This window comes from Amblyomma mixtum, chromosome 10 (genome assembly GCF_055824585.1).
Source record: "Amblyomma mixtum isolate Tamu chromosome 10, ASM5582458v1, whole genome shotgun sequence".
Lineage (NCBI taxonomy): Eukaryota > Metazoa > Arthropoda > Arachnida > Ixodida > Ixodidae > Amblyomma > Amblyomma mixtum.
In genome coordinates, this window is record NC_143021.1 from 173,636,947 (window position 1) to 173,781,125 (window position 144,179).

The 144,179-nt window shown below is 48.9% G+C and overlaps 4 protein-coding genes across 4 annotated transcripts; 3 read left to right on the top strand and 1 right to left on the bottom strand.

The window, feature by feature from the left end:
- Positions 1 to 4,976: 4,976 nt before the first annotated feature.
- LOC149327770 (uncharacterized) lies at positions 4,977 to 37,525 on the top strand. Its single transcript, XM_089564965.1, has 2 exons — positions 4,977 to 5,684; positions 37,520 to 37,525. The coding sequence occupies exons 1-2, from the start codon at positions 4,977 to 4,979 to the stop codon at positions 37,523 to 37,525; spliced, it is 714 nt and encodes a 237-aa protein (XP_089421091.1).
- Positions 37,526 to 52,281: 14,756 nt separating this feature from the next.
- On the top strand, positions 52,282 to 56,782 carry LOC149327771 (uncharacterized). Its single transcript, XM_089564966.1, has one exon. It carries the CDS (start codon positions 52,514 to 52,516, stop codon positions 56,780 to 56,782), a length of 4,269 nt encoding a protein of 1,422 aa, XP_089421092.1. The 5' UTR covers positions 52,282 to 52,513.
- On the top strand, positions 56,759 to 58,278 carry LOC149327772 (uncharacterized). Its single transcript, XM_089563709.1, has one exon. It carries the CDS (start codon positions 56,842 to 56,844, stop codon positions 58,138 to 58,140), a length of 1,299 nt encoding a protein of 432 aa, XP_089419835.1. The 5' UTR covers positions 56,759 to 56,841; the 3' UTR covers positions 58,141 to 58,278.
- A 9,121-nt stretch (positions 58,279 to 67,399) lies between these two features.
- On the bottom strand, positions 67,400 to 70,760 carry LOC149327773 (uncharacterized). Its single transcript, XM_089564968.1, has 3 exons — positions 70,754 to 70,760; positions 67,937 to 69,124; positions 67,400 to 67,897 (listed from the first exon to the last, which is right to left on the bottom strand). Exons 1-3 carry the CDS (start codon positions 70,758 to 70,760, stop codon positions 67,572 to 67,574), a joined length of 1,521 nt encoding a protein of 506 aa, XP_089421094.1. The 3' UTR covers positions 67,400 to 67,571.
- Between the last annotated feature and the right edge of the window lie 73,419 nt (positions 70,761 to 144,179).

Genomic DNA, 144,179 nt, shown 5'->3' on the forward strand with positions numbered 1-144,179 from the left:
CTACCGAATGGACGAGTGATCTACCCGGTGATGATGTCATGATCGGATAGGCCTTGTAAATGCAAGATAAAGGAGTAAACCTCAGGGTTATTTGTTAGGACGAGATCAAGAATATTTGCCGTTGTGGCGGAGTGGCGGGTAGGATCAGTGATAAGTTGAACAAGCGAAAAATCTAAGCAGGTATGAAGGAACATGTGGGCTTCCTGGTCACTGAGGTTAACCGTAAGATTAGGCCAATCAATGTTTGGGAAGTTAAAATCACCAAATACAAGGAAAATGGAGTTAGGAAAACGCACGTATAAGTCACTCAATAATCTATGAAACTCACCTGAAAATGTGGCAGTCATATCTGGTGGTCGGTAGAAGGCAGCAATAACAACATCAGCATTACCGATTTTGCACCGTATCCAAACGCATTCAAGAAAAATAGTGACAGTGATCGGGACAGCAGATATTTGTTTCTTTGTAGCAATAAGGACGCCACCCCCTTTTCTATTTTTCCTATCTCAACGAAAAAAGCAAAATTCGGATTCACTGAGAATAATGTTAGCATCCGGAATAGAATCGTCCAACCAAGTTTCAGTTAATATCAGAAGTGAAGCGCACGTTGAATCGACGAGGGAAGAAAGGGCAGCATATTTTGAAAGTACACTTCGGATATTAGTGAAAAGGAAACTACTGCTATTCACTGAATTAAGACGAGTGTTCAACGAGGATGATGAAGACGCTGGAAAAGATGAGGTGGCTGTTGGAACCGGTCAGTCGGTCGTGGAAAGACTAACCGGCACCGCTCGGCTACTGGCGACATCCCACAGATACGTATCGTTATTGATATGCAATTTATCGAAAGCCAAGCGCACGCGGTCACCATCTTTTTTAATCGTTTTCGAGAACTGCAGGAGCTGGCGGCGTTTGTTACGGACAGCAAGCGAATAATCACGTCCGATGCTAAAATCTGTTTCCTTTAGCTTGCGGCCGTTACTTAGAATGGCTTCAATTACTTTATCGTTGATGAACTTCGCTATAATTGGCCGTGCCTTCTCGGTCGAGAAATGGCCCACACGATGCGCCCTAGCAACGGAAGTAACAGTGACGCCAAGCTTATCGCGGCAGAAGTCGTTGACAAGTTGCTCTGACGTCTCCCAACTTTCAGACGAGTCACTATCGGCGATACCATAAAACAGAACATAAAACAGAACAAAACGCCGCGACCGGTTTTCTAGGTCATCAATTTTATTGACGATGCTAGATAACCCACTTTCGTGATTTGCCGAAGTACTAACAAATGAAGCCGATTCAAGTTTTGTTTCAAGTTCTTGAACACGTTTGGTTAGATTTTCAAGGTCTGTTTTCAGTGTCGCATGAATATTTAGCACTTTTGTTACTGCTTCAATAAGAGTGGCGTTGCTCGCTTCAAGTCCCAACACAGTTTCTGCCACGGTGTCTAATTTCTCTTCCTGCGCCTTTGTCATGGGCCCTGGGTTTACTTCTACGTCCCCACTGAGGAGCAACAAGCGCAAAACATAAACAATAGCAGAGCAAGCACGCTTGAAAGGGCTGGGCGGCCACGACACTGCCAAAAGGCAAACATCATTGCTTCGGTAACACCTAGTTTGAAGATAACTAACCTGTAGAAATACAGATGATGAGCGACGAGACATTGTGGCAGCGTCGTGGCACAGAGCGTCGTCCAAATGTGCGCGCTTTTCAAGGGGCGGAGCAGGTAGCATCGTCCCACGTTGCCCGACAAGCAAAGTGAACATGTCCAGAAACGGCGGCGGTCGAAGCAGCAGACTCGAAGATAAGTCGCAGCAGACTGGCGGCTCATCCAGGCCACGGAATTTGCTCACGCACGGTTCTTCGTCCCGGGTATCAGCTAGCTGTACTGCGGGCAGCAACAACAGCTGTCCCAGGAGGGGCAGCAGCAAAACCTGTAGAAATACAGATGATGAGCGACGAGACATTGTGGCAGCGTCGTGGCCCAGAGCGTCGTCAAAAGTGCGCGCTTTTCAAGGGGCGGAGTAGGTAGCATCGTCCCACGTTGCCCGACAAGCAAAGTGAACATGTCCAGAAACGGCGGCGGTAGAAGCAGCAGACTCGAAGATAAGTCGCAGCAGACTGGCGGTTCATCCAGGCCACGGAATTTGCTCACGCACGGTTCTTCGTCCCGGGTATCAGCTAGCTGTACTGCGGGCAGCAACAACAGCTGTCCCAGGAGGGGCAGCAGCAAAACCTGTAGAAATACAGATGATGAGCGACGAGGCATTGTGGCAGCGTCGTGGCCCAGAGCGTCGTCCAAATACAGAGGCTAGAAGGTTTAGTCCAAATGTGCGCGCTTTTCAAGGGGCGGAATAGGTAGCATCGTCCCACGTTGCCAGACGAGCAAAGTGAACATGTCCAGAAACGGCGGCGGTCGAAGCAGCAGACTCGAAGATAAGTCGCAGCAGACTGGCGGTCTTCAAGTAGATATTGCCCTTCTGCTTGTGCAGTTCATTCTTGTTTGTCAGCCAGTTATCTCGTGCTCTTGCTGGCAAAACGCACTATGATTGCTGGGATTCGATCTTTTTTCGCCGGGAGCCTGTGGACGGCCTCAATGTCTGATTTGGTCACAGCTGGAACTGCAATCATTTCAGCGACTTCATTTAGTTTCAATACCAAGTCTTCGTCAGGCGTAGCTGCTATCCCATGAATTTCTAAGTTAAGCGAGCGGCTATGCTTTTCCGTTGGGTTCAGATCCTGCCGAAGGAGGCGGATCTCTTCTGTGCACTTGCTGTTTTCGACTGTTTTCACTCGTTTCTGGAGGTCAGCAAGGAATTTATCATGCTTCTCAGTACGCGAGAGAAGTTCGTCGTGTTTCGACGACATAATCTGCACCGACTGCTCTAGTTCAGGCAGAGTGTTTTTCACGCTGTAAAGTTCGTCCACCTTTCTGATTAGGTCTGCAATTAGACCTGCATCCGCCTCTACCTCATCAGCTTGTTTCCCTTTGGAAGTCTGAGCTTTGCGCGGCCCTGTTCGACATGTGGGACACTTATAGTTCTTGCGAGCGGCATCGCCCCTTGTTTTCATCACAGTTTCTTGTATTCCGGAGCATGCGCCAATATGAAAAGAGAAGAAGCACTCCGTGCAAGCAGCGGAATCGTCACTGGAATCCAAAGTCTCGTTACACTTGAAACGCGCAGCAAGTGACCCAGATGGCATGTTACACGTATGAAGTGCTTGGCAGTATTTATTTATTTATTTATTTAGTAAGGAACCCACAGCGCCGTGGCATTACAGTGGGGGGGGGGGGGGGGGGGTGCAATGTACAACAAAGAAGCACACATGACACCTCCGCTCGCAGGCAGAGTTACAAGCATAAAACTTTCACCATGTACATCTCACTTCAAAAGAACACATCACAATCGCATCACATCATTAAAGAACGAAAGAACGCATCATTTGATGTCACACTCACAACATCGCTCGGTAGTCTGTTCCATTCTCTAATGGTTTTCGGAAAGAAAGACATTTTAAACAATTCAGTTTTTGCCGCGAATTCACGGACTTTAAAAACATGGTCAACACGGTTGGATCTATAAACAGGCTCCTGCACATACCTTTCGCGTTCAACCCGAACAGTTGAATAATAAACAGCATGAAACAGCTTCAGACGCAACTTCTTTCGGGGCGTGTCAAGCAATTCCCAGTTGAGTGCATCCTTCGTACGCGATGCACTGTAACGAGCCCCGCGTGTGCCAGACACGAAACGAGAGGCAATGTTCTGCACCCTCTCCAACATATCTTTATCTCTAGCAGTAGGCGGGTCCCAGACAGTGCACGCGTAGTCCAGAACCGACCTGACATAAGTCTTGAATAAAATGTCACGACATGACAGTGGAAACGTGCTTGCATTTCGGCGAAGAAATCCCAAGTTTCTGCATGCTTTAGCAGCGGCATAGACAATAACAAGTAACAAGTAACTAGTAGCGGCATAGACAATAACAAAGTGTGCACCGTTGCAGTGCAGTGGAAAAAGAACCAACCTGCAAAATTCAGACGCTTTTGAAACTGTGTCCGCGAACATTCGCCGCTGCTCTTGTCGATGAAGCTTGTGCCTTTATATTTAGCTCCACTCCAGCGCCGCCGTAGTCTGCGTCGTGGTCATCCAATAGGCGCCCAAGGGCCGTAGCGGTTGTGCTGGCACATGTCGCTGGTCTCGGAAGCCGGGAAAGGGAGCTGCAAAATTCAGACGCTTTTGAAACTGTGTCCGCGAACTTTCGCCGCTGCTGCCGATATGCTGCCTTGTCAATGAAGCTTGTGCCTTTATATTTAGCTCCACTCCAGCGCCGCCGTAGTCTGCGTCGTGGTCATCCAATAGGCGCCCAAGGGCCGTAGCGGTTGTGCTGGCACGTGTCACTGGTCTCGGAAGCCGGGAAAGGGAGCTGCAAAATTCAGACGCTTTTGAAACTGTGTCCGCGAACTTTCGCCGCTGCTGCCGATATGCTGCCTTGTCAATGAAGATTGTGCCTTTATATTTAGCTCCACTCCAGCGCCGCCGTAGTCTGCGTCGTGGTCATCCAATAGGCGCCCAAAGGCCGTAGCGGTTGTGCTGGCACGTGTCGCTGGTCTCGGAAGCCGGGAAAGGGAGCTGCAAAATTCAGACGCTTTTGAAACTGTGTCCGCGAACTTTCGCCGCTGCTGCCGATATGCTGCCTTGTCGATGAAGCTTGTGCCTTTATATTTAGCTCCACTCCAGCGCCGCCGTAGTCTGCGTCGTGGTCATTCAATAGGCGCCCAAAGGCCGTAGCGGTTGTGCTGGCACGTGTCGCTGGTCTCGGAAGCCGGGAAAGGGAGCTGCAAAATTCAGACGCTTTTGAAACTGTGTCCGCGAACTTTCGCCGCTGCTGCCGATATGCTGTTGTGAATGCTGTTGTTAAGTTGTTAACCCCCTTGGGTCTGCACAAAAGAAGCACAAATTGTTGGCTGTTTGTTTTATGCTCGGCAACCTTTATTGTGGGCAACTGAGTGGGCATGGGAGCAGCGACACGATGTGGTTCACCAATGTCTTTCGTTTTCTCATCCTTCAGTTTCCTGTCCTCTGCATTGGCGGCGTCGCTTCAGATCCAGTTCTGTGCCACGATGGAATCCCATCAGCGCTTTTTGACTGGAGTGCGCCGGCGTCAGGCGACAAACGCTCTAGCGGCCCATGGAATGCGTTCATGACGCAGCTGATCACCGCTTCGCAAGATTTTTACCCCGGATCGACATCGACGTCAACCATCGCAGAAGATATAAATGGGATGCACCGTCGCCACCCCTTCAGTGGGCATGGGAGCAGCGACACGATGTGGTTCACCAATGTCTTTCGTTTTTTCATCCTTCAGGTTAGTCCAGTTTCATCCAAGCGTTCAAATGATGTCTGCCTCGTTATGCTCCCTTGCCCACAAGTGCTGTTGGAAAATTTATGCCAGTGTTATTGTGTGCTCCAATTGCTCTTGTCCGGAGACGTTGAATTAAACCCTGGCCCTGGCCATAGCACTCGTAGCAACACTCAGAACCCGGCGCCCGACTCTGACAGCGGTGCCATTCTCGCCTTTCTGGATGATCTAAGAATCCGCTCAACAAACATTGAACAGGGGCAGGTCGAAATATTGAACTCAATTAAAACTATTACATGCAATCAAGAGGAACTAGACGTGAAGGTTACCGATATTTCAAACAGGCTTACCACTGTTGAGACCAAACTTGCGGGTTTTGAATCCTTCCGTCAGGACCTGAATGCTCTCAAAGCAACTGCTGAATGCCTCGCCAAAGAAAATTGCTCATTAAGGGCCCGAATGAATGACCTCGAAGATAGATCCCGTAGAGATAACCTCTTATTTTTTGGTATATCTGAAGGCGCTGGAGCCACCGAAACATGGTTGCAATCTGAAGAAAAAATTGTGAATGCAATACAGCAAGAAATGTCAATTACCATTTCTAATACTGATATCGCCCGGGCCCACCGAATCGGCATTGCAGACCCTACGAAAACGCGACTAATAATAGTAAAATTTTCCAACTACAAAACAAAGCAAATGCTTTTAAACGCTCAGTCTAAACTGAAAGATTCAGATGTTTCTATGTCTGAAGATTTTAGTCCATCTATAAGGCATGCTAGAAAAAAACTGCCAGAATTTGCGAAGGAAACTGCGCCTAACACGCGCTTTAAACTGAAGCACGCACGGTTATTCTTAAACAAGAAATGCTACACCTATTGTGCTGAAAGTAATAGAGTTCGTGAACAAACTAGCGTGTATGCTACTACTTCACGTGCTGATTCTAGTGCCGCGGGCGGTTCTGATGACTCGAAATAGCTGGCTGGGCGCTTTCGTCCGCGTGCGCAGCCGATCTCTGGAATTTCAGTGCTTTTCTCCAATATACGCAGTGTTGTGCGAAATCGTGATGACCTTTCCTGTGCCGCCGATACGACATCGGCCGACATTATTGTCTTAACGGAAACATGGCTGAATGATTGTGTTAAAAGCATGGAAATCATGGATACCGAAAAGCGGTACTCCATATTTCGCCGTGATCGCGCAGTCGCACGGGGTGGCGGTGTTCTGCTCGCCATCTCGGATCATCTTGATAGCCTTCACATTGATATTCCTACGACACAGGAGTTTTTATGTGTTCTCATCACGACTGAATATCAAAAACTTGTATTTTGTGCATGCTACCGTTCGCCTTCCACTGGGATTGGTTTTTCCAGTGAACTTCATGACACGCCAAGCGCTGTGTGTGCCAAATTTCCGAATTTTCCTGTTTTTTTATTTGGTGATTTTAATTTCCCTAATATTACCTGGTCTAGCTTTCCGTATTCCACTACCAACTCTACGTCAGAATTGTCTAATTTTTTAAATGTTTGTTCAGATTTTTACTTAACTCAGGTAATAACGCAGCCTACTAGGGTCACATCTTCAACATCCAATGTATTAGACTTGTTGCTAACAACAGCCCCTGATGCTGTATCTAACATTACCTACTTATCAGGTATAAGCGAGCATTCTTTATTACATGTCATGTTGAACTTCCCTGCTCGAACATCGTATAACAATATAAAACAAATATATGATTATGCTAAGGGCAATTACACTGCGATCAATAAAGCACTTGAAGACTTCCTTGACGAATTTCTGGCAAACTTCAACGATAGATCTGTAAATACAAATTGGCACCTTTTCAGAAACAAGCTTTGCGAGCTGGTCGACTTGTATATTCCTCGAAAAAAGCTTTTAACCAACCGGCAGTGTCCATGGTACAACCGCTCATTAAAACGTCTGGCAAACAAAAAAAAAGGAGGCTTTTCCGCAAAGCGAAGTCTTCTGGAAAGCGGGAGCACTGGTCAGCACTCCAAAAAACTGTTAACATTTATAAGAAGTCTTTGGAGGAATCGATGCACTACTACTTTAGTGTGACGTTGCCGACGCTTCTAACGAGCAACTTCTGTTGTCGTGTTGGGTGATTTTAACATAGATATATTGACTGAGAATACAGTTTCTAAGAGTTTTATTGGTATGATGTCTACCTACAGCTGTGCAAATGTTATAAACCTGCTAACAAGAATTACCACAAGTACCAGAACTGCTCTCGATTTATGTTTCACTGATTTCTTACCAAATGATGTCCAGTCGGGTGTGATGGCCTGCGATGTTAGCGACCATCTTCCATTTTTTGTCTTTTTGCCCCATTCGAGGAAAACTTTTTCTATTAGCGCAGCTAACACTTTCTATCGAAAAATTAATGACGAAACTATAAATTGCTTTCGACGCATGATTTCAGAGGTGGACTGGTCACTCGTTTATAATGAAGAAGATCGGAGTCGCTGTTACGATGTCTTTGGAAAAAAAATTCAAGATGCCTATTATGAAGCATTTCCTCTAGTCCGCCGCTCTAGGTACAAAAAGTCTAAGAAACCGTGGGTTACGAAAGAGCTGTACAAAAGAATAAGGCAGAAACACAATCTCTTTGCTGATTTTTTGAAGCACAAGGACATCAATATACTAAATTTGCATAAAGCTGTAAGGAATAAGCTCAACACTGATCTAAAAACCGCAAACAGGAATATTACGCAAAAGCGTTCGCTAATAAACTTGCCCCTAATCAGATATGGAGGTCATACAACAATTTAGTATCAAAACGAACCGAGCCAACTCCAGTAGAGGTTGTGGTAGATGGCGTTCCACTTAGAGGTCGACCCTTATCAGACATGTTTAACGAACACTTCTTGACGGTTGGTGAAAATCAGTCTGCGCAAAGAACATGCACAGATCCAATGTCATATCTTAAAGGCATACCAAAGCCTTCGATATTTTTTTCCCCAACAACTACAGCCGAAATCCCTTCGTATATAATGCGTCTAAAAAATAACTGTTCTGTTGGAGCTGATAACATCAAGGGTGAGGTAGTGAAAGCCGTATCTGATATTATCGCACCTTTGTTGTCCCATATATGCAACCAAATGCTCGAAGAAGGCAGGTTTCCAGATAAATTGAAGATAGCAAGAGTTTGTGTGATACATAAGACAGGAAGCTATAATGATCCTAATAATTACCGCCCAATACCCGTTTTGCCGGTTTTCTGCAAAATTGCTGAACAAGTCATCAATACCCGCCTTACTTCGTACTTCATTAAGACCGGAGCTATTGCGAAAGAACAATATGGCTTTCAGAAAGGGAAATCTACGGAAAAAGCTTTACGTCACATAAAGGATAAATAATTAACAATATAGAAAACAGAATTTTTACACTTGGGCTATTCTTAGACTTTAAAAAAGCCTTCGACTCGGTCTGTCACAAAATTTTTTTGCGCAAATTACAATTCTGTGGGATACGAGGTTCCGCACTTAATCTTATTCAGAGCTACTTATCATCCAGTGTACAATTCACAATGATTAACGCCATACCTTCAAGCCACGGCCTTATACGCACTGGTGTGCCACAGGGCTCAATACTGGGTCCTATTCTATTCCTAGTTCACATAAATGACATTGTTAATATTCTTCCTTCCTCCGAAACAGTTTTATACGCTGACGACACAAATATTTTCTTTCATGACGCGAGTTTACAAGCAATAGAATGTAGAGCAAATCTCTCGTTAGAAAACCTTACATTATGGTTGAGAGCCAACAGGTTAGAACTAAACATCGTGAAGACGAAGTATGTAATATTCAGAGCTAAAAATAAAGTCAGATGATGAGCCAATCATATTATACAATTCAAATGTTTTACAACTACTACAGGCAATAAAATTCCTTGGAGTTATATTTAATGAACACCTGCTGTGGACTGACCATATTAATCAAGTAAGAAAAAAATTTCGCGATCAGTGGGCCTTCTAAATAAATTTAGACTTCTATTGCCAGTATGGGTCAAAAAGCAACTTTATTTCAGTTTAATTCAGTAACATCTTCACTATTGTTTACTGATATGGGGAGACTCAACACAGACTAATTTAAATGCTTGGTTTTTACTACAGAAAAAGGCCATACGAGCAATTGCTAATCTAGGCTACTTGGATAGCACTAACTTGTGGTGGAACAGCTTGGGGTTACTGACAATTTTTCAGTTAAAAACTCTTCGGCTAGCACTTGAAACATATAACAGATTTCATCATGAAACTACCTTTTTTGCAACACCAGAACTACCACAAAACCCATATCCCCTTCGACACATGACAATAAGAGCACCAAAATCAAGAACAAATTACGAATTCCAAACGATTAGATATCAGATGACTACCTTTTTGAATTAAAACAGAAATTTTCATGACCTCCTCCATCAATGCAGAACCCAAAAAATATACAAGAGAAAAGTGATTGCACTGTTGACTACATGACTAACCGGTATATCCTGTGACATATTGTAAATTGATTACAGTTAACATCATCATCATCATCATCATCAGCCTGACTACACCGACTGCAAAGCAAAGGCCTCTCCCATGTCTCTCCAATTAACCCTGTCCTTCGCCAGTTGCGGCCACTGTATCCCCGCAAACTTCTTAATCTCATCCGCCCACCTAACTTTCTGCCGTCCCCTGCTACGTTTGCTTTCTCTCGGAATCCACTCCGTTACCCTTAAGGACCAGCGGTTATCTTGCCTTCGCATTACATGCCCTGCCCAAGCCCATTTCTTCCTCTTGATTTCAACTAAGATGTCATTAACCCGCGTTTGTTCCCTCACCCACTCCGCCCGCTTTCGATCTCTTAACGTTACACCTATCATTTTCCTTCCCATAGCTCGCTGCGTTGTTCTTAACTTAAGCTGAACCCTCTTTGTTAGCCTCCACGTTTCTGCCCCATAGGTGAGTACCGGTAGGACACAGCTGTTGTATACTTTTCTCTTCAGGGATATTGGTAAGCTACCATTCATGATCTCAGAGAACCTGCCATATGCGCTCCACCCCATTCTTATTCTTCTAGTTATTTCCCTCTCATGATCCGGATCTGCGGTCACTACCTGCCCTAAGTAGACATATTCTCTTACTACTTCCAGCACCTCGTTACCAATGGCGAACTGCTGTTCCCTTGCTAGGCTGTTGAACATTACTTTGGTTTTCTGCATGTTAATTCTTAGCCCCACCGTTCTGCTCTGCCTGTCTAACTGATTGATCATGCTTTGCAGTTCTTGTCCTGAGTGGCTTAGCAAGGCAATGTCATCAGCGAATCGCAAATTACTCAGGTATTCTCTATTAACTCTTAGCCCCAACTCTTCCCATTCCAGACCCCGGAATACCTCCTGTAAGCAGGCAGTGAAGAGCATCGGCGAGATCGTGTCTCCCTGCCTGACACCTTTCCGTATTGGAATTTTATTGCTGACTTTATGGAGAACTATAGTAGCTGTGCAATCGTTATAAATATCTTCCAACATTTTCACATAGCACTCTTCTACACCCTGATTCCGCAATGCCTGCATGACAGCTGAGGTTTCCACTGAGTCAAATGCTTTCTCGTAATCAATGAAAGCTATATATAGGGGTTGGTTATATTCTGCACATTTCTCTATCACCTGATTGATAGTGTGAATGTGATCTATTGTCGAGTATCCTTTACGAAAGCCTGCCTGATCATTTGGTTGACTAAAGTCCAAGGTTGTCCTGACTCTATTAGCGATTACCTTAGTAAATACCTTGTAGGCAACAGACAATAAGCTGATTGGTCTGTAATTCTTCAAGTCCTTGACGTCTCCTTTCTTATGAATTAAGATAATGTTAGCGTTCTTCCAAGCTTCTGGTACTCTTGAGGTCACAAGGCATTGCGTATACAAGGTGGCTACTTTTTGTAGCACAATCTCTCCTCCGTCCTTCACCAAATCTGCTGTTACCTGATCCTCACCAGCTGCTTTCCCTCTTTGCATTGCTCCTAAGGCTTTCTTTACTTCCTCCTTCGTTACTGGCAGGATGTCACATTGCTGTGCTCGACTGCCTCCCTCAGTAACTTGATTAGATTCGCTACTGTATAGATTTTTGTAGAAATCTTCGGCTAATTCAACTATCTTATCCATATTGCTGATGACATTGCCCTGTTTGTCTTTCAGCGCATACATCTGGTTTTTACCTATGCCCAGTTTTCTCCTCACTGATTTTAGGCTACCTCCGTTCCTTAGAGCATGCTCGATTTTCTCCATGTTAAACTTTATTATGTCGGCTACCTTGCGCTTATTTATTAGCTTCGATAGCTCTGCTAGTTCTATCCTGTCTGTGGAGTTAGACGTCCTCATGCTTTGACGCTTCTTAATCAGATCTTTAGTCTCCTGAGATAGCTTGCTGGTATCCTGTCGAACAATCCTACCACCTACTTCTGCGGCGCACTCTGTAACGATAGCTGTAAGATTATCATTCATTCTTTCAACACTACGGTCTTCTTCAGTTAAAGCGGAAAATCTGTTTTGCAGCGACATTCTCAATTCCTCTACCTTCCCTCTTAATGCTAACTCGTTAATAGCCTTTCTCTTCACCAGTTTCCTCCGTTCCCTCTTCAAATCTAAGCTAACACGAGACCTTACCATTCTGTGGTCGCTACAACGGACCTTACCGAGGACCTCCACATCCTCTACGATGCCAGGGTGTGCACACAGTATGAAGTCTATTTCATTTTTAGTCTCACCATTGGGGCTCTTCCACGCCCACTTCCTGTTTGCTCGTTTGCGGAAGAAGGTATTCATAATCCGTAAATTATTTCTATCTGCGAACTCTACTAATAACTCTCCCCTACTGTTCCTAGAACCTACGCCATGGTCACCTACCGCCTTGTCTCCAGCCTGCTTTTTACCTACTTTTGCATTAAAGTCGCCCATCAGTACAGTGTACTGTGATTTTACTTTGGTCATTGCCGATTCCACATCCTCATAGAAGCTTTCAATTATCTGGTCATCATGGCTTAATGTAGGCGCGTAGGCCTGCACCACCTTTAGCTTCTCTTATCAAGCCTAATTACGATAGCTGCCACTCTCTCGTTAATACTGTAAAACTCCTCGATGTTGCCAGCTATATCCTGATTAATGAGGAATCCCACACCTAGTTCTCGCCTATCTGCTAATCCACGATAGCACAGTACATGCCCGCCCTTTAGTACTGTATACGCCTCATCTGTCCTCCTAACCTCGCTAAGCCCTATGACATCCCATTTAATACCGGCTAATTCCTCCAATAGCACTGCTAAGCTAGCCTCACTTGATAAGGTTCTTGCGTTAAACGTTACCAGGTTCAGTTTTCAATGGCGGCCTGTCCGGAGCCAGAGATTCTTAGCACCCTCCGCTGCGTCACAGATCTGACCGCCGCCTTGGTCAGTTGCTCCGCAGCTGCTGGGGACTGAGGGCCGAGGGTTAATTGGTTTGTTCTTAGAAGGTTGTGGCCAAGTACAACACCAGGGTGGCCAAATCATGTTCTGGTGAGGAAGTGCGTTGTCGGTTCTGTTCACCGAAATCAGGCCGCACTCCAAGCCTGGGTATGCAATTCCATCGACACGCGTAGTTTTTTTTTTTAATCCGGTGGAGAATTGCGTGGCACCGGGATTCGAACCCCGGTCCTCTTGCACGCGAGGCGGATGCTCTACCTCTACATCATCGCTGCACTGCAGTTACCATGATTGTATATATTTTTTTTCCTTTTTATAATCCCCTGTAACACAACAGCACGCATCTTAACAACTTTGAAGATATCTTAACATTGTTGTACAGTTTTTCCTTTGTTTTTTTTCTTTTAACATGCCAGCAAGTGTAATGGCGACCGCTACATTTATTGTATTTGTATATTTTGTGTATTTGCCGAATGCAGTTTGCTTACCCCCAGGGAGGAAGGCCCTCATCAGGCACCACGCCTTTTGGCCTCCTTCCTGAAGTGTATGAAACACTTCGAATAAATACTTTTCAAACTTTCAAACCCAAAAAAATTTTGGAGTAGTCTCAATCAACAAGACCAGTCACTTGTATCTCTCGTTGACTCTCTATCACACACTATTCCAAGCACTGACGTCGCTGGCATCTTTAATGAGACCTTTAGTGCAGTGTTTTCAAGTACCGCAACTGACATTACTGATATTAGAGACTATGCATGTAACATAAGCTTTCCAATGGACCCTGCCAGGTTTAGTTATGACGGAATTATTAACATAATTAACAATTTGAAAATCTCCTCTTCTTGCGGCCCTGATAACATTAACACCAAAGTACTGAAGAATACTAAGGTATACTCCGCAATTTTTTTACTGAAGATATGTGAACAATCGCTTCAAACAGGAGATATAGCACACGAATGGAAACTGGCTAAACGGATTCCACTCCATAAATCTGGCGACAGACATTGACCCCTTAATTATCGTCCAATATCATTAACTTCCATTTCCTGTAAAATCATGGAGCATATAATTTTTTCTCAGTTAGCTAGTTTTCTTGAATCATTTTCGTTTTTCACACCTACACAACATGGTTTCAGGAACCAGTTTTCCTGTGAAACACAGTTATTATCCTTCAGCAACGAAATTCATTTGATACTTGATGAAGGTTCAGAGGTCGACGTCATTTTTTTTAGATTTTCGCAGGGCTTTCGATAAAGTATCCCATAGTCTTCTGTTGTATAAGCTTGCTCATCTTCATATCGACCAAAATGTTCTAGCATGGATTCGTTGTTTTTTAAATAATCGCTCGCAGTTTGTCTACGTTAACGGTCTTCAGTCCTCTTCTATGCCGGTTACGTCTGGGGTACCACAAGGATCGGTACTCGGACCCTCGTTATTCCTTGCGTACATTAATGATCTGCCTAACAATATAAAATCCTCGATCAAACTTTTTGCAGATGATTGCATACTGTACCGTGAAATTAAAAACACTAATAATGTCAACTTATTGCAAGGTGATCTTAACTGTATTACTGACTGGTGCATTAAATGGAAAATGGTTTTAAACACATCAAAATGCAAAGCCATGCGCTTTTCACGTCAAGGCGTCTCGCCACCAGCCTCTTACAGCATCAACAGTGCTTCGTTAGCCCCGGTAACCTCGTATAAATACCTCGGTGTACATCTCACATCAAACTTATCCTGGAACCAGCATATTACCTACATTACCGGAAACGCTAACCGCATGCTTGGTTACATAAAAACAAACTTTTCTAATGCACCCACTTCAGTCAAATTCCTTCTCTATAAAACACTGGTTCGTTCGAAGCTTGAATACGGCGCGTCGATATGGGATCCTCATGCTAAGTCACTTACGAGGTCTCTTAGAAAAGTATCCGACTTTATCTTTTTTTGCGAACACCTGATGGATATGAAACAAGCGCGCCTACAGCAGCCGACCTTGAACCGTCGTGCGCATGCACGAATTTTTTTCCGCCTGCCGATAGCGTCAGTCGCTGGGAAGCAGCGTTTGAGTGAGGCAGTGCGCAGTGCTCTCGTCGGTTTTTTGTTGCTAGGAAAATGGCGGAGCGAAAGGAGCAGCGCGACTACCTCAAATTTTGCCAGAAACTTGGCGATAGCCAAGTGGAAACCTTTCGAAATGTTCAGACGACTTTCGGTGATGATGCTATGAGCAGCACACAGATCAAGCAGTGGTGCAACTGGTTTAAAGACGGCCGCACAACTGTCGAGAGAGAGCCACGCTCCGGTCGGCCATCAACATGCCTAAATTACCAGGTAATTGCCGAAGTGAACGCTGTGGTGATGCGGGACTGTTGTGTGACTATCCGAGAAAATGCGGAAGAGGTGGACGTCAGCAATTTTTCTGCACATTCCATTATCACCGAAGATTTGGCCATGGAGAGAGTTGCGGCGAAATTCGTGCCGAAGCTGCTGACGGTGGAGAAAAAGCAGCTTCGTGTTGAAGTCTCACGGGAGATGCCGGATTCCGCAAACAGTTACCCTGACTTCACCGACGCCGTAATCACTAGTGACGAGTCTTTGGTGTACGGGTACGACCCGGAAACCAAATCCCAGTCGTCACAGAGGACGCATTCCACGTGACCAAGACCAAAGAAGTCCCGCCAAGTGCGCAGCAATGTCAAAGTGATGCTGACTGCTTTTTTGACTCCCTCTGTGTGGCACACCACGAGTACGCACCCCACAGGATCAAACAATGACTCAAGAGTACTACAGGGATGTCCTCCATCGCTTAGTTGGTGCTGTGCGGCGCAAGAGACCGGAATTGAGGTCAACAAGAAATTGGCGCATCCCTCGCGGCATTGCTCTTGCACATTCCTCGCATTTGATTCAGACTTTTCTGGCGAAAAACCAGACTCCTGTTGTTCAATAGGCTTCTTAATCTCCTGATATGTCCCCCTACGACTTCTGGCTGTTTCCTAAAATCAAGAGACCATTGAAAGGAGCGCGATTTCAAAAAAGAAAGGGCATTATGGCTGCAACGACAGCAGAGCTAAATTCCATTCCGAAAAGGGCCTTTTCGGAATACTTCCAACAATGGCAGCACCACTGGGAGATGTATATGGAGCCCCAAGGAGACTACTTTGAAGGTTATTAGGTTTCCAACGCTCCAGTTATGCCAGCTTTTTTTCTTCGGCCAAAGGTCGGATACTTTTCTAACAGATCTCGTATATCTGTTTTGAAAGCTGTTCAGAACCGTACCGCTCGTTTTATCCTTCACGACTATGGTCGTACATCAAGTGTCACACAAATGAAAAGCACATTGTCACTACCGTTACTTTCACTGCGCCGAAAAATTTTACGATTCTGTCTTTTTTTTAAGATCTACAATTTCAGTGTTTTGAAAAACGCTTTGCTCATTCCACCCACGTCTGTTTCATCGCGCCTTGACCATCCACGTAAAGTGGGCGTTCCACCTTGTCACACTACTGCTCGCCAAAATTCTTTCATTCCAACTACATCATCCGAGTGGAATCACTTGCCAGCAGATGTGGCACTCACCGACGATCTCGAGCATGTTAAGAAAAAGTTGAGTGCCTGCTTTTCTTGCTCATGACATGTGTGCCCTTCGGTTAGTAGTGCGACATGAACTCTGTGTTCTTGATTTGTGGTTTTATTTTCGTTGGGTTTTGTTCTCTTTTCTCGTTTTTTTTCTTCTTCGTCTAGGCTTCCATGAATTGTTGAAATTTCTAATAACTCAGTGCAGTGATCAATATGTAGTCCTGTAACCCGTGATTGTATTCATTTTTTGTTATCTGTGCTTGTTGCACTCCCCTCAATAATGCCCGCAGGGCCATGATGGTATTTGAAATAAATAAATAAATCCTTGGAGACGGTGTTGAATGGAAACCATCAAGCTTTGCTTACTCTGCAAAGAAAGCGACTTTGTGTACTTTGGTCACAGAAAAGTATTTTTACCAGTGCTAGATGATTTAAAGAAGTTGGAAGCTGGACAGTTCTGCACTGAAAAAGGAGCCGGTCTTATTGGAACAGTGTTTGCAATTCTTGGTGATAACCTGGGTAGATATGGAGTATGCGAATTTGTAGGAAACTTCAGCACAGCAGAGCACATTTGTCGACATTCGGCAGCAGCTCTATCAGGTGTATCAGGCAGCTCTGTCAGGTGACAAAAGCCAGTTATGAAAGCTCTCTTCAGACGTTGCAGGACACTGAGAACATGGGTGCTGAAAACGGGATAAAGTTCAACTCATTATTGAATGAGCTCAAGTATGTTCACGTCTGTGCCCATGGCATTCCACCATGTTTAGCGCATGATCTCTTTGAAGATGTTGTTTCTTTCGACCTTGCTTTGCATCTAAGTATCTTTGTATCATGCTCTGTATCTTTGTATCGAAGCTTTGTATCCAAATGGATTTCACTGAAAGATTTAAACCAACTCATATCCCGCTTCCCATTTCAATACAGAACCTGAACGACAGACCATGTGAATTTCATTTACAAAAGACACTCAGTGGTCACGCCGTCCAGAACTGGAACATGCTGCGCTTGGTTCCATTGTTTTTTGTTGGAAACGCAGAGTCCACAGAGAACGAAGTATGGCAACAGGTTTTACTCTTTTCTGAGATAGTGCAGCTCACTACAGCGCCGACAATTATTGGTGTTATGGTCATGAGACTTCAAGACCTTATTGAAGACTGCGTAACAGCCAGAGCAGCTCACTTTCCTGACATTTCCATGAAGCCAAAAGCACCACTACTTGCTACACTATCCTTGTCTTGTGCTGCAGTTGGGGCCTCTTATCAAAATGTGGACTTTACGCTGTGAAAGCAAACACAGCTGCTTTATAAAGAGTGCAAGAAGTTACCAGAATTGTAAGAATCTTATACTCACGTTGTCTACATGCCATCAGCTCTTCAAAGCGTAACTCGGGAAATGACGCTGATGCTTTCGATAATGCATCTTCATATGTGCCTGAGCTTTATGATCTCGAAGTAAGAAGCCTTATAAGTGGGGCTTTTTTCGGTCAAGAGGCTATATTCACAGCCACCCAAGCTACTATTCGGAGTGTTTTGTATAGGACGAAATTGGTTGTCATAATGTCCTGAAATGAAGGTGTACTCGTCTTTGGGGAAGTTGTGCTCATTCGTTCCCATTGCAAATAACATTTTTTTCTTTTGAAAACTCTCAGGACATCTTATGAGCCTGCAATGATGTATTACAATATTTTGAGCTCCGAGGGTCCAATCAGGTGTATCAATGCGAATCCTCTCCTCAGCTATGCGACAACTAGTCCCGTCAAGCCTGCATGCAGCAAATATGCCGTTTTCGTTCTGAAACATGCTCTACTGGGCGTACTTTAATTTGAGCCTCTACTGTCACTTTACATTGATTGGTCTTTCCATCTTGGTTCCTTTCTTACTGGCAGGTTAAAGGTAATGGACCTGGAAAGGCTTATTGCTGAGTAGTTGCCCACTGTGTGCGAACAACACGTCCGTCAGCTAGCGGCAAAACTGCGGGAAAGTGGTGTGCAGTGCTCAGAGCATCTTAAGTACTTCGAAGAAAATTAATTGGTGTTTCTCAACCCTGCGAACAGGAAAATTATGCTCCTGAGGATGAAGGCAATTGCGTCTGCCCCACAAGCTCCGAGTTCATCAATGGACACTGAAGCTTGCAGTGTTGCTGTTCCAGAATATATGATAGTTCCATGGAATGAGTTTCCAGCCCAGCTGATCCAGTCGTGCGAAGAAGGTAAAAGGCCACAAAAGCAAGGTTTAAATTAAATAAGAATCACCAGCATCAAGATACTTGAGATCATACCGAAACCAGAACGAAAAGTACTAGGAACTGTCGCAAGTGAAATTATTGGGAGATACCCGAAAAGCTTTCATGATTCGCTTACCGGACCAGTTATCACTACTGGATTAGAAAGTTTACTGTGAAAATATGAAAACTGTATCAGTAACAAAAAGAGAGCAAGCTGCAGGCACACTTGTTCTCCAAGTCCAGATGTCTTGGAAGGAACACAACTGAAAAAGACAAACGTGCAGAGAGACTCGTATGGATGCGTGGTTGGGCTCCCAAGCTACAAGCTACCTTATAGTGAAACTGCTGAACGGCAGGAAGAAAGGAAAGCTTCCTTACTGAAGCAGTTCAGGCTCTGATTTCGCAATGAAATGCTTATCATTCGGCTGATTTCGGAAACCTACGCTTCACAGCCACTGCTGATCAACAAATCATGAAGCGTAATGGATATAAAAAAAAACTGGCAATTTCTGTTTGAAGAGCGGCATCTGAATTCCCACGTCAACGTCGTGCTGGGCTTTAATTTGTCAGACGCTTTTTACAAGAACCTGCAAACTGTTGGAAAGCAGCTTTTTCGGTATGCTCACAGTCAGGTAAAAAGGAAAAACTTCAAAAATTGCCTGAAGGCAATAGAGGCATCCGAGACTGAGAGAAGGTCGGCTGCAGCTGAATATGGAGGCACCCCGCTGTTCTTGCTTGCTTTACTGGGCGAAGAGGAAGACCTCTTCTACAAATCCAGCAGAGTAGTAATTTGGGCCTGTTGGTAGTTCATGACGAGGAAGTTGGAGCGCAAAAAAACAAAGACAAAGTCCAGACGTGGACGGGACAAGTGCTCACTTTCAAAATCTATTTTATTGAAGTGCGCGAAGGGAACCTAGCGGGGCCGCCGCGCATGCGCTAAACCTCTTGTCTCCCAAACTTGCTGTTGTTAAACCCTGAGGCGAGTGTGCAGAAGGTGGTGAAGGCATACATGGTTCAAAATAGTTAAGATTATACGCATTATGACAACAAAAATCGATGTTCTTTTGGAGTCATGTGCACTGAGGGCGTGCTGATGCATAGATCGTTCTGAGCGATCTTAGCAGCTTCAAACAGCTCACGTTCGAGCCTACCTTGATGCCTCCCGATTACCCAGGTGCTTTTCAGCAGGAGTAGACATTTGCAGTCCTTACAATGGGGTGGGAGGTTCGAGCCCTAGCCTTTAGCTAGTGAATTGGCGTGCTCCTTCAATCTGTCGTTTAGACAGCGACCAGTCTGACGGATATTGCCACGTATCATTGTATTGTTTGTTCGTTCACGCTCAAGGCTGCAGGAAAGGGTTGTCATCACTTTTGTTCGTGACTCGAGTAGCGACCACACTAATCTCGATTGATCGCAGCCATGAAAGGCTGCATCTAGGTATTTCCAGATTTCTGTAGATGATCTTGTCTTGTTATCTGGAAGTTTCCTTGCCGGCTTTAAACTGAGCGATGCCGCGAGCGGCGGACATTCGTAGATCGACGATTGACGAGCACGCTTGTTGCTTACGCCGCCACCGAGTGATTCAGTTCTTTTGCGGGCGCAAGTTAGCCCTTATAAAGAGCTTCGTTTGCAAGTATTTCTGGTGTCTTCCTGACCTCTGGACTGCCGTCACTAAAACGTGACATCTGGTGGAGGTACGGGTAGCCTTCCATGTACCGGACACCCCCTACAAGCCGTGGCGCCAGCCCTCTGAGTCATCAACCGCAGGACCTGAGTCCAGTCCACCGCGCTAGCCGACGCCTGCAAGGGGACGCACGAGAGTTGGGGAATCTGCCGGACCCTACCCGGAAGCGGAAGCCAGCCGCAACGTCTACCATGAGCTTGCCCCAGACGACGACTCCAGTCATTCTTCACCAGCCACCGGTGCCACCAACCTTCGACGCTTCGCCTGGCGCCAACCCCGAAGAATGGCTGGATCAGTTCGACCGTGTGGCTATCTTCAACAACAAGGTACGTGTTCTTAGGTACGTGTTCTTCGCCTTGGAGGGACCAGCAAAAGTCTGGTTTGAGAATGAGGAAGCTAACCTCACGAACTGGGAAACCTTCAAGGAGCAGCTTCTAAAGACCTTCACGAACGTCGTGCGAAAGGAGAGAGCCCAGCAGCTGCTACAGTCTCGCATACAACACCCAAACGAGACCGTTGCTGTGTACAATGATTGGTTTTATGGGGTTTAACGTCCCAAAGCGACTAAGGCTATGAGAGACGCCGTAGTGGAGGGCTCCGGAAATTTCGACCACCTGGGATTCTTTAACGTGCACTGACATCGCACAGTACACGGGCCTCTAGAATTTCTCCTCCAAAGAAATTCTAGCCGCCGCGGCCGGGATCGAACCCGCGTCTTTCGGGCCAGCAGCCGAGCACCATAACCGCTGAGCCACCGCGGCGGCCTGTGTACAATGAGGAAATGAAGCGTCTCTTCCGGCTTGCCGACGCGAGCATGACGGATGAAGAGAAGGTGAAGTTGCTTATGCGAGGAGTTGAAGAGCAACTATTTGCCGGCCTCGTTCGCAACCCACCTAAAACCGTCGCGGAATTCGTAGAGAGGCATCCACAATGGAGAAAACTCTTGACGCCCGAGCCCGCCAGTATGACCGCCAGCGGCGCTTTTTGTCAGCAAGCTGCATGGACACCGCTAACAATGATAACCTGCGGGAGGTTATACGTGAAGTTGTGCGAGAGGAGCTCCGACGATTGCTGCCAACGGGAACGCAGCCGCAACTTTCATCGCTCACTGACGTCATCCGGGACGAGGTTCAACAAGCCTTGGGTGTGACGCCGACACCCACGCAGCCTCTGCAGCCCCCAGCCATGACTTACGATGCAGCTGTGCGCCGTCCTGCACCTCGACGACGGGACCCAAGCCCCTATCGCCCTCAGCCAGCTGCGTTGGACCGCCGCCCACTCGCCCCAACCCGCCCGTCCTACGAGCGACGCGCGCAGCCGAGGAAATGCGACGAGTGGAGAACTCCCAACCAGCGCCGCCCACTATGCTTCCACTGTGGCGAAGCCGGTCACGTCCTCCGGCACTGCCCATAGAGAAGACTGGGCATCCAAGGTTCTCTTACGACGCTCCACGACCCCGACCCGGCCAGCGACCAGCCGAAATCGAGGAGTTTTTGCGTCGGGAAGAATACTCATCGCCGAGCCGCCTATCACGTTCCCCGTCGCCATCGTCTCCGCGCTTTGTTTCTCCTAGCCGAGGTTACGCCGTGCGTGGATGTTCCCCCAGCCCCCGAAGGTTAAATTAAATAAAGCAGCCTCTGGAGGTGAGGTTGCTTCTAAGCGCAATGACAATGATCCTCCATCGACGAGTACTCAAGACCATGCCTCAACTACGACGACAACACCGACGACGACGACACCGACGACGACGACACCGACGACGACGACGACGACGCGGCCAGACTTGAAGCTTTTACCGCTGCCCAGTGAAGTAACGTCGCAGTACGCCCACCGCAGCCTTACTACTCGAAGAAGCCGAGATCGGACACCGAAGACAACGTACAATACGAGAACGCGAACAAGTGACCTTGAAGTTACGGTCGACGGTCACGCGGTTACTGCCTTGGTGGACACGGCAGCTGACTACTCTGTCATGAGTGGCCCACTCGCTGTCCGACTCAGGAAGGTAACAACAACCTGGGATGGCCCGCTGATCCGCACCGCAGGTGGCAACCTGATTACGCCGTCAGGACGCTGCACCGCGAGAGTTACCGTAAATGGGAGAACCTATGCGACAACCTTCCTGATCCTACAGCATTGCTCGAGAGACGTGATTTTGGGAATGGACTTCCTGAACGAACTTCGGGTGATCATCGATCTTCGATCTAAGTCGATCAAGCTTTCCACGGAAAAAGCCATACCTGTTCCGACAAGCGCGACTCATCGCGTTGCCTTAAACGTCCTCGATGAAGCATTGAGCGTGCTGCTCCGATCAAGTGTTCTCGTCGGCATAGGTACTGGAGACATCGAAAATGCCGAAGGCGTTATCGAGGGGAACACCCAGTTACTCCTGGATCGAGGATTGGGCGTCGCGAGGGGAGTCACCGAAATCCGAAATGGCCAAGCCCAGGTGTTGCTAACCAACTTCACCGAACAATACCGGCATCTAAACAAAGGTACGACGATCGCTTTCCTCGACGAGCTGGCAGACATGAGAGGCGTATTTGCCCTACCCGACCAACCCGCAGAACTACCTGACCAAGGCCATCAACCCACGTTCGGCATCAACCCGGCATTACCCCGGAGCAGACAAGACCAAATTCGCAGTCTTCTTCAAAACTACACCGATTGCTTCTCATCAGCATCGAATGTGCGACGAACCCGGCTTGCCAAGCAGCGCATTGTCACAGACGAACACGCACGACCACTGCGACAGAGCGCCTACCGCGTATCGCCGCTAGAACGCCAAGCTATCCGCAAGCAAGTTGAGGAAATGCTTCGTGACGACGTCATCCAGCCATCGAGGAGCCCCTGGGCAGCACCGGTCGTCCTAGTGAAAAAGAAAGACGGCACCCTTCGCTTTTGCGTCGATTACCGCCGCCTGAACAACATTACGAAGAAGGTTGTCTACCCCCTCCCCCGCATCGACGATACACTGGACCGGCTGTGCAACGCTAAGTACTTCTCATCGATGGACCTGAAGAGCGGCTACTGGCAAACTGAAGTCGACGAAAGAGATCGCGAGAAGACTGCGTTCATCACGCCAGACGGACTCTTCGAGTTCAAGGTGATGCCATTCTGCCTCAGCTCTGCCCCAGCGACGTTCCAGCGAGTAATGGATACGGTGCTCGCAGGCTTGAAGTGGCAGATTTGCCTAGTCTACTTAGATGACGTTGTCTTCTCCTCAAGCTTTGAAGACCACCTCAGAAGGCTTCGGATAGTGCTGGAAACGATCAAGTCTTCAGGCCTGACACTGAAACCAGAGAAGTGCCACTTCGCCTACGAGGAGCTGCTGTTCCTTGGTCACGTCGTAAGCAAGGATGGAGTTCGCCCAACCCCAAGAAGACGGCTGCGATCGCAGAGTTTCCACAGCCTAATGACAAGAAGGCTATGCGCAGATTCTTTGGATTGTGCGCTTATTACCGGCGATTCGTCAAGAACTTTTCGCGCATCGCTAAACCTTTGACCCAACTTACCAAGGCTGACGTGCCTTTTAAATGGCAAAGGCCGCAAGAGGAAGCTTTCAACGAACTGAAGCGCCGCTTACAGTCCCCTCCTGTGCTCGGGCACTTTGATGAAAACGCCGAAACCGAAGTTCATACCGATGCAAGCAGTGTGGGCTTAGGAGCGGTCCTCGTTCAGAAAAATGGCTGACATGAGAAAGTTATCGCGTACGCTAGCCGTTCACTGTCGAGAGCCGAAGCCAACTATTCGACGACAGAGAAAGAATGTCTCGCCATTATTTCGGCCACGTCCAAATTTCGCCCCTACCTATACGGACGACCATTCAAGGTTGTGAGCGATCACCATGCTCTGCGCTGGCTGGCCAATTTGAAAGATCCCTCCGGCCGCCTTGCTCGTTGGAGCCTGCGTCTTCAAGAATTCGACATAACTGTAGTCTACAAATCTGGCCGCAAGCATTCCGATGCAGACTGCTTGTCACGAGCTCCTGTCGACGCAGCACCCGAAGAGGAAGACGACGACGCTTTCTTAGGACCGGTAAGCGCCAGCAGTTTCGCGCAGCAGCAGCACTCGGATCCTGACTTGCAAAGCCTAGTTGATTATCTGAAAGGCAAGACCGCATCGCCTCCCCGAGGGTTCAAGCGGCAACTGTCGTCCTTCGTCCTTCACAATAATGTCCTCGTGAAGAAGAACTTCGCGCCGAAGAGGACAGTGCATCTTCTTGTCGTGCCCAAAAATCTCAGGCAAGAAATTATGCAGGCATGCCATGATGAGCCGACTGCAGGACATCTCGGGATTGCTCGCACGTTGCACCGCATCCAGGAGAAGTACTATTGGCCACGGCTAGCTACCGACGGATTTCCGTCGAACTCTTCACTACATGAACTATCGGAGCATTTACGGACAAGACGTGGTCACCAAGATTCGTCGTTTTGTTTCACTAACTTCAAGAGTCGCAGCCTTCAAGACCCATCTAGACTTCAACCTGACATGCAGGTGGGAGAACCTGGTACCCAAGTCCCTCCGTCTCAAAACTCCCGTCCACTCCGTCTGGGGCCACCAGATCATTCAACACGCCGAAAGGAAACTGGTACTTGCACGTGTTCAGGAATGCCGGCAGAAGATAAAGCGCCTCGAGACCGACTCGTTTTTCGCGCGGAGGCAGCTCGAATACATTGTCCAAGAGCGCTTTCCGGACGTACAACTGCACGCCAACTACACGGCAGCGGTAAGAGAACGGCATTGCAAGGCATCGCATGAGAAGAAGATTGATGCTCTTCGGATTCCAAGAAAAGAGAAGAAAAGACAGGTTTTGGTGAACCTCTCCTCCTACAAGCCAAGCGCAGCAGAAACCTCTGTCCTCTGCCGCGGTTTGAACTTTAATACAGATCGCCCACCAGAAAAGAAAAAGGTAATCTGTGCGGTTGAGCGTGCGGTAAGCCTGCTACCTATGAACGTCCGAGATGAAGCCCGCACTCGCGCCATTGGCGTTCTCTCGAAGTGGCGGCATAAGCCCCTCTTCTCTGTGGCTGAGAAACGAGCCATACGCGACCTCAGAAGGAACCCGGAGATCGCCATCTTACCGGCAGACAAAGGGAATGCTACCGTCCTGCTCAACCGCAGTGAATACAATGACAAGATGATCGGTTTGCTGAACGACGCCACCTACTTGTCTGTACCACGCGATCCTACGGCCAGATTGCAAACGAAATTACAAGAACTGCTGGCGGACCTATTTAAGCTCGTGCCCCCGGATAACAAGAAACTTTACTACCGCCTCCTATGCACAAATGGTTCGGCTCCTGCTATATACGGTCTACCGAAGATCCACAAGCCTGGAGTGCCCCTACGCCCGATAGTGGACTTCACAAGGTCGCCACTGTATCGACTTTCGGGGTACCTCCACGAAGTGTTCAGCCCTTTATCCGGAAAGACTAGGACGTACATTGGGAATTCTTCAAATTTTGTTCAGAAACTGCATGACTTGGAATTGGACGCAGAGGACGTAATGGTCTCTTTCGACGTCACGGCACTCTTCACCAGTGTCCCGGTTGACCTAGCCGTTTCCACGTGCGAGGAAGCGTTGGAGAAGGACTGCAATCTGGCAAGTCGTACGCCCTTCGACGTTCCAGAGCTGAGCACAATGCTACGGTTCTGCCTAAGCAATACGTATTTTTCCTTTAATTCAAAATTCTACAAACAGACCCAAGGCACTGCGATGGGCGCTTCCATATCGGTCACCACAGCAAACCTCGTCATGGAAGCACTAGAGGACAAGGTATTGAATGCTTTCACTCCAGCACCCAAGGTCTTCTACCGGTATGTCGACGACTGTTTTTGCATATTAAGGAAAGAGGACGCGTCGCGGTTTCTACATGAACTAAACAGTGTCGAACCAAGCTTGAAGTTCACGGCCGAGTTTGAGCAAGAAAACCGCCTTCCCTTCCTGGATGTCCTGGTCGAGCGGAGGGACAATCGCCTTTCGTTCTCTGTGTACAGAAAACCTACGCACACAGCCCAGTACTTAAAAAAATTTTCATTCAAATCATCCAGTTGCGCACAAAGCCTCCGTCGTCACATCACTGACCAAACGTGCGACACGTGTCTGCAAAGGCCAAGAAGATCTAGAAAAGGAGTTAAAAAGAGTGCAAGAAGAGCTGTCAGCCAACGGTTATCCGAGCCGCTTCATATCAAAGATACAAGAACGAGCTGCACATCCAGCTACCACTGATTGTAGGACGTATCGAACACGAGCAGGCATTCCATACATGCCTGGTATCAGCGAAGCGCTGTCTCGTGTGTTCTCAAAATACGACTTGCGCGTGGCCCACATGCCTGTCAGCAAGCTGCGGAATCAGCTAATGAATGTGAAAGACCGACTACCAAATGAGCAGTTTCCAGGAGTCGTCTACAAAATACCGTGCCTGAACTGCAATCATGCCTACATCGGTGAGACAGGGAAGTTCTCAAGACGCATAAAGGACCACCAACGTGATGTGAAAAACGAAAAGCATGCCACAAATGCGCTGGCGGGTCATGCTCACGACACTGGCCACCAGATTGACTGGGGCAATGCCTCCATCTTATCTAAGGAGAGAAACCTGACGACGCGCCTTCTGCTAGAATCGCTATTCATCCAGACAACACAAGCAACATTAAACAAGAACGCTGGACCCATGCCAGGCATCTACGCCCGATCTTTACGTCACATTCTCCGGATATAAATTCGCCACCGCTCTTGTCCTGCTCACTGTGAACAAGAAACCCGTACGGGTTTCGAAACGTCTTTCTTTTTTCGACTATGGTCAGTGACTGCTACTTCACTTCATTGCTAGCTACCGACGTTTCCCATTACGTGAAAACGTGCCGTGAGTGTCAGCGACGCAAAACGCCTCCGACTAGACCAGCCGGACTCCTGAACCCCCTACCACCGCCAACTAAGCCCTTTCAGCAAATAGGGATGGACCTCCTCGGCCCCTTTCCGACCTCTTCATCAGGAAACAAGTGGATCATCGTGGCCACCGACTACATGACCCGCTACGCAGAAGCAAAAGCGTTGCCTAGTGGTACCGCAACAGAGGTCGCAAAATTTTTTGTCGAACAAATTCTCCTACGACACGGCGCCCCGGAAGTGCTCATCACAGACAGAGGAACGGCGTTTACAGCGGAGCTGACACAAGCCATTTTAAACTACAGCCAGACAAGCCATCGGAGGACCACTGCCTATCATCCACAAACCAACGGACTCACAGAGCGTCTGAAAAAGACCATCGCAGACATGCTCTCCATGTACATCGACGCCGAACACAAGACGTGGGACTCCATTCTGCCCTATGTGATCTTCGCTTATAATACTGCCGTCCAGGAGACAACCAGGTTTACCCCATTCCAGCTGGTATACGGCAGGAAGCCCACGACAACACTCGACGCAATGCTCCCGCACGTTTCCGACGAAGACAACCTCGACGTCGGCGCCTACCTTCATCGCGCCGAAGAAGCCCGAAGACTTGCGCGGCTTCGCATTCAAGACCAGCAGCACACCGACGCCCGACGCTACAATCTGCGCCGACGAGACACGCATTACAAGCCAGGTGATCGTGTTTGGATATGGACGCCAGTTCGCCGCCGTGGATTGAGTGAAAAGTTGCTGCGACGCTACTTTGGCCCGTACAAGGTTCTCCGTCGCATCGGTGACCTCGACTACGAAGTCATCCCGGACGGCACGACAGCATCTCAGCGACGCCGCACACGCCCGGAAGTCGTACATGTCGTACGCCTGAAGCCATATTATGAACGCTAAAGGACTGGAAGTTTTCATTGTCCGTATTTATTTTCATTTTAAAGCATCGAGACGATGCTTCTTTGTAAGGGGGGTAATGCCACGTATCACTGCAGTGTTTGTTCGTTCACGCTCAAGGCAGCAGGAAAGGGTCGTTATCACTTTTGTTCGTGGCGCGAGAAGCGACCAGACTAATCTCGATTGTTCGCAGCCATGAAAGGCTGCATCTAGGTTTTTCCAGATGACCGTAGATGATCTTGACCTGTTATCTGGAAGTTTCCTTGCCGGCTTTAAATGAGCGATGCCGCGAGCGGCGGACATTCGTAGTTCGACGATTGACGAGCACGCTTGTTGCTTACGCCGCCACCGAGTGAGTCAGTTCTTTTGCGGGCGCAAGTCAGCCCAAAATAAAGAGCTTCGTTTGCAAGTATTTCTGGTGTCTTCCTGACCGCTGGACTGCCGTCACTACAACGTGACAATATTGAACGTGGATTCTGCGTGGCTATCTTTGCGTGTTTATTGCCACGCAAAATGCGACGATTGAGCGAGGTCGCAGACCGCGAGACATATTTCACATAATTTGCGCAAGCCGAGCAAGGCTCACAAACGCGAGATATCTCTCACGTAAAGTGCGCAAGCCGCCTAAGGCTCGGACAGCAGGAGACATCCTCGCGTAATATGCGCAAGCCGGGTGAGGCTTCCAGAATGTCCGAGAGCCAAGGGTGAGCCAGAAAGTGCAAGAGCCGAGTCTGGCTCACAGAGCACCAGACAGTGTCAAATGGAGTTACCATCATGATACCGATAATACCTTGCATGGCTGCAAGGCTCCTACATAACTGCTCAACACGTTACGCCAATGCCCTACCTTAAGGCCTCCTCATCTGTCTGTCACTGCCTCATTCAGCATGCATGTTGTGAGATAACAAGCGTTGCAGAAATGGTGCTTCGTGGGATGGCTCTCATGTGTGTAGCATGCTTGCAAAAGGACATAGATAAGGCCACCTTAACTGGATTTATTAATGCCACATCCCTCACGATGGGTGCCACACAGTGGCTAAACAATTTCTTCAGTTTCTCCAAGTCCAGCAGGTTGGCGTCTTGATACAGGTTCTCACTATGCAGCACCTGCAAAAAAGTAGCAGTACATGCAAAAAAATTCAGTTCATCTGTTTTCTGGAAATTCCAGAAAAGGGCACAAGTAGTTCTTCCATTACTGAACTAATGATGATTTCGAAAAGTTTCAGGTTTGAAATACAGACACTGGAAAACCCGACTCAAGCACGCATGCTGCTCAACGTCCAACCTGCACAAAATCTAATAACCGTGTCACACAGGCATTTTGAAGGCTTTCAAATGGCTATCAACTCAGTGGCACTTGAATGCAGCTAAATGGGCATTTCCAATAGCCACAGAGTCCCTAGAACAGTGTGGACATCTATCAAGATTTTGAAGGCTTTTCAGTGGTAGAGATTTGCACTCAGACATGGATCACTCAAGAAGTACTTGGATCACTCGCAACTATACACTAAGGAATAAAATCAAAGCAATTTAATCGCTGAAAGAATACTCAACATGAAATGTACAACTTATTTCACTAAAAAAAAAGAAGGCTGGCCACAAAACACTGCAGCAAGCATATTATCACTGTTTCCAATAGCACAAAAACAATGAATACCACCTTTTCAAAACTGCGTCAGTGCTACAACAGCTTCCCAGAAAAATTATCAACTGTGACAGTGGCGCCACAGCAGCTTGGTGCGAGATGATGAAATATCTCTACGGCGATCAAGTATTCTGTGTAGCAGCGGCATAACTCCCGAGTTGAAGTGCAAATCCCAAAGCTCAATCTCCCACCTTAACTGTTATCTTTAAATACATATTTAAATTCATTGGAGCTTGCTGCAGAAGTAGGTGGTCAGATCATTCGAGGGGATACCTGCAAGTTATCTCAGGAGACGAAAGATCTGATGAAGAAACGCCAAAGCGTGAGGACGTCTAACTTCAGAGATAGAATAGAACTAGGAGAGCTATCAAAGTTATTTATAAGTGCAAGGTAGCCAACATAAGAAAGTTTAACATGGAGAAAACCTAGCATGCTCTAAAGCATGGAGGTAGCCTAAAATCAGTGAAGAGAAAACTAATCACAGGTAAAAACCAGATGTATGTGCTAAAAGACAAAGAGGGCAATGTCATAAGCAATATGGACAAGATAGTTAAAGTAGTCGAAGAGTTCTACACAAATCTCTACAGTAGTGAATGTAATCAGAACGTTACAGAGAGAGGCAGTAGAGCACAACAATGGGACATGCCGCCAGTAACGAGGGAGGAAGTAAAGAAAGCCTCAGGAGCAATGCGAAGGGGTAAAGCAGCTGGTGAGGATCAGGTAATAGCAGATTTGTTGACGGATGGAGGATAGATTATGCTAGAGAAACTAGCCACCCTGTATACGCTTGCCTCGTGACGACGAGCGTATCAGGAGCTTGGAAGAATGCGAACATTATTTTAATTCATAAGAAAGAAGATGTCAAGGACTTGAAGATTTACAGACCGATCAGCTTACTATCCATTGTCTACAAGGTATTTACTAAGGTAATCACTAATACACTCAGGACAACCTTCGAATTCAATCAACCAGATGATAAGGCCGGCTTTCGTAAAGGATACTCAACAAGAGACCACATTCATGCAATCAATCAGGTGATAGAGAAATGGGCAGAATATAACTAACCCCAATATACAGTCTTCATTGACTACCAGACAGCAATTGACTCGGTGGAACCACAGCTGTCAAGCAGGCATTGTGGAATCAGGGTGTAGAATAGTGTTATGTTAAAATATTGGAAGATATTTATAACGACTGCACAGCTACCATAGTTCTCCATAAGGTCAGCAATAAAATTCCAATAGGGCAAGGTGTCAGGCCGGGAGACACGATTTCGCCAACGCTATTCACCGCCTGTTTACGAGGTGTCCCGGGGCCTGAAATGGGAACAGTTGGGGATAAGAGTTACTGGAGAATACCTAAGTAATTTGCGATTCTCTGATGACATTGCCTGGCTAAGCCACTCAGGATATGAACTGCAAAGCATGATGAATGAGTTAGACAGGCAGGGCAGAATTGTGGAGCTAGAAATGAACATGCAGAAAACCAAAGTAATGCTCAACAGTCTAGCAAGGGAACAGCAGTTCACAATTGGTAGCGAGGTGCTAGAAGTAGTAAGAGGACATGTATACTTAGGGCAGGTAGTGACTGCTGGTCCGGATCATGAGAGGGAAATAACTAGAAAAATAAGAACGGGGTGGAGCGCATATGGCAGGTTCTCTCAGATCGTGAAAGGCAGTTTGCCAATATCCCCCAAGAGAAAAGTCTAACACAGCTGTATCTTACTGGTACTCACCTATGGGGCAGAAATGTGGAGGCTAACAATGAGGGTTCAGCTTAATTCAAGGACAACAGAGCGAGCTATGGAAAGAAAAATGATAAGTGTAACGTTAAGAGACCAGAAGCGGGCGGAGTGGGTGAGGGAAAAAACGCGGGTTAATGACATCCTAATTGAAATCAAGAGGAAGAAATGGGCTCGGGCAGGGAATGTAAGGCGAAGGCAAGATAACCGCTGGTCCTTGAGGGTAACAGAGTGGATTCCATGAGAAGGTAAATGTAGCAGGGGGCGGCAGAAAATTAGGTGGGCGGATGAGATCAAAAAGTTTGCGGGGATACGGTGGCCACAATTGGTAGAGGACAGGGTTTAGTGTGTTATTGGCTCTGACTGAGAAACATGCACTTTCCAGGACTACTACCTGCAGATGTGCCATATCTGTTTTCATAGCCACTGTTGTGCTGTAGTTGTGCTATCCACTTCGCTATTTTGTAATGAAAGATTTCTAGGCTGTAGCAGGCCAGACACATGTAACTGTAATGCATAGAGTGCTGTATGCATTAGTTAAACTTCATCGTCATCAGCCTGACTGCACCCACTGCAGGGCAAAAGCCTCTCCCATGTCTCTCCAATTAACCCATCTCTCGTGCATGTCAACAGGCTATCAAGCCGCCGCGGTGGCTCAGTGGCTATGGTGCTCGGCTGCTGTCGCGAAAGACGCGGATTCGATCCCGGCCGTGGCGGTTGAATTTCTTTGGAGGAGAAATTCGAGGCCCGTGTACTGTGCGATGTCAGTGCACGTTAATGAACCCCAGGTGGTTGAAATTTCCGGAGCCCTCCACTACGGCGTCTCTCATAGCCTTAGTCGCTTTGGGACGTTAAACCCCATAAACCAACCATAAACCAATCATCAACAGGCTATCACAGAAGCTCAGACCAGGAAGACTATCAAGAAAGAATAGCACCCAGAGATGAGGGGCAAACGAAGTACACAGCATGAGCAATGACTCACAACTGAATTTACTGCCAGAAACCTCATTGCAATCGGAATTACAATTGTAACCGTGTAGGAAGGTTGATGCTTGCATTGCGCATGACACTGTTTTTAGCTGAACGGTCGGGAGCTTGGCAGTTCCTTGCATCTGCTAGACATGGTGGCGAAAAACAAAGGCAGCATTGGAAAAATTCCCCTGCCCAGATGGACAAGTTACAATTACCCACAAGATTGTGGAGATGAGGCAGCTCGGTATGCAAGTTCTACTCCCTTAATATTGGGTTGATGCAACAGCCGGCCTGGACAAAGTACACCTGCCTTCAAATAGTAATGTGCGAAATTTATTGGTGCACTATATAATTTGCACAATCTAAATTAGGCTATGAAATCAAAAATTTTCACTAATACTGCCTTCCATTTACTTTCACTTACTTTGATAGCACCTTTATCTTATATCATTTAGCAAAGGAATGAGAAAAAACACCACGAGCACAGTTTACATTTGTTAAGCTGTGCTTGACATTGTGCTTTTTTCACTTACTAATGCCTGTCTTCCATTAGTGGGCAAATTAATGAGTGGGCAAAGGTGCTTAAGCTTATTAGGGGCCAAAAGGCCCTCACAACCTTGCACCTGGCTCGAGCATTCTTCAAAGAATGAGATAACTGGTGTATGCACGGAATGATCTCAATCCTATGTCACTTTTCTTCCAATGGACGCATTTCCGGATAGCTATTTTTGGCAAGGCTTTTGCATACAGAGGTTAAAACAGATGCCAAAACACCAGCCCCTTGAAGGCCGGCTGCAAGTCACAAAAACCTTTCGTTTACAAAATATATGCATGAAGGCAACACAGCTGCAGAGGCAAGACATGTTATCCTAGCAGTAGCTGCAGTACAAGCACCACTACTGTCAAAAATCTAAAAAAGTTGTACTGCTGTTTTTTGCCCACCTGTCTCACTGTTGCATTCGTGAGTATATTTGGCAGGTCAAAATTTCTGGCGGTTATCAGCCAAGCTTCATTTTTTTTCGTATGTTCTAACATTTGCGAGCACAAGCTTTCTAAAAAAATGTAAAGGACAAAGAAATGTGATCACGGTTAAAGAATGCAGTGCGAAAAGACAAAAACAAACGAAGAAATGGACACCCGCCAGTACTGTCCACTTTTTCATTTGTCCTTGCTTTTTCACACTGCATTCTTTAACCATGATCACTGACCAACAAGTCCAAACAGCCACATTAGTTGAAAAGAAATGTGGCCTTTCAATTGTGGTCATTCCATACTTACACAAGTAATATTATTCTGTAAGAACTCTACTGCTATATACGAGGTCAAAGTGCCTTTCTGATGCCTACTCAGCTTATTGAGCACTTTTGGCCACTTTTTAACAAATGAAAGATGGGAGCATGTAAGCGAAACGAGTGCAATGTCGAGCACGCTGCGACTTGTATAGATAGTGCTATTGGTGCTCTGTATCTAACTTGTACTCGAAGGTGTATAACCAGAACAGCTGCTGCATCAGCCAGACATGAAAGGTGTACGAACTTAGTTCGAGGAACACTGGCCTCACGTCGCGCTGCTGATTGTAAGACATTCCTCTGTAATCCGAGTTTTCTAATCACCATTTTTTATTTTATTTATTTATTTACATTTCTGCAGCGCCATGAAGGCATAATTGCAGGGGGGAATACATACAAACATTCATTCGTACAGCATGTGCCAACTTTTTGTACAGGATAGGGCAGGGGATGAAAAGAGGTTTAAACAGAGCGTTCACATCAGTCAATTGGTCGGGAAAGGACAGGAAGAAGAAAAGCAGGAAAATAGCAGATGAACATGGGTTAACATCAAAGTTCTGAACACAGTGCTCGGAACTTTTCTTCGGACTGGCATTGATTAATACTAATAGGCAGCTTATTCCATTCATTTACGGCGGGCGGAAAGAAAGAGTGTTTGAACACGTTAGTACGGCATTTTATTTCACGTCGTTTCCAGTCGTGGTCGCGCCTTCTGGATACAAAATGAGGGGGCAGCAGATAAGTTTCGGGGTTAATAGCAGTTTTTATGCGAAGCATATTACAATAGGTAACCCAAGCCCTTCGTGACGGTTACACGCCGTGCACACCACGTGACACAATGAAGTCACGACATATGAGAGACCGGGCTCCAACTCGTGCCGTCGCTGTGGTTGCACGCCGTGCAGACCACGTGGTATGGTGACGTCACACCACGTGACACAATGACGTCACGACAGATGAGAGACGGGGCTCCAACTTGTGCCGTCGCTGCGGTTGCACGCCGTGCAGACCACGTGGTATGGTGACGTCACACCACGTGACACAATGACGTCACGACAGATGAAAGACGGGACTCCAACTTGTGCCGTCGCTGCGGTTGCACGCCGTGCAGACCACGTGGTATGGTGACGTCACACCACGTGACACAATGACGTCACGACAGATAGCCGTCACGCGCTGGGAGATGGAGAACGATGCCATCGCACAGACGCCGGAATGTCCTCGAGCGGCAACCCCGCGCATTTCGAACGCGCGTTCAAACTCGGTGTAGGTGAAACGCTCGCTCCACCGGGCAGGCGGACGCGGCTTCCGTGGCAATCCAGGCGCTCAGCCAACGCGCGTCTCGGGGTTAGTTGTCGTTGTCTTCCCCCACGACGAAGGCTTCTAGTGGTTGTATTAAAATGACCAAGTATTCAACCAAGGAAAGCCATGTATTACCAAGCCTAGCCATCAATATGCTTCGCATCTGACTAGGCTTAACCTTAGCTAAGCCTCAGCCATTTTTTTAAATAAATGCGGTTAAGGAATTCTAATTTTATTCGTAAACAGCGCTCCTCCAAAGGGTCACTGCATCATCATACCATATTACGTGACCATATCATACAATTTGAGACCTACTGCATACGTAAAGAAAATATGTGTGTAAGCCAAACATCATCCGTTCTATGCAATAAGATGTCTAAGTGAAAAAGATTCGACGTAAATTAGAGAAAGCCTTGCCATTTTTGTTCTTCTGCTTCTATGACTGCTTGCTGGATTTTTAGTTGGAAGCATTCTTCCATCCCTTATCTCTATACACTATTCCTCTGCCAAATGACTTTTTCTTCTGCTTTTCTAATCAATTAGCTTTAAGCGATAACATATTCAGTTAATATTCTTAATTTATCAACACCACAAAATAAATAAATAAACTAAAAAATCCCCTCTGCCCCTTGGTTTCTGTGGCTGTTTCTGTCGTATTTATAACGAGCCCCTCATAGCCCTTCCATTGTTTGCTTAATTGCTTAGTGAGGGCCTCGGTTCTGGCAGCCTTGACGCCATAGGAAGCATAAGCATAGGAAGCAGCTTCCACCCTCTCCGTTCGATGACGTTCTACGTCACACCTGCGGTAACTCAGGACGTTCTACGTCCGCCGCTTATGAACGTAGGTGGCGCTGATGAACACTCTCAAGGTTAGGTTACTTGTAAACATAAATACCCGCGAAAGCAGAAGGTTTGACAGCCGTCGCCGTAGCTCAGAGGTATAGCACCGGACGCGTAATTCGGAGGTCGTGGGTTCGGATCCCACCGGCGGCATGTGGTTGTTTTTATGCGAAGCATACTACTTTAGCTACCACTTCAGCCCTTCACCGTGGTTATGCGCCTCCAAATCGCGTGATACATGACGTCACACCACGTGACACGATGACGTCACGACAGTGGAGAAACGGGGGCCCACCTCGCGCCGTCGCTGTGGTTGTGCGCCTCCAAATCACGTCATACATGACGTCACACCACGTGACACGATGACGTCACGACAGTGGAGAAACGGGGGCCCACCTCGCGCCGTCTCTGTGGTTGTGCGCCTCCAAATCACGTGACACGATGATGCCACACCACGTGACTTGTTGGCGTCACGGCAGTGGAGAAACGGGGGACCACCTCGCGCCGTCGCTGTGGTTGTGCGCCTACAAATTACGCGACACGATGATGCTTCGCATTCTCCAGGCTTAACCAAGTTAAGCATCAGCCATTTTTTGTTCTGCTTTTCTAATCAATTAGCTTTAAGCGATAACATATTCAGTTAATATTCTTAATTTATCAACACCACAAAATAAATAAACTAAAAAATCCCCTGTGCCCCTTGGTTTCTGTGGCTGTTGGCTTCTGTCGTATTTATAACGATCCCCTCATACCCCTTCCCTTGTTTGCTTAATTGCTTAGTGAGGGCCTCGGTTCTGGCAGCCTTGACGCCATAGGAAGCATAAGAGGGTTCTCACGCAGCTTCCGCCCTCTCCGTTCGATGACGTTATACGTCACACCTGCGGTAACTCAGGACGTTGTACGTCCGCCGCTTATGAACGTAGGTGGCGCTGATGAACACTCTCAGGGTTAGGTTACTTGTAAACATAAATACCCCCGAAAGCAGAAGGTTTGACAGCCGTCTCCGTAGCTCAGAGGTAGAGCACCGGACGCGTAATTCGGAGGTCGTGGGTTCGGATCCCACCGGCGGCATGTGGTTGTTTTTTCTTCTGCTTTTCTAATCAATTAGCTTTAAGCGATAACATATTCAGTTAATATTCTTAATTTATCAACACCACAAAATTAATAAATAAACTAAAAAATCCCCTGTGCCCCTTGGTTTCTGTGGCTGTTGGCTCCTGTCGTATTTATAACGAGCCCCTCATATCCCTTCCCTTGTTTCCTTAGTAACCCAAATAGCAATTCCTAAGTAGGGAGGGGGCCTTCCACACTGACCACACAGGGGCCTTCAAGTTCTTGCAGCAATCAAAACATCCCTTTGTAACACTGGCCCTGAATGCACCACTATACTTTTGTGGCAGGCCAAATACTTATAGAATTTATGTTTCAAAACCCCACAGAAATCCACAACTGCCATTATGAAACCAACTTAGTAATGTAACCATAAGCGTACCTGGCGCATAGTTTGCGCGCAGCTCCTAAAATGAAAGCAAATTCCCATGATTAATTGCAATTTCCACAAAGACATTCTTGAAAAATCATGTTTTTGCACCTATCAGCCTCATGCCTGCCTTTTTGCTCCTGCAGCAATGAGGCAAATCTGAGCACAGCTTGGGGTGAGCTGGTGGTATCACATTACGCACCTGACAGTACGTGCATCAATCCATTTGTATGAGCTTGGTAATGATAATGGTGGGTGGATGAGATTAAGAAGTTTGTGGGGATACAGTGGCCGCAACTGGCAAAGGTCAGGGTTAATTGGAGAGACATGGGAGAGGCTTTGCCCTACAGTGGGTGTAATCAGTCTGCTGCTGCTCCTGATGATGATGATGACAGCCTCAGCACACCTACAAAGTAAAACTGTGAACTCGACCCAGCAGCACTTTATTGTGTTGAAAGAGAAGAGGTACAATTGAATTGCGGAATTACCTTGTTATTATCATTAAAAACTAGAGGGCTCTAAGGACTTTCTAATTTACATCGAAACGAACGGGTTACAGTGAACTTTCACGGATTACACTAAGAGGCACTGAAAATCCTACACAGCTGCCCAAGAGAATATTAGGCAGCCGCGCTAGCCTTCTTTTGCGCTATGCTACCCGATACCAGATTAAAATTCCAGAGCAATTTACTCATACTCTAGCACTGGGATACGTTATGTCCCAGACTGATGCAGCCGTCTTACTAAAGGCAGAGGAGCTTTCAATGTGGGTCATGTGTGATGTGGCGTGAACACATGCACAGGATCACCTGCTACCATTCAAGTCCTCTGTGTACACAAATGCAGGTGCAATAGAAAACCCACATCAGAAATTTGGCTAGTCTGGTCGGCCAAGCATGGGCCAGCTGATAGCACGAAGCAGCAGGTGCGACACGTACCATCATCATCAGCCTGACTACGCCCACTGCAGGGCAAACGACTCACCCATGTCTCCACATTAGCCCTATCCTTTGCTAGGTGTGGCCACCATATCCCCGTAAACTTCTTAATCTCATCCGCCCATCTAACTTTCTGCCACCCCCTGCTATGCTTGCATTCTTTTGGAATCCACTCCATTACCCTTAAGGACCAGCGGCTATCTTGTCTTCGCATTACAAGCCCCGCCCAAGCCCATTTCTTCCTCTTAATTTCAAGTAGCATGTCATTAACCCTCGTTTGTTCCCTCACCCACTCCGCCCCCTTTTGGTCTCTTAATGTTAGACTTATCATTTTTCTTTCCATAGCTCACTTTGCTGTCCTTATCGTTTGGCACGTGTTTTTTTCTTTGTAATAAGGCATAAAGTATTATACACGGATTACCACGTGGCATCCTCCTATGACCGCTAAATAATTTATAATCAAATTTCTTTCTCCTGCTGTATTTGTTTCGGTTTCAACAGCTGAATGATGGCTGTGACGTCAAAGTGAGGTTATTGGTCGTCTGAGGCATGGAAAACTGCAATACAATTGGTACTTCTGGCTCTTAAGGAATGCTGGCGTCAGCGCTGTAGCGAATTAAAATGATGAAGCAGCGATTATAAGTGCAGTTTTTCCACGCCTCACGTGACCTATAACCTCTCTTTGATGTCATAGCCATAGTCAAATTGTTCACCGAAACAGTATGGCAGAAAAATTTGATTATAAATTATTTAGCGGTCGCACGCGAATACCAGATGGTGATTCATGCATAGTGGTGTCTTCCGTATCATTATAGAGAAGAAAACATGCTACCAAGATTAGGTGTCTATACTCTTTTAAGCTGAACTCTTTTCATTAGCCTCCACGTTTCTGTCCCAAAAGTGAGAAACATGCAGGCTAAAGAAAAGATTCCAGCTTAAGTACCAAAGTGGCTCTAATCACACGATGAAGCAGAAAAACTCTCGACACTTGAACAGAGAACAAATAGGAATTCCAACAAAATTTTAGATTCTTGTAAGGCTATCAAGCATTTCCGAATATTGTAAACTGCACTTTCACACATACAGTACGCATGTATGCCAAGCTCATATTCAGTAGCCCTGTTTTCCGGCTGTAACTATCACGGTCTGAGCTCAGTTACAGATTTAAAACCAGCCAAAAGATGCAACACAGGAAAAAAGAAGAAAACAGGTTGGACTATCAAATGAATTTTTTGTGAAGGAAAAGAAGGCTCGCATGAAGATGCCCACACGTCATGACCCGCACCAGCGAAAGGCAGGACAACAAATAACTGTCACTGATATACAAGCACGTCTTCTAAAAGAGAAAATTCTTTCCGTTGAAGATTGACTAATGGCTTCGCTACTCATGCAGCCGTTGCCTTGGAGATATGCATCAAATACCTTACAGATCTGTTTACCACTTCTATACACCACTGAAGTGTCACAGAAATCAGGCGTGCACACTGATGGGTCATCTTATGATTTACACTCACGACATTGGCACTGTAGTGCCAGATTAGAAGCTGCCTTCCTTCTAACGAGTTATTGCTCACTCAGGAACACATTAAAGACACCTGCACATATCCCTGAAGTAGTTTCTTGCACAAGCTAGCGGAATATGATAAACCACTTCTTGCAAGTCCTGAACTTAGTTTTATGGGATACCATACTGCTATCCCGGTTTTTAAAAGCAGCGCAAAGGCTACCAACACAATGCTTGGCGCAAAAATTACATTTAAAAATTTTCCCGCCACTAGATTTGAACTCATGAAGTCTATCTACACAAAGGACTCCGTGATAACCATTCTGAGGGGATTGGCAGTTCAGCCTAGCCTCTGGAATCTGTGCCAAAAAAAAAAAACGGAGACAACGCATCGCAATTTACTTCCGAAATCAGCCGGTGCTGATGACAATTGTATTTCTTGCTTTCTCTGGCTTATAAAGCTCCACTTTCAGAAAAAGTGACGTCTTTGTGGTTAGAATGCGGAACTCCATCATCACAGGTCAACTTCAGTTTGCCATCAGTGTCCCTTTAATGCCTCAAAGTTGAACATTAGCTCCATCCATAGAGGAGGGCTGTGCATAAATTTAGACCACCAAAGATTCTTTAACATGCCCTGACATTGCATAACGCACGAGCAAATATGCATTTCGCCTTGTCGAAACGAAGCCGCCGCAATTCAATCCCGCGTCGTTGGGCTCAGCAGCCGAACACCAATGCAGTAGGCCACACCAGCAGGTGAAAAACAAAAGATAGCCCTTAATAGGCAACCTAACTTGCCAAAATCAACATAACGAGGGGTCACACAAGTAGCAGTGGACTAGGAAAATAAAAGCTACTTGTGTCAGAAGATGTCTTCAGTGCTTACCTCAAAAGCCTGCTTGCTTGCTGGGATCCTAGCACCAAGCGAAAGGCTGGCACAGCCATACTGGAGAGCTTGGAAGAGGCATTGCTGGTAAATCTATGTGGAGCTTGCTGCAAGGTAAAAGGACACATTTAACAGCAGCACAGTGCAAAAAATGGACTAGAATCAAGCATGTAAGGCAAAATGCAAGGCACAAAAAGGAGCCGGTCGCAGAATGGAACACGGCTGTTTAACCACATTTCGAAGTGGGCCTGGCAACAAGAAATTCATAACAACGGCAGTCATTCACAAGCTAGCCTCAGACGAGACATCGCTTGCATATCGATATCCAGCATCGTTTCTACAATACATGCCACCATTCAAAAGAACAGACCACCACAGAACGATATTTTCAGTAGAAGGCTGGTTTGCTTCAAATTCTGCATGCGTCCCTCAATTTGAAATCTGCACGATTAGCACTGATTTCACATTCTCACAGGTATGATGAATTAATAGTGCCAATTGCAGAAAAAGCACACTTTTTCCTTTAACATCAAATAAGGTATTGGAGAGGTACCTCAGCATATTTAAGTCAAAGTCAGATTTATTTCCGCCATTGGTTATAATCATGAAACAATCAAGTTTATTCTTCGTACATATTAAAGGCTCAATTACCCTTAAATTTTACTGCAACTTCGGGATTTAGGGCAAATGGAGCGAGGGCACCTGTGCGCATTTTGCAGTTGTTTGTACCATTTCAGCTCCGAGCCAAAGTATGAAAAAGCGAATGCCAAAATAGAGGCGAAAAACTTCAGAGCAATTTGTTTTTATCTCACCGTTCTGCTATTCAAGGCTCGACTACACTGGTTCGGCTGTAAGTACGAACGCAGCTGGATCATACGGAGCTTCGTACCTTAAATACACAATTTCTAAAAGTACAAGTGAAATATAAGTGAAAGAGGAGGAAGCTCAATCCTAACGCATACAGCTGAATCGCAGTCTACGTAGTTAAACTGCTCGAGCGCTGTTACTTCAATTACAGCGTAACATGCGGCGAGAATGTAAAGCCCGGGCCGAAGATCTATTGGCGGGCACATATTCCATTCTCGGCGAGAGATGAATGGCAGTACGGCGGCAGTACGGCGCTGATATCGCGTACCCCGCGAACGGATCAGCTGTGCATATTTGCATGGCATACTGACCATGACCGTGTGACCACTGGCACTACACGCGCATTCATGCCCGTGTGCCGCCAACAAAAAACCTTTCAGCGCTGCGTGCTGCCGCGATAGGCACTGCGTCTTATCATCTTTGTACTAGCTGTGTTCACGTGGCCAGTTGTGCGCAAAGGCTTTGAAATAATGTACATGTTCGAAGAAAATTATCTTACCCCCAAGATGCGAGATGTCACCCGGGTAGTGGTCTCCCACCAGCTGCTCCGCCATGGAGGAAATGAGCCCCGCCGTCAGCATAGCGTTTCCAGTGAAGGCGCGCAAAGGACGACGCGCTATCCGTCGAGCCCGCTGACGCACGCTATACACACAGGTTTACTTAGCACCGTACCACGTTTTCGTACATCGCACCACCGAATTTCACTGCTGTCGGCACATCACATATCAGAAGAGTGAAAAATGCTCATGCCATCGATGATTCATGCCATCGGCACCACAAAGGAGGACCACGACCACGACAAACGTAACGCTGACCGCCATGCAGTCCCCAGACGCTGCGTTCGTGCGCTAGCGCTTCGGCCAGTTCCGGCTTCCACGGAGTTTCTTACTGTTACCTAGAGGGAAAGCTGGCAGCCCGTCTATGGGAGTTTGCATGGCGACCCCTCGAGACCACTTCAGCCACCATGGGCGCTCAAAGCATCATGGGGCGGTGAGCTACTTGTTGCGGACTGCAACTTTTGGCCAAAAAATAATGGAAAAATTAAGCTGTTTGATAACTACAAAGGTCCTAATATTCAATATCTTGTCTAATGATTGCAACAAACGAGCAGAAAAGGATTTAAGTGCAAAGTTTGCCCAAAATAAGAGACGACTCGCTCTCCTATTGGCCTAGTAATGTACACTATAAAAACAAATATTTCGTAATTAACAGGCGCACTTTTAAAAGTAAATATGTTGTCAAAAAAGATGTCGTTGCTTAAATATTATAAGAGGTTTTTTAATGGCATTTCGGAAAAGTGAAACCTTTTATTGGCGTCGTGTGTCGTCGCGTTTTCACTACTATGGGTTTTGCACACGGCGTTCGCGCGAAAGTCGTCTGCGCACACACGAACAGAGTTTTCGGAATGAAACGTCTTAGCAGTGCCACTCCATGTTTCCGAAAAATTACGACTGTGCCGCAATAAGTAGGTCACTGCCCCATGATGCTTTGGGCGTCCATGGTGGCTGAAGTGCAGCGCCGCCAGCTTGCCCTCTAGGTAATAGTAAGAAACTCTATGCCGGCTTCCTTCGGCCCGTTTAGAAAGGCATCGCCTCCAGGCATTCCTCCAGGTCGTCTCTTTCGGGCTCTATGCTTTTGGACAGTGCGATAGCAAAGGACTAAAACCAAATGAAACTTTCCTTACAAAAATAATTAAGTTTTTGTGCACATATTAGCATTAAAAACTTTACAAATTTGTGACGCCTGGATGCATGAATATGCGTGTCGGTACATGCGTAAGTGCGTGCGTGCGTGCGTGAGTGGGCACGGTCTAGCGCGTCAAATCCAAAACCTATACGACATGCTGCATGGTTTCTGAGATCACCGCCGTGAGCTTCGCTTGTTTTCTCGTGCTGCTGCTGGGCGCTCTTGCGCGCCGCTGTTACTGTGCTGGAATCGCAACGGAAGGATTACCGGTGTGCGCTGCCGGTGGGCTTGCTCTCATCCAAGAGTGGTAGCAGCTCCCAATTGAGCGATCTGTCGGGGCATATGTGTTATGGATGTCTGGTCGACAACGATAATGAGGTCAGCAGTGCGGTGCCGTCGTTTGATGAGTCGAACCTTTCGGCCTATTCCACTGCTAACTTCGTCGCAAAAATGCCTGGCTCATAAGCAGCGACAGTGGCCATTGTTTCTGTGGAGTGTTTCGATTACAAGACGGCGCCCTTCTACAGTGTGGCTTCCTTGGAAACTTAGTCGGCGGTGTGCTTATTGTGCCTGCAACGCCTGTCGCTGTCAGCTCAAACTGACCGCCTGCGAGCGCTGCCTTCTTTTGCGATGTGAACGGTGACGGGACACTTACTGCCTGTGGCCGGAGCTTATAGCAAAAGCGAAGAGTGTTTTGTGTGAAGGTTTGACGAAGTGCGTATGTCAGTCTGGACCCTTAGCAAGTCATACAAGATGCGACATGCAAAAGTGGTCCACCAGTCGCTTCAGCAGAAAGGAGTGCGGAGGTTTTTTACGTTACTTCAATCGAGAACTGCCCATGCAAATATTTCAACTCGTCTCTTGCCTAAACAGCATAGTAAAGAAGCTAAACAACAAAACTGCTGTTTCCATGCTGTATATTGATTCCGCACTCGTGCTAGAGATGGGAAATATGTAGCAGTTATTGGCGGAGTTACAGCCTATGAAGCACGTGCAGCTTCATGCAATTGCAGGTTAGGATATGCGCCTTACTTGGTATTGACTTTGTGACCAGACATAGACATCTGTCAACTAAAAGAAATTTCCTTGCTATAGGATTCTGCAGCATTATGTATGCTTCTGGACACTGAATACCGGGCGCGTCACCTCTCTTGAAAGCACTCAGATTTGTGTACTTATCAGTACGTTTGAGATGAGAAAATTTTATCAGCTTCTTTTCTTTATTTTATAATTAGCTATAAGGCATGTTGCAAAAAAAATGTTTTAAGGAAAAGTATTTCATTTTAGAGCAGAACAGTTCAACAAAGTTGTTTTGGGCATTCTGGTAACTTCAAGATGGCATCTGATGGTTGCATACAGATGCGCAAGTCAAACCTCAAAGGACATCAAACTTAACAGTACCGCTGAGCTTATCCTTTCATGCTTTTTATGTGTGTGTAGATCACCTGAGGAAGTTCAGTATTGTATGTTGGATTTCATAGTTCTGCTACAAATTTATCTTCCTTTCTACACATGAAACATGACTGAACTCGATTACACTCCCCAAGTAAATACCTGACGCCTTACAAGCGTTCCTTACTGTGCACAGTGGTCCCAGTGCATTATATCCACTCATGTGCAGCACACTGTTGTGTTGCTCTTGGTCTCGGAATGTGACTCTCAGCAATATGATATGATTGAAACAGCGCAAGGCCGAAGGCCAAAGAAGAGAGCGGAAGAAAGGAGGAAATCGACAACCTCATGTAAAACCAACTCGCCCATCAGCTCGTGCTCTCAGCAATATGATGGAATCATAGTCCATCCAGATGGTCTTTGTGGTAGTGCAAATTTCAAAACAGATTGAAGAAGAATGAAGAGTGTGATACTCCGTCATACATAATGCAATGCTGGTGCTAATCAGGCAACATGTGTGGTATATATACTTCGCACATTTCAGATTCATTGGATTTGTTCTGGAGCCATACTGGGAATTTCATGATGGGTTTCAAAGCGCGACAAGACGGAGACGAAAGGAAGAAGCACACACGACAAGCGCTTGTCGTGTGTGCTTCTTCCTTTCGTCTCCGTCTTGTCGCGCTTTGAAACCCATCATGAATGTTTACCAACTTGCCCAACTTTCTGCCCTCCTTCAATACTGGGAATTATTTAATCGATCTGTGATTTGCCACTGAAATTGAGAGAGGGCACTAATTTCTGAACTTTTGACACCAACTGTGAATTCAAAACTGTCTTTTCATGTAGGCTTACATGGCCTTTTTACGTGTATGTAAATTTATGCTGATGACTTTAAGTTTTGGATATTGCCTCGTAACATTCCTGTTACAGCTCACAATTCCCTTTCTGCACGTCATGTTTCATTGAACCTGATTATATCCCCAAGCTTGTTTGTTGCACCTAACAAACACTGTTGCCCTTTCAGAATTATTCCATTGATTGACTCCTTTCGAGTGCAAGCAACAAATGGTTGTGTTGCTTCTGATTTCGAAATGTGGCTGTCTGCATGACGGGCAACAACATAAGTGCTCTGGATGGCTTTCATCATGCACCTATAAGATATCTGTAACTTTCAGAATTGGTTAAAGGAAGAACTGAAGGATGCTGTAAGAGTCATTAGCAGCTTGTTTTTTACATTATTTTACAATGAACTTGCAATGTTGACAAGTTCTTGCTCAGTGTGCATGTTGTCATGTACAGGTCCCTGCAGTATCGAAGGAAACAACCATTTTGCACTAAAAGATAATTTTTTGGTTATTTGTTTGCTGAAGTTGAAAATGATTAATGGGTACTTACGCCAGGACGAAAATTATAAAACAGCAAAACGCGAGCTTATTGCTCATTATTGAGAAGTAATCATTAACTGAATGCTCGAAATTTGTTTGCTTTCACACTACATGGGCCTTTACAGTCTCGACAAGTTGCTACTAAGCAAGCAAACGCACACATGGCCACACGCAGCCTCACTGAGCGTGCTCAGTATGCACATAAGCACGCACAGCTTCGGCAAGCCCCCTCTCAGCACGCAGATGTCCACGCACAGAGAATTGTCCACGAGAGTCCACGATTTTTTCCACGCAAAGAGTGTGCACGGACGTCTATCTGCGCACAGTACGCGCACATGTACACACAGGACGCACAGATTGCGCACAGGTCAACGCACAATTTCTGCGCATTTGAGTGCAAAATGAACGTGATCGTACAAAAATCACTGTTCTCGTGCAAACTCACGCAAAGTTTCTTCAATAGCGACGCCTAGCTATTCCCCAGTCCACAGGAATGGTGCGCTAGAACCACAAGGGTTGGTGGACACAAGAATGTAGGATAGCGAAAAAACATCAAAATAAAGCCTGGGGCGTTTTTCGAAGGGATCCAAGTCACGAGAATCTCATAAGTTTCATAAAGGCAAAAGCTAAAGCCCGATATATACGTCGTAACGCTGAAAAAACTTCTTGGCAAAGTTACGTGTCCTCCATAAATAGCACAGTAACATAAAAAAATGTGGGAGCAGGTTAGAAAAATAAATGGCACCTACTCCCCATTCACAGTTCCTCTTCTAACAGACCCCTCTGTACAGACGAGCATTAAAGAACAAGCAGACATTATGGGTCAACATTTCTCAACAGTTTCTAGTTCGTCACACTGCACACAGTCATTCTTAGCATACAAAAACACAATCAAAAACAAAGGCTCCCTACGGCAGGCAGCACAAAGGAACCCTACAATAATTTGATTACACTTCAGGAAATTCAGAGAGTACTGTCTATAGGTAAACAAACTGCACCAGGTCGCGATGAAATTCATTATGAAATGCTGCCTCATCTATCTGGACCCTCTGTATAAGTTATGCTACAACTTTTTAACAAAATATGGGTGGAAGGAAAAATACCAGCAGCTTGGAAAAAAGCAATTATTGTTCCATTCCTAAAACCAGGAAAACCACCAACCTCCCCTTTCAGTTACAGGCCTATAACTCTTACAAGCTGTCTAGCCAAATCTTTTGAAAGTGTTCTCAATATTAGGGTAATGTTCATTTTAGAATCTCGTGAGCTTCATGATGTCCACCAGTGTGGTTTTAGAAAAGCATGCTCCACAGTTGACCATCTCGTCCGTCTTGAAAACACGGTCCGAGAGGCGTTTATACACAGACAACACTGCCTTGCTGTCTTCTTCGAAATGGAGAAGGCATATGACACAACATGGAGGTTCGGGATTCTTCGTGACTTGGCAGAGCTTGGCATCTGCGGGAGAATGCTAAAATGTTTAAGCGACTTTGTGTCGAATCGTTCATTCTAAGTTCGTCTCGGTTCTACCCTCTCGAAGAATTTCATCCAGGCGAATGGTGTGCCTCAGGGATGCATTTTAAGTACTACATTGTTCATAGTAAAGATGAATTCTTTATGCAAAATAATTCCACAGTCCATTATGTACTCAGTCTACGTCGATGACCTCCAGATTTCGTGCACATTATCTAGCTTATCAACTTGTGAGAGACAAATACAGCTTACCATAAACAAATTAGCAATCTGGGCTGACAGAAATGGTTTTAGGTTTTCTCCGCAAAAAACAGTTGCCGTTCTTTTCTCACTCCAAAGAGGACTGCAGATTGATCCCACCCTCCGCTTAAATGGAGCCGTACTTCCAGGAAAACAAGAGCAGAAATTTTTAGGCATAACTTTCGACAAAAAGCTCACGTTCCTACCGCACATAAACACCCTAAAAAAGAAAGCAACCCAATCCCTGAATATGCTTAAAGTGCTGTCACGAAAACCCTGGGGTTCTGATAGGATGTGCCTATTGCACATCTATCGGTCAGTAGTGCGCTCGTCCTTAGACTATGGATGTATAGTATACGGGTCTGCGAGGCCATCGTACCTTAAAAAGCTAGCTCCAGTACAGAACTTGGGTTTGCGCCTCGCAACTGGGGCGTACAGAACATCCCCTGTAAATAGTCTGCATGTAGAAGCAAATGAGCCACCCCTCAACATAAGGAGAACAATGCTTACCTGTGCTTATGTAATTAAAATAAGGTCGTTGCCCAAGCATCTGTGTTGCCACATAGTTACTAAATGCCCATCCAGAATACTCTTTACCAATAAACCTCAAGCTGTCCGACCACTCCTGCTCCGCTTCGAGGAAAAATGTCAAGAAATAAACATACTAGACGCACTTCCCGATGTTGCACGGAGACCTGATCCGTTGCCACCTTGGTACACGTTTCCTGATGTGTGCGATTTTGCACTAACACACATTCACAAAATACAAACCCCACAGGAATACATCCACAAAGATTTTTGTGCAGTACGAGAAAAATACAAGAGTTATGCCGATTTCTACACGGACGGTTCTAAAACAGCACTATATGTAGGGAGTTCGATAGTACAAGGTAGATGGGAGAAGTAGTCAGACTGTCTCAGTGCGCTTCAATTTTCACAGCAGAATGCTTCGCCATTGCTGTAGCTGTAGATCACATAATGAAGAAAAACATAAAGAACAGTGTTATCTACACTGACTACCTCAGCGTAATTAAAGCAATAAACCCCAAGAATGCAGTCGAACCCATAATAGAAAACATAATACACAATGCGATAAAAGCTCGCACACAAGAACGTACAATAAAGTTCTGCTGAGTTCCTAGTCACGTGGTTATCAGCGGAAACGAAAGAGCTCATGCATGTGCCGCACTTGCCCGCAATCGTGAGATAAAACAAGTAAACATACCGCATAGGGACTCCATGAGGCTGGTTCAAAATAAACTTAGAGGAAAATGGCAAGCTTCATGGGACAACGAGGTTAACAACAAGCTGCACTTGGTAAAGCCCGTATTGGGTGAATGGAAGGCCTGCAGGCACCAGGAACGCTTTATGGAAATAATTTTAGGCCGTCTCCGCATTGGTCACACACACATTACTCATAATTTCTTACTAACGAAACAAGACAAACCACTCTCTGAAAGATGTGGAGGCGAGCTCACAATAAATCATATTTTACTGCCATGTTCATACCTCGGAAAACGAAGGAAGAAAGGAAGAAACACTTTATTAAGTTTCAGAACAAATGCATTCCTTTACACCCTGCGTTGCTCTTAGGTGAAAATGCCATTGTTAACCCGTCTTGTGTTTTTAGCTTTTTAAAAGAAGCAGGTCTTCTTGAGAAACTGTAAATTTTAATCCACTGCTTCGCTTTCTATATATTACACTTGAGCCATGTTCTCATCCTCGAGAAGAAGTCTGAGGTCTTTATTTGAATGGCTGGGAACCTCAATTTCCTTGACCAGCCAAGGACCGCTGATGAGGTTACTCGGCCTCCTTAAAAGCTTTTCCTTGTAGATAGATATAAAATTTCTTCCCTGTTTTATTACTCGGTACAAGAAACTTTAGACCCTCTACACCATTTTTTCACATAACACCAAAAATCTGCATAAAAGAAATATCCTATACCTTGAGCTTGGCGCATGATAGCCTGAGCTGCTTATGCGCCATTAAACCCAACACAACACAACGCAACGCCTTCTTTACAGGCAACAAATCTTTCTTCGTGCTTCTTATTGCACCCAGGATTCTTTTGACGCTCACCAGTCACGATGGGACATAACTTGGATAGCTTGCATGGCGCCTAGAAGATAACATTAACCTGGAATTTAGCCGCAATTCTCTTCAGATTATGCGACACGCGGTGCACGTAAGGCATGACAGCGAAGCTTTTGCTCATTTGTTCCTTCGTGCGCCTTTGCAAGGGTGTTTTCATCTTCTGTATCAGCGTTTCCGCCACAGCTACGATCATTTCAGCGGGGTAGCCAGAACTACCTAAACGCTCCACTTGGGTGTGGAAACTTTCTTTTGTTTTTTGGTGGAAAGACTTCAACAGCGCTGCACGAAGACATGATGTAGCTATCCCTCTTTTGACTAACTTGGAGTGAGCCGAGTCAAAAGGAAGCAATGCCTTTTTAGAACGTGGCGTGTACGCCCAGCACACGTCCAGGGTCATTAAAAAACAAGCGAATGTCTAAAAACTGTAACGACTCAGATTGAGGTAGTTCAAGGGTAAATTTTAGGTTTGTCGAGCACCTGTTAAAGAAATCTAAAATCGAGGAAGCCAAGAGGTGTAGAGTGTCCCCCGGCTTCACGTGAACAAGAACAAGAAAGTCATCAACGTATCTACAAACTTTTACAACAAGTAGGTCGTCAACATTATCTAGAATCAAGGAATCTAAGGCATATGCATTGGTTCTAGTGTTGCACAAGTATTATGTGAAATTTATCTAGATAAATTAGATTCCTTGATTCTAGACAACCTTAACGACCAACCTGTTGTAAAAGTTTGTAGATACGTTGATGACTTTCTTGTTCTTGTTCACGTGAAGCCGGGGGACACTTTACACCTCTTGGCTACCTCGATTTTAGATGTTTTTAACAGGTGCTCAACAAGCCTAAAATTTACCCTTGAACTCCCTCAATCTGAGTCGTTACAGTTTTTAGACATTGGCTTGTTTTTTAAGGGGACAGGGTAAGCCCCATCTTTCCCATGTATTTTGGGGCATATTGTGGTGCACTTTTCTCAGCAACTAATAAAGATAGCAGCAAGATATTTACTTTATTTTGTTCAGAATTTCATCTTCTAGCCACTGTACCAATAATTATTTTAGTATACGAGAAAGAAAATTATTAGCGATTTTTTTACTTTCTACACCCTAATTTTGACAAAATTTTGTATATATTTTTATTTTAAAACAAACAATGTTATTTTCACGCTGATAATTTTGGTACAGTAAATTTCCAGATATATATACTGTACACAGAGAAAAAATCAGCTTGATATCTATCGCCATTTCGAAAATAATGGCACTGACGTAACAAAAAATCTTGTTTTGAGAAAACTGAGTTTGAAGTAAACAAAACCTTCTATCCCTAGATTTCGACTTAGCCAACTCATTTTGACCAATTTATTCAGTACGCACCAGCTGCATAGTCATCATCTAGGTCATCTTGGCGCTTTTCCTGCCGTTTAGCTTCTCGTGCCTGTTTTGGCATTTGCTGCGTAGCTCGATCAGCAAAGTAAACTGGACGCCGATCGACTTGCTTCAGCCAGAGGACAGTGTTGCTGCCCGGACTTTGTCCGCATGCCTCAAGAACATTAGTTCTTGCGATGTCGCCATCATTAAAGGTCAGAACAGCATCTAATGCAGCAATCTTCAATGTCTGTACGCCCGCAAAGACATTTTTTTTAGAGCGCAGCTCTTTGGCGTCCGTTCCTGGGTTTCGCGTCGTCGTCGGCGTCGGCGTCGGCCTCGTAACCAGCTCCGCCCCCAATGTCACGCTTTTCAATTGGTCGAAATGCTCGTGACGTCACAGTGCGCGAATTTCAAATGGGGCCAATTGTACTTTGGCTAGTAACCATGCAACCAATCAAAGGGATCGTATAGTGATGCTGCAACTTAGTTGGACTGAGTTTAGTTAATTGCTTAATTAATCACTTAGTCTAATTAATATAGAGGAGAATGAAGACGTCAGAAGAAAAGAAAAGAAAGACGCGCGCCGCAGCGACAACAGCGTCCGCGGAAGGAGACGCTGCTGAAAAAAACAGATAAGTACGAAGCCGCGTTCCCTCCACCACCACGCACTTCCTCACTCAAAGACGTTGCTCGTTTTATATACGTTGTGTCGAACATCCTAGACAGTTCCAACAATTGACAGGTTAATGACAGAACACGATGGATAGAAATGCAATAATATAAATATGAAATAGCCTAATTAACCTTTCTAGTTAGACCGCATAAATCAATAAAACCGAGAACGAAATTGGTCGAGTTGGGGAATCGAACCAGGGTCTCCGGAGTGCGATACGAGCACGCTAGCCACTCCGTAATGCCAGCTGAATGGCTTGGAATGAACAAAGGCGCGTCTAGCTAATACGGCGTCTTCGTTCACTCCCATCTTCCCCCTTTCCCTTACGGCGAGGTGCAGGTGGTCACCCAGATATGCGAGAGAGATACATTTCCTTTCCTCAAAAAATAAATTTACCGTCCAGCAAGGCGTACAGCCGAATTGGCGATGGCGTTCTGTGGACTCCCTGGCAGCGTTGCAAGACGCTGTCGCGTTCCACTCTTACAGGCGAAGCTTAACATGTTAACCACACATCAGTAACAAACGCAGACAGCCAATGGACGCGTCATTCGCTGGCAGCACTTGATTCATCATTCACAACCGAGCCGAAATTGCCGCTGCCGTTCGCCACTGCGAAATTATCTGCAAGTTCTTTCTGAGCCATGAGCGAGACGACCGATGGAAGTCCTCCGTCTGCTGCTGCTGCTGCTGCTGCTGCTAAACGAGCTGCCAGAGCAGAGGCCCAGCGCCGTCGCCGTCAGAATCCAGAGGTGCGTGCCGCCGAAGCAGAAGCTTACCGTCGCCGCCGTCGAGATGATGCAGGAGTACGCGTCGCCGAAGCAGAGGCTAAGCGCCGCCGCCGAGAAGACCCTGCCGTTCGCGCCGCCGAAGCGGAGGCTCATCGCCGCCGTCGAGAGCAACCAGCAGTAAGCGAGGCTGAAGCACAAGCTCATCGCCGCCGCCGAGAAGACCCTGCCGTTCGCGCCGCCGAAGCGGAGGCTCATCGCCGCCGTCGAGAGCAACCAGCAGTAAGCGAGGCTGAAGCAGAAGCTCATCGCCGCTGCCGAGAAGACCCTGCCGTTCGCACCGCCGAAGCGGAGGCTCATCGCCGCCGTCGAGAGCAACCAGCAGTAAGCGAGGCTGAAACAGAAGCTCATCGCCGCTGCCGAGAAGACCCTGCCGTTCGCACCGCCGAAGCGGAGGCTCATCGCCGCCGTCGAGAGCAACCAGCAGTAAGCGAGGCTGAAGCAGAAGCTCATCGCCGTCGCAGAGAAGACTCTACCGTTCGCGCGGCCGAGGCCGAGGCCAAACGCAAACAAAGGCTCGCAAACAGTCAGGGTGCAACAAATGCTTTCCGGCGACAGTTTACAGACAATCCGTTTGGAAGTGTGTGTTCAGTGTGTGATCGGCTCTGGTTCCAAAATGACGTGAAACCGCTTCCGGATACGTGCCGTGAGAATCTCCGGTGTGCGTTTCCCAACTCGGACTTGTGTCAATTCAGACTGTGTTCTTCATGCATGCAATCTGTGCGGAAAGGTGACATTCCTCATTTTTCGACAACAAACGGTTACAAATATCCCTCGAGGCCAGCGCACCTTCCACAACTTAATGCGGTGAGTGTAACACTCGTATCTCCGCGAATCCCATTCATGCAAGTGCGACGACTGATGCACGGCGGAGGCCAATATGGCATTAAGGGTCCAGTTGTGAACGTTTGCGTTGACGTGGACGAGATGGTTACATCGTTGCCCCGTGCCATCGAACAAGACCGCGCTCTCAATGTGCATCTGAAGCGGCGTATTCTCGCGAAGACGACCTACTTGGCGGGGGCAGTGAGAAAATGTGATTTGCTGCCGTGGCTCAAGGTGCTTTGCGATAGCACACTATACAAGCACTACAACATCAAGTGCGACTTTGCCCGTTTGGGTGACATCACTGAGGTGGACAAGCAGGACGAAATTGAGTCGCTCCCGGAATGTGCGGACCTCAACGATCCCATCCAGGCGGCCACAGCCATGACGTTGGCTCAGCACACCTTGATATGGGATGAAGACAAGTTTCTTGTCATTGCTCCCGGTGAGGGAAAGAAGCCCTTGAGCATTCTTTACGACGAACATGCGGAGGAGCTCTCATTCCCACAGATTTACCTCGGTGAACCACGGCGAGTGGACGCCAGTGCCAAACCAACCGTCTTCACGCACGCCATGAGCGAGATCCGCAGGTCTGATCGTCGAGGTGCCGCCCCACAACACGTACTGTACATGGCCATGAAAGTGTTTAGGCACCGAGTAGCCAGCGACATGTCTGTGGCCTTCCGCAACGTCAGAGCGGTGGAAACCCTAACGAAACAACAGCTACTCGACAAGGACTTCGTTCAGGAAGCGGTAGAACATGACATGGCTTTTATGCATGGCATACCCAATACCGTGCAGTACTGGGCCAGGCGCAAGAAAGACCTCTTTGCCATGATCCGCCAACTGGGTAAGCCTACGGCGTTCCTCACACTGTCTGCCTCGGAATTGCACTGGCCCGAGCTGTTAGTGTTGCTTCAGCGACTTCGTCTACAACCTGATGAGACTGCAGTTGCCGTAGAGGAAATGAACAGCATTTATCGTGCCCAGCTAGTAAATGACGATCCCGTAGTCTGTGCCATCTACTTCGACCGCCTGGTGCGCATCATTCTAAACATACTCCAGAATACCCGGATATCCCCCTTCAGACCATACGTAGTGGTCGACTACTTTAAACGCATCGAATTTCAGCATCGCGGGTCGGCGCACGCGCACATTCTTCTCTGGCTTGATAATGCCCCCGATGAGCAACTCTCCATGCACATGCCCCGAACTCTGGAAATGGCCACTACTCTGCTTTCGCTGGACACCACGTACTTGAAGCGGGAGCGCACGCAGGTGCACCAACACACCCACACCTGCTACAAGCGCAACAGCACCAAGTGCCGCTTTAACGTCCCCTTCATGCCCATTGATGAACCCATGGTCGTAGTGCCTTTCCCGAGTGTGGAGAGTGAGGCGCAGAAGAAACACATCGAGATGCTCCAAATCAAGTACCAAGCCATGCACCAGGCTTTGGAAACGACCAACTATGATTCACTACAGCAGTTCTGGGAACATCACGGCATCACGGACAGGGAGCAGTACATTTCGGTTCTCCGAGCAGGTACACCTCGTCCCACCGTCATGCTACCCCGTACCGTGCAGCAAAAGCGGGTTAATTACTTTAACCCATGGGTGGCGTCCGTTCTAGATTCAAACATGGATCTTCAGATCGTGCTCGACACGTACGCGTGTGCTGCCTACGTGGTAGAGTATGTAAATAAGGCCAATCGAGGTATGTCCAATCTGAACCGTGCGGTGCAAGAAATTGTCAAGGATAAGGGGGACATGGATTACACGCAGGCACTGAGACACTTGGGCGTGAAGATGCTCAATGCGATCGAGCTCTCAGCACAGGAGGCCGCCTGGTGTTTGCTCAAGCAGGACATGTCGCAGGCTAGTCGCAAAATTGTCTTTGTAAACACTGCCTGGCTTGAGGAAAGGACGCGCATCCGGAAGTCTCACGCTCAAATGGAGGAGGAACGCTTGGACGAATCTAGCACGGACGTTTGGAAAAGGACTATGATCGAGCGCTACGAAGACCGCGCGCCTGAATTGGAAGCCGTCACTCTGGAAGAGTTTGCTACAGACTACAACATCTACACCTGCAAGAAGAGAGTTCAGCGAGTGATACTTCGCTACCGCGGTTACTCCATCGACGATTCAGTTAACTTCAAGAGAGAACATGTCCTACTCTTCTTTCCGTTTCGTAAGGAGGTGGACATCTTAGACCAAAATTGTTTCGAGCGGCTATACGAGGAAAACACTGACGTCATTCGGGAGCACAAATCACGCTATCAGAGTGATGTAAATATTGAAGACCTCCGTGCGGTTTGTAATTCCCTGATACGACCCAATAACGAGGAACGGGAGACGCCTTCTGAGATTTCCGATGTGACCGTGCACCCGGCAGCCAGGGAGAACGACGACTCTGATCTCCTAGACATTGGTGCAGTCGAGTCCAATGCCCCGTTTAAACAATGCCCCGCCGTGTGCACGCGCCAAGACGTCATGAGCAGAGATCAGTACCTGGACACCATGCGGAAGACAACTGATGAGCAGTACGAGATCGTCCGAGAAGTCCTACACCGACTGACAACTCCGAACTCTCCACCACTGCAAATATTCTTCACGGGAGTGGCTGGATGCGGCAAAACATTTGTACTGCGCCTGATCATGGACCTCTACAACAGGTACTGTAACCCTGCTGGCCCATACAATCTAAACGCATATGTGGCTTGCGCTACAACTGGAAAGGCGGCGGTGGCACTAGGCGGAGTAACTGTGCACGCAGCGTTCAAGCTTAGCCTCAAGACAGACAGCGGACTCAGGGACAACGAGTTGAACACCTTCCGCTATGCTTTCAGGAATGTCAGATGCGTGATTATCGACGAAGTTAGCATGATGTCTGCTGATATACTTCACAGAATCGACTCGCGGCTCCGCTCCATCACCTGCAAATATCTGCAGCCCTTCGGAGGGTTGGACGTCATTCTGTGTGGGGACCTGCGTCAGCTTCCCCCCGTTCGTGCAGCTGAGGTGTTCAAGCGCGTCAAAACAGACGACGTGTTTAACACAGAAATCGCGTGGCACCATCTCGCCTACTTTGCACTCATTAAAGTGGTACGACAAAACAATCTCAGGTTCTCCACGTTGCTTTCCAAAATTGGAGATGGTGTCGCATTAGACCCCGAGGAAATCTCACTTATCGAGAGTCGGTTCGTTCCACAGCAGGAAGCAGAAGCTTCTTGCCCCGGTGGCATACGCTTGTTCTACTCCAACAAGAATCTGATTACTACAACACAACAAAGGCCATAGTAGCACAGGATAATGCTGTACCATGCACGGCACAGGATACAATCGTTGGGTGTAGGTCTATGCAAGAGCAAACAGAGGCCATGCGTAAGGTCGAAACGTTACCCAAGGCCGAAATAGGAAATTTGCCAGCAAATATAATGCTGTGCATTGGCAAGCCTTACATGATCACCCTCAACGTGGATGTTTCCGATGGCCTTGTTAATGGATCGGTGGGAACACTGAAATTCATCGAAAACGACACCCATGGGAAACCGCTACGCATATGGTTGCAGTTCGGGGAGCTTGGCTCAAAACTTGCGATCGGAACCGTAGCGGCCGCAAAATCACACCAGTTACGCAAGCTCAACAGAAACATTCAACCGAACTGGATACCGATTGAAAGGCGTACCGTCACCTGCGTTATCGATAAGAAGACGAAGGTATCGGTAAGAAGATGCCAGCTTCCCGTTGTGCAGGCGAGCGCCATTACCATTCATAAATCCCAGGGTGGCACATATGATGAAGTCGTGTACTCCTACGCCAAGAATCATCCACAGAAGTTGGTATACGTGGCACTGAGTCGCGCTACAGACATCAACGGACTCTACCTGACCAATGTTGACAACGACTTCACATTCTACCACGGAAAAGCCAATCCGGACAGAAAGCTAGCCGATGAATTTCGTCGGTTGCAGTCCCACAAACTTGACACCATCACCGCCAAGTGCCTCGCCATGACTGAACAGCCGCACTACTTGTTGATCTCCGCTCTTAACGTACGCTCCCTTGCCGCACATGCCAAGGACGTACACCACGATCACATTCTGCGCCATTCCTCTGTACATTGCTTTGCTGAAACCTGGATGGATCCCGAAGAGCCTCTCGAAATCATAGATTTCCTATACTGCTGTGATGCTCGCAGAGACCACAACAGAGCGGCGGGAGTCGCTGTCTACTTGCGCACAGGTCTCTCTGCAATACCAGTCGAAATGTTTGGCACGTCACATGAAGTTGGCGAACTGTGCGCCGCAAAGTTGCCCAACGGCTTGCTGGTAGTAGCTGCCTACTTCGCCTCTACCGCACTCACGAAAGACGTCGTGCACTTCCTGCAACTCGCATTAACCGTCCATCGATCCACACCGATGTTAGTAGTGGGGGACTTTAATGTTGACATAAAGACAAACAGCAATTTCCTAACACTTATGCGGGAGAACATCCCGTTCCTCTCGCTCGTAACGCGTCCCACGGCTGTGACAACCTCGCGAGGCACTTGTATAGATCTCGTCTTTGAGAATCAAGCATTGGTGTACCAAGTCGAACATATATCAGTCTATTTCTCCGACCACAAAGCTTCCTTCATGACTGTCAAGAACTGTTAGTGGAGTCTTTGTTAAAGGAATACGTGTGAAAAATAAAAAAAAAATTCTGTGATAGCGCATACATGTGTTGCTCGATTTCTTTGCCTCAATGTATCGAAAAGGTGAAACAGCTTATTTGCTGCGCTCAAATTTCGCATTAGGAAGTAACGTAATCGCCGGTACATTTTTTAGCCCTCCCATACGACGTTGTTGAAGGACTCATTTGGGTTCTCGATGGTTGCCAGAGAGCTTGGATGGCTTCCAAAGAGCCTTGATCGTTGCCAGAGAGCTTTCTCTTGCAGCTAAATTCAGTAACAGTTCGCGTTGTTTAGTTTTTACTAAAAACGGAGAAAACACATCGCTCGTAAAGGGGGTGTGTCGCTGACCGCTTTGCTTTCAGATAGCATTTTCAGGTTGATATAAATTGCACAAAATGAAGTGTGATATATCAACCGATGCGGAAAAGAATTTAATTTTTTATTTCGCAAAAATAAAAATTGATATTTTTCTGATTTTTTGCTTACCCTGTCCCCTTAATGAACCTGGACATGTGTGCTGGGCGTACTCGCCACGTTCTAAAAAGGCATTGCTTCCTTTTGACCCTGCTTCCTCCAAGTTAGTCAAAAGAGGGATAGCTACATCATGTCTTCCTGCAGCGCTCTTGAATTCTTGCCACCATAAAACAAAAGAAAGTTTCCGCACCCAAGTGGAGCGTTTAGGTAGTTCTGGCTACCCCGCTGAAATGATCGTAGCTGTGGCGGAAACGCTGATACAGAAGATGAAAACACCCTTGGAAAGGCACACGAAGGAACAAATGAGCGAAAGCTTCGCTGTCATGCGTTACGTGCACCGCGTGTCGCATAATCTGAAGAGAATTGCGGCTAAATTCCAGGTTCATGTTATCTTCAAGGCGCCATGCAAGCTTTCCAAGTTATGTCCCATGGTGACTGGTGAGCGTCAAAAGAATCCTGGGTGCAATAATAAGCACGAAGAAAGATTTGTTCCCTGTAAAAAAGGCCTTATCTATCATATCCCTCTGAGCTGTGGTCAAGTCTATATCGGTCAGACAGGTCGCTGTCTAAAGGACAGATTGAGGGAGCACGCCAATTGACTAGATAAAGGCTACGGCTCGAACCTCCCACCCCATTGTAAGGACTGCAAATGTCTACCGCTGCTGAAAAGCACCTCGGTAATCGGGAGGCATCAAGGTAGGCTCGAACGTGAGCTCTTTGAAGCCGCTAAGATCGCTCAGAACGATCTATGCATCAGCACGCCCTCAGTGCACATGACTGCAAAAGAACATCGATTTTTGTTGTTATAATGTGTATAATCTTAACTATTTTGAACCATGTATGCCTTCACCACCTTCTGTACACGCGCCTCAGGGTTTAACAACAGCAAGTTTGGGAGACAAGAGGTTTAGCGCATGCGCGGCGGCCCCGCTAGGTTCCCTTCCCGCACTTCAGTAAAGCAGTTGTTGAAAGTGAGCGCTTGTCCCGTCCACGCCTCCACTTTGTCTTTGTTTTTTTTGCACTCCAACTTCCTCATCATCTTCTACAAAGTTTTGGAGGTAATCATTACGAGTAGTTCAACTCTTGCATAAATGTTTGCAGTAACAAGCCTCTATTAATTGTTATAATAAAGCCACAAAGATGTATGTGGTAACACTTCTTTTGGTACTGCCATCCATATTGTTCACGCAGGCGGCTCGACTTTTCTGAGTGCCATAATCAAAGTATTTCCGCATTTTGAGCCACTTCTTTCTAGCCGACAGTGGTGTTATGGAAGTTTAGTAGCTGGAGAAGTAACAGATTAGAATTGTGCAGTAAACTACATGATGTTTTTCAGATTTTATGCCTTTTCAGTGCTTTTGATCTGGCATTAACTTCCATATTAACAATGTCTATCCACATTGTGCGTTTACCACAAATTCACACCAGCAGTTATACAGGCTACTGCTGTTAACAAATACTATGCCCTCACCATCAAGGAGACAGCTGCCGATGATTACCTTTGAGACCTACCCTGCTCACCGTTCATCTGTACTAAAGGTAGTGCTGCTAATTTATGCAATGACAGTCACGTTAGAACCGTACCATATTTGTGCAGGATGCAGCTTTCTCACTGCGGAGTCCTTTACTGTCGTCACCATTGACGGCCAGCCAGTTTTTGAGGCGTCCACTCCAGCGAAGGCCTTGAAGATGATGCTAGTGTCTCACTATGCCTTCATCACTGAATACCAATTCGATACGAGCCGGACCATAGAGTTCACCAAACGGTAAGAATAGGGTCTGTTCTTTTGCCAATAGCTTTCTTCTGGGGTACTTTAGCTAAAGTGAAGTGTCTATTTTGCAGAACTGTGTGCTTCCTCCCAGCAATAAATCACTGCCCTGATGAAGAGTGCGCCATAAAGAGCAATATTTTTGTGGCGGGCCAAAGGTAGGCTCATATTATTTGATTGCATTTAGCTTTATTTTCATTTTGGGGAAGAAAAGGACTCCCTTTACCCAAATGATTTCCGGTTCCAGACAGCCAAGTATTGTTCGTGCAGAACCATACTTTACGTCTGAATAAATGCCTTTCTTTTCTCTCTGACAACTTGCCAAGGAATGCTTGTTTGAAGAAAAACTCTGTCCTGCAGACCTGAGCTGCCCTCCTAAAATGTTGGGTAAAATGCGAATTTTTGTTGAAACACTTTGGTGAGAAAAATCATGTTTGAAAAATCGCCAGATAATAGCGTCATGTTGATGGCACATTGAAAGCCTGATATTTAACCAGAGGATACAGCGAATCAGGAAATGCTGAAAATGCAGATTGGACTGAGAACCAAGGCACTGAAATTATATTAAAGTGATTGTGTTTTAAATACCAGTGCTGTGAATGAATTCTTATTAATTCGTTCTAAAGTGAACTGAAGTTATTATTCGTGCTTGACTGGTTTCAAAGTTGAAGAGGGAGCTAAAGGAAAGTCTTAGGCCGCTAGCTGACGTTAGAACAAAACAACTTTCAAGGTCGAGGCCCTGTATGCCCCATTAGGAAAGTAACCCCGCGTCCATATCGGCCGACAGAAGTGGTCGAGAGAAATCAGATTGGCCAAGCAAAACTGCCATGTTATCCCCCCTAGACCACTCAGCAACCGGTGTCAAGCTGGAAAGGGCCAAATTCCCAGGAAACTCCGCGTAAACAAAGGAATTAATGTGAGGTGAAAAAAAATGTTTAATTCTGATAGGGCGGGAGTCGAACACTGGACCTTCGGATTTCGAATCGGGCACGCTACCCTCAGGCCACGAAGGCTTTTTTTTTTCTTTCATGGTATTTATTTACAAGGTTTTGTATAGAAAGCATATATATATATATTGTGGAGGCCAGTGTTGAGGTCGCCCAGGAGGCGACCACGGCCACGTTTATTTGAGGCTGCCTTAGAAGAGATAGCGACAGAGCAGCGGCGGCAGCGTCTGGCCAGGCCGAAGTCCAGAGCGTTCTCTACTGCGCGAGCCGGCGTTCTCCTGCGCGTGCCCACCGCTTCGTCGTCTTCCGCGAGCCGAAGCGGTGGCGCTACAGAGGCCCCCACCCAGCACGAACGTCCTGTTTGTGCGAAAGGGACAGAAAACACGAGAGGAGAGGGTGGAACAAAAAAATATAAACTTGGAAAGAAAGGCCGGTGAGTTCAGGTCGGTAGTCCGGGAAGGCAGTCAGGCTGGAGAGCAAAGCTCAGGCGGTCGAGCCTGGATGCTTCGCAATGGGCGAGGGAGGCAGAAAGCGGAAGGCGAGGACAGGGGCAGCAGACATGAAAAGTCACCCAGTAAGCGTCGACGAGATGGTCGTACAGCAGTCTTCAGAGAAACTAGTAGTGGTGGCAGTGGGCTCGAGGATGGCCTGAACATCAACCAACGTACAGATGTCCGAGCGTGTGAAGTGCGTCGCCCCAGCCGGCAGGGTAGTAGGTGCCGCCTGATACAGCAGCAGTGGTAGAAGCGGTGGCTTTGGCGCAGTCGCTCGTGGCGGCGAAGCAACGGCATAGCAGGCGAAGTGAGCAACGGGCGGCTGCCATCTGATTGGAAAGCCGGGACTGCTTGGGTAGTGGCAGCGGTGGATGCAGGAGTAGGGCGCAAATCCGGCACGTGAGCGTCGGAAGAAACGGGATGCGCTGGTGCTGCTACGACAGGCGGTGCTGGAGGGGGCCCGCTGAGGCGCGTCCATGTCGCATGCATGCCACCTCCGGTCACTGTCTCGTTTGGCGCAGAGGCAGAGTCACTTGCGAAGCCGCCAGATGACCAGGGAGCCGTGGGAAGCAGTGCGGGTTGCGCATTAGCAGCGACAGGGTCCTGGTGTGGCGTGCATGCGTGCCCCGCGACAGGAAGGACAGATGGGCTCACCGGAGAGAGGCATGAGGGGACAGGCGAACATGTGACGAGGAGCGGGGCTGCGGCGCAGGTCGGGTTACTTTCCGAAGAGGTGGGGCACGTGGCGAGAGAGACCTCTTCTGGTGGTGGTCCCAAGGCAGGCACCACAGCTGGCAAGCAGGGCTGAGCAGGAGCCGTCGGACGGGTGCTCGCACGTGGATCGTCGTCTAGAGCCGAAGCTTGTTGTACCGTGTGGGATGCACGGCGGAGAAGGTTTGCGCCGAAAAACTTGAAGAAGGCGTCCTTCAAGTCATCGTAAGGGTGTTCACCCGGCGGTGAAATGTCAAGCTGGGTAAAGAGATCGGCGGGCAACTCCCTTTTCACGAGGAGGTACCGCCAGATCTGTGATCGGACGCCGTTCACGTATAGCTGAGCGTCCACTTGCAGAAACCAAACTACAGGGCTGTGCGGGCGGAACGGCCACAGCTGCAGACGTGAAGGGTCGAGAAGCTCGGGTGGTTGCCACTCGTCTTGAGCCAGGTCCTTGTCGAGAGGGCAGGAGTTCGAGGGTGCGGTCGTAGTTGAAGCAACCGGGCCGGAGACGCTGGACTGGGGCGGAAGAGTACTGGCCAGTGACGGTTGCGGCGTGCTGTTTCTCGAGGATGCAGCCGAAGACGAGTGCGATGCTGGTGCGGGCGCAGGCGCTGGCGGTGGCGAAAGCGAGTCCGCCTCGTCATGGAGCAGCAGCGGGTAGTATGATGCGCCGTAGTAGACGAGGACGGCAGCGCGCAACTCGTCGTAGGGCCGGCATCCCGAGGCAGGGCAGGCAAGTCGGCAGAGGAGGTCAGGCGGGAGAATGTCGCAAAGGACTGCGTGTTTAAACGGCTGGATGGTAATTCCGTTCAAGTACATCGCAGCCTCCAGTTGGGCGAACCACCCGCCGACGCCTGCAGGCCGGAACGCTGGAAGCGGGGGGTTGAAATCCAGGTCTTGCCAGCCTGCCATGCTGGGACGCCGCTGGGATAGAAGGCGCGGCTCTCCGGGTCACCACGATGTGGAGGCCAGTGTTGAGGTCGCCCAGGAGGCGACCACGGCCACGTTTATTTGAGGCTGCCTTAGAAGAGGTAGCGACAGAGCAGCGGCGGCAGCGTCTGGCCAGGCCGAAGTCCAGAGCGTTCTCTACTGCGCGAGCCGGCGTTCTCCTGCGCGTGCCCACCGCTTCGTCGTCTTCCGCGAGCCGAAGCGGTGGCGCTACAATATATATATATATATATATATATATATATATATATATATATATATATATATATTGTAGCGTGCAACGCGAATAGAACACCGGCGCAGAGAGGAAAAACCTGCGGCGTCCCCTCAGTGGTTCGAGCACGCGCGCGAGAGACAACCAACTTCTTTCTCTACTAGCGCATGCACTACTACTGTCTCTTCGAAGGCATGTATCACTGCCCCCCTCTTCTGCAGCATCGACACGATGCGGCTAGGAGAGAAAAGACAGCGAGAAGGTAGAACACAGCTGCAGGGAACCGCAGTTCAGTCAGGTAGCCGGTCGTGATAAGGCTTCATGCGAACAACGTGCACGACTTCAGTTCGGTGCGACCGGCGCGATGAAGAAGCGGTCGGGGAGGGAGCAACTGCGTAAGTTACTTCACTGATGCGGCGCACTACTTCGTAAGGGCCGAAGTATCGGCGCAGCAACTTTTCAGAAAGCCCACGGCGACGAACAGGTGTCCAAATCCACACAAGGTCGCCGGGCGCGTAACTGACGAAACGGCGTCCAAGGTTGTACGTAGCGGCGTCAGTCTTCTGTTGGCGGTTAATTCGCAGGCGTGCCAATTGCCGCGCTTCGTCAGCACGCTGAACGAAGGTGTCTACGTCGAGGTCAGCGTCAGAGTCGCAGTAAGGGTCTACGGGCAACATAGCATCCAACGGAGTGGTCACCTGCCGACCGAAGACAAGCTGAAAGGGGGTCAGTCGGGTTGTTTCCTGCAGGGCGGTGTTGTACGCAAACGTTACGTATGGCAGAATGGTGTCCCAAGTTCGATGCTCGACATCAACGTACATTGATAGCATGTCGGCTAGTGTGCGGTTGAGTCGCTCTACCAACCCGTTTGTCTGCGGGTGATACGCCGTAGCACGTCGATGGCTCGTGTGCGTCAGAGTCATCACGGACTTGGTTAAGCGGGCCGTGAAAGCAGTTCCCCGGTCAGTAACAACAACGGCGGGTGCTCCATGACGCAAGACAATGTTGTGGACGAAGAACTGCGCCACTTCAGCAGCAGTGCCTTTGACAAGAGACGTGGTCTCAGCGTACCGTGTGAGGTAGTCAGTCGCAACGACTATCCAACGCTTTCCAGACGAAGACTTCGGAAATGGACCAAGGAGGTCCATGCCCACTTGTTGGAAAGGGTCTTCGGTGGATCGACGGGGTGAAGAAATCCGGCTGGTTTCAGTGGAGGAGTCTTCCGACGTTGGCATTCACGGCATGTTTTGACGTAGGCCCGCGCCGATGGGAGTAACTTGGGCCAATAATACTTTTGTCTAATCCGCGCGAGTATACGGCTGACACCAAGGTGGCCGGCGGTTGGTGCATCATGACAGGCACTCAAGATCTCAGACCGCAGCTGTGATGGTACGACAAGTAGGAACACTTCTTCGCTGTTGGCAAAGTTGCGCTTGTAGAGAACACCAGACCGTAAAGTGAAGGCGTGAAGCCCTCGAAGAAAAACACGCGGAATGGGAGCTTCACTGCCTTCGAGGTAATCGATGAGCGGCGCCAACTCCGAGTCCGCCCTCTGAAGCTGCGCCATTTGGGTGGTACTAACAGAGCCCAGGAAAGGAAAATCATCGGTGGTTTCTTCAGTATTGATTGGGATAGGCGCGCGCGACAGACAATCCGCATCCTGATGTTTACGGCCCGACTTGTAAACTACTGTTAAGTCGTATTCGTGCAAGCGTAAGCTCCATCTAGCCAAGCGTCCTGAGGGGTCTTTGAGGCTCGCCAGCCAGCATAAGGAGTGGTGGTCGCTTACCACACGGAAGGGTCGTCCGTAGAGGTACGGTCGGAACTTGCAGATGGCCCATATCACTGCAAGACATTCTTTCTCCGTCGTAGAATAATTGGTCTCGGAGCGCGTAAGTGTTCGACTAGCATAACTGATGACCCGTTCTGCACCGTCTTGCCACTGGATCAGTACTGCACCAAGGCCAACATTGCTGGCGTCAGTGTGGATGTCCGTGGCAGCATGCTGGTCGAAATGGCCGAGTATCGGAGTGCTTTGCAGACGGCTGCGAAGCTCGATAAATGCAGCCTCTTCGTCGGTCCCCCACAGGAAGGGCGTGTCGTCACGGGTCAGTGCGTTCAGCGGTTCCGCGATGTTCGAGAAATCTTGAATAAAGCGCCTATAATAGGAGCACAGGCCCAAAAACCGGCGAACGGCCTTCTTGTCAGTTGGGCGTGGAAAACCTGAGACGGCAGCGGTCTTTTCAGGGTCCGGGCGAACACCTTGTGCGCTGACAACGTGACCAAGAAAGCGAAGTTCCTCAAAGCCAAAATGGCATTTCTCGGCTTTGATGGTGAGTTGCGCGGATTTGAGCGCTTGTAGCACAATGCGCAACCGCTCCAAGTGTTGGTCAAAGGTGGTCGAAAATATAACGACATCGTCCAGGTACACCAAGCAGGACTGCCATTTCAAGCCGGAGAGAACAGTGTCCATCATGCGTTGGAACGTGGCCGGTGCTGAGCACAGACCAAATGGAAGCACTTTAAACTCATAGAGGCCGTCAGGCGTCACGAAAGCCGTCTTCTCCCGGTCTCGCTCGTCCACTTCGATTTGCCAGTACCCGCTTTTAAGATCTAATGACGAGAAGTATCGGGCATTCCGCAATCGGTCGAGCGCGTCATCTATCCTGGGCAGCGGGTAAACGTCCTTTTTGGTCACGTTGTTAAGTTTCCTGTAGTCTACGCAGAAACGCAGAGTATTGTCCTTTTTTTTGACAAGAACCACAGGCGACGCCCACGGACTGGTGGACGGCTGAATGACATCGTCCGCAAGCATCTCGGCAACCTGATTCTGAATGGCTTCTCTCTCCACCGGGGAAACACGATAGGGGCGCTGGCAGACGGGTCGCGTAGTCTCATCAGTGATGATACGATGCTTGGCGAGTGGAGTTCGGCCGACCTTTGAGCACGTAGCGAAACAGTCCGCAAAGTCTGCCAAGAGGTCCGACAGAAGATCCCTCTGAACCGACGGCAGGACAGGATTTATTCTGACTGACTGAAGAACGTGACGTGGGCCAGCATACTCCGGAGTGGGTCCTCCCACGGTGCACAAGCCTGGAACCTCAGCAATGTCGTGGAGGAAGGCAATAGCCATGCCTTTGGCCAGGTGCTGATATTCGTTGGCAAAGTTAGTCAGGAGGACGTGGGTGCGGCCGTCACGTAGTTGGACGAGACCTCTTGCAACGGCAAGTCCCCGCTTAAGCAGCAGTGGACTATGGCTGTCCGCTAGGCCCTCGTAGTCGTGAAAGAGGTCATTCCGCACGAGCACCAGAACACTGCACCGCGGCGGCACCGTAACGTCGTTCTCGACAATGCGCAGGGCGTTGCTGCAGGGATCGCGGTTGTCAAAGCGCGCCACGGCCTGTTTGGTCGAGAACGTGACGCGTGCCTCCTGAAAGTCAATCACAGCGCCGTTCGACTGCAGGAAGTCGATCCCCAGAATCAAGTCTCTGGAACACTCGGGGAGTACAACAAATTCACCAACGTACGTGAAACCACTAATCCCAACTCTAGCCGTGCACTTGCCCACAGGGGAAATTAGGTGGCCACCAGCGGTGCGAATGGGGGTCCCGTCCACGGTGTCAGAACCTTCTTGAGTTCTCCAGCAAAGGTACGGCTCATAACAGAATAATCAGCACCGGTATCGAGCAGCGCGGTAATCTGAGTGCCATCAATTGTCACACGCAAATCGGATGCAGCGTATCTGATACTGTCGCTGCCTTTCTCTGTCGAGGTATCGTCGGCTCGAGGGTTGCACGATGGAGGATCTTGACACGTCCCGACGTCAGCGGCCTTGCCTCCAGAGGTCGCTGGTGTTAGTTTTCCCGACGCGGACTCGGCGAGCGACGGCCAGGAGAGCTACTCTGGCGGCCAGGGCTGGAAGAGCGATAACGGAGAGGCGAAGGCAAACGGGACTCGCGCCTTCCAGAGTAGACAGGGTTCTGGCGTGCCCAGAGATGCTGCGCAATCTCATGCGGTCGTTCGCCGTTCTGCGGGCAAGGTGCGTCGGGATGGAAACCGCGAAGGCCCACTTGGCGGTACGGACACGCTCGGTAGAGGTGACCGGGCTCCCCACAGTGGTAGCAAAGAGGCCTGCGGTCCGGTGTTCGCCACAAATCCGTCTTGCGAGGGCGTGGACCAGCTGTAGCAGATGCGGTGGCGGAATATGCGGCGATGTTACTCACGGGGGTCGTAGGTGTCATACCGTAGCCAGGCATGTTTGCGTGACACGTACCGATGTTGGTCACGCCAGGCGTCGGGGTAATGGGACCGTAGCCAGTCGTGCGACGTACAACGGATGCGTACGTAGGTCTCTCGTCGAACCGGGGCGGCGCTTCGGGGACAGGAGGCGCCTGCGCAACCTGTCGCACCTCGTCCCTGACGACTTCGGTCAGCGCTGCCAGCGGCGCAGGTGGTGCAACCTGGGGCAGATGGATCCGTTTAAGTTCCTCCCGGACAACTGAGCGAATTAGTTCGCGCAGTGTGTCTGCACTGCCGCCGAGACACGACGAAAAGCCTTCGGGCACCATGCTGTTGATGTCCCGGTTGTACTGGTGGGCCCGTTGCTGCAGCGTCGTCTCCATCGTGGTCGCCTCGGTTATAAATTCCGCCACCGTGCGGGGTGGGCTGCGCACGAGGCCCGCGAACAGCTCTTGCTTAACCCCACGCATGAGATGGCGCAGTTTCTTCTCCTCTGCCATGTTGGGGTCGGCGCGCTTGAAGAGACGGGCCATATCTTCGGTATACATGCGCACACTTTCGTTCGTGCGCTGATTTCGGGAGTGCAGCGCAGCTTCAGCCTTCTCCCGGCGGTCAGCGTTGGGGAACGTGGCCAGGAGACTCCGGCAAAACGCCTCCCAGGTGGGAAGGGTGGCCTCGTGGTTCTCGAACCACGTCCTGGCAGACTCTTCCAGGGCAAAGTAGACGTTATTTAGCTTGCGCTCGTCGCACCAACCGTTGTAGCGTGCCACCCGCTCGAAAGTCTCCAGCCAATCCTCAGCGTCTTCGAACACGTCACCGTGAAAAGATGGCGGTGTTCGCGGTGGGTGGCAAAGGATCGGCGCCAGGGACCTGGTGTCAGCGGCCATGGCAGTTGGACTCGACGGTAGAGGCTGGATCTGCGGCGAGGGCCTGATGTCAGTGGCCATGTCAGTTGGGCTCGGCGGTCGAGGTTGCGTCGTCCTTGTTGGCGGGGGAAGGAGCCCAAATTCAGGCGACTCTCCGCGTAGACGGCGGCTGGGTCGCTGGTGAACCGGTGTGAGGTCCGTAGTGACGCTGTACGGAGTGCGTGGGTCGGGAAGCGTACCCCGCACCTCCACCAAACTGTAGCGTGCAACGCGAATAGAACACCGGCGCAGAGAGGAAAAACCTGCGGCGTCCCCTCAGTGGTTCGAGCACGCGCGCGAGAGACAACCAACTTCTTTCTCTACTAGCGCATGCACTACTACTGTCTCTTCGAAGGCATGTATCAATATATATATATATATATATATATATATATATATATATATATATATATATATATATATATATATACATATTTGTTTGTGTACACACACACACACACACACACATACAAACAACTATATATAGAGCACCTTGGTAGGCGCTACGTGGCAGAAACATAATAGTAACATATTATAACTAAAAGGCCGGTATGGAGATACAGCGCATCAGGAGAGGAAACCAATCCTGTACAAAGTCCAATTTTTCGTAAATGTCTGTTACCTGCAGCAACATTCGGCTAAAGTGAATTCTGGGCGAAACAGCAGGTTCAACGCTGCGGTCTTGCATGCGCGTTTTCCAAAGGCTATGAAGTCCAATCAGAAGAATCATATCATAGGGGTTCGAGTCAGGTTGGGAAACAACAAGTTGGCGCACATTGTAGGAATTTAGGAGAAAACCTTTCTGTGGACCTAGTGAGTGCGCGATGCATTTAGTACGGTGATTGTTAGAGATAAAAGACAAAACAGGAAAAAAACAAAGGGTAAAATTAAAGGGATAAAAATGAAGGAAATCAAATCCAGATCTCAAAAAGAAAGCAAATCAAGCAAACAAAACCCAAAAAGAGATAATATAGGGTTTCGCCTTAACAGCACGTAAACACTTTTAAGTGCCCTTAGTAATCTTTATGTTTAAGTTCAGTCTTTCTTCTGATCCCTGCATATTTCGCATGTTTAGCAATCTTGTCTTTCTGCCTTTTCCCTCTGTGGTGGATATGTTTCAAAGAGGCGTGACAGTGAAGGCTGCTGCATGCAGCAGACAACCTGACTCAAAATTAAAGTTGTATGATATAAGTGTGGTCTTGTTAGAAAAGCCAAAACTGATTTGTTTTCCAGGGCCATTGGTTGGAATAAACCCAGCCAGGGACACGAAAACTGAGAAAACAGAGAGGAAACAGCACTCTCTCTCCCTAAAGGTCGCCGTACTCATTAGGGCACTTGCCGAGTATGACTTTCAGTAACATTTTATTCCTTCACTTGCTGAATAAGACATTTAGCTGCATTTTAATCAATCACGTATAGAAATAAAAGTTGGAAAGCAGTTTTGCTTGATGAGTGCCAATGATGCTCCATGATACTTTTTACGAATCACTGTTTACAGTCGTGTCTTTCCGTCAAAGCAGCAGAACATAACGAGTAGTTAAAAGTATTGCTGCGACACCTCATACAGGCAATTTTAATTAGCCCTTTTTACCCATTGCTAGAAAAAGTATTTCACAAGTTTGTTTTGTTATGTCAATGAAATAACTTGTATTCTTCTTAAAACACTATGGAACTCTGAGATGTCTCCACAAAAAAAAACAATGATTGTCACAGGTTTCTACGCCGCAAGGGCATCTTTGACCAATGAGCGCCAAACACTAGGCAATCGGCCACCCTTGGTCAGACGGTACAATGAACATTTCAGTTCTTAAAGGCAATAATGACCTACAAAAGGATTTGTTCCTGAGCTATTTGGTCGTTCTAGATGCAAACTTCGTACACAGCCTCCTCACCTGCCATTACTGTGTGTTGTTCATTTGCTGGCTGCAGTTTTATTGCATAAATATTGGCGTAGCACGATCCAAGGTGAATTCAGGGTCCGCTACAGGAACAATGTAAACAAACAAAGCGAGAGTTGTACCACCAGTTTATTTGTTTTCTGCAGCAAGTATGTCCTCAGTAAAAGTTTTGTGGACAATAAAGAAGGCGCAGAAAATAGCAACGGATATTGCCTGCTTTTTTTTAATGTTTCTGTGAAACAGTAGAAGAAATAATTCCAACAATGCAGTCAAAATATTTGTGGAGAACAGAGAGTAATATATATTTTCTGCATTTTTAAGAAGTTTTCTGTGCGGTGGAAACATATTTGTTTGAAATCACATAAAATCTGTGGGAACAAAAACACATATTCAGAGGAACTTTCTGTGCGGTGAAAACACGTTTCTATGAAATCACTAAAAACTTTCTAAACACAGAACAATAAATTACAGAATGTTTCTGTACAATGAAAAACATGTTTTTGTGAAATGGCTGAAACATTTTAGAACGAAAAATAGATAATCACAGATGTTTTTTGGCAGGAAAGCTGCCGCACTTTTTCTGTTATTTTACAGAGACATTTGTTATAGTAGCGTGCCCGCCTCTTGCTCCGAAAAGCCTGGCTTCGATTCTCGGCGAAATCCAAATTACCAGAGCTTTCTTTTCAGCTCAATTATTCTCCATCGCGTCTCCATGAAAAATATGAATAGGCACGAGGCCCAATGCGTCGCGCTCGCGCCGATTTTCAAACATCTTCTATAAAAGGTTTATAAAAAGAAATATAACGGGTAATATACATCTTGACCAAATGCTTCCCTGCACAGGTGTAAAAAAATTCCATCTTATACATGCTCTATAGAGCGCGGAGTAGCACACCAGGCTAACTACCAGGCACACGTCTCCTGTATTCGTTAAAATCGCTCTCTCTCTACCAGGAAGAAAGCAGACCTTTTTATGAATGCGTGGTGAAACGCTGGAGAAGACACATCAGCTCTGCCGTGAGCGTATGACGCGATAGCGTCAATTCTTCGTGGCATCGCTCATGCTAATAATGGCACAATTTCTCATGCTCTAGTTTACATTCATAGATCGTTTGGAGTCAACATACCGCTCTACAGCGATGCCCTGGCGGGTGCTGCCACCGGTCAGACCCACGTTGCTTTTCCCGACCAATCATTACTTCCACGCTGGTAATCTTTCTCGGCATCCGGTGGGCAGTTTTTGATCGCACCACAAGGTGACGCGACATAGATGGTCCATCTAGGTTGAACATTATGGGCAAACGGGCGAGTTTGTGAAACACTTTGGCAGCAGCGGCGGAGAGGGGCGGACGTCGAATAATCCGTTCTTCGCTGTGTTTTACAGTCGCAGATGCTGCAGTGTTTCCGCGGTGCATCGGACAAGAATCTCACCGTGGCCTGTTTTCCTTGGCAAGATTGAACTGCAACACCATTTTCAAGCATCGTTTCCATATCAGCAAGACGGAGCCAATCAACGGGAGCCGACGGCTGTGACGAAAGCTGCGGAATCTTTTGCAACGGGGGGCGTACTTCGCCAGGCACTTTGGCAGCAGCGGCGGAGAGGGGCGGACGTCGAATAATCCGTTCTTCGCTGTGTTTTACAGTCGCAGATGCTGCAGTGTTTCCGCGGTGCATCGGACAAGAATCTCACCGTGGCCTGTTTTCCTTGGCAAGATTGAACTGCAACACCATTTTCAAGCATCGTTTCCATATCAGCAAGACGGAGCCAATCAACGGGAGCCGACGGCTGTGACGAAAGCTGCGGAATCTTTTGCAACCGGGGGCGTACTTCGCCAGGCACTTTGGCAGCAGCGGCGGAGAGGGGCGGACGTCGAATAATCCGTTTTTCGCTGTGTTTTACAGGTTGGTCAAACCTTTTTATATTAAGTTCGTGCATGTTGCTTGGCTATCTGCCGCTGCTGCAACTTGCTAGTCGATATTGGTCACCATGACTCGGTGTTGCAAATGTCGCGAAAAGTTAAAGAATGACGATAATGCCATTACATGCAGTGAGTGTGAATTTTGTTTTCATGGCGCGATATGTTCAGGCATGAGTGAAACAACATTTGCTTCAAAACGAGGGTCGACTAAGAAGGCTTGGAAGTGTGAAGCGTGTAAACGTTCGACTGGAGGCAAGGGTGACGCCTCAAACGGTGACTCGAATACGGATGCCGACCTGAAAGTCCTTATTGTAGAAATGAACAGGAAACTGACTTCCCTTCTCCCTCTTACCGAAAAGCTAGATGCAGTAGAGAGCTCAATCCAGATGCTGCATGAAGAGTTTGCCACTATTAAAGAGCGTCTTGATACGCAGGATAAGGAAATCAAAGAAATTAAAGACAGAATTGGCAAGCTCGAGAGAGACGCTGGCTCAAAAGATATAACTCAGTTACAACTCAGTGTCCATGACTTAGAATGGCGCAGCAGGCGCTTGAACATTGAGATTCATGGCATTCCTGAGGCGGAAGGAGAGGACCTCTTGTCAAAAGTCAACGAAGTGGCGGACAAGATTGGCATGAATCATCTCACTGAGGCGGACACCCTCGCGCTTCATAGGATGTCGGCGAAACCAGGGAAGACAAAAGGTGTGATTGCCCGTTTTGTAAGGCAGGATCTTCGAGACGCTTGGCTGCAGAAAAGGGTGGTTCTTAAGGAAAAAGGCGACTCAGTGTACATCACAGAAAACATGACCAACTATTCGAGAGTGTTGTTGCAAGCCACAAAAGAGTGGGCTAAACAGTCTGGCTTTGCATATGTGTGGCATGTCAATGGGAAAATTTTGGTGCGTAGAAAGAGTGGCGATGGCGCTAAGGTTATCAAGAGCGTAAGTGACCTCTCCACACTTGGTAGCTAAATGCCTTTTCGTGTAGACGGAAACCCGTGATCCTTATCTTGAAATGGCGCAACTAGGGCATGTTACCTTAGAAGAACTCTTAAGAGAGCTTGGTGGCCAGACACATGGTTATCTTCGTTGCTTTCACTTAAATGCACAGTCTGTATTCAACAAGGTTGCTGAACTAGAATCCTTGTTAAAAAAGCTTGAGAATTGTTTTGATGTTCTGATGATAACAGAAACATGGCAAACAAGCAGTTCTGACACTTTTGATCTTCCTAATATGACAACTTTTTCTGTTAATAGAACCACTCGTCGCGGTGGTGGTGTGTCTGCGCTAGTAAGCTCTCTCTTACAACCTGCCTTGCTTTCAGAATTTTCTTGTGTCACAGATAATGTTGAGATTATTTGTCTGCAAATCAAAGACGTTGTAATTGCAACTTGTTATCGCCCTCCGGATGGCTCTCTCCTTGAATTTTTTGTTTTTTTAGATAATCTATTGTCATTTGTTAACCAAAGCAGATACAATGTGATACTTGCCGGTGATTTTAATGTTGATATGAGTAGCAATTGTACGAAGAAAACAGATTTTGAAAATGTATTGCTATCTAATGGTTGTATAAACCATATTGTTTCTCCCACACGTCTAACGTCGTCCACGCAAACAATTCTAGATTTAGTAATAACAAATTATGATGCTAACCTGGTCAGTTCCGGTGTTCTCACTTACCCTATTAGTGATCACCTGCCTGTGTTTTGTAGCATAAAATTTAGTACTCGGGGAAACTTCCACCATAAAGTGTCTAATCTTTTTCAGCCTGTTACACCTACCCTCTTAGAAGCTTTTTATCATGAGTTGGAAACAGTTTGCTGGGACAACATCCTTCAGGAAACAAATGCGAACGTAGCTTATGACGCCTTTTTGAGTTTGTTTCTTTCGGTATACCAACGTCACTTCGTATTCAAACGCCACACGGGAAATAAGAGATGTCGAAAACCGTGGGTGACAAAGTACCTATTGAAGAAGATTGAAAAGAAAGAACGCCTGTTTAAAACATTTATGCGAACTCGTACAGCATCTGATCTCGCTACGTTCAAAAAGTTTCGTAATGACTTGACTAAGCAGCTAAGAAAAGCAAGAGAACTATACTATCAGAACATGTTCGGTTCCAACGTAAAGCGGACTGACTTAATGTGGAATAACTTAAATGCACTGATGGGTCGGAGCGAGAAAAAACAGATAGTTGAAGAAATTTTTTATGAAGGACAGATATTAAAAGGAGAAGAAATGGTAAATATCTTTAATGACTACTTTGTTAACAGAGATTTTACTAAAAACCCGACAACATCATACAAAACTTCAGGGCAGAAAAACTCTAGCACAATATTTTTTGAACCAACAGATGCAAATGAAGTGTGTTCTCTCTTTTTGAGTTTAAATAATTCTCATAGTGTTGATGCCGATGGTATACAAATAAGACCCGTGAAGTATGTGATACGTATAATCAGCCCCATTCTAGCGCACATTTTTAATCTCTGCATTTCTACCGCTGTTTTTCCAACAAAAATGCAAGTCGCCCGTGTGATAGCCTTATATAAGAAAGGTGATAAAAATGATGTATCTAACTACAGACCGGTGTCAATTCTTCCTGCCTTCTCGAAAGGTCTAGAGAAAATCATCCTAGATAGAATATCGCGCTTCTGCAGCAAGCATAATATTATAACTACTTCGCAATATGGTTTTAGAAGGGACAGGTCTACAGAGCTGGCGCTGTTGGCCCATAAGGAATATATTCTAAAACAGTTTGAAGAGAAATGTATTGTTATGGGTATTTTTGTTGATTTTAGCCAAGCCTTCGATTATATTAGTCACACTATCCTTTTTGAAAAATTGCATCATTATGGTATACGGGGACATGTTTTGGCTCTGCTCAAAAGTTACCTATCAAATAGATTTCAATATGTCGACATAAATGGTCTCATTTCTCACAGCAAAAAAATAATTTCAGAAGTCCCACAGGGTAGCATTTTAGGCCCTGTCCTATTTAATTTGTATATTAATGATATTGTACACATCTGCTCAGATACCAAGTTCGTTATATATGCCGACGATACGAGTGCTTTGGTGTCATCACGCTCTGAAGCTGAAGGAATTACTAAAGCAAATAATGTTCTGCGCAAATTGGACTCGTGGACTTCCAGCAATAATTTAAAACTTAACGCAAACAAAACAAAGGTGGTAATTTTTCGACCCAAAAGTAAACAAATTTCGTTACAAGGAACCGTAATGTTTAGATACGCAGCCATTGATGTGGTAGATACTGTCAAGGTGTTAGGGGTATATTTTAATTCAACTTTACAATGGAATAATCATGTAAATAGTATAATCAGCAAACTGAGCTGCATAACTGGAATTTTAAATCGCAACCGCTATACTCTTCCAAAAAAAGTTAAACTAATGGTCTATAACGCTCTCTTTGTCTCCCACCTAAACTACTCTCATTTAGTCTGGGGAACAACAACAAAACATAATCTGTTGAAGCTTGAAAGGCTACAGAAAAAAATAGTACGAATAATTGAAAACGTTGAATACACAGCACCTTCTTCACATATCTTTGCTTCGCTTAATTTATTAAAAGTAAGAAATATATACGAATACAAATTATGCAGGCAGTACCGTTTAAGCGTCCAACGAAAGAGTACAGTTTTTACTGAAATGGCAGAATTAAGGCCCAATTATCCCACCTACAGCACCAGAACTCCAGAACGATGGAAATTTCCAAAATGTCGCACTGCCTATGGACAACAAACACTCCGGTATAATCTTCCGCGATTATTGAATGCTGCAGAAAAAGAAGCCGCTGATGTATCCATTATGTCTCTTCCAAATATGTACAAATATTTTGCTACTCATACTTTTCTTTTTTTGTGTGAATGAACGCACAGATCTATCCTTATGTTCAATTGTTTATGTTCGACTGTTTATTGTTCGACTGTTTATTGCCCCACTCTGCTGCTGTATACACTGTAAGGGGGCGGAGGATTTTTCAAGCCGCAAATGTACGGCTTTTCCCTCCGCCTCCTTCCACTTCTTTGTGGAGAATAAAACTTGTATGTATGTATGTATGTATCTCTTAAGGGTAAACAGCGCGAAAGATTCAGACAGAAAGCAGAGGATACGCAGAAAAAACACTGACTCACAACTGCAGGTTTAATCATAGGAGCCGTCATTGTCATCAGCCTGACTACAACCCACTGCAAGTCAAAGGCCTCGCCATGTGTTTAACCCTGTCCTTCGCAGCCCGTGTCGCTAAAAATCCTTTATTATATCCCCGCACACTTCTTAATCTCATCCACACACATAACTTCCTGCCACCCCCAGTTACGTTCGCCTTCTCTTGCGTTCGCATTACATGTCCTGCCCAAGCCCATTTCTTCGTCTTATTTTAGACTACTATGCCATTTAGATGAGTTTGTTCCGAAACACACTCATCCCGCAGAGGAACCTCCGGGACCAAGACAATTTAATGAAAGCCCGAACAAGCAAACACCAACCGAAGACACGTGTTGGTACGTGGTGTCAAGGTATAGCACCCTGCCATGACTGAATGCCGATGGCAAGCTGAATATTTTTGAATGGCGCGACTAAACAGCGCTGACGGACGGGACGGAAGAAGGGACAGACACGTGCGCTGCCGTCCCGTCCGTCAGCGCTGTTTAGTCGTGCCATTAAACATGAAACAACCAGCCTGACGCAGCCCTCTCGAGGAAAATTTTGTACACAAATCCTACAGAGCATGGTACAAATTTTGTGGCATGATTGATACCGCAGGTCACCTAGGATTCAGTCGGTTTTAGAGCCTTTTTTTCCTCTATTGCACATACCTTTCTAAGTTTTTAAGGTGCTGAAAACACCACGCCTGGCCATAACTATTCGGCAATTTTTTTTTAAATTGTGCCAAAGGCGGTATGTTGTCGAGAGAACTCCAAACTTGTTTCTTTGCTTTCATTCGTATGAAGCAGGCATCAGAGCCGAACTCTTAAGCCTTTTGGCTACCGGGTTGCAACCGAATACGATGACATAATCTTGTTATCCAGCTTTCTGTGCGTGTCTTAGCTTGTTCGCTGAAGCTCTTGTTAAATTAACCGTATGGTGACATAATTTTTGCAACGCAGACAGCAAAGAGGAAACAACATTCCGGTTTAACTGTTTCGAAATGACACACCTTACAGTTCAACAAAGGTTTTCCGCCCTTGGTGAATACTTCCAGCAGATATGTCCCGGCTCATCTTTCAAGCTAGAGATTAAAAAAATTTGCGCAGCGGTTGCTCCGTGGTTATTGCGCTGGGCTGCTGACCTGAAAGCTGCGGTGACAGATCCCGGCAGCGGCGTTCGAACTTACATGGAGAGGACATTCTGGAGGTTCACATCAGTGCACGTTAAAGAGCCCCGAGAAGTCGAAATCTCCGGAGCCCTTCACTACGGCGTACCTAATAGCCCCAGTCATTTTCGCAGGTTAAACCCCGTAAACCAAACGAAACCAAATCTTTATAAACAATAGCATGTTATCGACCGTGACCTCAGTTGTGAACCGCAGACTTACAGCCTTTCATTAAATACCTTTATTGCATCAGTGACGTATATGCAAAAAAAAATAGTTTTCTCCACAGAGGTTAAAAGCTCATCGATGTAACAAAAATGCATGATAAAACCTCAGATAGCTTTTCTTGAAAGCCGGAATCAGAAAAGGACCAAAGCATATCACTTAGCCCAGGCTTCACCCTAGAACCAATGCGCACCCCCTTTATGGGTGTAAAGTTTACCTTACCATTCAGTGAACGTAGCCTGCACTTAAAAGGACAGCTGCACTAGAAAACTGGCTCAGAAAATACCGCGAACCATTATCAAATTTGACAAGGTAAGTTGCTGGGCGAGTTGGTTCCGATATTCCATGACTAGACCGCAACGAACTGGACAAGAAGAAGGACACAGGCATAGACACAACACAGCGCTGACTCACAACTGAAATCTTTATTCGCTGCCAGCCGGAATAAATACCTAACTGGTCGCCAAAAATGGAAAGTAATGGGCACAAGTCATGCAGCGGGAACACAAAATTCAAAAAATTAAAAAATGAGAAATAAAAACAAAATAAAGCACACGCGTGTCAGCATTCACACTCGAGGTAGCATTTTTCTTTTCCTGACAGCAATACAGATGGTGAGCTTATGCATTCTTCCGGGAGCCTTGCCATCATATGTGCTTCTATGACTTCTCTTGTCAGCGAATCGCGGTTCCTACCTATCACAACGCACTCGATTGTACAATGGTTTGCAGGCATAGTTGTCATTGCGTCATCAGCATCATCACTTTTGCAGTTTGTGCAGTGCTTCGCTACGTTACCTACGATGGGCTCACGTGCGACATTACACTCGTAATCATGCTCCTTTAATCTTTCATTGATACATTGGCCGGTTTGGCCAATGTATTGCTTCCCACATGATAACGGTAAATAGTAGATGACTACCTCCTGGCAGGGGACAAATTGTTTTGCATGCCTTTTCAAGCAACCGCGTGGTTCCCTGTTGGCCGAATTTACTTTCTTCACCAGTCTAGACAGTCGGATGGGTGCCGAAAACACAACGTCGACCCCCACATGCTTCCCAATTCTCTTCAGGTTGTGGGAGACCTGATCCAGATATGGCACAACAGCGACTTTTTTCTTCTTCTCCTTTTAAATTTTGCTCTTCACGTCACATCTCTACTTTTTCTGCAGTTTTTCTGTTACGGAGACCAAGACTTTTGAATGGTAACCGGCCTGTGTCAAACGATCTACTTGGTAGTGGAAACTTTGCTCTAACCTGTGCTCACATGTTTTCTTTACAACATTGTCAAAAAACCGAATGCACAATTGCTGTTTTCACGAGCTTCGAATGGGCTGATGAATATGGCAGGATGGGTTTTTGACGACGGGGCTCAAGAGCCCAACATACATGGGATGAAGTGAACAGAAGTGAAAGATCTAAAAACCTGATGGAATCATTAAGTGGTACTTCGTGCGTTAAAATTGAAGATTGAAAAAGTTCAAAGAAGGGCCGCCAGGTTCATTCTGTCAAAATATAGATATACTGATTCCGTGACTGACATGCTACATGAATTACAACTTCCTTCACTGTCGAAACGAAGGAAGATCGCCAGGCTAAAATTTCTTTATCTTTTGCGCAATAGTCACTTCAACTTAAACACAAGCCTCTATTTGCAATAGCGTTCGTGTCGCCCTGTAAGAAGCTTTCACAGTTACCAGGTTACACCCATGATGGCCCGTACTGACTTTTTTAAATACTCTTTTTTCCCCAGAACAATAACAGAATAGAATTCCCTGCCTCAGGCCCTTCTGCAAATAGACAATCTCCCCAAATTTCAAAATTGCTTGTACCGTCACTTGCCTCAATAGATATCCCTGTAATTTTGTTTTTCTTTTCATGCGTTTTGTTTCCCTACTGCTATTTTATTGTTGCAAGCCAAAATATTTACCCACTATGGTTAGTACTTTAGGCCTGTATCTGCAGTGCAGGACAGCTTTGTTGCGATGATTGTCCTTTTCAATTTGACTGTTTTGAATTGTGTACTGCTTATACTTGTGGCTGTGTGAATTTTGTTACATATGCATCTGTTTCCACCCTGTAACGGCCTGACGGCTGACAGTATCAATAAATAAATAAATGACTGGTTCTTCATAAGACACTGAACAACTAGAAAGTTTCTGTTGAGTCCGAGCATATAACCGATACGGCGGCAGTAGTTAGAAAACAGAGTAATTTCAAATGAGTACTTACGTCCTAGGACCACGACGTCGCTGTCACAAAATCCGCCTTCACCGTCGTGGCCTCCAGCGCTCAAATGTCAGTAAATCTTACTGCTTACCACTCATGTCTTTCGGAGCAAAGTCATTCATCGCTGAGACAAGGACGATAGGGTTCCACTACACATGCACTGGACGTACGCGTGGAAGGCAATGTCATCTTCGATCGTGGATTGATCTAGGCAGCACGAGGAAAGGCGCAAAAAACTGTATAACACAAATTCAACGAGGCCTAGCGAGTACCAGCGTGTTTTCGCAACTACCTTCATCGCCTCACACTCAACCCAACCGCAGGAGGGAAGAAAAACCTGTTCCAAACAAACGCAGGAAAGGCGGGGAGCACTTCTGCATGACGTCACCGCGCAGCGATCGGACACAGTGAACAAGTAGAATCGGAGCCCCCTCTCTACTTCATGGAAGCGTCGCGGGGGTGTGGTCGGGAGGGCGGCTTAAAATGTTCAGTAGTGGGTTGTAGAGTGAGCGCTTCCGCGCCATTTCGGGGAAGGGGCTCGGTGGGACAGGACAGACACAGAGGAGGCCTCGGGGAAGGAACAAAGACAGACAGAAAAACCAGGGTTCAGCAGGTTCTTTGTAGCGAGGCGACCCAGGAAAAGCAGGGAAGGCTGTGGCAGAGGAAAGAAAAATACTTGAAAAAAAAAATTGCGCAAAGACTCGTGTGACGTTCCTACAGGTGTTTTTTTTTGTTTTTATTTTGTTCTCTCGAGCGCTGTACCTTTTTGCTAGCCCGAAGCGTCGCCCTTTAGGGAACACCCCAAGCTGCTGGCTCCGTTGAGTTAACCATTTCTTGTTCGTCGATCGAAATGTTCTGGGCGATTTGTGAATAGTATCTCTTCCTGATGGGGTGAAGGGTGGAGCCGCTCGCGATGGCGCTCAGACAAATTGCGTTATCAATGTGCGATGACTTGACGAAGAAGTGCAAAGAATGCCTGCACGAAAACCAAGAATTTTGTGTCTTGATCGATGCGTAGCTACAGACGGCTGCTAGTGGACATTAAGAAAGCTGCTGCAATGAACGCGACAGTTACAAACCTTTTGCCGCCTCTGGCGCAGTCGCCGGAGGCTCGCTGTGTTTATAAACCAGTCGTGAATTACATGCGCCACATGTTGCATGTAGACGACGAAAGCGCTTGTAGTGCTGGCGTAATTGAAGTGCATTGAAACAAGCAAGAAACCTTATGCTGGCAGCTTTCTACGCGGCGACCGTTGCACACCAGAAAAAATGCAATCCGATAAGCGCAAATGAAGCACGAACAAATCTCAGAAGCGGGTTCTTTTGTTATTACGACGTTCAAAGAGCAGCTCTTCGTCAGAGTGAAACATGCAACGTCTTGCTATTTGTGCACGCATAACCCTTTCCCCTCTGATGTAGGATATGCACGCTGACTAAATGTGAGAATGTCAACTCTTTCCGCGTATTACTAATGTACGTGAGACTGTCGATAGGTGTTGCCCGGAAACTCGCTAATGGCGCATGACGTTTCTGCACTGTGAAGCCCAGAGTAATCTGCACAGGACTTACGAAGGCTGCTGGCGGATATATACTAGCCGTTTGCCGGCACACACTATGTTTTGCTACTGCGCAGCTTACGCTTAGGCCTTTTGTACCAGGTATGTACGATACAGGCGGGGAAGAGAGTAGAATCGCAGATGTCGTAGCCCATGTATTTTCTATGCAGGACCCATGTAGGCTACAGGCTGGAATACTGGTGTTAGCCTCACACACAGCCCAATTGGCTCCGTCAGGGTGCTGCACAGGCAGCCCCTGTTGGCTGTGCCCGCAATTCACCGTCATGTAGCCCCATCTTTTATGCACACGAACTGCACGCAGCCCATATTGCCCCTTTCATTCCCGATTTAGAATACGGGCGGTGAAGACGTCTGAATGGCAAATATATCTATGCCCAGCCAACGCGGGACCGTCGCTGGTGTTGCTCAGACAGCCCAAACTGCATGCCTGAAACGCTTCGCCACTGTGAAGCCCATAGTTTAGCCCCTGTATTTACTACTCGGGACCCATGTAGGCTGAAGGCGGGAATACTAGCTCTTTGCCCACACAAAAACACAGCGGCTCCCTCACGGTAGTGTACGGGCAGCCTCTTTTGGAGTTACCCGCGCTTCCCCATAATAGAGCGCGCATCCTAGCCCCCATTTATCCGCGATAGGACTTAGGTGGGCTGCCCAGCCTGTTTAAGCCCATGCCTAGCCGACGAAAGTCCCATTCAGGCACGAAGTGGGCAGCCCCAGCGTTTGGTGCCAGCACTGCACCCACGGGGGACCCATGTGGGTTTATTGCTGGCAGCCCCCAGCCCTCCTTGCCCATGTCAGACCCGGAAGCCGGAAAAGATGTCCCCAGAAAAAACGTACCCGGAAGATACGTCCCAGGAAAAGACGTCCCCGGAACATGAAAATGTACCCAAACGGGTGACATCAAACGTATCGTAAGCTGCCGTAATTTGAGCATCTGGCCGCCTGGCATGTGTACATGCATGCAGCTCGCATGCATGTACGGCTCGCATGAGGCGGATGTAAGGCGATAGCGCCACCCAGCGTCGTTTGTGAGGAGAAGAAGAAAAAGCACGAGGAGCGCGTGCGGAGGGGAACGCTGGGACAGGTAGAAGAGAATTACGTGGCAGAGAAGAGAAGAGCGCGGTGGGCGACGGACGTGGACGAGTTCTGCTGGCTCCCCGAGTTCCGGGCTTGGGCCTCAGCCGCAGACGTCCGGGCCACCAGACCTGGACATCCATCGTCGAGAGCCTCAACCACCAGGCCCAGGCGCCACTCTTCTCCGTCCATCCGTCAGCTGCTCCAAACAGGCCGCCTCTGGCACCTACGTGGCCTTTCCGGGATACCAGACCTGGGAACCGTGCTGGGAGCCCACCGACGCTGACGCTGCGGTAGCGTTGAAGGCCAACGGAGAAACGCCGGCAACAGTGCATCGCCACTGGAACGCCAAGAGACTCCTTGACTGCCCGACACAGCCAGTCCTCCCCGCTCGTTGCTCGAATGAGAGACAAGTAGTGTGACTTTCCCTTTTGGCTTTCTTTTTCCTGTATTCTTCGTAAGCACTTTGTTCTGTTCCCCCGTGTGTTTTTCCGTGTGTTGTTGCGTAGCTCTCTTGTTCCTTTCCTTTTTTCACTCTCATACTGAAATTGGTTTCCTTTCCTATAAAAGCCGCCTCGTTTATTGTTTGTACTTTTGTGTTTGTGTAAAATAAGACCTGCAATCTCCCACGATCCTCACAAATTTGGCGTCCACTACGACAGGACGAGGTCGGTTTTTATTTCTTTGCCTGGTGTGTTAATTTAGGCACAGTATGAGCGCGTCAGATTTGGTTGCTTTAGGCGAGCGCGTGGGCTTGTGCGGCGCGGAGTTACGAGCGTGGGTGGAGGACGAGCTTCGTAAGGCACGGGAAGAGAGAGCCGCTGAGCGTGAAGCTGCGAAGCAGAAATTGGAGTTAGAGGCACGGAATTTAGAGACGGAGCGTGAAGCTGCGAAGCAGGAATTGGAATTAGAGGCACGGAATTTAGAGACGGATTAACAGAAATTGGAGTTAGAGGCGCGGAACTTGCAGCTACAAATAAGGCTCATGGAGGGTGGCGCAAATCCTCCAAGTGACCGTGGAGAGCGTAGCGTCGCACCGGCCAGCTCCATTAACCCGCACGCACTCATACCACAGTATAATGAGGCACGGGATGACCTCGATGCCTACTTAAAGAGGTTTGAGCATGTGGCCACGGGGCAGGGCTGGCCAAAAGAAAAGTGGGCAACAGCGTTGAGCTTGTGCCTTGGTGGCGAAGCACTTAGGGTATTCGGTCGGCTCTCGCCTGAGGATTCCGTGGACTATGACAAAGCGAAGCTTGCCTTGCTTCAGAGGTTTAGGTTCACCGCGGAAGGGTACCGAGAAAAGTTTCGCCAGAGCAAGCCCCAGGATGGCGAAACGGCCTCGCAACATGCTGCCAGGTTGTTTAGTTTCTTTGACCGTTGGGTCGAGATGCGGGGAGAAGGCCGCACTTTTGAGGTGCTTCGCGAGATGGTCGTGAGCGAGCAATTTCTGAACAACTGCCATTCTCGTTTAGCCCTTTTCTTACGTGAGTGGGAGGGCAAGACAGCTTCCAAGCTGGCGGAGGCTGCCGATCATTTTCTCGAAGCACAGCGGCAAAATAACTTGTTGCTCTTTAAAGAGGAGGGTGAGCACACGATAGTTAAAGCCAAGGACGAGGTTTCATGCTCACAATCCCGCCTTCGATGTTTTCTTTGCGACAAGACTGGGCACAAGGCGTCGGATTGTCGGACAAAGCCGAAGCAATTGTATTGCACCTGGTGCCGCGAGTTAGGACATGATGCTCAGTCATGCAAAGCTAAGAGACCAGGAGATCGTGAGGAGTCCGCCTGTTGCATGACACCTCGATATTCCCATCCCAATAACCCTGCAGAGGTAACGCGTGTAGAGGGCCAGTTGGGGGAGATTGTCGGTCCTTCCAACCCGGTGGAAACTGCTATGCCTTTGGGGCACGGTGAGGTGTTCGGCCAGCCTGGTTCGGTATTACGGGATACGGGCAGCACCGGCATTGTTGTGCGTGAGTCCCTTGTACCGGCAGCGGCACTTACAGGGAAACAGGCTACATTATTCTTAGCCAATGGGACCCGTGTAGAAGTTCCGGAAGCGGAGGTGCTGATTTCTTCACCATACTTTTCGGGTAAGGCCATCGCGCGGTGCTTGTCTACACCCCTGTACGACATCATAATAGGCAATGTCCCTGGCGCTAAACCTCCATTCTCGGTTGACCCGCCAGTTCTTACTGATCAGGCAGTTTCCCTTGCCATTACGGGTGCGGTCGATGTTCCTTCCCTTACGGCGGCAGCAAAGGTTTCAGAGAGTAACAAAAGCCCCACTCTTAACACACTCCACTTGTCACGGCCGGAGTTTCGCCTCAAACAGGAAGAAGACCCGACCTTAGAGGTGTGTCGCAGGAAGTTGGGGCAAATATTTCGTGGCAAGGGACAGACCACCCACTCTTTTGATACAGATGACGGTGTTCTTTTCCGGACATACCAAGTGTGTCCCGGCCGAGTCGTTGAGCAAGCGGTGGTACCGAAGGGCTTAAGCACGCAAGTTCTTAAGTTGGCGCATAAGAGTGCATTATCCGGCCATCAAGGAATACGGCAAACAATAGCTAGGGTGCTCAGTGAGTTTTACTGGCCCGGTGTACAGGCTGACATTAAGAGTTATGTCAGATCGTGTGATATGTGTCAACGGACTGCGTCGAATGCAAGGGAGAACAGAGTGAATAACATCGTAGGACGGGAACATGTAAAATCATGGCGGAGACCGAGGTCGGTTTGGAGAAAACGGTTTCACAAAAGAAAACGGAAATACTACATGAAAGAGTTCTCGCGACAGTGAAGTGGTTAGATGTGAACAGTGGAATACGGAAGAATGGAGCCCACACCTGTTCTTGTTGGAATTGTTTTTGTTTGTTCATGTTTGTTTTTGAGTGTCGGCTATCTACTTTTTATGCCTTCCGTGTTTCTTCGCCCTCTATGGACGCTTTACGTTGACATTTCATATACTCTCTGTGCTGAACTAAGAACGAGAACCACGCAAAGGACGATACACAGGGAAGAAGTAGACAGGACGAGCGCGGACTTGCAACTGTTTATTGAAACACATCTTCCTTCCATCACCAACCCTACGCATGCGCAACAAGCAATCTCTATCTAATCGAGTTCAGGAACTTCAGTTCCTTCTTGTACAGATGGACCGAAGCCTCGCTTACACACTTTTCGGGCCCATATCTGTCAATCTGCCAGGCTTCGATGACCTCACGGGTTTTCTGGTCTTTTGCCCTTCCGATTATCTTTGTGCGCTCAAAGAGTGGCGTGCATTTATTGTCACACGAAAGACAGTGTTTTGGCAAATGCATGCCGGTGTGAGAGCCCAACGAATTTTTATGTTCTTGTAGGCGCTCTTGTAGGTGTTCTTGTAAAAATTCGTTGGGCTCTCACAGCGGCATGCATTTGCCAAAACACTGTCTTTCGTGTGACAATAAATGCACGCCACTTTTTGAGCGCACAAAGATAATCGGAAGGGCAAAAGACCAGAAAACCCGTGAGGTCATCGAAGCCTGGCAGATTGACAGATATGGGCCCGAAAAGTGTGTAAGCGAGGCTTCGGTCCATCTGTACAAGAAGGAACTGAAGTTCCTGAACTCGATTAGATAGAGATTGCTTGTTGCGCATGCGTAGGGTTGGTGATGGAAGGAAGATGTGTTTCAATAAACAGTTGCAAGTCCGCGCTCGTCCTGTCTACTTCTTCCCTGTGTATCGTCCTTTGCGTGGTTATCGTTCTTAGTTCATGGATTACCAACTAGCCCCCCATCGTACACTCCTTCTCTGTGCTGTGTGTGCGAATGTCTGTGGACGCTTCGAGCATTGACGACCATCGTATTATGTGTGGCGTGTAGTGTGCGCGCTGTGGTGTGGTGTTCTGTGGCGCGATCGTCGAACGCGTCTGGGGTCGCTCTCCTGAAGTTGAGTTCTTTCCCTTGGAAAAAACTTCCGAAGAGGGGGCCTTCTGTAAGGAGATAGCGCCACCCAGCGCGTTTGTGAGGAGAAAAAGAAAAAGCACGAGGAGCGCGTGCGGAGGGGAACGCTGGGACAGGTAGAAGAGGATTACGTGGCAGAGAAGAGAAGAGCGCGGTGGGCGACGGACGTGGACGAGTTCTGCTGGCTCCCCGAGTTCCGGGCTTGGGCCTCAGCCGCAGACGTCCGGGCCACCAGACCTGGACATCCATCGTCGAGAGCCTCAACCACCAGTCCCAGGCGCCACTCTTCTCCGTCCATCCGTCAGCTGCTCCAAACAGGCCGCCTCTGGCGCCTACGTGGCCTTTCCGGGATACCAGACCTGGGAACCGTGCTGGGAGCCCACCGACGCTGACGCTGCGGTAGCGTTGAAGGCCAACGGAGGAGGAGGAGGAGGATAAACTTTATTTTCGTCGACAGATGTATCTGCCGGTGTGGGGTTATAGCCCCATCAAGTGGCCATGAGCCCGTGGCGTTCGGCGACTTCTAGGGCTCTTGTCACAACCCGGATCTGTGTGTCCGAGTCGGAGCTGAGCAATGCGGCCTCCCACTGGTCTGGATTCGAGAGCTGCAAGCCTCTAGGGGGGTAGTCCCGAGGGCAAGCCCAGAGTATGTGGGATAGAGTGGCATGTTGGCCACACATTTGACACGAAAGGGAGTAGACCCCAGGGTATATGCGGGCATATATCGCGGGGTTGGGGAAGGTGTTCGTTTGGAGTTGCCTCCACGCAACTTCTTGGGTTTGGTGAGAGAACTATGTGCGGGGGGATATAGAAGTCTACCTAAGCAGTAGTGCATGGTTATGTCATGAAATGTGACCATACGATCGGTCGCCGTCCGCAGGACGGGCGACACCACAACCCGGTCGACGAATCCTCGGGCATAATTGTGGGCCGCCTCGTTGCCTGGATGCGACGAGTGCGCAGGGACCCAGATCAATTGGATCGGGCGGAGTTGAAGTTTGGTGGAGTGGAGGAGAGAGAGGATGACAGGGGAGACCCGGCCTTTGGCGAAACGACACAACAGTCGAGTTCAATACTTTACTTAACGTTCACTCCTGTGAAAACGTCATCATGTCACCTACACGGGTTACGACAGAATCAGAAACACTTTTAGATCTGTTCATAACAAACTTCAAAACAGAAAGCTTGAAATCTGGCACCATCGCTTATGCTCTAAGTGATCACATGCCAATATTCATATCTGTCAATCTCACTCTGAATTCTCAACGACAACCAGACCAAACATCTTTTTATCGAGTTATAAATAATCACACGTTATGCGAGTTTAAGGAACGCTTATCTATTGTTAACTGGGAACATGTTCTTGTGGAAAGCGACCCTGATGAAGCTTACGAAAAATTTTTAGAGATATTCACTGACATTCATAATGCTTCCTTTCCACTGAAGAAATTCTACCAATCAAAGAAAAGTAAGAAACCATGGGTCGACAAGGACATGTTGCAGTTGATAAAAAAACGAGATAAACTTTATAGACTGTTTTTGCAAAGTAGGTGCCCTGAAGAGCTGAAAACATTCAAAAAATTTAGGAACTTCGTCACAAAGCAACTTCGCGTCGCTAAAAAGCAATATCTTTATAACCGCTTTAATTCAACTGCTGGACAATCTCAAAAAGTTTGGAAGGTTTTAAAATCTATCTTCGCTAATGCTTCCGAACCGACCACAAAAATTATTCATGAAGGGATTGAACTAAAAGGTGCTGATCTAGCAGATGCCTTTAATGACTACTTTTTTCCTTTGCTGACACATCAAGCGGCGACGTAAATCTGTCCTATATGAGTGCCCGTAATGGTAAAACAATATTTCTAACACCTGTTACAGTAAATGAAGTAATTACAGAATTTTTATCACTTAATAATAGTAAAGCTACAGACGCGTCAGGTTTCCAGATACAGCCCATAAAATTTACCATCGACATTCTTGCACCTTGCCTCGCCCATATCTTCAACCTCTCCTTGGTTTCCGGAGTTTTTCCGCGTCTTATGCAAAGGGCAAAAGTGACAGTAGTGTATAAAAAATTGAGGGGGCACTTTGTCTAAAGTGGGTAGAGGCGGAAGCGTTTTCCGCACCACCTTCGCTGTTTCTGTGGCACTGGTGGCGTCACATATATTTGAGTGCTAATTACTAAGAGATGGCAAATCACTAATTAATTGTTAATAGCTGATTAATGCATGAATACTAATTAACTGCTAATTAATGACACTTAAGCTTCGCCTTTAGCAGTGGAACGCGACAGCGCGTTGTAGCGCTGCCAGGGAGTCCACGGAACGCCACCACCCGTTCGGCGCGATGCCTTACCCTTTGAACGCAACGCTTTTTGAGGAAAGGAAATGGCGCAGTAATTCTCTGTCATCTCGGTGGACACCTGAACCGCACCGTAGAGGAAGGGAGGAATTGGGAGTGAAAGAAGATAGATAAAGAGGAGCCGTAATGAAGAAAATGAAAATTTCATTCGAGGAAAGGAAATTACGCAGTAACTGTCTCACAAAATTCAGGGGGGGGCACTTTTTTGACGTAAAGTGTGGTCACTGATGTGTGGTTAAGATGTTAAGCTTCGCCCCTAAGAGTGGAACGCGACAGCGTCTTGCAACGCTGCCAAGGAGTCCATAGAACGCTATCGCCAATTCGGTTCTACGCCTCGCTCGTCGGGAAATTGGTTTTTGAGGAAAGGAAATGTATCTGTCTCTCATTTGTCGGTGGACACCTAAACCTCACCGGAAGGGAATGGAGGAGGATTTTTTTCTGCAGACTACTTCCGTAGCCTTCACCGCGTTGCACATGATGTATGAAACGGAGTATAGACGCGCCTTTGTTCATTCCAAACCATCGAGCTGGAATGGCGGAGTGGATAGCATGCTCGTTTCTCACGACCAAGACCGGGGTTCGATTCCTGAGCTCGACCAATTTCTTAATCGGTTTTATTTATTTATATGGCCTGACTAGTAAAGCTAATTAGGCTAATTGGGTAATTAATCAATTAACTAAGCTCAGTCCCACTTACTTGGAGCATCACTATACGATCCCTTCAATTGGTTGCATGGATTTACTAGCCAAAGTACAATTGGCCCCGTTTGAAATTCGCGCACTGTGACGTCACGACCGTTTCCACCAATTGAAAAGCGTGACATTTTCTGTCGACAACTGCTGCTTACAACGATGAGACATTAAAGGCTTCCGCCTTAAAAAGGAAACAAAAATGAAATGGCAAACTATCGCCCGATATCAATCTTACCTGTATTTTCTAAAGGCCTCGAAAAAGTTATTCTTAAACGACTATCCTGCTTCACTGAAAGATATAACATTATCACTAACGCTCAATATGGCTTTCGTAAACACAGATCGACTGAGTTAGCTCTCCTTGCTCAGAAAGAATTCATACTAAAACATTTTGAGTCAAAAAACATGGTACTTGGATTATTTTTAGATTTTTCAAAGGCGTTTGACCTTGTTAATCACTCTGTGCTGCTTAAAAAATTAGATCACTACGGTATTAGAGGCATAGCCCATATGCTGATTTCCTCATACTTGCGACATAGGTCTCAGTTTGTCAGTATTGCCGGTGAATGCTCCCATTTGAAAGCGGTAGCTTCTGGCGTTCCGCAAGGGAGCATTTTGGGTCCGTTTCTTTTTGTTCTTTATGTCAATGATATTGTCCGCATTGATAGCACTGCTGAGTATATAATTTACGCAGATGACACTAGTCTGTTTTTTTCTGGTACTTCAACTGCTGATCTTGCAAATCGAGCTAATAAAACCTTAAAAGCAATAAATACTTGGACGGTTGATAATCACTTAAGAATTAACGTTAGTAAAACGGCAGCAGTCATGTTTCACCCACGTCACAAACACATTGAACTACCTCTAATTGAATTAAACAATACCAGAATAGAGTTTGTGCAGTCTGTGAAAACTCTGGGCGTTTACTTTGCAGCAGATATGTCATGGAATGACCATATTAATTACGTAGTTCAGAAACTTTCCAGAACAGTTGGTATCATGCGCCGCAATTGCTTTAATTTTCCTATGTCAGTCAACATGTTACTTTACCACTCTTTGTTCTCTTCTATAGCCAACTACGGATGTATAGTGTGGGCAACAACAACAGCTGAAAATATTAACAAACTCACAGTGTTACAAAAACGAATTATACGCATTGCATGTAAAGTGCCATATTTCTTCCACACGGCGAGCCTTTTCCATCGACACAACCTCATACCAATGAAGTCCATCTATAACTATAGGCTGTGCTATAAATATAAACTCGCCATAATGAAAAATGATGACTCCTTACTTACACTGGCTGGGCTAGAGCAAAGCAGAACTGTGTATGATACCCGAGCAGCAGAACCTTGGAATGTTAAGAAATGCCGCACAAACTATGGCAAGCAAATGTTGCAGCATACCTTACCGACACTTCTGAACCAGTTGTACTGCCACAAGAATCTTGACCTACCCAATATTTCTCTGAAAGAATTGCCCCAAATGTTCATGTAGTTTTTTTTCTTTTTATTACCACTTTGAGTGCACCTGTCAATTTTGCTGTCATTTATTTTCTCCTCCCTGTGTTTGCCTTTATAGGCTCTTTGATCTAATGTAGTTCCTCTTTCTTTTATAAGCACAATGTACTACGTATTGAACGTACATGTCTCATTCTCTGTACCGAACATACTTTACTTACATTTTGTTTGATGTCGTACTCCGCCACCGTCAATGCTGCACTGTAAGAGGAAGCCAGGACCTCTCAAGCTGTCTATACAGCATTTTCCCTGGCTGTCCTCGCAACACCCAGTTGCGGAAATAAACCTTCAAACCTTCAAACTACGAATCGCCGATTTAGAGTCGCTGAAGATGGTTTCTGCAGAGGTGGAGACCATCGCCAAGGCTATGGCCGCCTCCTCGGCCTCTTCAGGCGATCTGACGGGAATGGAGCACGCAACTAGCGGCCGTCCACAGTAGTTTATAACCGCGAGCGAAAAAGCTTCGCGGTCGGGGTATTCAGCGGCGTCGACATAGACTGCTGTCTGATTTGTTAAATATTTTTTGTGCAGAGACTTAGCCCTGTGCTTGCGGCGAGCGACATGATACTCTGGGTGCATATTTTTAGGAAGAGGGGCAACGATAAGGTTACTGTGGATATGGTGTGGAAGCTGGACCCTGTCGGGTGCGGTTGTTTCGAAGCGTATTCCAAGCTTGTCGAGTATGTGACGTCCCGTGGAGGTGTGAGTAAGACGCTCGTACTGAGAAGTGAGATGGGCTTCCGAGAGCTCCGTCACAGTGTTGTAGACCCCTAATGCCAGTAGTTTATACGGGGGGGTCCGGTGGGGGAGATGAAGAGCCGCCTTGTAAGCCTATCGAATAAGGCAGTCAACGCGGTCCTGTTCCTGGCAGCTAAGGTAGAGGTAAGGGAGGGTATATGTGAGGCGACTGATAACAAACGCCTGAACAAGACGTCGGAGGTCAGCCTCTCGCATGCCTCTGTGTTTATTAGCAATGTGACGAATTAGACGAATCGTCTGCGACACAGAGACTGTAAGTTTAGCTAGAGTGTCGGTGTTTTTCCGATTGCTCTGGATGAGGAGCCCCAATACCCTAATGGTGGATACTTCGCGTATGGGCTGACCACTGGCAGTAATGCAGATGGGAGGATGGCCGTGGAGGCCGGGTTGACCTCGGATGAGCAGCAGCTCGGATTTCTGAGGGGAGCACGAGAGGTCGGCTGCGGCTACATGGCGCTCAATGACATCGACCGCTTGTTGAAGTGCGGATTCGACCTCAGCATCATTGCCTGTTGAAACCCAGAGGGTAATGTCGTCTGCGTATAAGGTATGGGATAGCCGGGGGATAGCGTCTAATTTAGAAGGTAGCGTGAGCAAGGCGACATTGAAAAGAAATGGGGAGAGAACGGATCCCTGGGGGGTGCCATTGCTACCGAGGTTTATAGGGTCTGAGAGGAGAGAGCCAAAGCTAAGTTCAGCTGTGCGACCAGAGAGGAAAGTACGTATATACTCGTAGGTACGGTGACCAGGAGTTAACAGGGAGAGGTTAGTGAGAATAGCTCGGTGCGAGACGCTGTCAAATGCTTTAGTTAAATCAAGCCCTAGAATAGCCTTTGTGCCCGCTCTGGTAGAGGGGCACAGTATCTCTCGTGAGAGCTGGATCATAATGTCTTGCGTAGAGAGATTTGAGCGGAGGCCAAACATGGTGCGAGGTAGGAGATGGTTATCTTCAATGTAATTATTGAGACGGTTGAGAATGACGTGCTCCATCAGTTTCCCAGCACAGGAAGTGAGGGAGATGGGGCGGAGGTTTTCGAGAGCTAGTTGTTTGCCTGGCTTCGGTATGAAAGTCACGCGTGCATGTTTCCATGATGCGGGGATTTTACCCTCTCTCCAGCAATCATTCATAAAGGCAGTGAGGGCCTCAATGGAAGGGTCATCTAAATTACGGAGAGTTTTGTTGGAAATGCCGTCCGGTACCGGGGCAGAGTTAGGACGGAGCTGAGTGAGAGCGAATCTTACCTCAGCTTCCGAAATCTCCTGATCGAGGGCAGGGTTGGCACCGCCCATGTAGGGGGGGGAGAGGGTCCGGGGAAGTAGTACTGAGATAGCGTACACGAAGTTCATCGAGAAGATCCTGGTCTGAGCCGGGGTGTTGATGGACTGTGCGGGAAATGGTGTCTCGTTTGGGTGTTTTGCAACCGTCTGGGTCTAAAAGGTAACGGAGAAGGTGCCAGGTGCGAGTTAGCCCGAGCTGTCCACGCATGTTGTCACAAACTTGACCCCATTGCTGGGTAGTCAGTGCGATAGTGTGCGCCTCAATCTGTTTGTCTATCTGAGCTACTCTACGCCTAAGCGTTCTATTGTGGCGCTGTTTTTTCCAACGGTTTTGAAGGCTTTCGAGGGCCTGCCATAGGTGGAGGAGACGGCTGTCTGTATTGGATTGATCAGCCGTGATAGGTGATTCTTGAGTAGTAGCAGAAACATCTGTCTGCAGTTTGGAGATCCACTCGTCCAGGTTATTAATCCGGGTAGGGGCGTTCTGAGCACGTAGGGAACGAAACTTGTCCCAATCCGTGATTAGGGTCGGGCGACCTCTCCGGCGGAACGGGGACATGCTGAGGGTGGTCGCGAGGAGATAGTGGTCGCTGCCGAGGGTATTCCCAGTGTTCAGCCACTGATCGAACCGTACGTTTTTGCAGAATGTCAGATCAGGTGAAGTGTCAACAGAAACGCTGTTTCCTACGCGGGTGGGAGTGTGAGGGTCAGTAACAAGGGTGAAGCCCAGTTCCTGTGCTCGCAACCACAGTGTGCTACCCTTTCGGATGGTGGTGCGGTAACCCCAAGCGGGGTGGTGGGCATTGAAATCTCCTACAATGAGGAGACCAGAATGGTGCGCAAGCCTGTTGACCCGGGAAAGAAGGGTGGTGAAGTTGCGTCTTCTGTCTCTTGGAGGGCTATAAAGGTTAAGAATGAAGAGGCTTTGGTCGCCCCTTTTACGAGGGAGGAGTTCGAGCAAGACGCAGTCTACCCCAACGTCGTCTAAGGAGTGTTGGACGGCCGTCAGGTTGCGTTGAACCAAAATAGCGGTGTCGGGAGTGGTGACATCTAGGGGGGAGTATGGTTTATAGCCAGGTAGTTTCACTGGGGCCATGAGTTTCCTGAAGGGCGATGATATCAGGGGGGATGTCGGAACTTTGGACATACTGCTGCAGGTTGCCTCGCTTGCGGCGAAACCCTCTGCAGTTCCATTGCCACACATTAAGTAGGTGGCGGGGCGCCATGGTGAAGTGTGGGTAAAGCTAAAATGGGTAGGGTGGCGGGAGCGTGCAGCAAGCGACCGTATGGTTTAACGCGCGTCGTGTGGAGGGCAGGCGTTGCGTCTCCCCTAGCTTCAAGGCCTGTGACGCGTGTTTGGATCTGTTGCATGAGGGTGTTAAGTTGTTGTTGGATTTGCTGCTGCATTTGTTGTTGGAACTGGAGCATTTGCTGTTGGATTTGTTGGGAGAACTCAGCAAATTTCGCTTCGAGCTTAGCATCAATTTTAGCCTCTAATTTTTCCTCTAGGCGAGCCTCAAAATCCTCAAGGTCGGCAAAATTAACATAGCGTTCTGAGCGGGAGGTAGCTTTCCGCTTAGAGGGAGGACTAGAGGTAGTATCTTTGGGTTGCGGGGGAGTAGATGGGGGCGCCTGAGGTGAGATGGTAGGAACAGGTTGAAGTGGTAGAGTGGCATTTGTTTGAGGTGGTGGATCGGGTGCAAAGGGTGGACGCTTTAAGGAAGCGTTTTGTCGTTGGAGTCTATGATTGCTAGCTTTAAGGGCTGTTATCTCGTCGCGCAGGGCTTGCAGCTCTGAATCACGAGACTGAGATTGCTGAGAGTGAGAAGCCGCAGCTGCCCAGCTCACCTGGTTTTTCGTGGAGGGCTCGGTGAGGAGACGACTTGGAGTCCAGGGGTGGGAAGGACTGGGAGCGATTCCGGCTGGAGCGCCGGTAAGAGGAGGAGGAGCGGTTAGAATCCATTTTTGCCGAGGTGATTTCAGACCCTTGGCGACGGGTCCGGGATCGGGAACGATGGGAGGTGGAGGCACTGTCTGAGTCAGTTTGTAGCTGGCGTTTCAGTACGGCAGCAGGCACTTTGTAGCGACGTTTACACTTGGAGGAACCAGTCTGGTGAGGACCACAACAAACTATACAAGTGGGGGTGCATTCATGGGTTTCGTCAGGGTCGCAAACTCCGCAGTGAGGACAGTTGGAGAGCTTGGGAGACGGGCAAACGTCCTCTCGGTGTCCCGTTTTGCGACATTTAAGGCAGGCTTCCACTTTGTTCTTGAAGATGTAGCAGCGCACAGCACTTCCTGCGTAGGAGACTTGGCGGGGGACCTTTGTCCCTGCGAAAGTGATGACAATAGATTGGGTCTTGCCTAAACGGCGGGCGTAGAGAATGCAGTGTTCTGGATTCTGGGGTATCAAGTACTCCATGATTTCCTCCTGGGTCTCATCCACGTACTGGTGGTGAATGATACCTCGGACGTATGCGCCTGGTGGGGCCAAATAGGTGGCAACTGGGTAGCTTGTCGGGCCCAGGATGATTTCCTGTAGCTTCGTGTAAGTGAAGGCGCGGTCCCGGTTCGGGGTGCTAAAGGTGAGGGTGTTGTGAACGAAATTCACCCGAAGGCGGTCCTCTGCGGTATCGGAGTAAGTCAAACGAAGGCTTGAGGTGATTGCTCTGCGAAGAGCGTTCTCGCCCCAGGAACGCAGATTGAGGCCCCCGCGAGGGCGAATGATGACTTTAAAGTCTTCAAGAGGGAGACGTGGCAGTGACGGTGCACCTAGAGGTAGCTTACGTGACGTGGAGGGAGGTAGCTGCTGGGACGCGGTATGCTGGGCGGACGCGGAAGGCGTCTCCGTCAGCGGTGGCTTGGGAGTGCGTTTCGATGAAGAAGCGGCGGAGCCGCGTTCGTAGCAGCGGGCTACGTAGGTCCAGTCCGTGGGTATATAATCTTGAGGGGCTAGATCCTCCCCCTCCACGGTGACGACGTCCATGCTTGGCGAAGCACTGGGCCCGGCTGCGAAGCAGAGCCTATCGCCAGCGGCGGTAGGCTTAGCGAGGCTGGCGCTGGACTCGGTGGAAACAAGTGTCCGTGCAGGTCACAAAAACGGAGTGCCGGTCCCGAAATTGGGCTGGGCAGGTGCCGAGCACCTTCGTGACCTTCGGGAGACACAATAAGATTCGGCGGAAGGTCAAAAGTCGGTCAAAATAGCAGAAATGGCCGGAGCCCATACGCACACGCGTCTGCACACCAAGGCCAACGGAGAAACGCCGGCAACAGTGCATCGCCACTGGAACGCCAAGAGACTCCTTGACTGCCCGACACAGCCAGTCCTCCCCGCTCGTTGCTCGAATGAGAGACAAGAGTGTGACTTTCCCTTTTGGCTTTCTTATTCCTGTATTCTTCGTAAGCACTTTGTTCTGTTCCCCCGTGTGTTTTTCCCGTGTGTTGTTGCGTTGCTCTCTTGTTCCTTTCCTTTTTAGAGCGCAGCTCTTTGGCGTCCGTTCCTGGGTTTCGCGTCGGCGTCGGCCTCGTAACCAGCTCCGCCCCCATTGTCACGCTTTTCAATTGGTCGAAATGCTCGTGACGTCACAGTGCGCGAATTTCAAATGGGGCCAATTGTACTTTGGCTAGTAACCATGCAACCAATCAAAGGGATCGTATAGTGATGCTGCAACTAAGTTGGACTGAGTTTAGTTAATTGCTTAATTAATCAATTAGCCTAATTAATATAGAGGAGAATGAAGAGGTCAGAAGAAAAGAAAAGAAAGACGCGCGCCGCAGCGACAACAGCGTCCGCGGAAGGAGACGCTGCTGAAAAAAAAAACAGATAAGTACGAAGCCGCGTTCCCTCCACCACTACGCACTTCCCCACTCAGACGTTGCTCGTTTCATATACGTTGTGTCGAACATCCTAGACAGTTCCAACAATTGACAGGTTAATGACAGAACACGATGGATAGAAATACAATAATATAAATATGAAATAGCCTAATTAACCTTTCTAGTTACACCGCATAAATCAATAAAACCGAGAACGAAAATGGTCGAGTTGGGGAATCGAACCAGGGTCTCCGGAGTGCGATACGAGCACGCTAGCCACTCTGTAATGCCAGCTGAATGGTTTGGAATGAACAAAGGCGCGTCTAGCTAATACGGCGTCTTCGTTCACTCCCATCTTCCCCCTTTCCCTTACGGCGAGGTGCAGGTGTCCACCCAGATATGCGAGAGAGATACATTTCCTTTCCTCAAAAAATAAATTTACCGTCCAGCAAGGCGTACAGCCGAATTGGCGATGGCGTTCTGTGGACTCCCTGGCAGCGTTGCAAGACGCTGTCGCGTTCCACTCTTACAGGCGAAGCTTAACATGTTAACCACACATCAGTAACACACGCAGACAGCCAATGGACGCGTCATTCGCTGGCAGCACTTGATTCATCATTCACAACCACATTCTTAACGTACGCTCCCTTGCCGCACATGCCAAGGACGTACACCACGATCACATTCTGCGCCATTCCTCTGTACTTTGCTTTGCTGAAACCTGGATGGATCCCGAAGAGCCTCTCGAAATCATAGATTTCCTATACTGCTGTGGTGCTCGCAGAGACCACAACAGAGCGGCGGGAGTCGCTATCTACTTGCGCACAGGTCTCTCTGCAATACCAGTCGAAATGTTTGGCACGTCACATGAAGTTGGCGAACTGTGCGCCGCAAAGTTGCCCAACGGCTTGCTGGTAGTAGCTGCCTACTTCGCCCCTACCGCACTCACGAAAGACGTCGTGCACTTCCTGCAACTCGCATTAACCGTCCATCGATCCACACCGATGTTTGTAGTGGGGGTCTTTAATGTTGACATAAAGACAAACAGCAATTTCCTAACACTTATGCGGGAGAACATCCCGTTCCTCTCGCTCATAACGCGTCCCACGGCTGTGACAACCTCGCGAGGCACTTGTATAGATCTCGTCTTTGAGAATCAAGCATTGGTGTACCAATTCGAACATATATCACTCTATTTCTCCGACCACAAAGCTTCCTTCATGACTGTCAAGAACTGTTAGTGGAGTCTTTGTTAAAGGAATACGTGTGAAAAATAAAAAAAAATTCTGTGATAGCGCATACATGTGTTGCTCGATTTCTTTGCCTCAATCTATCGAAAAGGTGAAACAGCATATTTGCTGCGCTCAAATTTCGCATTAGGAAGTAACGTAATCGTCGGTAATTTTTTCACTGTCATACTGAAATTGGTTTCCTTTCCTATAAAAGCCGCCTCGTTTATTGTTTGTACTTTTGTGTTTGTGTAAAATAAGACCTGCAATCTCCCACGATCCTCACAGCGGATACAAGTTGTTTGCCGGTGGAACCAGTCACTGACCCGTAAACGCAACGGCATGATTACAGCACCGCAAGTGTGGCAGTGGGTTATCGCTCAACACCTGGAAGGTTTGCAACAAAACACATGTTGAGAACGACATCTCGATACGCAAACTAAATACAAGCTAAATACAAGCAAATATCATGGACATCACATCATACCGAAGGCACTTGACCTCATGACCAAACGTTTCTTGCTGGGCATCGTGTTTGTAGGCACAAAGACTGCGTGTGTCCTCTACACTATCATCGAGCTGTCACATGACACCGACGCCATATTTAGAGATTGGTAGTTCAGCGCCTATGCACCGCCCCTGGAGACAGCAGCTTTGCGCTTGCACAAGCTCTTGCAAGGTAAGTGTACGACTTAGCAGACGTGATGTTACGGTATGCAGAGCGCTAAAGGTTGGATACTTGTTCCAGTATTGATTTAACATTGTATTTAATTTCAGGATGGAGACCATGAAGTTGAGCAAAGGAGGCGTAAACCTATGCCTTGACGGCTTTAAGTAAGCAAGACAAAAAGATATTGCCTCTGGTACCCACTGGTGTTGCGTTAAAGCAACAGCTGCAAAGGTGCTCTAATTGTGGAGAATTCGAGTACCGCCTAAGTGTTCTCCACAACCACCCCATAGGTGATGCTGCTGTGAACGTCGCAAAAACAAAGCAGAAAATTAAAGAAACCGCTCTTGTCTGTCTGTACAACTGCATTTTTTCACCGTGATATCAAGAGAGCGTTTCTTCTTGGCAAGCTGTAGCACTGCAAGCTGCAACGATTACAGAAGTCGTTCACGGAGGGGACTAAACAACGAACACATACGGGGCATCCATGAAGAACAATGATGACGGTGAAAGGGAAGAGGCCCAGAGCAAGTGCATCTCTGGATCATTCGGCGCTTGTGCGAAGTCATCTGCAGAAGTGCTTTTCGTTTGCATGACCTGGACTGCATGACCATGGTGCGGTCTGGTACTATAAAATACTTCATGCTTACTTCAATTCTGAAATGTAAAGAAGAGTCTAATAAAGAGGGCAATTTTCTGTCCACTGGGTTCCGGAAAAAAATTGTTCTTCACTTGAGGACATTTTTTCCCACATGGTGGTTGCTCAGGGTACCTTTTTTCCGGGGATGTATGTTCCGGGGACGTTTTTTCTGGCGACATTTCTTCCTACACCAGTCAGACCCGCATGGGCCCGCGACCTTGTGATACTGGGGCAAGTTCAACGAAATTCACGCTCTGTTCCGTGCGCTGCCCAGCTGCCGAGTGGCTCAAGCGATGGTCGCGGCGTCCTTTTAAGCCAGGAAAAGTGAGCGTGCACGTGGTTCCACAAAACCGGTGAATTCACCGGCGCATCAGGACGACGCCGCTGTATTTTGATGCAGCTGTACCGCAGGCACCTGGTCAGTGGACGAGAGTTTCACCTGTGAAATGCAAGTTCAGAAAAAATCACGCTCTGTTCCGTGCGCTGCCCAGCCGCCGAGGGGTTCCAGCGATGGTCGTTGCGTCATTTTAAGCCAGGCAAAGTGAGCGCGCCACGTGATTCCACAAAACCGGTCAATTCACCGGCGCATCAGGACGACGCCGCTGTATTTTGATGCAGCTGTACCGCAGGCTCCTGGCCAGTGGACGAGCGTTTCGCCTGTGAAATGCAAGTTCAAAAAAATTTCTGCCTGTCCCGTAACCGACAGTAGAGTAGGCTTGAAATGCTTACGCGCATAACACATTGGTTGTAGATGGTACTAGTCAAAATCTTGAAATGGGTTTAGTGTTCAACACACCACACCACACTCGTCTTGTTGCGTCGAAGCGATCGCCTGCTATAGTGCGGGCTTAGGTAGGCAGCCGCGAACCGTGGCGGCCTTGTCGCTTTCTGGAGCGGCCGCATAATCATGGCGTTGTCGGCAGGGGCGAGCAGTCTTCTGCTGTGGCGTATCACTCGCAAAGCTATCGCTTTCCGCAAGACGCTTCCTAACTCTCCTTTCATCAGGTTCCATTGCTCGGGTTAAGCAGCTTTGACGGTGGCGGCATTGAAATGCAGGACGATGCAGAAGCGCACGCGGACACGATGAGACGCAGGCCTGACAAGAATGTATATGCAGCGCGTTCGAATACTCCGCGAGCGTGTATACATCTGCCTGCAAAAGGGCGAAACTTCATGAGCTGGAGGCCCAGTGGCCGGTCTTTTACATGCGTGATTGTGGGACCGCAGCGCCATCCTAGGGGACGGCGCGGAAGCGCGGCCCTCTCTCTTAGAGAGTCTCGTTAAATCTCGTACGGTGCCCGGATGCTCTCGTTTCAGTGCCCGGATGAGTGGAATTCAGTGCCCGGATGTTGGCTTTCGGTCTCGGCGTGACGTCACCACACTGCCGACAACGGGCCCTAAAGGAATTTTGTGCTTAAAAAATCACGCTCTGTTCCGTGCGTTGCCCAGCTGCCGAGTGGTTCCAGCGATGATCGTGGCGTCCTTTTAAACCAGGCAAACTGAGCGTGTCATGTGGTTCCACAAAACCGGTCAATTCACCGGCGCATCAGGACGACGCCGCTGTATTCTCGATCAAGAAAGACTTTTGTTTCGCCGTTGTAAACAATAGAAAAAAGTTACTGGAAAGCTCAGCTAAAGAAATGATGAACGGAGCTAAGCTCAAGGTTTTGTTTAATAAGCTGTGTGGATGGGAAAATGTTTGCTTGGGACTCAGCGAAAAACGCTCGATATAAAATTTCTGAAAGAAACAAATGACCACAAACACAAAATACATACATACATACATCTTTATTAACTCTCACTAGGTTACATTAGTAACAGAGGAGAGAGGACGCAAGGCAAAAAAGCTGCGTTGGTGCAGCTTGAGGGCCACCCTGCGCCCTCTGCCGGTGGTATCGCCTGGCAGCTAATCACAACAGTAGTGGAAGAGCGCACTCACAAGCACAAAAGAAAATACAGCCACAAAATATATACATTAACATTTGCATGATGTTATGCTTCTATTATCACTCGACATTATTTGACAAAAGAAACTGCTCAAAATTTTTATGTAGAGGAAACGCATTTATAATCAACCGAGATACAAATTAAGTAGAGAGAAGATACACAAAACTATATATATATATATATATATATATATATATATATATATATATATATATATATATATATGTTCTAATCATGATGTCAAAATTATGCTCATTCAAACAAAGGAATAAGTGTTATTAATTTATGCCGTGAAGTCTTTTCAAGTATGATGTTGTTCTTGTGCAGAATATTGAGGTGATGTGGTAGACTACAGGAGCTGTTCTGAAAGTAGTAGGACTGATTTTTTCCTGGGCGAACGGGTGGACGAGAGGCTGTCTGCGCGTGCAGGATTGTTGGATGGGGATATTGGGAATGCTGGGGAAAATCGGCAGTAGGCTCTCGGCCGTTGAAGCGAGGAAGTCGCTTGTACTGTGAACCCCTGTCGAAACGTCTCGTCACGCACAATCGTCGAGCGTTTACTGGATCAGCGATACGCGATCAAATTTTGAATAAATCTTGGTAAAACGGGCAAAGAGACTCACAGCATGATTAAGGAGGCCTACGGTGGCGCTTCCATGGGTAGATCAGGTGTTTTTTGAGTGCCACAAGATTTTCCGGGAAGGTAAGGAAAGAGTGGAGGAAGACGACCGCTCCAGACGCCCTTCGACCAGCAAGACCAACGAAAATGTGTAGCGAATGAAACATTTACGTAACAGTGATCGTAGAATGAGTATCACAATGATTGCTGATGACTTGAGCATTCCTCAAACCCAAGTTTTTGAGATCGTGACAGAAAACGTATCCATGAGGAAAGCGTGCGCGAAGTTGGTGCCGGGAGTGTTGTCAGAAGAGGAAAAGGCCAACCGGTCGGATCTTCTTCATCATGTGAATGAGGACCCCGATTTTTTGCCCAGCACAAGGCGGCAACGCTGCCTCGGCACCACTACAGCCTCGACTTGGCCCCGCCAGACTTTTTTCTATTCCCGAGAATAAAATCGACGCTCGAGGGGAAACAACACGGATCGGTAGAGGTGGTTCAACAGGCCGTGACGAGGGAGCTAAACAGCATTGCGGTCCAGGCGTTCCTGGAGGCGTACGAAAACTGTAAAACTCATTGGCAGCAGCGTGTAGGTGCGGAAGGGTGCTACCTTGAAAAATTGTAATCCCTTGTACTATTCTCTTGAATAAATTTGGTTAAACACTATACAACGGCATTCGCTTAATATTTTTTATTCTAACACTACGATTTACAGAGTTTCCAGTCACAAATTTCTTGGTGTTTGGTTTAGTGAGACACTGTCCTGGAATACACATATTTTGAAACTTTCTTCCAGTCTGAGCAGAACAGTTGGCTGCCTTTACCGACTGGCTGGCATCATACCTACGTGGCTAATGATATCTATATATTATGCACTTTTTTACTCTAAAATCTGTTACTGCATCCTCGTCTGGGGTACTACAACTTCCGGTAGTTAAGAAAAATTAATTGAGATACAAAAAAAAAGCACTGAGAGCAATTGAACGATATCACGGCCGACCACAAAACCTCCCATCAATGCCACTATTCATCAAACACAGCATTCTGAAGGCAGATCAGATATACGTCTTCCGGCTATTTCAATATATTCACAAAAACCGACTATACGCTTCTATTCCTGACAACTCTTCCACAACGTACCACTTCCGAAAGCAAAGAAAACTGGTACCTAAAATCCGGTCCAATTACGGTAGACACTACGCTACCAAGTTCCTACAGCCATAAATAATTTACCGCCACCTCTTCACTTCAATTCTTCCGCATCTTGGTCCAATAAGAACCTTAAACATTACTTAATAAGCAGTAACATTAAATTTCCATAATACTTCACTCGAGATTTCTTTACAGCTACTGTGTGTATTCTGTGAATCATGCTACTTTGTTTGATGATTATGTATTCTGATCAGTAAATCTTGGTTGTGTTGCCTGCTCTTGCTCTGTGAACTTTATGTACAGAAGTCTGTGTTGCAAATTGTTTTTTTTTTGTGCATTATTGTGTTACAACCTGCTATGCGTCCTCTTTTTTTTCGTAACTTGTATTACAAGTAAGATTTTTTCAAATGTTTTACTTTGCCACTGCATTGCCAACCGTGTATGGGGGCTGAGGCCTTCGTCAGGCAAGTCAGCCTTTTGCCTCAGCTCCTCTTTCCATGGAAAGAAATAAACTGAATTGAAATTTAATTTTAAAAAAATGAGTCCTACTACTTTCAGAACAGACGATGTACATGTCAGTGACTGCTTACCGTATGTAGTGCGGCAGAAAGGTACGGACCATGACATTTTGTTCCGTGTGTTATAAGATGGAATCGAACGAATGAGGTTGAAACTTGATAAGAGGAGATCATTCTTAGTTGAAACAGCATTTTTATACATAGAGATTAACTTGAATGGGAATAGCTCTGAGATTTTCATGATACTGAACCTTGCAAAGTAGGAACCCGTATGAGTACACCACGGCACATTAGCTATTAATCTAATTGCTCGTTTTTGCGCCATTAGAATTTTCATTTGGTTTTGCTTGGTTGTCCCCCAGACCATAAGACAATAAGTTCTATGTGGCAATATAAATGCATTGTAAATTAATAATTTAACTCTAGGCGGAAGTGTGTGCCTCCGGCGGCATAGGATGCCATTAATCTTGTTTATTTTAGCGCAGATATTCTCAGTATTTTTATCAAGTGATTCGGTGCAAACAACACCAAGACATTTCACAGCTGGCGCGATATCATTTTTTTTTTGTTTGCTAACCAAAGGTCAAAATTTGTACGCATCATTCTGTTTTTAGCTCGGAATATTATTGCTTTGGTCTTCGTTATGTTTACCCTTAGGTAGTTCTTAAAGGACCATTGACGCAGGAATTCTAAGAACTTATTGCCGTGTTCTAGCAGGTCTCTTTCTGTGTTACCTGAGGAAAGCATTGTGAGGTCGTCTGCATACGCTATTATGTTGACAGGAAGGGGAGCAGAAAATATATCATTAATGTAAATATTGTTACGTGCTTAGCACGCACGGGGGTTTATTCACAGAGGGGATCGGTCGGAGCAGGATGGAAGCAGGCAGCCTACCAGCGTCCCTCAGCTCTTTTTCTTCCTTTCTCCCTGCCGGTCAGTCCTTCATCTTCTGCTTCTTCCGTCGAGATTCTGTGGAAGCACGTGACATTTCCCTCCTCGCAGACGGAGCCCGTCGGGCGAGTTACGTAGACCGTCTGGGATGGAATCGCTTGAGACGGGCTACATGCACCACCTGAGACTGGCGTGACCGTCGACCACTAGCAGTTAGTCGTGATATAACGTAATTAACGTCACTTTTGCACTCCAACACAACAAACGGTCCAGTGTAGTGGGACAGCAGTTTCTGACACAGACCACGCTTGCGTAGAGGGGTCCACAACCACACAATGTCACCAGGAACATAAGAAACTTCTTGGTGTTGGACGTCGTAGCGGTTCTTGGAACGCTCTTGAGAAGATAAAATTCGAACGCGGGCAAGCTGGCGAGCTTCTTCAGCTCTGCAGAGTGTGGTCGCAAGAGAAGGTTCGTCGTGGATGAAAAATGGTAGAACGGTGTCAAGGCCGCAGCGAGGTGAGCGAGCATAGAGCAGGTAAAAGGGGCTGTAGCCTGTTGTCTCATGTTGCGCTGTGTTGTATGCATGAGTAATGAACGGGAGGACGCCATCCCAGTCCTTATGATCTGCAGCGACGTACATAGCGAGCATGGTGGTGAGCGTCCGATTAGTGCGTTCTACCACCCCGTTCGTTTGGGGATGATATGGCGTGGAGTGGCGAAAACTGCAGCTGCTGAGGCGGAGAAGTTCTTCAACAACGTCCGCTGTAAATTGGCGTCCACGGTCGCTAATGAGAACTGCAGGAGGGCCGTGCCGAAGAATGACGAATCGAAGTAAGAAGTTAGATACTTCAGACGCAGTAGCAGCTGGTATCGCGGCTGTCTTACAATAACGGGTTAAGTGGTCTACGCACACAAGAATCCATCTTTCCTTTCGAGGACCGTGGGAAAGGTCCAAGGAGGTCAATGCCAACTTGCTCAAACGGGGCTGTTGGAGGTGTGATTGGCCGCAGTTTGCCCGGTGGACTTGAAGTCGGCAGCTTAAAGCGCTGGCATTGCACACAGCTGGCTACATAGTGCTGGATGGTTGAACGCATGTTAGGCCAGTAAAATCGTTGTTGTGTGCGGTGGAGTGTGCGTGTCACTCCCAAGTGCCCAGACGTGGCGTCGTCGTGCATCATTTCAAGAACTGTGATGCGTAGGTTTTCGGGTACGACAAGAAGCATGCGTGCTCCTCCAGAAGCGAAATTCTTCTTATAAAGCAAACCGTCGCGAATGCAAAAAGTATTCTTTACAGAATCTTGAGCGGCATCAAACAAAGAGGTTAATGTTTGGTCTTTGCGTTGCTCAGTTCGGAAAACTTCAAGATCGGGGAAGGCTTGTGAAAGTGACGCCAAGTATTCATCAAAGTTGTCTGCGTCGTCATCAGTCGTTTGAAGCGGCAAGCGGGAAAGACAATCGGCATCTGAGTGTTTACGGCCGCTTTTATGCACCACAGTGAAATTAAATTCTTGTAGGCGCAAAGCCCATCGAGCAAGCCGGCCACAGGGGTCACGAAGACTCACTAGCCAGCAAAGCGAGTGGTGGTCGGTCACGACGGTGAAAGCATTCCCGTACAGATAGGAGCGGAAGCGCTGGACAGCGAAAACAACGGCGAGACATTCTTGCTCAGTAACCGTGTAATTTCTTTCGCTCTTACTCAATGAACGGCTGGCATATGCTACCACGTGCTGATCGTGACCATGGCGTTGTATAAGTACAGCGCCGATACCGATACCACTTGCATCAGTGTGCACTTCAATTGGTGCAGATGGGCAGAAGTGGCGTAGGATGGGGCCCGAGGTCAAAAGAAATTTCAGATGTCGGAAAGCTGCGTCACATTCGCTGGTCCAATGGAACGGTGCATCTTTATGCAGCAAACACGTGAGTGGGTAAGCGATGTCCGCAAACCTAGCTATAAAGCGTCGAAAGTACGAGCAGAGCCCTAAAAAACTCTGCAGCTCTTTCACTGATTGAGGCACCGTAAAACTTTTGACAGCTTCAATTTTCTTTGGATCTGGTCGAACACCTTCTTTATCAACTAAATGACCAAGAACAATTGTTTCACGGTTCCCAAAATGACATTTCTTGGAATTGAGGATAAGGCCAGCTCGTTCCATGCAATCAAGCACAATATCCAGGCGGCTGTTGTGCTCACTAAACGTTTTGCCAAAAATTACAACGTCGTCCAAATAACATAAACAAATTTGCCACTTGAGGCCACGCAGGATTGTATCCATGAACCGCTCGAATGTTGCAGGTGCATTACATAATCCGAAAGGCATGACGTTAAACTCGTAAAGTCCGTCTGGTGTTATGAATGCCGTTTTTTCCCTATCTGCAGCGTGCATGGGGATTTGCCAGTAGCCGGATCTCAAATCAATAGAAGAAAAGTAAGAAGCGGAGTGCAGACAATCAATTGCGTCATCTATACGTGGAAGCGGGTAGACGTCCTTCTTCGTGGCCGTATTTAAGCGACGGTAGTCAACACAGAACCTCCATGTGCCATCTTTTTTCTTAACAAGGATAACTGGAGCTGCCCAAGGACTGGAAGACTCTCGAATTATGCCTCGCTTTAGCATCTCTTGAACTTGGTCATCTATTAACTTACGTTCAGTGGCTGAGACTCGATAGGGTTTCTGGCGTATAGGAGGTGCGGAGCCGGTGTTGATCGTGTGATGAATACGACTGGTAGGCGGTGGTGCAGAATCGTCTTTGGCAAAGTCGAACACGAACACGTGCTTCAGAAGGAGTTCCACTAGAGTGCGACGCTCGGTTGTGGGAAGAGCCTGATTAATCATAGTCTTAACTTGGGTCTCCATATCTCTTTTCACGTGCTGCTCACTGACAGAGTTGGTTAACGTCGCGACGGAACCTGACACACCTTCCTCGAAACGGGCGAGTTTGAGGCCCTGGGGCAACACAGCTGGCTCTTCAGAGTGGTTCACTGTCCACAGCTCGGTACGGCCTCCCACCACGGGAACGACGCAACGAGGCACGACGATACTCTTCTTAGAGCAGGCGAGTGTCGTAGGCTCTGCCACAGCTTCAAAAGATTCGCACTGATTGTGAACAGAGGAAACCCGCACGAATGCTGCGGAGAAAGCTGGTACAATAGTGTCTTCTTCCACCGCAAATGCTCCAAAATCCGGTGTCGAGTTATCCACAAGAGCTGAAAGTAGTGAAGAATTCAAAGAAATTTCTCCCGTACGACAGTCTAAAGTTGCACCACACTCTTGCAGAAAATCAATCCCAAGAATCACATCATGCGTTGACCGTGGTAGCACTGCGAATTCTGTTCTAAACGTTAGACCACCAATAACAACATCCGAAGCACACACACCAAGTGGAACCAAAGGTTCACCACCGACACCACGGAATAACGCTGCACGGTCACCACTAAACATCACTTTCCTACCTAAACGGTTCTTAAACCTCAAACTCATAACGGATACGGTAGCACCAGTGTCCACAAGAGCCATTGTTTTCACACCATCAATAAACACTTCCAGTTTGTTCTTCAACATAAACACGGGAAGAGGTATATTGGACGTCATCGACTCGCCGGCGGCCTCACCTCCATCGGCCGCGCCTCCTAGTTTCCCGGAGGCGGAGGGGATGCACGACGTCGAGGAGAAGGTGACCGCCGTTGGCGCTGAGGTGGCGGCGTCACACTGCGGTCAGATGCAGGTGATGAACTCCGCAAAGTGCTCGGACGGTACGGGTCCCAAGCGGACGTTGGGGGTCGCTGCTGCGCGGAGTGCAGTTTATTTATTTATTTATTTATCATCATACCCACAGCGCCATTGGCTGGCATTACAGTGGGGGGGTAGAAGAAAAAGTACACAAATGCCACCGCGTGCAGGTGGTTACAAAAAAAAAGATAACAATGAGATAGAAAGAACACGGAATTATACACAAAAAAATGTCACAGCATGGAAGAAAATGAATCATTTGATAATATGGACACTACTTCCTCAGGCAGCTTGTTCCATTCCGAAACCGTTTTGGGGAAAAAAGACATTTTAAAAAGGTCAGTCCGGCACCTGTATTCTTTAACTTTAAGTGAATGATCTCTACGTAAAGACACGTAATCAGGGTTGGCTATATATTTGGTTCTGTCTATTCCAGTTCTAGAATGAAATATATTATGAAATAATTTTAAACGCAGTACTTTCCTACGTTTCTGAAGTGAGTCCCAACCCAAAGATTTTTTCGCGCTCGTTACACTAAAATATCGCCCATAGTTATTGAAAACAAAACGAACAGCCAAATTCTGAACTCTTTCTAGCTTTTGAACGTCAAGCAAGGTTTTCGGATCCCAGACTGTGCAAGCATACTCAAGTATGCTTCTAACGTTTGTATTATACAGCAGTTCTTTAGTCTTTAAAGGGAAAAGTTTAGCGTTACGTCGCAGGAAACCTAAAACACGACAGGCTTTGGCAGTAACGAAATGCACGTGACGATGCCAAGACATTGAACTTGTTAAATATACACCAAGATATTTAAATTCCAACACTGAAAGCAGTCTGCTATTATTTATGTTATAAGTGAAAATATGGGGAACCTTCTTTTTAGTGAAACACATATGTACAGATTTTTGTAAGTTAATATGCATTCCCCAGTTCTCACACCACTGGGCCACTTTACACAAATCCTGTTGTAATGCATCGCAGTCACTTTGATTGTTAATAATTCTATACAATACACAATCGTCCGCAAAAAGACGCATGTACGAAGAAATACCTGAAAAGATGTCATTCATGTAAATTATGAACAGTAATGGGCCCAAGACGGATCCCTGAGGCACCCCTGATGTTACAGCCACCTCATGCGATTGTTTCCCGTTGACAACAACACATTGACGCCTAACGCTCAAATATTCCTTTATCCACCTAATAACGTTCTCATTTATGTTGTACCAGTATAATTTTTGTATTAATAAGGCATGTGATACAACGTCAAAGGCCTTCCTAAAATCTAGAAAAATACAGTCAACAGAATTGTCCGTAAGTAGGCGCCGGGGGTTGGCAGTCTTGAGAAGTCGGGAAACGACGGCGGCAATATCTAGCGATATGCCCTGCAATACCACACCGGTAGCACAAAGGTTGAGAGCGCCAGCGACCGCCATAAAAGTCCTGGCGAACAAAGTCGCGACGTTGGCTGGAGCCAGGATCTCGCTGCTGACGAACCACGTCTTCTGGGTAAGTGGGCCTCCTTTCCGTCGGCTGGTGGCCATAACGTTGGGCAATGTTCCGATCTTCCATGGGCAAAGTGCCGTTAGGTTGAGCCCACGGAGTCGACAGGGCGGCAACATCGTCCTCCGGTGCAGAACTGTGCCGCGGATATTCTGTGCGGCAGAAGGTGTCCCGGGATCTTGACAATTCCTCGCGCACAATCTCTCGAATCATATCAGCCATAGAATTTGGAGGACAGGCTTCAACACTGGCTATAGAGGTGACATTGGCCAATCTTCCGAATTTAGGGGTGATTCGACGCAGCTTAAGAGCTTCAAATGTTCTGCAATGTTTGATAACGTCAGCGGTGGTGCTCAGGCTCTCTTTACTAATCAGGAAATTGTAAACATCTTCCGCAATTCCTTTTAGAAGGTGGCCGACTTTATCTTCTTCAAGCATACTGGAGTTAACTAGCTTGCATAACTTTAAGATGGCTTCGATGTATGCCGTGCAAGTTTCTCCGGGTACTTGCGCGCGGTGAAGCAATGTCTGTTCCGCACGCTTCTTCTTAGCCGATTCATCCCCAAAATTTTTCTTGACCTCGGTCGTAAATGTAGCCCATGAACTCAGTGTATCCTCATGATTGTCGAACCAGTCAAGGGCCGTGGCGGCAAGGAAAAACACTACGTTAGCCAGTTTAGTAGCAGCGTTCCAGCGATTGTATTTGCTCACCCGCTCGTAGTGTTTCAGCCACTCGTCAACGTCCTCTTCAGGTTTACCAAAAAATGTGCGGGGCTCTCGATAATGTGGCCAGTTGTTCGCTGTGGATATCCCGGGTTGCTCGGCATTGTCGTCTCCAGGCATGTCCGATGGCAGTGGTGGGAAGCCTGCGAGTCTACGGCTCCTTCGGTAGATGGAATGCTCCGTGGTCGATACCCGGCACCTCTCACCAAACTGTTACGTGCTTAGCACGCACGGGGGTTTATTCACAGAGGGGATCGGTCGGAGCAGGATGGAAGCAGGCAGCCTACCAGCGTCCCTCAGCTCTTTTTCTTCCTTTCTCCCTGCCGGTCAGTCCTTCATCTTCTGCTTCTTCCGTCGAGATTCTGTGGAAGCACGTGACAATATTAAATAATCGGGGGCCTAGAATGCTGCCTTCTGCTACACCAGAGAGGATAGCTTGCGAGGTTGATATAGTGTTATTAAGGGAGACCATTTGTTTACGATATTTCAGATATGATTCAATTAAAGATAAGCTGTTACCTCTAATTCCATAGTTATTGAGTTTATGTACCAGTAAAGCATGATTAAGCCGGTGAAATGCTTTGGAAAAATCAACAAATATTCCTTGTACAAGAAGCTTTTCCTCAAACGCATTTATTAGTATTTCTTTTTGCTTAATTAATGCCGTTTCCGTGGACCTTTGTTTTCTGAAACCAAACTGACTGTCTGATAGAACTGAATGTTTGGCTAGAAAAGTATTGATTCTCACATAAATAATCTTTTCCAGACGTTTGGATAATATCGGAAGAATGGAAATAGGCCTGTAGTTAGCCATATCTGAGGTAGCACCACCTTTGTGAATGACAGCTACTTTTGCTACCTGCATTTCTTTTGGAAACACGCCAGATTCTATAGCTAGATTATAGATATGCATTATTATTGCAGCTAGTATGTGAATTACAAATTTGAAGGGTTTGATCTGAAAGCCATCTTTATCTTCAGCTCTGCTATTTCTTAGATTCCTAAACACTGTCAATATTTCACCTTCATCAGTGGGATACATGAACAGGGATTCCGGAATGCATGGTGCATTATACGCGTAACCCACAGGTGAGTCAGAGGGACAGCATAACGTTTTGGTTATGTTAACGAAGCAATTATTAAATTTTTTACACAGTTCCTCCCCACCTATTGGTATACCATCTTTAATTATTGTCGTAATAGTTGTTTTTGAGGTGCGATTTAGTAATTTGTTCAGTTGGTCCCACTGGTTGTTAACACTTCTATTGGACCCCACTGAAAACGCATTACTAAAATAGCTTAGCTTAGCAGTTCGCAATTCTCTATTCAGCTTGTTTCGGTATTTCTTATATTTCTCAAGCTTGGAAGGCTCCCCTGATTTCATGAATTGCGCAAACATTTTCTCTTTGGTCCTTACTTTGCGCAGCAGTTCTTGCGTAACCCACGGCTACTTCGGATTGCGTTTGCGCGGACGGACTAGTGGAAAACATTTATCATAGACAGTTTTAACTTTGAACAAAAAGGCATTGTACGCCTCATTCTCGTCTTTTAAAGAGAGCACATCGTCCCAACTAGTTTCATATAACATGGAACGAAAACGGTCAAGTGTGGTGATATCAACGCGTCGAAAATGTGGAGAGGGTGCTGCGGGGACTCGATAAGGGCGTTCGGCTGGGACGAAGGCAAAAACAGGGAGATGGTCACTTAAGTCGGATAGTACTGTGCCAGCTTTTGTTTCGCATTTTTCGGTGTTCGTGATTACAATATCGATACAGGAAGATGTGGAGCACGTGATGCGTGTAGGTACTTCGATAAGATTTAAAAAGCCATATGCATCTAGTAGGCTTATGAATTCTTGTTGTGCTGCTGAATGACATCGCGTGTCAAATAGGAGGGCATTCACAATAATTCATAATAATTGTCGTAGCTTTGTGAGCAATGTCGCCCATCTGGAACGTAAGCTGCTATCGCATAATCCGGGCACAGCTGTGCTAAGGGAGACGTGGTTAGATGAAGAAATATTTGATTCCGAGTTTTTGCCAAGAAACTATAAAGTCTTTCGGAAAGGTCGCGACAGAACAGCTGACGGAGTCGCGATACTGTTCCAAAGCTCATTTCTTTCTTTCTTTCTTTATTTAAGACATTCCGTTACAGAAATGCCTTGGGGGACGCGACAAAAGGCAATAGACATGCCTGACGGGGCCGCGGCCCCCTTGGCTGCGGCGGAAACAACATAGCATAAGCACAATAATTACAAAGCAAAAGGAACAACAATACTGCATGATATGAAAGTGCATGAAAAAACACAAAAAATACAGGTACATAAAAACAATAAGTTGGATCAGTGGTACGGTGTTATGAAAAACAGTGATGTATGTGCGCACGTTTTCAATCATCACAGTGAAGGTAAAGATCCGGAGTGAAGGCGAACGAAGTTATCAACACAGCATGGTCTTTGGTTTTCATTTAAGAAAACAGATTTTAAACCTGCCTGATGTCGCTACAGTTAAAGCTGTCTTTTGTAAAGTATTTATTTACTTATTTATTTATTTATTTATTTATTTATTTATTTATTTATTTATTTATTTATTTCCTATACTCTCAGTCGCCGAAGCATTGCAGAGGGGAGTGGGTTACAAAAAGCAAACAACAGAACATGAAGGCGGCAGGTATATAGTACAAAATACAAAATAAATAATACAGCGTGAAAGGCTAAAAAAGCGAGAAAACGGACATAATTGCACTAGAAAAGTAAATCGAAAAGCAACACAAGCATGAATAACAATAACAACAACAACAAAAAACGGCAGAAAGGAAAAAAAGGCACTAATAAACTCTTAGGTGGCATCACAAAAATGATTGGACAATGCTTGCGTGAAAAGAGTGTGGTCTGATATGGATGCGATCTCAGCGCGAAGGTGGTTCCAGTCTTTAGATGTGTTTGGCAAGAATGAATAATAAAAGCTGTTAGTGCGGCAATTAGGAAGAGCAACCTTGTTGCGATGGTCGACACGTGAGGAGCGGTAGCTAGGCGCCATAATGAATTCACTATGTAGAGACTCATGGTAGAAAATTTTATGAAACAAGCAAATGCGAAACATTTTACCGCGTAAAGAGAGACACGGCAAACCGACATTAGACCTCATTAACGTTATGCTGGCTATTCGGTTATAGTTAGAAAGTACAAATCTAATAGTATTATTCTGCACCATTTCAACAGCATGAGATAAAGTGTTGTGATTAAAATCCCAGATGGAGGCAGCATATTCGAGTTTGGGTCGGATAAGGGTTTCATAAAGAAGAAGCTTTAATGAAGTAGGGGCTTTGCTGAAATTACGTCTTAAGTATCCTAAGGTGCGATTGGCGTTGCTAATAATATGGTTAGTGTGAGCTTTCCAGTTTAATGTGGAAGAAATGGTTAGGCCAAGGTATTTATATGAAGGCACGGACTCAAGTGGAGTGTTGTAAAGTGTGTACACCGAGGTACATTCACCTTGTCGAGAGACAGGCATTATTTTACATTTGTTGATGTTTAGTTCCATGCGCCATTTTCTGCACCAAAGAGCAATGTTACTTAAATCGGACTGAGTATACGCTAAGAATATTTGATATATCCTTGGAGCTATATACAGGCCTCCCAGTTTCTCTGTAGCTGTCTCGGATGAAGTTAAGAAATATCTTTATTGCTACACGAACCACAAGACAAATTAATTTGAGTGGGAGATTTCAACTGACGAAACAAAAATTGGGCTGCTTTTTCTGTTCAATCTCCGCGCGCAGTAGGAGATGCACTGCTTGATACCATGTTTCATTTCGATCTCTTACAAATTGTGAAACACCCTACTAGAACCCAACAAGGTTCTGTATAAATTCTGGATTTATTCTTGGTCCGCGGCAATATCAAACAAAACTGTCATGTAACTTAGTGGCCGGATTTTTGCACATAAAGCAGTAATTCTTGGATCAGAAGGCATATTATTGGACAGAAATGGTGATATTCCACACTTTCGGAATTTCGCCCGAGCTGACAATGTATTCATTCATTCATTCATTCATTCATTCATTCATTCATTCATTCATTCATTCATTCATTCATTCATTTATTTATTTGGTCCTCAAAGTCCCCATTTAAGGGGAATTGCGTGAGGGGTGGGCGGGGAGTACGGCAGTTATGAAAAAAATAATTTTCGATGGCAGTCTTGAATTGTTCAAGATCTTCAAGGGAAGCGATATGGCCGGGAAGGTCATTCCAGTCTAAGCAGTAGGGAGGAAAAATGATTTTTGGAACGTTGTCGTTTGGGCGCGCTGGGGGTAGACGGCTTGGGGATGGCTGTGACGGGATAAACGCCGCGCTGGGCGGATAAGTACGTTGTTCGGTGGCAAGCTGTGAAAAAACGTATTGTAAAGAGAAAGGCAAGGTGGTTGACGAGAGGATGCTAGGGTACGAAGTTCAAGTTGAGATTTTAGTCGAGTAACACTACCGCGATATCCGTACTCTGAAAGAATGAATCGTGAGGCGCGATTTTGAATACATTCTTGTAAATTCGACAGGTTGGCTTGGTGAGGATCGAATATAGAACTTGCGTACTTTATTTTAGGTCGGACATGGAATATCTACAGAATTAGTTTGACGGAAGGGGGTGCTAAGGAAAAGTTACGCCGTAAGTAGCCAAGGACGCGATTGGCTGAGTTAGCTATATCAGTAATACGGCTGCGCCAAGATAGGTCACTGGAGATATGGGCACCTAGGTACTTAATATTTCCGCGAATCTTTGTAGCGTTCGTTTGTAGTATTTGTTCATGCTTCAAGGCTGCCAACGCGCCACTTTATCGCTTCGTTTGTGACGCAAGACGCGCCTTGCTTTATCTCGATTGATCGCATCCGGACGGAGCTGATTCCAGTTGGCGCCAGAAGGTTCTAGTAACTTCCTAAGCTTTCTCGAATGTTCGCTATCAGCTTTAAAAAGAGCACGGCCGACAGCGGCGGGCATTCTGTTCGACGACCAACGAGCACGTTTGTTGCTGCCCGAGCTCGTCCAGACCCAGCGAAGTTCTTGCGGCGCTGGCTTGTTGAGCAGTTTCGTCAAGTGCAGGCGGGCCTCGGATCCACTGCGACCCCGAGGTTCCCCAACCAGCCTCCCAGCCCAGGCGCCGTGCCTTTGCCGGTGCTCGGGCAACTTCTAGACCTTCAAGCAGCAGCCCAGTCGGCCACCCGTGACGTCATGGGAGGCCCGGGACCTGCTGCCCCCCCGGTGTTCCGTGCGCCGCCCCCAAAGGCGCACTTTTTCCAGTTCGAAGTTAGTTCCGACGCGACGGCTGACGACATCGTCGACGGCATCGAGTCGGTTGTCGGCCCGAAAGGGCTAGAGAGCCTCCAACACCATGGAGGCATGAAGTTCTGCGTCGCCATGGCCTCGGCTGCGGCGGCAGAGAAGATGCTAGTGGAAGGCGCCTTCAACGTGAATGGCACTTCCGTCCCAGTAGCCTGCGTGGGTCCTGCCGTGGTCCACGTGACGGCTTTTCGTGTGCCGCTGTTCGTGGGAGACGCGGCGCTGGCGGCGGCACTGAGCTCCTACGGCAAGGTGCTTGACATCACCCACCCCGTCCTCAAGGGCCGTCGTCACGTCGGCAACGGGACGCGCGTGGTCCGGATCGAGATGAAGCAGGCGGTGCCGAACTTCTTGACCGTCCAGGGCCACCGCGTCATGTTTGACTACCGAGGCGTCCGGAAGGTGTGTTCCCGCTGCGGGCAGGACGGCCACATCGGCGCGGCGTGTAGAACGCCGCGGTGCGCTCGCTGCGAGGTGTTCGGCCACGACACGGCAGGATGCGGAGCGGCTTGCAGGCGCTGCGGTGGAAGCCACGCCACAGCGGACTGCCTGCGGCCACGGTCGTATGCGGCGGCCGCCGCCTCGAGGACGGCCCCGAGCAAAGACAACGTGGCCGCGGAAACACGGAGCACACCAACCCTCCGGACGCCTGTTGCCGACGTGGTCCCTACGACCAGCAGCCCGAGGGAGCCCGAGCCCGCCCCCGCGACGGAGGTGCCCGTGAAGGAGCAGCTCGAGGGGACGCCTTCAAACGAGGTGGAGCCGTTCGGTGCTGTTTTCGCGGAACCCTTGCCGCCGCTACTCCGCACAGCTTCCTTCAACACCGAGAGCAGCAGCGGCAATCAGTCGAGCGTGGCGTCGGGCGACCTGGTGGACGTACCGGGCAAAGTCACGCCGCTTCGCCTGACAGGCGACTTGACGTGCGGCCAGGTGTCAGGACCGACGACTCCTGGAGGTGCGGACGACGCGCGCTTCCCGTCACCACCCAGCCACACCCTCCCATCGGCGACCCTGGCGTCGGCATCGGCTTCAGCTGCGAGCGTCGCCAAGACCACGCAGCAACCGGTGAGCGAGGCCACAAGCGCCGACGGCCCCGAAAACATGGACTTTTCCCGACCAGACTTCAAACGTGCCCACCCCCAATCATCGGAATCCGAAGGGACTGTTAACGAACGTTCTAGCAAAAAAGTGCCGCGCGCGCCAAGCGCCGCCCATGGCAGCGCTCTTTAGGTTGTATGCTATGCCGTCGGTGCTCTTGGCAGTCATGGCGGTTGTGCATCTCCTCTCCCTGAATGTTGGGGGATTTCAATCCGTAGACAGACAGAGAGAGGTGATGCACTTTGCCAGGGCTAGGGGCGTCGACATCCTGTTTTTACAGGAATGCAACTTCCGTACTTCACTTGATGTGCTGAATTTCACCACCCGGTTTTCTGTTTTTGCTTATTTTTCGTTGACTGATTTTCATATGTGCGGTGTTGGTGTCGTTTTTGTAAACCCCTGCCTGCGCGCGGGTGCTCATTGCACTTTCGGGCTGGACGGCCGCACTCTTGCGGTCGACTTCACACTAAACCAGCGGCGGGTACGTGCGTTGGTTGTATATGCGCCAGCACGGCAGACTAGTAGTTCTGATTTTTTTGAGCGCCTCGACTCATTCCTCCTTGATCCCTACCCCACTTTCATCGTCGGTGACTTCAATTTTGTACTTAACATCGACCGTGACGTCCGCGGACAGGGTCACGGTCGCCGTTATTGCGGTGCCCCCGCGCTCCGCGATCTCGTGACTCAATTCCGCTTGTCTGACGCGTGGGTGCAGCTTCACGGGGATGCCTTTGGAGCGACGTTTGAGAGAGCACAGTCAGCGAGTCGGATAGACAAATTCTATTTTCCACCAGAGCTCGCTTCTTTTGTCGTTAGCTGCGAAGTTCTCGCGTTCCCTGCAGGCACGCGGGTGATTTCCGATCACCACCCCTTGTCAGTCAGGCTCGACTTTGGTGAGGACACCCCACGTACTGTTACGTGGCGCATGGACACGAGCCTACTGGCGGACCCGGAAAGCGTGGCGTCGCTGCGTACGGCGTTGCCAGCATCGTGCAAGAGCTTCGTTGCGACTGATTCATGGGACACACTCAAGGCTCGTTGGCAGGCAACTCTGGTGGCGGCCGGTCAAGACCGCAGACGCCGGGTAACTCATGCACTGAATGACACCCTCAAGCGCATCCGTATAGTGCAAAGGGGAGCACCCTTAACCTTTGCCATGAGCGATTACCTGAGTCTACTTAAAGCACGTTACCACGTGTTGCTCTGCCAGTCATCACGGGCAGCTAGTCGTGCACACCAGCTCGGGCGGCCGATATCAGACCCGGCTGTGCTACGACACGTACGCGCCGGAACGGCAGAGGAATTCGCTCCCGCTACTGTGCCTTTCGTGACACTCCCAGACGGCACCCAAAGCAAAACCACGGCCGATATCTGCACGATCTTCGCAAGCCACTTTTCGAACCTGTTCTCTACGGACAGTTGGCTACATCTTCAAGATGGTTATGACGGGCTTCTACAAAGTTTTTTTGGAAACTTGCCACGAGTAGCTAAAGAGTTGCATGAAAACCTTTGCGCACCAGCCACAAGCCAAGAGCTGCACGCCATCCTGCAGAGTATGAATGCAGCCTCTGCCCCCGGTCCAGACGGCATTCCAACAAGTTTTTATGCAAACTTTTTTTACGAGATCCAAGGAGCGCTCCTGAAGATGGTCAACGGCTTCCTCGCGGATGGGTTACGTCCAAACTCTTTCCGCGAATGTCGCATCATACTCATTCCGAAAGCGGGCGGTGACCCCTCCGACCCGCAAGCATGGCGGCCTATAAGCCTCTTAAACGCAGATTACAAAATAGTCACATCTTTACTGAATACAAGAATGCGGACGATCCTACCTCACCTAATCCACCGGGCTCAAACCAGCAGCGTCCCTGAACGCTCTGTGTTTGATACATTGGCACTCACTAGAGACCTGTTCACATTTGCCAGCAGGACGGGCTTCAGCGGGTGCTTTGTTTCACTAGACCAGGCGAAAGCATTCGATCGGGTGGAACACTCGTATCTGTTCGGAGTCCTTGAAGCCTTCGGATTCCCTCCGCAAATTGTCAGCAGGCTGCGCTTGCTTTACGCAGACCTGAATGCCCGTCTCTCCGTAAACGGCCACCAGAGCGCTCCCTTCTCAGTCACCAGGGGCATAAGGCAAGGATGCCCTCTCTCCCCAACATTCTTCGTGTTATGCCTGGATCCACTCATCCGGCGCATTAACGACAGCCCATCCATACGTGGCTTCCCTCTGCCTGGCCAGGGCCAAATCAAGGTATCGGCCTACGCCGATGACGTGTCGCTTTTCCTCAAGGACGAGGATAGCTACGCCGCTTTTTCGCGGCTGTTTCTCGAGTACAGCGAGATATCTGGAGCCCTATTGAACAGGGGAAAAAGCAAGGCACTAAGGTTTGGCACCTTCACACCGAACCTTGCGGGCGAGGTGGAGTGGGTGCAGGGAGTGAAAGTCCTGGGAGTAGTATTCCTCGCCAGCGGAGAAGTAGCCCGCGAAACCTGGACTAACCTCCGCAAGAACGCTGAGAAACGCCTCTCGGTGGCGTCAACTTTCCGCCTTTCAATGGCAGAGCGCTGCTATAGAGTTAAGTCCACAATCCTAGCCGAATGTTTTTTTGTCGCCCGCGTCGCAAACCCACCGCGCACGTTTGCGCGTAGGCTAACCTCGGCCTGTGGCTCTTTCGTTTGGGCGGGCAAAACCGAACTTTTGTCACGAATGTTCATGCGCCTTCCATCGTACATGGGTGGGTTTGGTATACCTTGTATCCGCACCATGTGCAATGTGCTCGCCTTGCGAGGAGTACGAGATCTTGTACGTAACCCAGACTATCCCGGGAGAACACTCCTCACATACTTTCTGGGTACAGCGCGTAACGTGTTTTTTTCACAACACGTGGTTGGCCCTACAGCCGAGCAGCCCCCGGCATTTTTCGTTAATGTGCGTCGCGCACTGACGTCGTTGACTGCCAGCGTGCCCGATCTGGATGTTGATGAAACCCCGCCCTCCAGGATGTGTGAAGCACTAACGGTCGCTGCTCTGACCTGCGAACAACTCCAGAAAACGAGACGGGCACGCTGGCGCCAACTGACCTCAGCTACGCTTCCTGCAGATGTCAGGGACTTCGGCTCGCTGCGAGGCTGGCGGGTCCTGCCCACAAGAGACCGCCTTGCGGCGTGGGGCGTGGCGCCCTCCGCCCGATGCCCGCAGTGCGGTCTGCTTCAAAACTTTGCAGCACGCAATGTTTGAGTGTGTAGTTGCGCGCACCTTTTGGATATTAGTGTCACGCATGTTTTTAACCCGCCTGGAAGCGCGCACTAGTTCTCCCGAAGTGTTTCAAAATATGCTGTTGTGTGTCGGCATGTTCGTTTTGTGGCGGCAGCGTGGAGTGGCATCCTTAAATGGGCGTCCGCAAAGAACAATGTTCCCACTGTTGCAGCGCCTGCGCACGCGCCTCTTTGAACAAGCATGCATGGACGCTCTGTCAATGAGCGAGGCTGAGTTCTTGCGCAAATGGTCGACATACTTTATCGTCCTGCGCGGCGGTCGAGTATCGGCATTTTTACTGCATTACTGACGTGCTCAGTGCTGCGTCACTGAGCATGTGCTTGACTGATCAGAGCATTAAGTTCATCTGTTTTGTTTTGTATTTTCTATGTTAAAACAGAAAAAATAAACTTCTCTTTCTACGCCCGAGCTCGTCCAGAACCAGCGAAGATTTTTCGGCGCTGGCTTGCTGAGAAGTTTTGACAAGTGCAGGCGGGCCTCGGATCCACTGCGACCCCGAGGTTCCGCAACCAGCCTCTCCGCCCAGGCGCCGTGCCTTTGCCGGTGCTCGGGCAACTTCGTGAGCTTCAAGCAGCAGCCCAGTCGGCCGTCCGTGACGTCATGGGAGGCCCGGGACCTGCTGCCCCTCCGGTGTTCCGTGCGCCGCCCCCAAAGGCGCATTGTTTTTCGTTTACAGTTACTTCCGGCGCGACAGCTGACGACATCATCGACGGCATCTAGTTGGTTGTCGGCCCGAAAGGGCTAGAGAGCCTCCAGCACCATGGAGGCATGAAGTTCTGCGTCGCCATGGCCTCGGCTGCGGCGGCGCAGAAGATGCTCGTGGAAGGCGCCTTCAACGTGAACGGCACTTCCGTCCCAGTAGCCTGCGTGGGTCCTGCCGTGGTCCACGTGACGGCTTTTCGTGTGCCGCTGTTCGTGGGAGACGCGGCGCTGGCAGCGGCACTGAGCTCCTATGGCAAGGTGCTTGACATCACCCATCCCGTCCTCAAGGGCCGTCCTCACGTCGGCAACGGGACGCGCGTGGTCCGGATCGAGATGAAGCAGGCGATGCCGAACTTCTTGACCGTCCAGGGCCACCGCGTCATGTTTGACTACCGAGGCGTCCGGAAGGTGTGTTCCCGCTGCGGGCAGGACGGCCACATCGGCGCGGCGTGTCGAACGCCGCGGTGCGCTCGCTGCGTGGTGTTCGGCCACGACACGGCCGGATGCGGAGCGGCTTGCAGGCGCTGCGGCGGAAGCCACGCCACAGCGGACTGCCTGCGACCACGGTGCTATGCGGCGGCCGCCGCCTCGAGAAAGGAACCGAGCAAGGACAACGTGGTCGCAGAAACGCGGAGCACACCAACCGTCCGGACGCCTGTTGCCGACGCGGACCCTACGACCAGCAGCCCGAGGGAGCCCGAGCCCACCCCCGCGACGGAGGTGCCCGTGAAGGAGCAGCTCGAGGGGACGCCTTCAAACGAGGTGGACCAGTTCGGTGCTGTTTTCGCGGAACCCTTGCCGCCGCTACCCCGCACAGCTTCCTTCAACACCGAGAGCAGCAGCGGCGATGAGTCGAGCGTGGCGTCGGGCGACCTGGTGGACGTACTGGACAAAGTCACGCCGCTTCGCCTGACAGGCGACTTGACGTGCGGCCAGGTGTCAGGACCGACGACTCCTGGAGGTGCGGACGACGCGCGCTTCCCGTCACCAGCCAGCCACACCCTCCCATCGGCGACCCTGGCGTCGGCATCGGCTTCAGCTGCGAGCGTCGCCACGACCACGCAGCAACCGGTGAGCGAGGCCACAAGCGCCGACGACCCCGAAAACATGGACTTTTCCCGACCAGACTTCAAACGTGCCCACCCCCAATCATCGGAATCAGAAGGGACAGTTAACGAACGTTGTAGTAAAAAAGTGCCGCGCGCGTCAAGCGCCGCCCATGGCAGCGCTCTTTAGGTTGTATGTTATGCCGTCGGTGCTCTTGGCAGTCATGGCGGTTGTGCATCTCCTCTCCCTGAATGTTGGGGGATTTCAATCCGTAGACAGACAGAGAGAGGTGATGCACTTTGCCAGGGCTAGGGGCGTCGACATCCTGTTTTTACAGGAATGCAACTTCCGTACTTCACTTGATGTGCTGAATTTCACCACCCGGTTTTCTGTTTTTGCTTATTTTTCGTTGACTGATTTTCATATGTGCGGTGTTGGTGTCGTTTTTGTAAACCCCTGCCTGCGCGCGGGTGCTCATTGCACTTTCGGGCTGGACGGCCGCACTCTTGCGGTCGACTTCACACTAAACCAGCGGCGGGTACGTGCGATGGTTGTATATGCGCCTGCACGGCAGACTAGTAGTTCTGATTTTTATGAGCGCCTCGACTCATTCCTCCTTGATCCCTACCCCACTTTCATCGTCGGTGACTTCAATTGTGTACTTAACATCGACCGTGACGTCCGCGGACAGGGTCACGGTCGCCGTTATTGCGGTGCCCCCGCGCTCCGCGATCTCGTGACTCAGTTCCGCTTGTCTGACGCGTGGGTGCAGCTTCACGGGGATGCCTTTGGAGCGCCGTGGGAGAGAGCACAGTCAGCGAGTCGGATAGACAAATTCTATTTTCCACCAGAGCTCGCTTCTTTTGTCGTTAGCTGCGAAGTTCTCGCGTTCCCTGCAGGCACGCCGGTGATTTCCGATCACCACACCTTGCCAGTCAGGCTCGACTTTGGTGAGGACACCCCACGTACTGTTACGTGGCGCATGGACACGAGCCTACTGGCTTACCCGGAAAGCGTGGCGTCGCTGCGTACGGCGTTGGCCGCATCGTGCAAGAGCTTCGTTGCGACTGATTCATGGGACACACTCAAGGCTCGTTGGCAGGCAACTCTGGTGGCAGCCGGTCAAGACCGCAGACGCCGGGTAACTCATGGACTGAATGACACCCTCAAGCGCATCCGTATAGTGCAAAGGGAAGCACCCTTAACCTTTGCCATGAGCGATTACCTGAGCCTACTCAAAGCACGTTACCACGTGTTGCTCTGCCAGTCATCACGGGCAGCTAGTCGCGCACACCAGCTCGGGCGGCCTATATCATACTCGGCTGTGCTACGACACGTACGCGCAGGCTCGGCAGAGGAATTCGCTCCCGCTACTGTGCCTTTCGTGACACTCCCAGACGGCACCCAAAGCAAAACCGCGTCCGATATCTGCACGATCTTCGCAAGTCACTTCTCGAACCTGTTCTCTACGGACAGTTGGCTAAATCTTCAAGATGGTTATGACGGGCTTCTACAAAGCTTTTTTGGAAACTTGCCACGAGTAGCTGAAGAGCTGCATGAAAACCTTTGCGCACCAGCCACAAGCCAAGAGCTGCACGTCATCCTGCAGAGTATGAATGCAGCCTCTGCCCCCGGTCCAGACGGCATTCCAACAAGTTTTTATTCAACGTTTTTTTACCAGATCCAAGGAGCACTGCTGAAAATGGTCAACGGTTTTCTCGCGGATGGGTTACGTCCGAACTCTTTCCGCGAATGTCGCATCATACTCATTCCGAAAGCTGGCAGTGACCCCTCCGATCCGCAAGCATGGCGGCCCATAAGCCTCTTAAACGCAGACTACAAAATAGTCGCATCTTTACTAAACAGAAGAATGCGGACGATCCTGCCTCACCTAATCCACCGGGCTCAAACCAGCAGCGTGCCTGACCGCTCTGTGTTTTCTGCATTGGCACTCAAAAGAGACCTGTTCACATTTGCCAGCAGGACAGGCTTCACCGGGTGTTTTGTTTCACTCGATCAGGCGAAAGCTTTCGATCGGGTGGAACACTCGTATTTGTTCGGAGTCCTCGAAGCCTTCGGATTCCCGCCGCAAATTGTCAGCAGGCTGCGCCTAGTTTACGCAGACCTGAACGCTCATCTCTCCGTAAACGGCCACCAGAGCGCTCCCTTCTCAGTCACCCGGGGCATAAGGCAAGGATGCCCTCTCTCCCCAACATTCTTCGTGTTATGCCTGGATCCACTCATCCGGCGCATTAACGACAGTCCATCCATACCCGGCTTCCCTCTGCCTGGCCAGGGCCAAATCAAAGTTTCGGCTTACGCCGACGACGTGTCGCTTTTCCTCAAGGACGAGGATAGCTACGCCGCTTTTTCGCGGCTGTTTCTCGAGTACAGCGAGATATCAGGGGCCCTATTGAACAGGCGAAAAAGCAAGGCACTAAGGTTTGGCACCTTCACACCGAACCTTGCGGGCGAGGTGGAGTGGGTGCAGGGAGTGAAAGCCCTGGGAGTAGTATTCCTCGCCAGCGGAGAAGTAGCCCGCGAAACCTGGACTAACCTCCGCACGAACGCTGAGAAACGCCTCTCGGTGGCGTCAACGTTCCGCCCTTCAATGGGAGAGCGCTGCTATTTAGTTAAGTCCACAATCCTAGCCGCATGTTTTTTTGTCGCCCGCGTCGCAAACCCACCGCGCACGTTTGCTCGCAGGCTAACCTCGGCCTGTGGCTCTTTCGTTTGGGCGGGCAAAACCGAACTTGTGTCACGAATGTTCATGCGCCTTCCATCGTACATGGGTGGGTTTGGTATACCTTGTATCCGCACCATGTGCAATGTGCTCGCCTTTCGAGGAGTACGAGATCTTGTACGCAACCCAGACTATCCCGGGAGAACACTCCTCACATACTTTCTGGGCACAGCGCGTAACGTGTTTTTTGCACTACACGTAGTTGGCCCTACAGCAGAGCATCCGCCGGCATTTTTCGTTAACGTGCGTCGCACACTGGCGTCGTTGTCTGCCAGCGTGCCTGATCTGGATGTTGATGAAACCCCGCCCTCCAGGATGTGTGAAGCACTAATGGTCGCTGAGCTGACCCGCGAACAACTCCAGAAAACGAGACGGGCACGCTGGCGCCAACTGACCTCAGCTGCGCTTCCTGCAGATGTCAGGGACTTCGGCTGGCTGCGAGGCTGGCGGGTCCTGCCCACAAGAGACCGCCTTGCGGCGTGGGGCGTGGCGCCCTCCGCCCGATGCCCGCAATGCGGTCTTTTAGAAACGTTGCGGCCCGCTATGTTCGACTGTGTAGTGGCGCGCACCTTTTGGGCACTTGTGTCACGGATGTTTATAACCCGTCTCGAAGCGCGCACTAGTTCACGCGAACTGTTTACAAATATGCTGTTGTGTGTCGGCATGTTCGTTTTGTGGCGGCAGCGTGGAGCGGCTTCCTTAAATGGGCGTCCGCGAAGAGCAATGTTTCCAATGTTGCAGCGCCTCCGCACGCGCCTCTTTGAGCAAGCATGCGTGGACGCACTGTATATGAGTGAGGCTGAGTTCTTGCGCAAATGGTCGACATATTTCATCGTCCTGCGCGGCGGTCGAGTGTCGGCTTTCTTACTGCCTTACTGACGTGCTCAGTTCTGCGTCACTGCGCATGTGGTTGACTAATCAGAGCATTGAGTTCACCAGTTTTGCTTTGTATTTTTTTGTTGACATGAGAAAAAAATAAACTTCTCTTTGTATGCCCGAGCTCGTCAAGATCCAGCGAAGTTTTTTCGGCGCTGGCTTCCTGAGAGGTTTCAACGATAAGTGCAGGCGGGCCCCGGATCCACTGCGACCCGGAGGTACCACAACCAGCCTCCCTGCCCAGGCGCCGTGCCTTTGCAGGTGCTCGGGCAAACTGCGTGAAGGTCGTGCAAGCAGCAGCCCAGCCGGCCCCCCGTGACGTCATGGGAGGCCCGGGTACTGCTGCCCCTCCGGTGTTCCGTGCGCCGCCCCCAAAGGCGCATTGTTTTTCGTTCACAGTTACTTCCGACGCGACAGCTGACGACATCGTCGACGGCATCGAGTTGGTTGTCGGCCCGAAAGGGCTAGAGAGCCTCCAGCACCATGGAGGCATGAAGTTCTGCGTCGCCATGGCCTCGGCTGCGGCGGCGGAGAAGATGCTCATGGAAGGCGCCTGCAACGTGAACGGCACTTCCGTCCCAGTAGCCTGCGTGGGTCCTGCCGTGGTCCACGGGACGGCTTTTCGTGTGCCGCTGTTCGTGGGAGACGCGGAGCTGGCAGCGGCACAGAGCTCCTACGGCAAGGTGCTTGACATCACCCATCCCGTCCTCAAGGGCCGTCGTCACGTCGGCAACGGGACGCGCGTGGTCCGGATCGAGATGAAGCAGGCGGTGCCGAACTTCTTGACCGTCCAGGGCCGCCGCGTCATGTTTGACTACCGAGGCGTCCGGAAGGTGTGTTCCCGCTGCGGGCAGGACGGCCACATCGGCGCGGCGTGTCGAACGCCGCGGTGCGCTCGCTGCGAGGTGTTCGGCCACGACACGGCCGGATGCGGAGCGGCTTGCAGGCGCTGCGGTGGAAGCCACGCCACAGCGGACTGCCTGCGACCACGGTACTATGCGGCGGCCGCCGCCTCGAGAGAGGAACCGAGCAAGGACAACGTGGTCGCAGAAACGCGGAGCACACCAACCGTCCGGACGCCTGTTGCCGACGCGGACCCTACGACCAGCAGCCCGAGGGAGCCCGAGCCCACCCCCGCGACGGAGGTGCCCGTGAAGGAGCAGCTCGAGGGGACGCCTTCAAACGAGGTGGAGCCGTTCGGTGCTGTTTTCGCGGAACCCTTGCCGCCGCTACCCCGCACAGCTTCCTTCAACACCGAGAGCAGCAGCGGCGATGAGTCGAGCATGGCGTCGGGCAACCTGGTGGACGTACCGGACAAAGTCACGCCGCTTCGCCATGACAGGCGACTTGACGTGCGGCCAGGTGTCAGGACCGACGACTCCTGGAGGTGCGGACAACGCGCGCTTCCCGTCACCAGCCAGCCACACCCTCCCATCGGCGACCCTGGCGTCGGCATCGGCTTCAGCTGCGAGCGTCGCCAAGACCACGCAGCAACCGGTGAGCGAGGCCACAAGCGCCGACCACCCCGAAAACATGGACTTTTCCCGACCAGACTTCAAACGTGCCCACCCCCAATCATCGCAATCTGAAGGGACAGTTAACGAACGTTCTAGTAAAAAAGTGCCGCGCGCGTGAAGCGCCGCGCATGGCAGCGCTCTTTAGGTTGTATGTTATGCCGTCGGTGCTCTTGGCAGTCATGGCGGTTGTGCATCTCCTCTCCCTGAATGTTCGGGGATTTCAATCCGTAGACAGACAGAGAGAGGTGATGCACTTTAATAGGGCTAGGGGCGTCGACATCCTGTTTTTACAGGAATGCAACTTCCGTACTTCACTTGATGTGCTGAATTTCACCACCCGGTTTTCTGTTTTTGCTTTTTTTCGTTGACTGATTTTCATTTGTGCGGTGTTGGTGTCGTTTTTGTAAACCCCTGCCTGCGCGCGGGTGCTCATTGCACTTTCGGGCTGGACGGCCGCACTCTTGCGGTCGACTTCACACTAAACCAGCGGCGGGTACGTGCGTTGGTTGTATATGCGCCAGCACGGCAGACTAGTAGTTCTGATTTTTTGAGCGCCTCGACTCATTCCTCCTTGATCCCTACCCCACTTTCATCGTCGGTGACTTCAGTTGTGTACTTAACATCGACCGTGACGTCCGCGGACAGGGTCACGGTCGCCGTTATTACGGTGCCCCCGCGCTCCGCGATCTCGTGACTCAGTTCCGCTTGTCTGACGCGTGGGTGCAGCTTCACGGGGATGCCTTTGGAGCGACGTGGGAGAGAGCACAGTCAGCGAGTCGGATAGACAAATTCTATTTTCCACCAGAGCTCGCTTCTTTTGTCGTTAGCTGCGAATTTATCGCGTTCCCTGCAGGCGCGCCGGTGATTTCCGATCACCTTCCCTTGTCAGTCAGGCTCGACTTTGGTGAGGACACCCCACGTACTGTTACGTGGCGCATGGACACGAGCCTACTGGCGGACCCGGAAAGCGTGGCGTCGCTGCGTACGGCGTTGGCCGCATCGTGCAAGAGCTTCGTTGCGACTGATTCATGGGACACACTGAAGGCTCGTTGGCAGGCAACTCTGGTGGCAGCCGGTCAAGACTGCAGACGCCGGATAACTCATGCACTGAATGACACCCTCAAGCGCATCCGTATAGTGCAAAGGGGAGCACCCTTAACCTTTGCCATGAGCGATTACCTGAGCCTACTCAAAGCACGTTACCACGTGTTGCTCTGCCAGTCATCACGGGCAGCTAGTCGCGCACACCAGCTCGGGCGGCCTATATCAGACCCGGCTGTGCTACGACACGTACGCGCAGGCACGGCAGAGGAATTCGCTCCCGCTACTGTGCCTTTCGTGACACTCCCAGACGGCACCCAAAGCACAACCGCGTCCGATATCTGCACGATCTTTGCAAGTCACTTCTCGAACCTGTTCTCTACGGACAGTTGGCTAAATCTTCAAGATGGTTATGACGGGCTTCTACAAAGCTTTTTTGGAAACTTGCCACGAGTAGCTGAAGAGCTGCATGAAAACCTTTGCGCACCAGCCACAAGCCAAGATCTGCACGCCATCCTGCAGAGTATGAATGCAGCCTCTGCCCCCGGTCCAGACGGCATTCCAAAAAGTTTTTATTCAACGTTTTTTTACCAGATCCAAGGAGCACTGCTGAACATGGTCAACGGCTTTCTCGCGGATGGGTTACGTCCGAACTCTTTCCGCGAATGTCGCATCATACTCATTCCGAAAGCGGGCGGTGACCCCTCCGAGCCGCAAGCATGGCGGCCCATAAGCCTCTTAAACACAGACTACAAAATAGTCGCATCTTTACTAAACAGAAGAATGCGGACGATCCTGCCTCACCTAATCCACCGGGCTCAAACCAGCAGAGTGCCTGACCGCTCTGTGTTTTCTGCATTGGCACTCACAGGAGACCTGTTCACATTTGCCACCAGGACGGGCTTCACCGGGTGTTTTGTTACGCTCGATCAGGCGAAAGCATTCGATCGGGTGGAACGCTCGTATTGGTTCGGAGTCCTCGAAGCCTTCGGATTCCCGCCGCAAATTGTCAGCAGGCTGCGCCTACTTTACGCAGACCTGAACGCTCATCTCTCCGTAAACCGCCACCAGAGCGCTCCCTTCGCAGTCACCCGGGGCATAAGGCAAGGATGCCCTCTCTCCCCAACATTCTTCGTGTTATGCCTGGATCCACTCATCCGGCGCATTAACGACAGTCCATCCATACGCGGCTTCCCTCTGCCTGGCCAGGGCCAAATCAAAGTTTCGGCCTACGCCGACGACGTGTCGCTTTTCCTCAAGGACGAGGATAGCTACGCCGCTTTTTCGCGGCTGTTTCTCGAGTACAGCGAGATATCAGGGGCCCTATTGAACAGGAAAAAAGCAAGGCACTAAGGTTTGGCACCTTCACACCGACGCTTGCGGGCGAGGTGGAGTGGGTGCAGGGAGTGAAAGTCCTGGGAGTAGTATTCCTCGCTAGCGGAGAAGTAGCCCGCGAAACCTGGACTAACCTCCGCACGAACGCTGAGAAACGCCTCTTGGTGGCGTCAACTTTCCGCCTTTCAATGGCAGAGCGCTGCTATTTAGTTCAGTCCACAATCCTAGCCGCATGTTTTTTGTCGCCCGCGTCGCAAACCCACCGCGCACGTTTGCTCGCAGGCTAACCTCGGCCTGTGGCTCTTTCGTTTGGGCGGGCAAAACCGAACTTGTGTCACGAATGTTCATGCGCCTTCCATCGTACATGGGTGGGTTTGGTATACCTTGTATCCGCACCATGTGCAATGTGCTCGCCTTGCGAAGAGTACGAGATCTTGTACGAAACCCAGACTATCCCGGGAGAACACTCCTCGCATACTTTCTGGGTACAGCGCGTAACGTGTTTTTTACACAACACGTGGTTGGCCCTACAGCCGAGCAGCCGCCGGCATTTTTCGTTAACGCGCGTCGCACACTGACGTCGTTGACTGCCAGCGTGCCCGATCTGAATGTTGATGAAACCCCGCCCTCCAGGATGTGTGAAGCACTAACGGTCGCTCAGCTGACCCGCGAACAACTCCAGAAAACGAGACGGGCACGCTGGCGCCAACTGACCTCAGCTGCGCTTCCTGCAGATGTCAGGGACTTCGGCTGGCTGCGAGGCTGGCGGGTCCTGCCCACAAGAGACCGCCTTGCGGCGTGGGGCGTGGCGCCCTCCGTCCGATGCCCGCAGTGCGGTCTCCTTGAAACTTTGCAGCACGCAATGTTTGAGTGTGTAGTTGCGCGCACCTTTTGGACATTAGTGTCACGCATGTTTTTAACCCGCCTGGAAGCGCGCACTAGTTCTCCCGAAGTGTTTCAAAATATGGTCTTGTGTGTCGGCATGTTCGTTTCGTGGCGGCAGCGTGGAGTGGCATCCTTAAATGGGCGTCCGCAAAGAACAATGTTCCCAATGTTGCAGCGCCTGCGCACGCGCCTCTTTGAACAAGCATGCGTGGACGCTCTGTCAATGAGCGAGGCTGAGTTCTTGCGCAAATGGTCGACATACTTTATCGTCCTGCGCGGCGGTCGAGTATCGGCTTTTTCACTGCATTACTGACGTGCTCAGTGCTGCGTCACTGCGCATGTGCTTGACTGATCAGAGCATTAAGTTCATCTGTTTTGTTTTGTATTTTCTATGTTAACACAGAAAAAAATAAACTTCTCTTTCTATGCCCGAGCTCGTCCAGACACAGCGAAGATTTTTCGGCGCTGGCTTGCTGAGAAGTTTTGAGAAGTGCAGGCGGGCCTCGGATCCACTGCGACCCCGAGGTTCCGCAACCAGCCTCCCAGCCCAGGCGCCGTGCCTTTGCCGGTGCTCGGGCAACTTCGAGACATTCAAGCAGCAGCCCAGTCGGCCGCCCGTGACGTCATGGGAGGCCCGGGACCTGCTGCACCTCCGGTGTACCGTGCGCCGCCCCCAAAGGCGCACTGTTTCCAGTTTTCAGTTACTTCCGACGCGACTGCTGACGACATCGTCGACGGCATCGAGTCGGTTGTCGGCCCGAAAGGGCTAGAGAGCCTCCAACACCATGGAGGCATGCAGTTCTGCGTCGCCTTGGCCTCGGCTGCGTCGGCGGAGAAGATGCTAGTGGAAGGCGCCTTCAACGTGAACGGCACTTCCGTCCCAGTAGCCTGCGTGGGTCCCGCCGTGGTCCACGTGACGGCTTTTCGTGTGCCGCTGTACGTGGGAGATGCGGCGCTGGCGGCAGCACTGTCCTCTTACGGCAAGGTGCTGGACATCACCCACCCCGTCCTCAAGGGCCGTCGTCACGTCTGCAACGGGACGCGCGTGGTCCGGATCGAGATGAAGCAGGCGGTTCCGAACTTCTTGACCGTCCAGGGCCATCGCGTCATATGTTTGACTACCGAGGCGTCCGGAAGGTGTGGTCCCGCTGCGGGCAGGACGGCCACATCGGCGCGGCGTGTCGAACGCCGCGGTGCGCTCGTTTTGAGTTGTTCGGCCACGACACGGCCGGATGCGGAGCGGCTTGCAGGCGCTGCGGTGGAAGCCACGCCAGAGCGGACTGCCTGCGGCCACGGTCCTATGCGGCGGCCGCCGCCTCGAGGAAGGAACCGAGTAAGGACAACGTGGCCGCAGAAACGCGGAGCCCTCCAACCGTCCGGACGCCTGTTGCCGACGCAGGCCCAAAGACCAGCCGCCCGAGCGAGCCCGAATCCGCCCCCGCGACGGAGGTACCTGAGAAAGAGCAGCACCATGAGGGATCACCTTCAAACGAGGTGGAACCGTTCGCTGCAGTTTTCGCCGAGCCCTTGGCGCCGTTTCCCGGCACAGACACCTAAGACACCGTGAGCAGCAGCGACGAGTCGAGCGTGGCGTCGGGCGACCTGGTGGACGTACCATACAAAGTCACGCCGCTTCGCCTGACAGGCGACTTGACGTGCGGCCAGGTGTCAGGACCGACGACTCCTGGAGGTGCGGACGACGCGCGCTTCCCGTCACCAGCCAGCCACACCCTCCCATCGACGACCCTGGCGTCGGCATCGGCTTCAGCTGCGAGCGTCGCCAAGACCACGCAGCAACCGGTGAGCGAGGCCACAAGCGCCGACGACCCCGAAAACATGGACTTTTCCCGACCAGACTTCAAACGTGCCCACCCCCAATCATCGGAATCTGAAAGGACAGTTAACAACCGTTGTAGTAAAAAAGTGCCGCGCGCGTCAAGCGCCGCCCATGGCAGCGCTCTTTAGGTTGTATGTTATGCCGTCGGTGCTCTTGGCAGTCATGGCGGTTGTGCATCTCCTCTCCGTGAATGTTCGGGGATTTCAATCCGTAGACAGACAGAGAGAGGTGTTGCACTTTGCCAGGGCTAGGGGCGTCGACATCCTGTTTTTACAGGAGTGCAACTTCCGTACTTCGATTGATGTGCTGAATTTCACCACCCGGTTTTCTGTTCTTGCTTATTTTTCGTTCACTGATTTTCATATGTGCGGTGTTGGTGTCGTTTTTGTAAACCCCTGCCTGCGCGCGGGTGCTCATTGCACTTTCGGGCTGGACGGCCGCACTCTTGCGGTCGACTTCACATTAAACCAGCGGCGGGTACGTGCGTTGGTTGTATATGCGCCAGCACGGCAGACTAGTAGTTCTGATTCTTTTGAGCGCCTCGACTCATTCCTCCTTGATCCCTACCCCACTTACATGGTCGGTGACTTCAAATGTGTACTTAACATCGACCGTGACGTCCGCGGACAGGGTCACGGTCGCCGTTATTGCGGTGCCCCCGCGCTCCGCGATCTCGTGACTCAGTTCCGCTTGTCTGACGCGTGGGTGCAGCTTCACGGGGATGCCTTTGGAGCGACGTGGGAGAGAGCACAGTCAGCGAGTCGGATAGACAAATTCTATTTTCCACCGGAGCTCGCTTCTTTTGTCGTTAGCTGCGAAGTTCTCGCGTTCCCTGCAGGCACGCGGGTGATTTCCGATCACCACCCCTTGTCAGTCAGGCTCGACTTTGGTGAGGACACCCCACGTACTGTTACGTGGCGCATGGACACGAGCCTACTGGCGGAACCGGAAAGCATAGCGTCACTGCGTACGGCGTTGGCCGCATCGTGCAAGAGCTTCGTTGCGACTGATTCATGGGATACACTCAAGGCTCGTTGGCAGGCAACTCTGGTGGCAGCCGGTCAAGACCGCAGACGCCCGGTAACTCATGCACTGAATGACAGCCTCAAGCGCATCCGTATAGTGCAAAGGGGAGCACCCTTAACCTTTGCCATGAGCGATTACCTGAGTCTACTTAAAGCACGTTACCACGTGTTGCTCTGCCAGTAATCAAGGGCAGCTAGTCGCGCACACCAGCTCGGGCGGCCTATATCAGACCTGGCTGTGCTACGACACGTACGCGCAGGCACGGCAGAGGAATTCGCTCCCGCTACTGTGCCTTTCGTGACACTCCCAGACGGCACCCAAAGCACAACCGCGTCCGATATCTGCACGATCTTTGCAAGTCACTTCTCGAACCTGTTCTCTACGGACAGTTGGCTAAATCTTCAAGATGGTTATGACGGGCTTCTACAAAGCTTTTCTGGAAACTTGCCACGAGTAGCTGAAGAGCTGCATGAAAACCTTTGCGCACCAGCCACAAGCCAAGAGCTGCACGCCATCCTGCAGAGTATGAATGCAGCCTCTGCCCCCGGTCCAAACGGAATGCCAACAAGTTTTTATTCAACGTTTTTTTACCAGATCCAAGGAGCACTGCTGAAAATGGTCAACTGCTTTCTCGCGGATGGGTTACGTCCGAACTCTTTCCGCGAATGTCGCATCATACTGATTCCGAAAGCGGGCGGTGACCCCTCCGACCCGCAAGCATGGCGGCCAATAAGCCTCTTAAACACAGACTACAAAATAGTCGCATCTTTACTAAACAGAAGAATGCGGACGATCCTGCCTCACCTAATCCACCGGGCTCAAACCAGCAGCGTGCCTGACCGCTCTGTGTTTTCTGCATTGGCACTCACAAGAGACCTGTTCACATTTGCCAGCAGGACGGGCTTCACCGGGTGTTTTGTTTCGCTCGATCAGGCGAAAGCATTCGATCGGGTGGAACACTCGTATTTGTTCGGAGTCCTCGAAGCCTTCGGATTCCCGCCGCAAATTGTCAGCAGGCTGCGCCTACTTTACGCAGACCTGAAGGCTCATCTCTCCGTAAACGGCCACCAGAGCGCTCCCTTCTCAGTCACCCGGGGCATAAGGCAAGGATGCCCTCTCTCCCCAACATTCTTCGTGTTATGCCTGGATCCACTCATCCGGCGCATTAACGACAGTCCATCCATACCCGGCTTCCCTCTGCCTGGCCAGGGCCAAATCAAAGTTTCGGCTTACGCCGACGACGTGTCGCTTTTCCTCAAGGACGAGGATAGCTACGCCGCTTTTTCGCGGCTGTTTCTCGAGTACAGCGAGATATCAGGGGCCCTATTGAACAGGAAAAAAAGCAAGGCACTAAGGTTTGGCACCTTCACACCGACCCTTGCGGGCGAGGTGGAGTGGGTGCAGGGAGTGAAAGTCCTGGGAGTAGTATTCCTCGCCAGCGGAGAAGAAGCCCGCGAAACCTGGACTAACCTCCGCACGAACGCTGAGAAACGCCTCTCGGTGGCGTCAACTTTCTGCCTTTCAATGGCAGAGCGCTGCTATTTAGTTAAGTCCACAATCCTAGCCGCATGTTTTTTTGTCGCCGGCGTCGCAAACCCACCGCGCACGTTTGCTCGCAGGCTAACCTCGGCCTGTGGCTCTTTCGTTTGGGCGGGCAAAACCGAACTTGTGTCACGAATGTTCATGCGCCTTCCATCGTACATGGGTGGGTTTGGTATACCTTGTATCCGCACCATGTGCAATGTGCTCTCCTTGCGAGGAGTACGAGATCTTGTACGCAACCCAGACTATCCCCGGAGAACACTCCTCACATACTTTCTGGGTACAGCGCGTAACCTGTTTTTTTGCACAACACGTGGTTGGCCCTACAGCCGAGCAGCCGCCGGCATTTTTCGTTAACGTGCGTCGCACACTGGCGTCGTTGTCTGCCAGCGTGCCCGATCTGGATGTTGATGAAACCCCGCCCTCCAGGATGTGTGAAGCACTAACGGTAGCTGAGCTGACACGCGAAGAACTCCAGAAAACGAGACGGGCACGCTGGCGCCAACTGACCTCAGCTGCGCTTCCTGCAGATGTCAGGGACTTCGGCTGGCTGCGAGGCTGGCGGGTCCTGCCCACAAGAGACCGCCTTGCGGCGTGGGGCGTGGCGCCCTCCGCCCGATGCCCGCAATGCGGTCTTTTAGAAACGTTGCGGCACGCTATGTTCGACTGTGTAGTGGCGCGCACCTTTTGGGTACTGGTGTCACGGATGTTTTTAACCCGCCTCGAAGCACGCACTAGTTCACGCGAACTGTTTACAAATATGCTTTTGTGTGTCGGCATGTTCGTTTTGTGGCGGCAGCGTGGAGCGGCTTCCTTAAATGGGCGTCCGCAAAGAGCAATGTTTCCAATGTTGCAGCGCCTCCGCACGCGCCTCTTTGAGCAAGCATGCGTGGACGCACTGTCAATGAGTGAGGATGAGTTCTTGCGCAAATGGTCGACATATTTCATCGTCCTGCGCGGCGGTTGAGTGTCGGCTTTCTTACTGCCTTACTGACGTGGTCAGTGCTGCGTCACTGCGCATGTGCTTCACTGATCAGAGCACTGAGTTCAGCAGTTTTTTATTGTATTTTTGTTCAGATTAGAAAAAATAAACTTCTCTTTCTACGCCGCCGCCGAGTGATTCAGTTCTTTGCGGGCGCAAGTCAGCCAGAATAAAGGGTTTCGTTTCGAAGACAGTCTCGCTGTGTTCCTGTTCGCCGGACTGCAGTCACCACTACGTGACATCTGGTGGAGGTGCTGACCTGCTATCGAGCTATGCCCCTCACGATGGAACCTGGTGCACAGCCAACGCCCGTCGTGCTTTGCCAGCCCCATGCGCCACCGACTTTTCGTGGAGAACCACACGAAGATGGAGAAGACTGGCTGGACTTGTACGACCGTGTGGTAACGCTGAACGCCTGGGATGACAGCGCTAAGCTTCGGAACGTTTATTTTGCATTGGACGGCTCCGCCAGATTGTAGTTTGAAAACCACGAATCTTCCCTCACGACCTGGACTACCTTCAAGAAGCAAGTCCTGGCTACTTTCACTAGCGTCGTACGCAAGGAAAGAGCGGAGGTCCTGCTGCAGTCGAGATTTCAACGCCCAAACGAGACCGTGACTGCATATGTGGAAGATATGAAACGCCTTTTCAGGCGCGCCAACCCTGACATGAGTGAAGAAAAGAAGGTCTCCTTTCTAATACGAGGCGTGAAGGAGCAACTCTTCGCTGGACTCATCCGGGATCTTCCCACAACTGTCGCAGAGTTTGTAGCTGAAGCTTCAACGATCGAAAAGACCCTAGACGTCCGGACCCGTCACTACAATAGACCACTTGACGCGCTGTCGGCGAGCCCCCCAGAAGATACCCCTGCAAGTGGAGATACCCTTCGGGATCTCATACGCGAACTTGTTCGCGAAAAACTTCACCAACAGCTGCCATTCCCAACACAGCCGAAGCAGGAGACTCATGTGGCGTCGCTCATGGACATCATCTGTGAAGAAGTGCATCATCCACTTCGTTCCCCGTCACCAACGACACCAAAGGCAGCTACAGCCATGACCTACGCTACAGCACTACGCAGTCATCCGCCTCGACGAGACCCCCGAAGCCCTCTTCGACGCGCACCAACTCTACAAGAACGATGTCCTCTAACTCCCACCCGCCCACCTTATGAGCGAAGCAACGGAGCCAGGAAATGCGACCAGTGGAGGACTGCCGACAACCGCCCACTATGTTTACATTGTGGCCACGCTGGACACCGTTTATAAAGCCTTTTATAAACGATGACGCTAAGCACATACTTCGCCACTGCCCGTACAGACGCATCGGGCTGCGAGGATTCGCCATCGACGCCCCTCGACCGCTCCCCGGCCAGCGTCCCCGAGAAATCGACGACTACCTTCGCAGAGGGGAGTACGTGTCTTCAAGCCGTCTTTCCCGCTCCCCGTCGCCGTCCACCGCGCGATTTGCATCATCAAGCCGCAGCTACGCCGCGGCTGACCGAGGAAGGTCCCCTAGCCCCCGTAGGGGAAACTAAAGAAAGCAATCAGTGGAGGTCCGGTTGCTGGCCGACGAAACGACGAAGATCCTCCAGCACCCACGCCGTATGAAGACGCCGCACCTACTACACCGACGACGCATACAACAACCTCGGCCACGACGCAAACCGCCTTCAAAACTACGCCCCCATCAAGAAAAGCTCCGACCACGCGCCCCACCCACGATTCACATACCCGACGAAGCCGTAACCCGACGCCGAGGACGACGTGTAACTCCAGAGCCAGGACATCCGACTTAGAAGTGGTTATCGACGGCCGGAAAGTCACCGCTCTAGTCGACACAGGGGCCGATTATTCGATGATGAGCGGACCATTCGCTGCGCAACTGAGGAAAGTAACGACCGCTTGGGACGGCCCACAAATTCGCACCGCAGGGGGCCACCTCATTATGCCATCAGGACGATGCACAGCGCGAGTGACTCTCAAGGGACATACCTATCCCGCGACCTTCGTAGTATTACGGCAACGTTCCCGCGAAGTTATCTTGGGCATGGATTTCCTTAATGAGCATCAAGCGATCAGCGACCTGCGATGCAAGATGATCACACTTTCCACGGATGAGGCCATCCCGTCGACAAGAACTCCGGAACATCACGACGCGCTTAGTGTCCTGGAGGAACAAGTGAGTGTCCCCCCCCCCCCCCGCTCAAGCGTCATCGTCGCCGTAGGCCCCACGGAAGCGAGTGACACTGAAGCCATTATCGAGGGGAACATGCAGTTGCTTCTCGGCCGAGGAATCGGCATCGCAAGAGGCATCGCACATTTCCGCAAAGGCCAAGCCGAAGTACTGCTGACTAACTTTAGCGAAGAATACCGGCACATTAACAAAGAAACGAGGATTGCTTTCTTCGACAAAATATCCGACGTACGAGACTTCTTGGCCCTCTCCGACCCATCCGCAGATTCGCCTGACCAAGAGAACTCGCCCACTTTCGACATAAATCCTGCCTTGCCCCGGAACAGACAAGACCAGATCCGCAATCTCCTTCGAAGCTACAATGAGTGCTTCTCGTCATCGCCGAAGGTCCGACAAATGCCCATGGCCAAGCATCGCATTATAACCGACCAGCACGCCCGACCTCTCCGCCAGAGCCCCTACCGAGTGTCGCCACGAGAACGACAAGCCATCAGGGACCAAGTGGAAGAAATGCTGAGCGACGACGTTATCCAGCCTTCAAAGAGCCCCTGGGCGGCACCTGGTGTTCTAGTGAGAAAGAAAGACGGTGCATTCCGATTCTGCGTTGATTACCAGCGCTTGAACAACATCACAAAAAAGGACGTCTACACCCTCCCACGCATCAACGACACACTGGACCGGCTCGCAAAGCCAGGTATTTCTCATCGATGGACCTCAAGAGCGGCTACTGGCAAATTGAGGTCGATGAAAGAGATCGCGAGAAGACCGCATTCATTCCTCCAGATGGCCTCTTCGAGTTCAAGGTGACGCCATTTCGTCTCTGTTCCGCACAAGCCACATTTCAGCGAGTAATGGATACAGTGCAGGCAGGCCTGAAGTGGCAGATTTGTCTGGTATATTTAGATGACGTCGTTGTCTTCGCCTCGAACTTTGAGGAACACGTAAAAAGGCTTGGAACAGTATTATAAGAACAAAAGTGAGTGCGCAAAAGGACGAGACAAGAGAAAGAGAACCACACGGGACAAACGCAGACTAACAACTGATTTATTCCACCAACTCCTCTTTCCTTCAGCAGCAAAGCGCATGCGCACCAACCACAAAAACAAAAAACAGAAGCGACACTCATCTCGTGGAATCAAGGAACTCGAACTCCTTGCGGTACAGGTGTACTGAAGCATCGCTAATACACTTATCAGGCCCTAACCTCACGATTTCCAAGGCCTCGATAATTTCTCGTTCTTTTTTATCCCTCGAGCGTCCGACAATCTTAGTCCTATCGAAAAGCGGATTACAATCTCTGTCATCATGCTTGCAAGTGGGACAATGCTTAGGCAGATGCTGCCCCCTTGAATCTTGTGAGGAATTTGCGTGCTCTAATAATCTAATGTTGACGCAGCGGCCAGTTTGCCCTATGTAGAACCTACCACAACTCAGGGGAATCTGATAAATAACATTGCATGTACACTGTACGAACTTATTCCTGTGGTTAATGCCACACTCAACCTTCTTTTGCTTATCTTTTCTCGCCAAATTGCACAAACGCGACAACTTGCAAGGTGCAGAAAAAATGACGTCAACGCCGAATTTTCCGGCGACCCTCTTGAGGCCGTGCGAGACCCTGTGAACATAGGGCATAACTTCATACTTCCGCCTCTCCTGTGCATCCGCCCCCGGAGGTTTTGAGTTTGGGCGGAAGGACTTCAAGAGGGACTCAGCGACAGCCTGAAGAAGGGCCAGCGGAAAACCAGCAGAACTAAGGCGATCAACCTGAGCCTCAAAGCTAACCTGAACTTTATGTGGACAGGACTTGGCTGTTGAAGCCCTGAGGCAAGTTGATACAATATCCCTCTTGACCAGCTTCGAATGGCACGAGTTAAAGGGTAGGAGTGCCTTTTTCGACCTAGGCATGTACGCCCAGCAGAGGTGGTCAGGATCGTTAAAAAATAATTTTAAATCTAAGAATTGCAAACAAAAGTTTTCAGGAAGTTCAATGGTAAAATTAAAACTCGGAAAGGCTGACTTAAAAGATGCTAAATCTCCATTGCCCCCAGCCAAGTCGTCGTTGTGGTCAATATTTAAAAGTATTAAAAAGTCGTCCACGTATCGGAACACTCGAACGATACGGTCGTCAGATAGTACCCGCGATAGCGAGCGGTCAATTTCAGCTAAAAGGATTTCCGATAAAACTGGGGCTTCACATGACCCGATGCAAATTCAGGGTTTCTGCACGTAAAATTTTTCCTGAAAACTCACAATCTCTTCGATGTCAACCGAGAAGCCCGAGTTAACATCGGAGAGGCTATCCCCTAACATTTCGGCCACTCGGTCTGAGCTGCTGACCTTGTACGGATCGTCGGGCGCCAGACTTCCCAGATGGCGCTGAAGGTAGTGACTGACCACAGCTTGCAGGATCCAGTTTCTGTAACAATGGCTCTAAAAGGGCATTCTATCTTGTGGCTCTTGGCAGTGAAGAACACAGTGAGCACTAGGACCTTGTTCTTCCCCACTTCACTTTTTATCCTGTCGAGTTTCAAATCCCTTAACAGTTTCAAATCCCTTAATCCTTGTTCTACTACCTTCCCCACGATGACCTCTTCCGTGCAGTCCGGAACTGTATCGAACGTTCTGGTGCTGTGTCTTTCCAGAATGCGTGCGGTATTTCTGTTGAAGGTTTTTTTAGAATTGCTTAAGGTTTATCTTACTTCAACGATTGTGAGTTTTCAGGAAAAATTTTACGTGCAGCAACGCGGAATTTGCATCGGGTCATGTGTAGCCCCAGTTTTATCGGAAATTCTTTTAGCTGAAATTGGCCGCTCGCTATCGCGGGTACTATCTGACGACCGTATCGTTCGAGTGTTCCGATACGTGGACGACTTTTTAATCCTTTTAAATATTGACCACAATGACGACTTGGCCCAGGTGGCAATGGAGGTTTTAGCATCTTTTAAGTCAGCCTTTCCGAGTTTTAATTTTACCATTGAACTTCCTGAAAACTCTTGTTTGCAATTCTTAGATTTAAAATTATTTTTTAACGATCCTGACCACCTCTGCTGGGCGTACATGCCTAGGTCGAAAAAGGCACTCCTACCCTTTAACTCGTGCCATTCGAAGCTGGTCAAGAGGGGTATTGTATCAACTTGCCTCAGGGCTTCATTAGCCAAGTCCTGTCCACATAAAGTTCAGGTTAGCTTTGAGGCTCAGGTTGATCGCCTTAGTTCTGCTGGTTTTCCGCTGGCCCTTCTTCAGGCTGTCGCTGAGTCCCTCTTGAAGTCCTTCCGCCCAAACTCAAAACCTCCGGGGGCGGATGCACAGGAGAGGCGGAAGTATGAAGTTATGCCCTATGTTCACAGGGTCTCGCACGGCCTCAAGAGGGTCGCCGGAAAATTCGGCGTTGACGTCATTTTTTCTGCACCTTGCAAGTTGTCGCGTTTGTGCAATTTGGCGACAAAAGATAAGCAAAAGAAGGTTGAGTGTGGCATTAACCACAGGATTAAGTTCGTACAGTGTACATGCAATGTAATTTATCAGATTCCCCTGAGTTGTGGTAGGTTCTACATTGGGCAAACTGGCCGCTGCGTCAACATTAGATTATTAGAGCACGCAAATTCCTTACAAGATTCAAGGGGGCAGCATCTGCCTAAGCATTGTCACACTTGCAAGCATGATGACAGATATTGTAATCCGCTTTTCGATAGGACTAAGATTATCGGACGCTCGAGGGATAAAAAAGAACGAGAAATTATCGAGGCCTTGGAAATCGTGAGGTTAGGGCCTGATAAGTGTATTAGCGATGCTTCAGTACACCTGCACCGCAAGGAGTTCGAGTTCCTTGATTCCACGAGATGAGTGTCGCTTCTGTTTTTTGTTTTTGTGGTTGGTGCGCATGCGCTTTGCTGCTGAAGGAAAGAGGAGTTGGTGGAATAAATCAGTTGTTAGTCTGCGTTTGTCCCGTGTGGTTCTCTTTCTCTTGTCCCGACCTTTTGCGCAGTTACTTTTGTTCTCATAATGTCGTACCAACTAGCCCCTCACCGCACTGTTCTAGATTTGGAACAGTACTAGACGCAATAAAATCGTCCCGGCTAACCTTGAAAGCAGAGAAGTGCCACTTTGCTTATGAAGAGCTGCTGTTTCTGGGCCACATTGTTAGCAAGGAGGGAGTACGCCTAGACCCGCAGAAAACTGCTGCTATCGCAATGTTTCCGCCACCCGCCGATAAGAAAGTTTAGCGCAGATTCCTCAGACTGTGCGCGTATTACCGACGTTTCGTCAAGAACTTTTCGCGCATTGCCGAGCCACTGACCCACCTGAGAAAGGCAGATGTGCCATTCAAATGGGAAGCGCCGCAAATAGAAGCCTTCAAGGAACTTCAGCGCCGTTTACAGTCCCCACCGATCCTCGCGCACTTTGATGAAAACGCCGACACTGAAATTCATACCGACGCAAGTAATGTGGGCGTAGGCGCTGTCCTCGTTCCAAAAATTGACGGAGTGGAGGTCATCGCGTACGCTAGCCGGTCCCTGTCCAAAGCCGAAGCTAATTATTCGACAACTGGCTAAGGATTGCCTTGCCATCATCTGGACTATGTTGGAATTCCGCCCCTACCTGTACGGACGACCGTTCAAGGTGGTCAGCGATCACCACGCGCTCTGCTGGCTCGCCAGTTTGAAGGAACCCTCCGGCCGCCTCGCTCGATGGAGCCTGCGGCTCCAGGAGTTTGATGTAACCGTCGATTACAAGTCCGGACGCAAGCACTCTGACGCCGAGTGCCTGTCACGAGCCCCTGTAGATGCACCACCGCCGGACGACGATGAGGACGCCTTCCTGGGACCCATCAGTTCCAGCTCTTTTGTACAACAGCAATGCGCGGACCCCGACATAAAATGCCTCACCGAATACTTGGAAGGAAAGGTTTCTTCACCCCCCGCCTCGTTCAAGCGAGGATTGTCTTCGTTCTGTTTACAGAACGATGTCCTCGTAAAGAAGAATTTTGCAGCGAACAAGACAGCCTACCTCCTTGTTGTACCTGTAAATCTCCGCGAAGTTCTTCAGGCCTCACACGATGAGCCGACAGCTGGACATCTCGGGTTTTCTCGCACCCTCCGCCGCATTCAATACAAGTATTACTGCCCCCGACTGTCTGCCGATGTCGCACATTATGTGAAAACCTGCCGATATTGTCAGCGACGAAAGACCCCTCCAACCCGACCAGCAGGATTTCTGAACCCCACTGAACTCCCCTCAAGGCCCTTTCAGCAGATCGGCATGGACTTGCTTGCCCTTTTTCTGAAATCAACATCTGGAAATAAGTGGATCATTATAGCGACCGACTACCTTACCCGCTACGCCGAGGCAAAAGCCCTACCGAACGGAACCGCAGCAGAAGATAACCGCAGATGACTTGGTTATCAACCTTGATGAACTTCAAGTGAATTTTGATGCGCTGATGTTTTGTGAGACATGGCTATGTAAAACAGGTACCTCGCCTCAAATTAAAAATTATTCATGCATAAGGTTGGACAGAGGCGGTAAAGGTGGTGGCGTTGCCATTTACCTGAGGCGACAGTTTGCAAGTGAAGTAATTGAAGACATAACTACTTCAGATGGTGATCTTGAATGCTTGGGGCTTGATGCACAG

Bases quoted from the DNA above. Each gene is read 5' to 3' on its own strand.
- LOC149327770 (XM_089564965.1), top strand. From the start codon at position 4,977: ATGCTCGGCAACCTTTATTGTGGGCAACTGAGTGGGCATGGGAGCAGC.
- LOC149327771 (XM_089564966.1), top strand. From the start codon at position 52,514: ATGAGCGAGACGACCGATGGAAGTCCTCCGTCTGCTGCTGCTGCTGCT.
- LOC149327772 (XM_089563709.1), top strand. From the start codon at position 56,842: ATGCAAGAGCAAACAGAGGCCATGCGTAAGGTCGAAACGTTACCCAAG.
- LOC149327773 (XM_089564968.1), bottom strand. The intron at 67,898-67,936 runs GTAACATCGCCG...CATCTGCTACAG, and splicing joins GACACCTACGACCCCCGTGA to CTGGTCCACGCCCTCGCAAG.